This window comes from Staurois parvus, unplaced genomic scaffold (genome assembly GCF_062004578.1).
Source record: "Staurois parvus isolate SC_StPar_1 unplaced genomic scaffold, SC_StPar_1.0 ptg000011l, whole genome shotgun sequence".
In the NCBI taxonomy this organism is placed as follows: domain Eukaryota; kingdom Metazoa; phylum Chordata; class Amphibia; order Anura; family Ranidae; genus Staurois; species Staurois parvus.
Window position 1 is genome coordinate 35,050,326 of NW_028317807.1, and position 144,179 is coordinate 35,194,504.

General features: G+C 40.3%; 1 protein-coding gene across 6 annotated transcripts; it reads left to right on the forward strand.

Moving 5' to 3' along the window:
- The first annotated feature begins 28,426 nt into the window (after nucleotides 1–28,426).
- FN1 (fibronectin 1) lies at nucleotides 28,427–120,734 on the forward strand. Of its 6 annotated transcripts, none has more exons than XM_089672363.1 (46): nucleotides 28,427–28,739; nucleotides 43,694–43,822; nucleotides 44,589–44,726; nucleotides 45,039–45,170; nucleotides 45,560–45,697; nucleotides 49,518–49,664; nucleotides 50,457–50,633; nucleotides 50,758–50,937; nucleotides 51,231–51,407; nucleotides 51,910–52,062; nucleotides 55,890–56,018; nucleotides 59,662–59,802; nucleotides 62,519–62,640; nucleotides 65,517–65,691; nucleotides 68,724–68,900; nucleotides 69,133–69,261; nucleotides 69,444–69,533; nucleotides 70,761–70,955; nucleotides 72,891–73,163; nucleotides 73,934–74,200; nucleotides 76,478–76,572; nucleotides 78,358–78,526; nucleotides 79,991–80,077; nucleotides 81,232–81,423; nucleotides 83,148–83,420; nucleotides 84,688–84,870; nucleotides 85,780–85,869; nucleotides 87,227–87,496; nucleotides 89,129–89,245; nucleotides 89,341–89,502; nucleotides 89,606–89,761; nucleotides 91,451–91,564; nucleotides 93,042–93,311; nucleotides 94,196–94,383; nucleotides 95,171–95,258; nucleotides 95,781–95,957; nucleotides 96,071–96,160; nucleotides 96,272–96,451; nucleotides 98,259–98,348; nucleotides 101,653–102,122; nucleotides 112,716–112,854; nucleotides 115,646–115,813; nucleotides 116,073–116,198; nucleotides 116,308–116,414; nucleotides 118,551–118,652; nucleotides 119,956–120,734. In XM_089672363.1, the coding sequence occupies exons 1-46, from the start codon at nucleotides 28,595–28,597 to the stop codon at nucleotides 120,034–120,036; spliced, it is 7,398 nt and encodes a 2,465-aa protein (XP_089528489.1). In that variant the 5' UTR covers nucleotides 28,427–28,594; the 3' UTR covers nucleotides 120,037–120,734. The 6 variants fall into 6 exon arrangements, with proteins under 6 accessions (XP_089528489.1, XP_089528498.1, XP_089528506.1 ...); XM_089672372.1 differs by having other exon boundaries at nucleotides 101,788–102,122; XM_089672380.1 differs by having other exon boundaries at nucleotides 101,917–102,122.
- Nucleotides 120,735–144,179: the final 23,445 nt, after the last annotated feature.

Here is a 144,179-nt window from a genome sequence, read left to right on the forward strand (position 1 = left end):
GCCTGTCTCCTGGAATATAGTCAATCAGGATGAATAAAAGGTACATCCCCAGTTCAGGCTGCTTTCATGTATGATATGCAAAGATGGAGAGGACAATGTGTGTTAGGCAGGCAGAATAAAACTGCATATACTCTCTACTAAGTCCAAGAAGTTGACCATCAACATAAAAAAAATTTAAAAAAAACTTTTGGGGTCAAAAATAGTAATTTATTTTAACATATGTTGCTGTTTTAGGCTTAGAAGCTATTTAAAAAAAGCTATGCTTTGCTAAATATAGGCTTGTTTCTATAAAACATTTTACTGTACTCCCAGGGGCTGTCTACTGTTTGTAAAGAAAGCTGCTTCATTTGTGAAAAATAAAATCCTATTTTTATAAAATACATTGCTGTTTAATCAATTCAGCCATGGACCAGAGGAATGTTTGCTAGGGGTCTGTTTAGTTGACAATAACAAAATAATACAGGCTTTTTGTGATATTGTGTTACAAAAATAATGTTCTATTTTTGATGCAATCTAATGGCAAAAAATGACTAAACAAACAAACAAAAAAAACAAACACTTTTTTTCTACTTTGATTGGTATTAAAAACAATGGTGTTACAGCCCTGTTTAAAATGATGCTAAAAAGAGAGAGAGAGAATCTATGATACCGTATTAGCTTGCATTTGTTGCACAAATATATGTATCATATTAGTAGAATATATTAATGTGCTGACACACTAGGCTGTGTATTATTTGGGGGGGTATTTTGGGGGGGGGGGGTACTAAACTTACACTGAAGTATATCTAAACTGAAAAGACAAAAATGTAATACTGTATATTGCAATTTACCAGCCCTTAGATGTGGTGGCTACATTGTGTTCTGTTTTTAAAGATTTTTTCCTTTACTCTCACCTGGTGTGTGTAACACAACTTCTCTCTTAGGTTATGTGATAATCGTTGTTCAAGGTAAAGGGGAATTAAACCAATAAATACAAACACACCATTGTAGTTTATAAATGCTCATCCAAGACATATAATCACAAATCTTACAGTTTCACAAGATATGTGAGTTTTTTGTACTTGCAGTGAAACTGATGATTGTGATATTCAGATTTAAAAAAAATGACCTAAGATTTTTAAAAAAAGAATACCTTGGGGATGTAATAGAAAGGGCCTTGATTATTGCTACTCAAAAAATTGATACACCGTTTCCCAAGGAATCAGGATGAAGCAGAATTCCAGTTACACGGGTCTATCACTTCCTCTCTGACAGTGTCAAATTGTAAATAAACATTCTTAAACCTTGAAGAGTGATCAGGATGTATACAGGGAAGTAAAACAAATGAACCAACCTGCCAAATAAAAAAAAAAAAAAAGTGTATGAAAAATTTCCAAGAGTAAGAGCTGCTACAGGTGTTGCAAATGCGGACCCGTGGGCGCGTGCCATTAATGGTAATGGCACGCCTCCCGCACTGGAAATCGCAACCATACTGGGAACCGAGATTCCCGTGCGGGCTGTGGTTTCCAAAGAAGTGCAGGGACTTCTTCCCTGCGTGTCCCGGGGCACGGGAGTCCATTCAAATGAATGGGCTCTCGTGCCCGCACAAAATGCGAACTGCAGGAATGCACTTATGTGAACCAGGGCGAATTTTGTGTCTTTCTTTTCTCACCCACATTCTGAACACAGCTATGACATACAGTACATGAATGTTTTCATCGTAACACTGATTAATGCATCCATATCCTGAGATGTCCTTGCTTCTTTGTGTATGTGGGAAAACTTACCGCAGTGACATCAGGGTGGTCCATGAGAACCACCGTTTGCAAAAATCTACCAGTTCAGATAAACCACTAGATGCACATTTTGTACAAGTACATCACCAGACCTATGATCTTAGACAGTGGTCTCCAAACTGCAGCCCCAGGGCTAGATGTGGCCCTTTGCTAGCCTTTATCCGGCCATTGGGGCACTATTCCTAACACTGACACCAAAAGTGGTTCATAATTCCTCCAACTGACACCAGCAATGGGACATTGTTCTTCCCACTAATATCAATGATGGGGCCCTATTCCATCCACTAACATCAATGATGGGCCAATATTCCTTCCAGTGATGGCAATGATGCGGCACTACTCCTCCTCCTACTGACCACAGGCACTATGCAACTGAACACCACACCTGAGACCTTGTTTACTCTCACTAATGCTGGACATGAGACTTTTTATACCCCCACTGGCCACAATCTGGCCCCTCTAAAGTCTAAAGCAGTGTTTCTCACCTTTTTTTCAGTCAAGGCACCCTTTCAAAATATGGACAGTCTTGAGGCACCCTTTCAAATTATGGAGAGTTGTGAGGCACCCCATTCTCAAATGAAAAAGCTATTCTAATAGTTTTATATAACGCAGCAACATCCACACATGTAGGACACCCAGCATTAGAGGTGATTTATTCTTCCAAAGCAAACACACTTTTGCACGCTGGTACTGACTAGTATTCCAATGTTTCTCTTCTTCCTCAGGTTTTCACTATCACTGAGCTAACGTGACCCCAGCACTGATGGAGCAGGGAAGAGAGGGTGACATCCTCCTTATCAACTGATGATGTCATTGTTTGTCAGGATGCTGGTGGCTAGAATGTCGTAATGGTGCACAATGAAAACCTGTGACTTTGTGTAACTAAAAGGCAGGCTTGTTCCAGCCACTGGCTTGTATACATGTTTTGGGCAATTTGTAGGCATTTTGCCAAGGCACCCCTGAAGAAACCTCAAGGCACCCCAGGGTGCCTGGGCACCCTGGTTGAGAAAGGCTGGTGTAAAGGACAGTAAACTGGCCCGTTGTTTGGAAACCCCTGCTCTTAGAGGTAGGTGGAGGATCATGTGCCATCTATTGCCCATGGAGGGGAAAGAAACAGGTTATTACTACAAAAAGTATTTTATTGGATTTATACAATACACACAGTGACTGCCAGGGGCCTTAATGAAAAAATATTTTTCCGCCCTCTCTGCCTAATCATGATTGATTATTTCTCACCTCAGCCCACTTTAAGAATGAACATGTTTTTAATTGTTTATTGTTTGACTGTCTATATATGTTATATATGTTTTTAGGTTTGTGTTGTTTGGTAGCTGAAAAAAGTGGTTGTGAAGACCTGAGCTGTGCATGGCTCTCTGAGGGCTCTCCCTACTCATTGGCTAAGACATTGGTTTCTGCTGCTGTCACATACATCCAGTGAGCAAATGAGGAGAGAGAGATGGGGCAGGGCAGAGCCGCATTCTGTGTGTGAATAGACACGCAGAGCAATGGGCTCAGGAGCAAGCCTGCTTGGGTGCCCCCATAGCAAGCTGTTTGCTCTGGGGGCACTCTGCAGGAGGGAGTGGCCAGAAGTGCAGGTGGGGAACCCGAGAAGGAGGATCCGAGCTGCTCTGTGCAAAACCACTAAACAGAGCAGGTAAGTATAACATGCTTAATATTTTTTTATTGCCTTTAATATCACTGTAAAAAGTACACGTGGCCTGTATAGGGTACAATTTCACAATGTCATCTTAAGATACTCCTGACAAAGCCCTCAGAGAGCAAAAAATGTTGGGTTTATCATAGTGGGTGGTTTATTAATTTTATTGTTACCTTTTTTCAGCGAGTGCAGGGATTTGGAATATGGACATTTATTCAGATATAGAAGATGTTTGCTTTCCAATTATAGGGGATAGTTGGTAAATTGACATTTTAGTGGATTAGGCAGCCATAGGCGGAGCGATTTTCTTTCCTGCAACCACGGATCAGTCAGTCCTGCAACCACAGTCAGTGTTGATGGGAGAATCCCTTCCATGGAGCCATTGTATTCTCTGGAATAGTGTTAATAGCCTTTATCAATATCGCATGTAAAATCTGACAGGCTGCTTGTACCCAAATTGATAGGATGAGCAGCTTGAGTACATTTGCCTGTCCATGGCCAGCTTTAGCCTTTCCCATCCAGCTACCCAATCCTCCTCTTATTTAACCATTGTAGGATTATTCCTTGCACTAAGCTCTAAGTAAATGGTGCTTTTTACAGAGAGGGAACTTAAAATGTATTTCATTTGTGTAATCTTGTTTATTTTATCCATAATAAAAATGAAGTGTTAGGATCCAGAGGGGTTGATGTGCAGTGAGGAAAGCACACCATTCTTGTGTTTAAAGTCAGTACTGATTCCCACAAAGGGAGTTCAGGCAAATCAATCAATTAGTATTGCATGTGACTCTAGAAGGTTGTGTCTGCACAGGTGAGATAAACTTTGCCTAATTGAAAGTATATATGTTTGTGGTTTATTTCAGTCCTTACTGTCTGTCACCTTGAGAAAGGAATCAGCTGTGGCCCCTAAACAATAGTGTGTTATAGTTTGCACTGCATATTTGTTCATTGCTCTTGTAAAATGACCTCATAAACTCCTGACGCTGATTGGTTTTGAGTGGTTGAGTGTTGTCTCTCTCTTCTATTCGGAATACACATTAGGCTGGTGTAAGGGAATTACACTGAAAGACTCAGCAAAATTAACTTTCCTCAACACTGTAGAACAACGTGCAAGTAAGGTCATTAATATCTGCAGCAATAGCAATATGGCCTGCCTAATACTTTAAAGGCCCTAAATAGCCACTGTCTGGTGGAAGATAAACTTGGTTTTATCGGCATTGGGGTTCTTTCCTTGCATTGGAGTGCTCTTTTTCCCAATAGGAGGAATTTGCAACCCTCTGTATAGGGAAAACACAGTCCCTTTAAGGCAGAACTCCTTGCAGATAGTAACAAGGGCAACGGTAAGACAGAAGGGTGGACAGTAGGCCTCTCACCAAATCAAGGTGAAGTCCTCCTGGTCAACATCCAGCCCTGTGTCACTCTCCTACTCAAGGTGGTTGTGGTGTAGAGCAAATTACAATCCTTGATTGACGCAGGCTACAGAATACAGGAACAACAAGAAACTGTAATAGCAGTTTAATGAAACAATAGCACAATCTCTGGAACAGAAGCACTCATCTCAGCCCACAGCAGCACCTGGCTCTTTTGGCTCTGGGTACTGCAACCAGCAGCTTTCAGTATAGCAGCACATGGTACAGCTCCTTTCTCTACTAAAACTCTGGATCAGTCACACAGCAGCTCAGTCCAGCATTTTTCTTCTAGGCAGCCCATCTCCTTCTGGGGACACACATAGCCTGCATATCTCAGCTGTACAAAGTGGTGGACACGTTCCCCAACTTTTCCTGGGCTCGCTCCACTCACCTAAGGGCCACCTCTGAGCCTAGGGGTGTTTTTATTTTTGGAGAACTTGGATAGGGTTGAGGGAATTGAGTGGGATACTCCAAAAACAGAAAGTACGTACAAGTTGATGACAAATGAATTCATTTCCATACAGCTGAAGCAGAAGTGCTTGCATATAGCAAACTGTGGACTTGGCTGGTAGTGGAAACAGTTAAATGCAGAGCTGAGGCAAAAATCCTTGCATATAGCAAACTGTGGACCTGGCTTTGTAATAGAAGCAGTAAAAGCACACAAGCTTCTTCCTTTAGAGCGACAGGAGCAGAGTTCCTTCACAGACAACTAGATAGACTAAGCGCTGCAAAACACCTTTAGCAAACACACAGCTGACTCTCTAGCACAAGAGGGGTGGTGGCAGCCTAGTAGTCTCCAAGATCTCTCACAGCAGTCTGTACTCACAGAATGTGCAGGGATAGTTGGTTGCCTCCTTCTAACTTCCAAGCGTCACCTTTTCTCCAGTGATACCAGACAGTTCCTCAGTCAGCTCTCTATAGTTTGAGCATCTGGAAGCTGAGGTTGCCCACCTGAGGCCTCATGACCAGCAAGCACGTGGCAGTGTTGCCCTGGAAGGCAGCAGCCCTCCAGGCTAAACTCATCCTTTTTAGGAAAAGACCCAGAAGCTCAGTCTCTCTGAATATTTATGCAATTACCCAGAAGTCTTCAGGGCCCTGCTCCCTGGGATTGGCCGGGCTGTATAAATATTCATACTCCCATCTGCATAGCTCTACATCTGTGTTCCAAAGAATTCTACCACTCTGTTGAAGCAGAGGGAGCTATCAGACTAGCAACAGCTGAACACTGAACTGACCTAATTAATCAGCTGCACTGGATATAGTGAGCACAACTAGACTTGCCTAACACGCTTATTACTGCCACACTGGTTACAGTGAGGCGAGCTAAATTTACCTAACCAAAAACACACAAAGCTTACTGAACACAGTGAGCCAGCACCAAATCTAACTAATCCTAGCACCTATCTAGGAGTGTGCTACACATCTATTGATATTTTTGTTAAATAGGTGATTATAAAATATCTTCAAATATTTTTGTTAAATAGGTGGTTATAAAATATCTTCAAATATCACCCAAACCGTCCTCTCTGCTCCTCCCACAACCTCCTGCTCTCTAGCTCCCTTGTCTTTTTCTCCCATGCTCGTCTCCAGGACTTCTCCAGAGCCTCCCCCATCCTCTGGAACTCTCTACCCCAATCTACCCTACTGGAATCAGATTTCTGTGCAGTACAGACTGGGGAGCAACCAAACAATACTGTGAGAGAAAGATTAAGGAGAAGGAATGTTTTATCTATGTTGCAATAAACTCCTCATTATTATGAATCTGTTAATCTGTGGAATGATGTCAGCTAATCATGGGAATGACAGGCATGGAGATAGGAGGATAAACAGAGAGGAATGAAACAATATTGATACTGGTTGACTTCCTTCCCACCTAGATTTATTTAATATGCGATTCCAGCCAACCATGAGAATGGGGGCTTGGCTATTCGGTGAGTGCATAACCAAAAAAGGGGAACGTCATCCTTTTGCATGTGGTGATTTCTTTTTGGTTATTACAAGATTTGTTTGGTGGAAGCTGGTTCACTAATGCTGAGTGATCACATTTATTTACTCACATATTTATAGATTGTTTGCAATACTGAACTACTTTGAGGGTTCTTTTGTTGATCATATCCGACTATCGCCTACTTGGTCCACTTTTCGGCGATCTCTGAAAACCTATCTCTTCAGGGAAGCCTATCCTGCCCTCAGCTAATAATGGAATCTTCTATTCCTCCTACCAGTCCACCCCCCACAGTCCATCCCCCACCTTTTGTACCACTAGCCCCTCCCTCCTAGATTGTAAGCTCCAAGGAGCAGGGCTCTCCTAACCCTCTTGTATTGAACTGTATTGTCTCCCTTTATATTGTAAAGCGCTGAGCAAACTGTTGGCGCTATAGAAATCCTGTATAATAATAATAAAGCCACATTTTCACTGTTTGAATAAATAGTTGTTCAAGGACAAATATTTTGGTAAGGGGAATAAAGTCACAATTTGTATTGATCTGGAAAGATTTATGTGTTACATGCCTGGATGATATAAATATATAGCCGGCCTGCTGTTTGAATGTGTTATTTTATTGTAGACCTCTGTGACCTCATTTAGAGGATCTGCATGTTTAAATGCCTATAGCTTAACTGTTCTTTCTTTAAAACCTCTGTTCACACTACAGGGGGATATTGGTATCCTGGAAGACTCAACACTTGAGAATGAATAAATAGAAAATTCAAGGGAGTTTTATGAACCACAGCTTTTGACCTAGACTCTATATATTCCATCTATTCTTTCTACATTAGTAATAAATGTGATTATTTACAAGAAGTTTCTAACAACATCACTGCTCAGATAGTGGGAGAGGAGCCATGGTGCGTGATGCTAGTTAGCGTGAGGAACACACATAAGCAGACACGCCTAAGAGGTATACTTAAAAGAGATGTATGGGGTTAGGGCTGAAACAACTAATCGTCATAATCTATTATAATCGATTACAAAAAATAGTTGTCAACTATTTTCATAATCGATTAGTTGGTCAGCCGAATAGTTGGCCGGCTTACAGAATGCATTATTTGTTTACATATTAGAAAAATACAGTGCAGCACACATACAGCTCAGTACACCGTCCATACATGTCAGTATACACAGTGCAGCACACATACAGCACAGTGCGCCATCCATACATGTCAGTATACACAGTGCAGCACACATACAGCTCAGTGCGCCGTCCATACATGTCAGTATACACAGTGCAGCAAACATACAGCTCAGTACGCCGTCCATACATGTCAGTATCAGGGGCGGACTGACCATTTGGAAACTCGGTCACTGCCCGAGGGCCCAGGGTCAGTAGGGGGCCCCATGAGATGCCCCTGGTACCTTTTTCATAGGCTATTTTGAGTTTGGGCAAGGACACAGGGGCCCCATGATCCCCTATTGCCCAGGGGCCCCATGAGTTGTCAGTCCGCCCCGGTCAGTATACACAGTGCAGCACACATACAGCTCAGTGCGCTGTCCATACATGTCAGTATACACAGTGCAGCACACATACAGCACAGTGCGCCGTCCACACATGTCAGTATACACAGTGCAGCACACATACAGCACAGTGCACAGTCCTTGTCAGTAGGTGCTTGAGAATATGAATGTATAAGAAGCAATGTCTCATGGGACATGTAGTCCTGGGCAGGAGAACGAAGTGATGAAGGCAGAAGATTTTTGTACATTGCTATAGCGGCACTCTATACTATATTTTGCACGTTCATATGGGGGAACTCTGAAGGCAGGAAGAGTCAGAGCACTGGTGGGGACCCCCAGAAGAAGAGAATCAGAACTTCTCTGTGCAAAACCATTGGAAAGAGCAGGTAAGAATGACAAGTTTGTTTTTAGAAAAAAAAAAAATTGAACACTTACAATCACTTTAAAACAGAACTCAAAGCAGGAAACATTTTTCATCTCCCATGCGGTGGGGCTGTGTCCGCACTGCATGGGTTAACTGCTTGTTTTGTCCAGGGGCTCAGGGAAAAGCTATACTAACCCCATCCTCCGGAAAATTTACTCAGTGGACTGTTCCTGCCGTCCTCACGTCCAGAGCCGGTTTGTGGGCATAATGATGTCAGCAACAGCCCATTCACAAGACAGCTAGTGCGCGGAGGGCAGGAGCAGCGGGGAACAGTTTTGCTCTTAGAGGATTAGGCAAGTATATCTCCGCTTTCTGAACCCCGAGACAAAAACGAGCATTTAACCCATGCAGTGCGGGCACGGCCCCACTGCATGGGAAAATAACGTCTTTGCCTGGAATTATTTTTTAAGGGCTCTGTGCAGGGAAGATGAGCATCTGTACCCAGAGAAAATGGAGGCTGATAGACTAAAGGTAATATAAGGCATTACAACTAAATTTTAAGTAAAAGTTTAGCAATATTGTGCCTTATATTTCAAATCCATGCAAAAAAATCTCACCCTTTGGAACTAGTTTAAAATTAAAGATTTATATCCCCCCTTCACATAGCCTCATGCATGACTCCCATTTAAAACATACATATATATATATATATATATATAATTTACTGTATTTTTTTCACAGTATAAATTAACCCATATAGAAGTGATTATCAGGTGTTTTTGTATTATAAAAGGCTATTTTTTTAAATCTCATTATTACTGCTGATAAAAAAAAGCATGCTGCTGCAACTAGATGTCTTATGCTGGCCATACACGTATTGATTTTTGGACAAGAATATTCATACAAAAATTCTTTGTACATTTAGAATGGACAAATATCATGCGAAAATTTCATTTGCTTTTAACAATCAATTTTAACTACTCGCCCTCCTGAGGATTTACGCCCCTTCCTGACCAGGCCATTTATTGTGTTACGTTATTTTAACTGACAATTGTGCGGTCGTGCAACACTGCACAAAAATTAAATTTACGTCCTTTTTTTCCACGACTTGAGCTTTCTTTCGGTGGTGTTTGATTGCCTGTGCGTTTTTTATTCTTTGCGCTATAAAAAAAAAAGGCCGTCAATTTTCAGGAAAAAAAACAATATTTGTGAGTTTTGCGCTAATGTATTCTGCTATGTATATTTGCTATAAAAAAATCCCAATACGTGTAAATTTAATGGTCTACGTGAAAGATTTAGTGTTTACAAATGGCGGTATGGTTACTGGAATTTTTTTTTTGTAACTTGTAATGGCGGTGATCAGAGACTTATAGCAGGACTGCGGGACTGCAGCGGGCATTCTGACACTGGGGAGAACGGACTTGGTGTCACTGACATCCCCAGTGACACCAATACACTGATCAGTGCTAATAAAAATCACTGACACTGTACTAATGGCACTGGGCAGGAAGGGGTTAACAAGAGGGGTGATCAAAGGGTTAATTGTGTGCTGGGAGTGGTTTACTAGGGGCTTTATCAGTGTGCTATCAGCTCAGGCATACAGGCATCCAAAGCAGTGTGCCGGAGCTGACAAGGAGGAGAACTGTTAGTAAACAAAACAGTTTTCCTCCCCGTCGGAGATCCTCGGAAATCAGCGGGCGCCGGCGAGTAATCACCGTCCGGGACCCAGTGATTGACAGCCGTGCACGCAGACTGCAGAGAGGGGCAGCAGAAGGCAGGGGCACATGGCTGGATGAGACTGAGCCTAGGTTCACATATACGCGGTGTGGTGTATCGCATGTGATTTGCACAGGAACCGCACCACATTCCAGTGCAAATCACATGGGATTTGTGTGCGGTGCGACTGGAGACATACATTTTGTATGGCTCTATTCACACCACGCCCGCACCAAAAACATGCAAGACCCTTTTTTTGGTCTGCACTAGAATCAGATCGCATAGGTATTCACACCTATGCGATCTGATTCTGCACATCGCACCGCATCAATGCGCTCTGACAGTACTGACTGTCAGCATGCATTAAGAACACTACTAGAAACAACAATGGGTGGTATACATCCGCCACTACGTTGATTTGCAGAGCAATCCCTGGGGACTTCTCATGGAACGGAGCACCGGCTGAGAAACACTGCTCTAACCTGTTCTAGGAAAAAACTATATTCTGGCAAAAATTGAAGGCAGTGTATATACCTCATTATAGTGTTAAAGTTTTCTGCAAATAATAAGTGTTCCTAATGATTCCTCAATGTCTTTAAAACCAATAGGATTTTAGTGATTCTACTGTAAGCAGCTGCCCATCAGTGTACTGTGCTGTTTATCATTGACCCCTTTATCCTTTACAGGCAGTTCTTACAGACTAAATTCTCTGCAGAAATCCATAGCTGCATCTGGAAAGTAATCCTGTATTCCCCCACTATACCCCTGTCACACACATTATCCTGCTAATCTTTACAATATTTCCATGCAGAATCAGGTGGAATTTACAGCATGACGTGCGTTTTTTCAACACATGGCAATGAATCAGCATGCCTACTCAAAATATGTATTGTAAACTGTATTGCACAGGGGTTTAATGGATTAAATGAATAGGAAAAAAATCCATAAAACAGACAATGATAAACAACATTTCAATAGAAACAGTTATCAGTAATAAAGCTGACCTTTGTTATAAAAAAAAAAAGTGGTGCAAAACGTTAGTCAGTCCTAGAAAAAGTGGACCCTGAAACATTCACAGCCTAAATGATTGATATGCAACAGTGAGTGTACGTATCTTGGACATACTGTATGTATGGTTCAGTCAGGAGCTCCATACTAAAATTTTCATTGGGTTACCAAATTTAACAACCTTTCTCTGCAGTATGCAACTTGTTGCACTGGTGGCCAGTGTCCACTTTATAACATTAACTAGAGCCCCTCTGAACATTGGTGTCCTATATAGAAGGCCTAATATTAGATATAGACATTGGTGGTCAGTGGCTATTTAGCAACCCTAAAAATATCTGTGACCACTGGTGGTCAGTCTCTCATTAAAAGTGATGACCACAAAAGCATGTACATGCCAAGCTACTATAGCATTTATAAAGCCAATACTTTCTATTCATTTAATATAGTGTAGGGAAGGGTCAAAACCGCTATGGGGTTTTTTCTTCTATATGTGTCTGTTAGAATTGACACCCCTGGTAGGTGATGTGGGCTAACCCAAGGCTAGTATTCTAAGTGAAAACTTGGTCCTCACCAGAGCACCCTTCAAATAGCGTTGACCACAAGTGTCTCTAGTGGCTCCAAGTCTACATTGCTTCATGCTGTACCCAAGTTGTGACCAATGTGGTTATACTGTGGAGACAGGTAGCAATATAGTGAGAGGTTTGAGCCCCAGCAGAGGTCAAGGTAGGTGCCAGGCAAGAAAATAGTCAGTGTCCAGGTAGAAGTCAAGGCAGACGGCAGGCAGAGAGTAGTCAGTTACCAGACAAAGGTTGGGGCATGAAGGAGAGGGCCAGTCCAAACTGGGGTCGAAGCAGGCATCAGGCAAGAGAATAGTTCATGTTCAGGAGGAGGTCAAAGCAGGCAACAGGCAAGAGGATAACAGGAAAAGTTGGCAAAAGGGTCAAAGAAAACCTGCAGGCAATCTGGGTCAGCAACAGGCAAGGGATGAACAAAAGTACTCTATATGCACTAAGCAGCTAGCAAGAAGAAACAGCAACCGCCACTAAAAAGAAAGACATTTAATAACCCCCAAGGCCTGTGTGCATGCCCAGGGGTTGATTTACTAAAGGCAAAAAGGCTGTTCACTTTGTAAAGGAATTTGCATTTTGCAAGGGAATTTTCCTTTGAGTTTCATGAATGTGGTGAAATTTCACTTATTCAAGAAAAAATGTTTTTTTTTTTTACTTGCAATGACTGAATGATGTAAGTCAACAGAGCTTTACGTTATTCACTAAGCTCTGGGGAAAATGTACTTGCAAAGTGAACAGTCTACAGTATTTATGTTTAGTAGATCAACTCCCCAGTGCCAGAGATGCACACAATGCACCCTAATGCACCCGTACCTATGCACACTGATTAAAGTGCTCCAGCATGCGCATGCCTACGCAAGCAACCAACCATAGCCAGAACATGACAAGCCACACGGACAGGAAAGAACAGGCCCTGAGATGAACAAGTGTGGATCCTGGAGGTACTATACTGTATAAGTGTCTCATTGGGAAGATTTTCCTTCACTTCCTATTCTGTAAACAGGACGTAAGAAGAAATGTATCCAGAGTAAGGCCTCGTTCATAGGAAGGGTCTGATCAGGTCTGCCTGGACTGGTGGGCGTAAAAGGACTTGTGTCTGTTTACACCCACCATCCTTCAACCCAATCAGGTCTGCTAAAAAAAATAAACGGAAGAGAATTCGTCCCCCTCCATCTAGATGGATTGGAGGGCAGTCAGGTGTAAACAGATCGTGGAGTCCATTTACACCCGGCCACCCATTGAGCAGAGCGGGCTCTGTCCATGTCCGCTCTGTATTAACTGAGCGGACACATACCCATCATCCACCCGTTTGGCGCTGATCAGCAGGGGATCAGCGGAATTGTCCTCTTAGACCGGGGGTGTCCAAACTTTTTTCAAAGAGGGTCAGATTTGATGAAGTGAACATGCGTGAGGGCCGACCATTTTGCGGCAAAAAAAAATGAATGGATAAAGGAGCGACTGATACTGATCGACATATTTGAAATCTGGACTTGTTTCTCCCCAAAAAAAAAAATTAATTAATCTCACTGATTCCTTCAATGCTTGAGAAGGGAGCGCACCTTTGCCTGTCATCGGCTTTGCACAAACACATCACATTGCATGCTGGACATCCCTACGTCATGATGCTGACATCGACGTTGCGCTCCAGGGTGGACTCCGGACGCCATCTTTGGATCTCACACATGCCGGCCGGCTCCCTGTAAACATCCTGAGTCTCCTACAGCGCTTACTATGGCATATACATCGAGGACGCCGCCATGTCCTTCGCTTTCACCACATATGCCTAAGCCTTTCGTTTTCTTTCATCATGTGTTTCTCATTATGTTCCTCAATAAATGTACCACATATTGCACTTTTTAGATATTGCCAAATTACCTGTGGGGCCGTATTAAACCAGAACACAGGCCGCAATTGGCCCGTGGGCCGGACTTTGGACATGCCTGTCTTAGACCATTGTCCCCATTTGGAGAATTTACCCTCTATTTCTATTCTAGTGACAAAATGTTTGATTCTCCCTCACTTTCTAGACCAGCGACAGTGGTCATCAGGAAAGATAGGCTAACAGGTACACAAACAGCAAGTAAAACCTGATAGTGGTTGAACCCCTTACCATTCTATATGAAACTAAAACAAATGTTCTGGTAACAGATATGTTTTAAAATGACCTAATAACCCGCACATGCTCAGTGTTTTTTCTGGCATGGTTCCCATTCACATGAATGACAGATGATGCATCAACCCAGACTATTACTGTAGCCTATATTCAGTTTACTATGACACAGCACAAACACCGCTAATATCTTATACTTGTGTATGGTCCATGCCATTAGCACTTTTCAACAACGACTATACAGCCATAGTTCTGTGGTATCCCTTTCCTACTTAAAGATTTTACAGCATGCAATGACTATAGCTGTACAGCGATGTCATACATTTGGCACCAACCTTTCACTATTATAACATAATGAAAAGAAATACTTTAACACGTCTTATTCTCCAGGGAGGCCATGCAATAACAGTTATATGGAAAGGTTATTGGCTGCAAATGGAACTGGAATTTATTCATGACACCCCAGGAGGCACACATTACATAACCATTTGGGTGGTGATTTTGCTGATAAATATAAAGTTTACTAACAGCCACAAAAAGTTTGCCAAACAAAAAAAGAAACTTGTAAAATCTTTACATCACATTGGCACTTTGAACTTGTTCTGTGAAAAAAATCATCAAAAAAACTAAGATTATATTAGGGTGGCTATATAAAGTGAGATATTTGGACGCATTGCGACACGTGGCCATCACATGTGTGGGAATTAAAGTGACACTAAACTCACTGTACATCTACAAACAACTGAATCACAGTCATTGCATTGAGGTAATAGCAAAGTTGGTAGAAAGAAACAAACATGGTCTCCCTAAACCTGGCAGTACCTGAGCAAGGAACTTCATTGCACGATCACCGCGTGACTTTAGCCCCAAACCATTTCTGGCACTTTTTGTTTACATTTTAAAATCAGTATTTTTTGCTAGAAAATGTCTTAGCCCCAAAACATTATATATTTTTTAAGGCAGAAGCCCTAGAGAATAAATTGGTTGTTTATGCTTTTTTTTTATGTCACATAGTACTTGCGCAGCGTTTTTCAAACACAATTTTTTGGAAAATATACACTCTTTTGAATTTTATTGCAAAAAAAAATACATAACCCAATTTTTTTGTAAAATATAAAAGATGATGTTACTAGGGATGCACCGAAATTTTGGTGGCTGAAATGTTTTGTCAAAAAACACCCCTTTCGGCCGTCCGCCGATATGAAAAAAAACCCCACAAATACAGGTGCTGAAAAAACCCCACCCTTCACCGCCACCGGCCGCCACTCAGGCCTTACCTGAGAAACCATTGAATGTTCCCGGTGCTATCCATAGAGATTAGTGAAGAAAATATGGCCACCACTCATCTCTATGCCCTTGGAGGACCAAAGTGATGTCACTTCCCGTTGCGGACATTTTTTTTTTTTTTAAAAGCACTACATCAATGCTTTTTTTTAATCTAATGCTTTACATTGCAGAGGAGAGATGTGGGGTCTTATTGAGCCCATATCTCTCCATAAAGAGGACCTGTCACTAATTATTTCTATCACAAGGGATGCATGCAGTTCTTGTGATAAGAATAAAAGTGATTAAACATTTTTGAAAGGGACAGTGAAAAAAAAAAAGAAAAACATTAAATACAGTTTTTTTTTAAAAAGTTTAAAGTGCCCCGTCCCCCCATGCTCGCACGTAGTGGTGAATGTATATGTAGGCCATGCCCACATATGTAAATGGTTTTCAAACCACATACGTGAGGTACCACCATGAACATCAGCGCAAGAGCAATAATTCTAGCACTAGACCTCCCCTGTAACTTTACACTGCTAACCTGTAGAAATTCTTAAAGCATCACCCAGATTTTTAAGTACCGCAGTTTCACGCCATTCCATGAGTGTGTGAAATTTAAAGTGTGACATGTTGGGTATCTATTTACTCACCGTAACATCCTCTTTTATATTTTACAAAAAAATTGGGGTATAAATTTTTTTTGGAATCAAAGTGTATTTTTTTCCAAAAAAAAATATTCATTTTTAAAAACTGCGCATTTTGGTTTCGGTTTTTGACCAAGTGCATTTTGAAGTTTCGGTTTCAGCACCAGAATTTTCATTTTGGTGCACCATTAGATTATGTAAAACTTACCCTAAAACAAAGCCCTCCAGTGGTGCACTGACACCATTGTAGAGGCTTCCATCTTCACCCGGTCTTCCTTTCAGGTTCACGCACACCGGCCATCTGAATAGCTGAGCCACCATGACGTCACTCGTGTGCATGCGTAGCAGAGCCATACAAAGCAGTGTGCCTACACAGTAAAGCACAGCACACAGTAAAACAGCACACAGATCGCCCCAGATGTTACCCCCTTCCTCATTAGTACAGTGTCAGTACTTTTTAATAGCACTGATCACTGTATTAGTGTCACTGGGGATGTCAGTGACAGTAAGTCAGTTCACCCCCCCCAGTGTCAGAATGCCCACCACAGTGCACATTTAGGAGATATTCATTTTACCCACAGATAAGCTTTATTCTAAGCTTACCTGTAGGTACAAATTAACAAATTAGCTTTACTACCACTTTAAAGTAGCACAGTGGTGAAAAGCAAAAATGGTCTGGTCATGAAGCAGGTAAAACCTTCTGAAGGTCAAGTGGTTAAAAATTACATGTAAAGCTCATATAAGAATTTAGTTATTAGACTTAAATACATGATCAATAAGGCTCCATGCACACTGGGCATTTTGATAATGCTGGTAACTTTAGCTGTGCAAAATCACGTTAAAAATGTGTTTTTCAGCATCTTTTAGTGTTTTTGTATTAGCGTTTAGCCGTGTTTTGTTGCATTTTTTAGAGATTTTTTTCACCCCAAACCCCCCTCCCCCCCAATTTTTTTTAGTCAAAAAAAGGCCAAAAACGCTGGTTTACCATGATTTACTGCAATTTACCACGTCTTTCAGCGTTACAGCGTTTTTACAGCTAAAAAAAACCCTCTAGAAACCCACTAGTTCTGGATATTTTTTTCCAGCCAAAAAATGTTGATTACAGTCTATGTGTGCATGGACACATAGGATAACATGCTGGGGGGTTTACTAGCTGTAGAAAAATCGTCATAAGCCAAAAACAGCTGCTGTAAAAACGTCCAGTGTGCATGAGGACTTAAGATGATATCAGCATGTAACATTTCTGAATTTATGATGTGTTTTTATGTCTAATATGTTTTTGACTGTGATATTATAAATAAAACGTCTCTTGAGGAAACAAAGATTGCAAAGTACATTGAGGTCATACTCAATTCCCTACTGAAATCTATACCACTGGATTCATCATTTTCAATTTCAGTATGGAATGGGGTTGAATTACTAAAACTGGAGAATGCAGAATCTGGTGCAGCTGTGCATGGTAGCCAATCAGCTTCCATGTTTTATGGCCAAAGCTTAATTGAACAAGCTGAAAGTAGAAGCTGATTGGCTACTATGCACAGCTGTACCAGATTCTGAGCGCTCCAGTTTTAGTAAATCAACCCCACAGTGACGTTGGACAATGGTGGTTGATATGGGAGGGGTCACCATGCGGGAAGGTTCTTGCTTTGTAGCTTTCCAACCGGCCTTTCTGCTTTTCAGTTCTCTGCTTTCTGAATCTTCACCTAAGCAAGGATGAAATAGGTCCAGCCTGCAGAGAGGTCTACTTCTCATCCCAAGGAGCAGTATTTCAGCATGGGATCTCGCACTTGTGTAGACTGCTACTTTAGCTGCAATGAAGACAATGCTGGACTCCATGGACTAGTAACTATGTTTTTTTTTTTTTTTAATTCCACATGGCAACACTTAGTAGAAATTTGATATTTCATTTAGCTAGGTAGGATGTTATTCCTCCATATGTTTTAACATTTCATTTGTGAATATAAAAAAAAAAAAAAAAAAAGATTATACTGGACTCGTGGTTAGAGGAATGTCACCTTACCCAGCCAAAAATGAAAATGTAGAAATTGTCCTTTTATAAAAATAAAACAAATACATACTTCCTAGTCCCTGGAGTCCCGCATTGACTTTTTAGCAGGTGAAGTTCTCCTTGTGCCAGGTTGCTTCTGTGCCTCTGGCTTGAAATAGACTCTACACATGTGCAGAAACATTTCCAGTCTCTACCAGGTCTCATAGACCCGGCAAAGACCCAAAGTGTATCTGTGTAGGGGCAAGATCCCTGTTCATGTTGAGATCCTGAACATTCTATGAATGCACAAGGGATCTCACCTTTGTACGGACACAACCTGTAGCATACAGTATGGCTAGGTTCACATCTGTGCCGGTGGTGCCGCTCCGGATCTGCATGAAAATCCGTGCAGCCACCCACCCAGAAAATTGCGGACCCACGGGCGGGTGACATGCTGTTCTATGTGGGAAACCCAATGATAACATTGCCAAATTTAATGAAATCACTGAAAGAATATGGGGAGATGTCAAATTTAAGAATTAACCCAACAAAAACAAATTTTAAACATAAATCTTCCAAACAGAGAGAAAAATAGGTTACAAGAGGAATTTCCTTTTGTTTGGAGAGAAAAAGAATTGAAATATCTAGGAATAAAATTAACTGTATCCTCCAAGAACTTGTATAAAGTGAATTATATCCCATTGTTAATTGAGATCAGGGATGAACTAAGGAAATTAGGAGGGGGAACCCCGTCATGGATAGGTCGTATAAATTTGATAAAAATGGTGATTGTTCCAAAAATATTATATAAACTTCAAATGATACCAATTAAACTACCAGAAGTATACTTTAGATCAATTAAAAAAATGTTAATAAGATTTATTTGGAGGATTAAAAAACTGAGAATAAGCCAGGAAATTTTATGTAGAAATAAAGAGAAAGGAGGATTGGGAGTCCCAGATTTAAAAAGATATTATAACTCGATAATAATGGCAAAAATTTTTGACTGGACATATAATGCAGAGGGGAAAAGCTGGGTTACAATAGAAAATATACTAAGTAATACTAAATTAAGTGGAATTGTATGGTTACCTCCACAATACAGAGGATTAGCAGACAGTACAAGTTTGTTCACATTTAATGTTTTAAGAGTTTGGGATATTTTACACAAACAGATGGGATGGGAATTTAATTCATTGTTAATGCCCTAAAGTCCACAGAGTTTTTCCCCCTGAGTAAAGAAGGTATCACAGGGAAGGGGATTAAGAAGGAAGATTAAATTAAGGGATATAATGGTGGGGGAGGAAATAGGATCACTTAAGGAATTGGAAAAAAAAAGACGTTTTTACGAGAATGGATGAGTGGCGTTATTTTTAATTGAAACACTTTATTGGAAAGCTTCCGAAGCCTTTAGGAATAAGAGAGGATTGTAATCCTTTTGAGCACTTATTAGGTACACGGGGAGATGGGAAACACGAAACCTCTAAAATATATGATTCTCACTGAAATAAATGCAGATATAAGTCATCCATTTATAGAAAAATGGGAAAGAGAAATAGGAGTAACAATAGATTCGGAAAAACAGAGGGAAATGTATAGAATAATCCACGGAAATATAAATATGCAGGAGGTAGAAATGAATTATAAGTGTTTGGCAAGATGGTATATCACACCGAGTGTGGCACATAGATTGAGTGGAGATAATTCACCTTTTTGTTGGTGTGGATGTGGAGGTAGAGGCACATTGTATCACATATGGTGGGAGTGTTTTAAAATACAAGAGTATTGGAGGAAAGTAGTAAGCTTGATTCAGAAAATTACAGAGGTTGATATTCTAGTAGACCCAGAGATTTGCCTTCTTCATAGTACTAAGCTTTCAGTTAAAAAATACAAAGCATCTGGTTTAATTGTACTATTTGAATGCAGCAAAGGGACTGATACCCAAGTATTAGAGGATAGAGGAGACAGGAGATGCCGAAAATAAAGGACTGGGTGGATGGGGTGGATCAGGTATGTAAATTGGAGGAACTTTATCATTTCAATGAAGACACGATGGAGAGTCACCATACAAGATGGAACAAATGGGAGGAATTCAAAAAGTCAAGGCTAGCCTTAGAGTTTATAGGGGATTAACATAGAATAATATGGAAACATATTTTGTTCTTCTTTTATAGGGAATACGATCTCCAGAAATGAACAGCAAAATGCAGAGCAGAAGGGGTCAGGGATAGGATGGGGGGGGGGGTGTAAAGGGATGAAAAGATAAATGTTTTCATAATAAGCAAAGGTTTTCATGAACATGTTTGTATAACTTGTTTATCTGAAAAATTAATAAATATTTAAATTTAAAAAAAAAAATTTAATGTTGTAAGCACCTTTAGGCTACATTCACGTATCAAATTGACTGATCTTATCACGCATGTTTTCTTTTCTAGCACAAAAGTTCCTGTGTAATGATCAGTAAATATATGTGTAAAACTGTCTTTTTTTTTTTTAATATCTGCATCTAGCATACATATATACATTTGCCCTCACTCAGATTTTTTGATTTTGCGTTACAGATCAGAACGCAGTATATGTTTATGCACCTGTGGGTATATCTGCATTGAAAACAATAGAGCTGCATTTATACCCATAGATAAAAAAAAAACACTTCTAACTGCAATTTTACATCCCTGAGAATGAGGCCTGAGTCCTCTTGAACATGGACATCGAAAATGCCACATTTTTAGGCATTCAAGCTTTTTTTTTTTCACTTTTCTAAATGCAGCCCATTGTTTTTAACCACTCCCAGGCTGTAGGATGTACCCGTACGTCCTCAGGTTGAAGTGGTTATATTGGGGCCATGCGTGCAGCTGCAGTCATAACAAAAATATCTTTTTTTTTTTCAGCCAGCGATGCTCTACAATGTAAAAGTGATACGAGAGACTGAGTAGCCACTGGATCGCTTCTACATAAAAAGGTAGGGTGTGTCCCTGCAGCCTTCCTGGCCTCTCCTGTTTCACTAGGGACCCCAGACTGAAGCCGTGTTTTCAGCGCTCCAGTTGATTAGATGTTTAAGGGCAGGGGAGAGATCTGGGGACCCCAGATGTCTCAATAAAGAGGACCTGTCACATGCCCTTGTGATAGCAATAAAAGTGGTAAAAAAATTAAAGAGGCAATGTAAAAATGTAAGGAATAGTACCCTATCATTGGTTTCAGTGGGAGGAATAATGCCCCATTATTGGTGTCAGTGGAAGTAATATTGCCCTAACATTGGTGTCAGTAGGAGGAATAGTGCCCCATCATGTGTTTCAGTGGGAGGAATTATGTCCCATTATTGGTGTCAGTGGAAGGAACAGTGCTCCATCATTGGTGTCAGTAGGAGGAATAATGCCCAATTATTGGTGTCAGTGGAAGGAATAGTGCCCCATCATTGGCATCAATAGTGCCCCATCATTGGCATCAATAGTGCCCCATCATTGGTGTCAGTGGAAGGAATAGTACCCTATCATTGGTTTCAGTGGGAGGAATAATGCCCCATTATTGGTGTCAGTGGAAAGAATAGTGCCCCATTATTGGTGTCAGTGGAAGGAATAGTGCCCCATTGCAGGTGGCAGTGGGAGGAATAGTACCCTATCATTGATGTCAGTAGGAGGAATATTGCCCCATTATTGTTGTCAGTGGAAGGAATAGTGCCCCATCATTGGTGTCAGTGGGAGGAATAATGCCCCATTATTGGTGTCAGTGGGAGGAATAATGCCCCATTGTAGGTGTCAGTGGCAGGAACTATGCTCCACTGTTGCTGATGGTGGGGGAAATAATGCCCCAAGGGCTGAATAAAAGCAAGCAAAGGGCAGCATCTGGCCCCCAGGCCACAGTTTGGAGACCATTGCAGGCTTTAAAAGCGTTGCCTATGGAGATTTTTAAGCATTTCAGTTTGGCAATGTTCCACGGGTGTACACAGTTTTAAAGCGTGACATGTTAGATATCTATTTCCTTGGTGTAATATCTTTTATATTTTACAAAAACATTGGGTATTATATTGGGTCTGTGTGCACTAAAAATCATTAAATGATATTTTCCCACCTCACCGACAACAACCTTCTTGACCCTCTACAGTCTGGCTTTCGCTCACTCCACTCCACTGAAACTGCCCTACTAAAACCCATTAATGATCTACTAACTGTTAAAACCAATGGCCACTACTCCGTACTCTTACTACTTTACCTCTCCGCGGCTTTTGATATGGTTAACTATCCCCTCCTCCTCAAAAAACTCCATTCTCTTGGCCTCCGAGACTCTGCTCTTTCCTGGTTCTCCTCCTACCTATCGCAGCGCTCCTTCAGCGTTACCTATAACACTGCCTCCTCCTCTTCACTCCCTCTTTCTGTAGGGGTCCCTCAAGGTTCTGTCCTTGGACCCCTTCTCTTCTCCATCTACACCTCCTCCCTTGGTCACGTGATAAACTCCCATGGCTTTAAGTATCATCTCTATGCTGATGACACACAAATCTATCTTTCTACCCCTCACCCCTTCAGTCTCCTCTCGCATCACTAACCTACTAAGTGACATATCGGCATGGATGTCACTCCACTTCCTCAAACTCAATCTTTCCAAAACTGAGCTCTTAGTATTCCTTCCAGCCCGTGCCCCCTCCCCTGACTTCTCCATCAAGATCAATAACACAATCATCAGTCCCTCCCCTCAAGCCAGGGTACTAGGTGTAATCCTAGACTCCCATCTGTCCTTTCAGCCCCAAATCCAATCAATGTCCAAATCTTGTAGACTTCACCTCCGCAACATCTCCAAGATACGGCCGTTCCTAACCTCGGAAACAACTAAGCAACTTATCCACTCCCTGGTTATATCTCGCCTTGACTATTGTAAATCCCTCCTCATTGGCCTACCTAATCGCAGGCTATCCCCTCTTCAGTCTATCATGAATGCTACTGCCAGACTCATCCACCTTACTAACCGTTCTGTATCAGCCACCCCTCTCTGCCAATCCCTCCACTGGCTTCCCATTGCCCAAAGGATAAAATTCCAACCATTAACAATAACGTATAAAGCCATTTATAACTCTGCCCCAAATTACATCATTATTACACAGTATTTATATAGCGCAAGAAAGGTTTGCTCAGCGCTGTACATTATAGTGGGGGACAGAACATGAGACAATACAGTAACAAAACAATACACGAGGGGTTCAAGGGCCCTGCTCTTTCGAGCTTACAATCTAGGAGGGAGGGGAAAGTGGTACAGGAGGAAGTGGCTGTGAGGGATGGAGTGGTAGGAGGAGTGGAGGAGATCGGCTGTTAGGTGAGGGTGGGGTAGGCTTCCCTGAAGAGATGGGTTTTCAGGGTGCGCCTAAAGGTGAGGAGGGTAGGTGACAGTCTGATGGATTGGGGTAGTGAGTTCCAGAGGATGGAGGAAGTCCTGGAGAAGTCCTGCAGTCGGGCATGGGAGGTGGAGACCAGGGAGCTAGAAAGTAGGAGGTCTTGTGAGGAGCAAAGATTACGGGTTGGGTGGTATTTGGGTATCAGGTCGGTGAGGTAGTTTGGGGCAGCATTGTGAATGGCTTTGTATGTCAGAGTTAGTAGTTTGAATTTATTGCGTTGGGTTATCGGGAGCCAGTGGAGGGAATGACAGGGGGGGGGGGGGCAGAAGGGGAGAAGATGGTAAGGTGGATGAGTCTGGCCACTGAGTTCAGGAGAGACTGAAGCAGGGATAGTCTGTGATGAGGTAGGCCGGTGAGAAGGGAGTTGCAGTAGTCCAGATGTGAGATAATAAGGAAGTGAATGAGTTGTTTAGTGGTTTCTGGGGTTAGGAATGGACGTATTTTGGAGATGTTGCGGAGGTGGAGTCTGCATGAGTTTGCCAACGATTGGACATGGGATTGGAAGGACAGGTTTGAGTCTAGAGTGACAACTAGGACTTTGGCTTGCGGGGTGGGACTGATGTGGCGTTGTTGGTCATGATGGAGAGGGGGGGGGCGCGGGCTGGGGAGAAGATTAGGAGCTCAGTTTTGGAAAGGTTCAGTTTGAGGAAATGGAGCGACATCCAGTCTGATATGTCGTTTAGCAGGTGGGTGATACGGGCGGTGACTGAAGGGGTGAGGTGAGGGGTGGAGAGGTAAATTTGCGTGTCATCGGTGTAGAGGTGATAGTTCAAGCCGTAGGAGTGTATCAGTTTGCCGAGGGAGGAGGTGTAGTTGGAGAAGAGAATTGGCCCGAGGACAGAGCCTTGGGGGACCCCAACAGAGAGGGGGAGAGAGGGGGAGGTGGTAGGATTATAGGTAACGCTGAAGGAGCGTTGGGATAGGTAGGAGAGCCAGGAGGGAGCGGAGTCTCTGATGCAGAGGGAGTGTAGTTTATTAAGGAGGAGGGGGTGGTCAACTGTGTCGAAGGCTGCGGAGAGGTCAAGGAGTAAAAGGACTGAGTAGTGGCCATTAGCTTTGGCGGTTAGCAGGTCATTAGTGATTTTGAGTAGGGCAGTTTCGGTGGAGTGTAGGGGACGGAAGCCAGACTGTAGTGAATCAAGGAGGTTGTTGTCAGTGAGGTGGGCGCTTAGATGATTGTAGACTAAGCACTCAAGGAGCTTGGAAGTAAATGGCAGCAGGGAGATGGGTCTAAGGTTGTTCAGGTCAGTGGGGTCCAGGGAGGGTTTTTTGAGTATGGGGGTGATGTGCGCGTGCTTTGGAGGGGGGATGCGCCAGTAGAGAGGGAGAGATTGAAGATGTAGGTGAGGGAGCGTAGGATGGAGGAGGAGGGTGACCGGAGGAGTTGTGTGGGGACAGGGTCAAATGGTGAGGCGGGCTTCTGAGAAGACCTTGGTGACCTCCTCAGTGGTGGCAAGGCTGAAGGAGCGGAGTGTTGGGGAGGTAATAGTGTGCGGGATGTTGGATGTGGTGGGGGGCAGGGCGGTTCCGAGGTCAGAGGAGGGGAGAGTTGGTGGGGTTATGGTGGGAGGGAAGCTAGCTGGGGAGGTAGGTTGAGCATTGGCGATGTCCTTACGGATTGCGTCGATTTTATTTTGGAAGTGATTGGCAATCTAGTGGGAGGTGAGTGAGGTACTGGGTGGGGGTGGGGAGAGAGTAGTGAGTTGAAAGTGGAGAAGAGCCGGCGAGGATTGCAGGAGAGGGTGTTGATGAGGGTTACGAAGTAGGCTTGTTTGGCGGCGTGGAGGGAGGAGGTGTAGGTGAGGAAGGCGGATATGTAGAGGGAGAATGCTCGAGGGGATCTGGTTTTGCACCATAGTCGCTCCAGCATGCGACTGCGTCATTTAAGATTTTTAGTGTGGTCATTCTGCCAGGGTTGAAGTGGTCGGGGTCTAATGCTACGTGTGGTTAGGGGTGCTAAGGAGTCTAAGGCAGCTGACAGCGAGTTGTTGTACGTAGTAGTGGCCAGGTCAGGGCATGACAGTGGAAGGATACTGTCGTACAGACGGTCAGCTGCAGAGTGGAGAGGGGCCGGGTTCAGGTTGCGGAGGTTACGGCTGGTGATGGTTTGACGTTTGGGGGGGGGGGGGTGTTAGAGGATGGGGAGATGGAGAACGTAATGAGGTTGTGGTCACAGAGAGGGAAAGGGGTGTTAGTGAAGTTGTGGGGGGTGCAGAGATGGGAGAAAACGCGGTCCAGGGTGTTCCCGTCAGTGTAGGTGGAGGACTGCGTGCACTGCGAGAGTGCAAAAGAAGAGGTTAGGTGGAGGAGTTGGGATGTAGCCGGGTTGTTGACAATGATAGGGATATTGAAGTCACCAAGGATGATGGTGGGTAGCTCAGAGGAGAGGAAGAAGGGCAGCCAGGTGGAAAGGTCGCCAAGGAAGCGGGATACGGGTCCAGGAGGCCGATCGATTACTGCAATCCTCAGAGGGGTGGGGGAGAAGAGTCAGATGCAGTGGGCCTCGATCTTGTCTCTAAATATTACCCAAACCGTACTATCGGCTCCTCGCAAGACCTCCTGCTCTCTAGCTCCCTTGTCTCCTCCTCCCATGCTCGTCTCCAGGACTTCTCCAGAGCTTCCCCCATCCTCTGGAACTCTTTACCCCAATTTATCAGACTATCACATACTCTGCTCACTTTTAGGCGATCTCTGAAAACTTCTCTCCTCAGGGAAGCCTATCCTGCCCTCAGCTAATACTGGAATCTTCTACTCTTCCAACCAGTTCATCCCCAACAGTTAATACCTTTTGTACCACTAGCCCCTCCCTTGTAAGCTCCAAGGAGCAGGGCCCTCAAATCCCTCTTGTATTGAACTGTATTGTCTCCCGTTATATTGTAAAGCGCTGAGCAAACTGTTGGCGCTATATAAATCCTGTATAATAATAATTTCCCCCCCCCCCCAAAAAAAATAAAAAATGTAGAATTGTCAGAATTGGCCCGATATTGAGGTGGTTAATGGGCCTATACACACAAATGCATAAACTTGTCATGTGTATAGATCAGTAAAAAAAAAAAAAAATCTGTGTTGCTGGTCAGTGTTTTTATGCAATTAGATGTGTATAGCTGCAAATATGTGCAGTCAGCACACACCCTTGATTAAAAAGAAAAACTAGAAACGTGTGTATGCATCAGTGTGTGTATGTACAAATATATGTATGTGTTATACAGCCCATCCTCCTGCTTTTTCTCTGCCAAGAATATCTGGTGTTCATACATCATTACCATGTGAAAGAACCCAAAGAGCTGATTCACACATATATGGTGCAGATTTAAGCTCAGGTTTCACAGTTAATTGATACAGTAATTGTTCACAGGTTCACATCAGGTTCAGGACAGGATTAGCTCAGGATCTTATCCTGTTCTTGCAGATGCAGTTTAGAAACAGTTCCCATAGAAATCAATAGCCTGTAATCCTCACTGCTCAGAAATCAGACAGGACTCTTTAAAACCACACTGAATCTGCACCGCCAGTGCACCCGACATATGTGAACAGGCACTATAGGAAGCAATGTTTTTTTCACATGTCATGCAGATTGGATGTGGTTCAAACAGTATCCAATCCGCATACCAGGGCCAGTTCAATGGCATATCCAATGGCATACAAGGCCAGTTCACACAGATGCAGTGAAAATCTGATGAGATTTCACAGTGCGATTTCTGCTGTGACAGGTGCAAATTGAATGAGATTTCTGAGGGGATTGGGCATAGCAGGAGTTGAAATTCCCACCACACCCATACTAAACCTGCACAAGACCCTTTTTTGGACCAGCTCAATTTGCACTGCATATATTCCTGCATTGGAAATAATACTTTTGTAGATTACATGCAAATCTATGTTTTTCAGGTCACATCTGATCTGCATAGAATTCACATCCCTGTGAACCGGCTCCCATCATCTACATATATTTTAGAAATAAAATTTAGGGGGAAAAAAAAAAAAGTTTTCTGTTACTTGCTTCAGAGTGGAAAGAAAATTGTCCACCCAATGTATTTATTTTTTCATCTAGATATTCTGCAGGAAAGAAGGGAAAGGGAAGACATGACTGAAACCTTTAAATACATCAAGGGGTTGAACAAGGCTCAGGAGGGCAGGATTTTCAGCACAAAACCAAAATCAAGAACACAGGGACATGGCCTTATACTAGCTGGAGGAAAGGTCAAAACTAATCTCAGAAAGTTCAATTTTACTGAAAGAGTAGTTGATGTTTGGAATAAACTTCCAGCAGAGGTAGTGAGCCAGGTAACAGCAAGTGCCCGATCCTACCAGTGCATTTCAAACACACTTTGGGAATTAAAATCGCATCTAGTGAATGTATCAATGTCTTTAACATGTGCGATTTGCTGCAACGTGATTTCTAAAGTAGTTCTTGCATTACTTTTTCTGCAGTTTTGTTGCAATTTCACATATATGGAATATAATGGAAATCGCATTGAAAAGTGCAAGAAATCATTGAAAATCTTCAGAAATCGCACTGACGTTGCATGATTATAAATTGCAGTGGGGTGACCAGTGACTGAATAGCTTCCAGCATGCTTGGGACAAGCATAGATGTATACACAAAAAACAAAAATAAAAAATCAACCCCACCCCAAGGAAAAAAAAAAAAAAAAAAAAAAAAAAAGTTATCAGCACAAAACTCAACCCCCCATAAAAAAAAAAAATAAGAACAACCCCCCCCCCCCCCCCAAAAAAAAAGCAGTCACTTGTCTATATCCCATAGATTTGAGGTACAAGTGTCGGAAAGCCGTCCCTTTGCTCTGCGCTCCCAACATACAACTACAGTTCAGTGAGCAGAGGATCCTGACCACGGTAAGCTGCACCGCCATTCTCCCCATAGGGCTGCTTGCAGGACCCCCGCCAGCCTCTTCCCACACCCCGCACACTGCGCTCCATGCGCCTCCCACCTCTTATATAGACAAGGGGGGAAAACCCCTGCCCTCCGATGACGTCATGACCAGAGAGCAGCCAATCGTAGTGTCCGGCGAGCAGCTAGTGAGCGGTGAGCGGAGTGTGTGTATATATATAGTGCTCGCCCGGACTCCGCTCTCTATCCTTAGCACGGCGCGGAGCCGCTTTCTTTGCTTTGCTCCCCTATAGCTGATTGGCGGTGCTCCTGTCTTCTCGCTGCTCTCTGCCCTCCGGGAAATGTGCCAGTGATCGGTGCTATTCCGCTCTGCTCGCTTCTATTCTTAGCCAGTTGTTCCCCCTGTGTTGTCATGATGCCCCGGGGGCCCCTGACCGGGCTGCTCCTGACCCTGTGCCTGAGCGCAGCCGTGCAAGCCGCCCCATCGGAGAGGACCAAGAGCCGCAGACAGGCGCAGCATGCCGTGCAACCTGTCGTCGCTGGAGACTCCACTCAGAGTAAGGACATTGGACTGGGGGTAGGGGCTGGGAGAGATGGATGGGGGGTGCAGGATAAAGGGAACCTGAGTCTCTATGGGGAGGGGGGGGTGAGAGTCAACCAAAAGGTGACCCTCCATCATACCTGAAGAGCTACAGGATACCCCATCCTGCAATTGATGGCCCCCTTTTACATTCCAGCACTGTCTACTATAGAAACTCCCTGGATAAGGATCAGCAATGTCTTAGTGGCAGTGGCCCATAGCAACCACCTTCCCATTTCTTCAGCCCAGCCTTTCTCAATGGAGTTCCTCTCCAGGGGGGAGGTCCAGGGGGTTCCTCTCCAGGGGGGAGGTCCAAGGGATTCCTGTCCAGGGGGTTCCTCTCCAGGGGGGAGGTCCAAGGGGTTCCTCTTGACTTTGCTAGGGGTTCCTTGAGCAATGAGCAACTTCTAACTCTCAGATAAGTTCCCAACAGACACCATTGACCTTTTTACCAATCTGTAATGTTGGCCATACGCATATCAATGTCAACGATTCATCACAGAATTGGACAATGTGATGTAATCCATGATCTGTTAAAGTTTGTACTGTGTAATCCGTTTTAAGTGATCCTGGCTGATTTTATAGAATTGATACTGATCAGTCTGAAAGGAAAATCTGATTGTAGGAAGGTAGATCCATATGGTGGTTGTGTATGGCAAATCAAGTGATCTTTTCAATCTTCTGATCCTATTTTCCATACCCAACAGGAAAGCAATCAACAAAATGGGCTCTTCCACACAATAACCCGATGAGGGAAACCCATGTTCTGTATGTGTTTCCCGTACTGTGTTCAAAACGCACTGTGTGCAACCTGCTGCGGGTGACAATATGACCCTAACGACACCCCAAACACAATGCGTTTTCCTGCATCGAATGGTGTGGTACCACAATACCAGGCAATCTGGTGAAGTGTGGTTTTGAAAATTAATGCATGCACTACTTTTGGTGTGATTTGGGCTGATAATTTCACTGCGCTGAGTCGTATAGGAATTGCACAGGAACATGCTCAGGTGTGGACAGGGGCAGACTGACATCTCATGGGGGCCCCTGGGCAATAGGGGATCATGGGGCCCCTGTGTCCTTGCCCAAACTCTAAAAAGCCTATGAAAAAGGTACCAGGGGCATCCCATGGGGCCCCCTTCTGACCCCAGACCCTCAGGCAGTGCCTGAGTTTGCAAATGGTCAGTCTGCCCCTGGGTGTGGACCATCCCTATGATCCCATATATAAAATTGTTCCATGGTTTGCCTGCCTAATGACGGGATCTTCCCAATGACCACAAATGTAAGGCGCATTCTATGCACTGACCTTCCCAAAATGTACTGTGAGCTGTAGGTAAACTCCATTATTAGCAGGGATTCCCCAGAAAGTTATTTTAAGGGTTCCTTCATCTTTTGAGACCAGCAACATTGACCAGTAATTAGGTACAGAAACTTTGGAGTTTGTTTATGTGGGGTATAAATCTGATGAAGCTGGAGCTGAGGGTATAAATATGAAGAAGCATAGCAACCAGACATCTCATTCCAAGACAATAGACAATTAACAAAACTGTATGGGTCCTTATTACATATTTGCAGCCGAGTCCAATTTAATTTTGTAATTTAGTCACATGGCTGAAAAATGTTTTATTCTTCTGTTCAGACTTTGAATTCATCCTAATGAAAGGAATCTGGTTGCTATTACAAGCTGAACCACTTTTCTGGTTTTTAATAACAAGAAAAAGGAAAGTGGTTTGTTGCTTTGGACCATCCGGATTCCTTTTTCTCAAACTTCATTCTCTTTGAAACTGGAATCTATGCATTTACCCTGCCCTGGTACACACTTGAGCAATTTGCAGCACTTTTCCTATCATGAGGATTCCCATTGTATCCTATGGTGACTGCTCACACCTGAGCACTGTGCGGCTTGAAGGATGTCACTCAAATTAAGCACATGAGTGTCTGTGTGGCAGAGTGGCATGTTTTTTGGTTTTTTTTGTCCCATGGGCTTCAGTGGGAGCTCTTAAAAATTAGCGTAATTAGTTGTTTTTTTTTGTTTTGTTTTTTTTACGTGATTTATTTTTTTTTATTTTGGCTTTCCATTGGCTGAAACCAAATGGCCTGAGTCTGAAATGCATGAAAAACACACAATCAGGGGCGGACTGGCCATTTGGAAACTCGGGCAGTGCCCGAGGGCCTGGGGTCAGTAGGTGGCCCCATGAGACGCCCCTGGTACCTTTTTTTTTTTTTTTTTTTTTTTTTTTTTTTTTTTTTTCTTTCATAGGCTTTTTTGAGTTTGGGCAAGGACACTGGCCCCATGATCCCCTATTGCCCGGGGGCCCCATGAGTTGTCAGTCTGCCCCTGCACACAATATACCCCAAAAACATCAAGTGTGAAGCTACACTTCTTGGACTGAATAGGACATTCTGTTGCTCCTAGTCACGTTATTCCTTAAGCCCTTTGTGAACCTGGCAAGATGTACTGGGTTTTTTTTTTTTTTCAAGTAAACTACATCTGGTTTTGCTTTCTCATAGCGGCATTTGCCTTTCAGACACTCATTAGACTCATTGTTCTATTTATTTTATTTTTCTTTCCCTGGTTCAATTACTCCCAGAAAGTTTTCACCTTAAAATCCCCTTCCAAAGACATTTTCTGACTGTTGACCATTTTTGGATAAACATTTGTGTTGAATCGGTTACATTTTGTTGTTTGTTAGTTTCTTTTGATTTTCATGACTGTTTGATTTTTGAATATGACTGGCTACATTCTCTCCTAATTCTCCAAATACCAGTGTCAGTGTACAACTCTGAATCAGAAAAGTACAACGTTATGGAATCAACGCATGCTGCAGCCTTTGTGAACCTTTTTACTACAGAGGAACCCCTAAAATAATTTTCAGGTCTCTGGGACCTTTTACTAAAGTCAATTCATAGTGGTCAAAGAGAAAAAATGTTGTTTTGAATAGATGATCAGTAGAAACAACGCCCCACTTACAAACAGCTAAAAAAGATATCCTGCTGCTGACTTTGCAAAGTGCTGGTGACCCTGGAATTATGCAGGCACCAGAAGACTGATGTCAATCAGCCACAGATCATGGAACCCCTAGCAACATCTAGAGGAACCCTCAAGGTTCAATGGAACCTTGGTTGAGAATGGCTGGTACATCTTGAGCCACACTGGTGCTGTTGGTCTGTGATACAGAATGTTATTGTTTCCTATATCTTCATCTAAAAGTGAACTATCAAATCTCAGTTTTGTAAGATGACATAACCTTACAATTTTTTTTCTCTTTTTTTGCACATGGTGACCAGTCTAACTTTTTCTTTGCTCCAGAAATCTCGCAAAAACTCGGTTTGGTTGTCATTTGCATCTCCAAACTGTTATTTAGTTTTGTATCATGTTTGCTTTCTGTTGGACTAATGACCCCTCAACCAGGAAAAGTTTGCTTATGAGGGACTTGCTTTTGTTAGGCGATTTACTGCTATGATTCCATTTGCACACCCATCTCTGAGGAGGTTGGCTCCAGATGCATGTTACACCCAGATTAGTATGAAATGACCTTCTCTGCAATATTGTTTTTACGATTTAGTATAATAAAACTTTTGAAGCATTTAATAAAATTCCCTTAGCATTGAAAGGTTTGAGGAGTGCAGTGTATTCTTAAAGTGGTAGTAAAGCTTAACGCTGACTATTCTTAATGTTCTCCCCCTTACCTATGCTGTATACCCTGTATTTGTAACATTTTTTTTATTTTTATTTGGCTATATGATTCAACAGCTCTGGCTGCCTGGTGTATGGAGTGCTCAACAACTGCTGTGGACAGCACCCATAGGCTCCCATTGTCAGCACTTCCTCCTCTTCCCTACAGCAGCAGCTGCTTACTAACACAGGAAAGCTGGAGCTCCTGGATCAAGTGACCAGAATAAAAATGGGGAATGTACACTGATTTTTTTTTTTTTTTTTTTTTAATTACAGGCTAGGTAGGAGGAGAAAGAGGGGACTGCTTTTAAAAATAGCCAGAATTTGCTTTCTCTTTGCCTTTAAGCAGACTCATAGTGCCAAGCCCAGTGAGGATATGCATTAATTTAATAAATATTGCTTGATAAATCATAGTAGTTAAATGGTTAGCACTTCCGCCTGGCAGTACTAAGTTCGAATCCCAACCTTGGCACCACCTACCTGGAGTTTGCATGTTCTCCCTGTGCCTGCATGGGTTTTCTCTGGGTACTCCGGTTTCTGTCCACGCTCCAAAGACATGCTGGTAGGTTAATTGAATCCTGTCTAAATTGGCCCTAGTATGTATGAATGTAAGTTCGGGACCTTAGATTATATTCCCCTTGAGGGTTAGGAACTGATGTGAATGCACAATATATATATGTAAAGCACTGCGTAAATTGATGGTGTTTATATAAGTACCTGAAATAAATAAATAGGACCACATACGGCTCTGATGATTTTGTGGTTGGCATTTTGCTTTTTTAGATTTCTCAGCCTGTTCTATAATCTATTTGCATGTTTAGCACCCCATGCTTTTCTGAAAGGGGCCCATAACTTGGGTCTGCACCACTCTTACGTTTGCCCTTGGCTCATCAATAGCTTGTGGTAGAGGATGAAATCCAAGGTCCATGAATGACTTGACTAAACCTGTCCATTTTCCTAAGGAAATGGCTGAAACTCAATAGGAGAGTGGCCCTATTAAAACCATTCCACTCAATATCCTTCACTTGAAAAATTAAAGGTGTGGGGTTGGAAATTGTTGGCCGAACAGCACTTGTGTCCAGTCAGATGCAGGTAGTGCTCAGGCTTTCTGACAGTTGGTGCTGCCTCAGGGGCAAATTCGTCCATCTGAACTTTTTAACATGGGCGGAGGAATAAGTTGGACTTCCACAGGCAGAATGAAAGAAATCTGTGGGTGTACGGCCAGCTTAAAGGATAAGTTCACCTTTTGGAACATATTACGTTCCAGCCATTTTTAGGGTGGAACATGTAACATGTTCCCATAGCCGCCGCTGCCCCCTTCCTCTGACAGTACGGGGAGAAGTCTCCGCCCACATGGCCGCATCATTCATTCAGACTTCCATGAATGAATGAACTGCAAGTCCCCGCAGCCTTAGCAGCTATAGGCTTGTAGTTTTCAGTGAACTACCATGGCGCTGTTGAAGCTTCGTCAGAATATCTGCTTGTTCGTACATCCCGTACAGCAAGCAGATATTCTGACAGGTCTGCAGGAGACCTGCATAGCATTAGCAATTGTACTGATCGATGGTGCAATGCTGTCCAGGCGCCGGTAGACAAAAATAGAAAAGGCACATTTAATTAATTTTTTTTATTAATACCTGCAAAAAAGGTGCATTTTATCTTTGTCTAACAGGTGAACTTATCCTTTAGGACTGGCAGTAAATCAGGTAATAGTCACAGCCAATCAGAAATCAGCCCACAGCTATTTCCTATTGGCTAAACTTAAGCCCACCTCTAGTCAAAACTCTTCCAGAACATTTTCGCCAGTGTTGGAAGCATTAACCAGGGTCAATTATTTTTATGTTCTCTAACCCCTTTTGGGAGGTGTTTTCCTTCACCTTTTATTCAGGTGATAGTCAAAGGTTACCCTCCCTGGAGGTATTCCCGAGTGTAGCTCGGGGTAAAGTTTCAGCACCACAAGCGGTAACTCCGAGCTACACTCGGGAATACCCTGCAACACTGCTCTGGGATCTCTTCTTCACTTACCTTGTCCTGCGCTCCCACGATGTCCCTCCTGCAGTGTCCCCGGCCATGTCCTCCGGCCGATGCCGGCATCTGTCTTCTGGGTTCCATTCCCTGCGATGTCAGGACATACGGGGACGGAACAGCAGGAAATTTAAAAATGTGAAAGTGACATTCACTAAATACACTAAAATCGCATAGTAAAACATTACTGTATCAAACCATTTCACATACATTTTGTTCCGAGTGGTTTGTCCTGTGCCCTGCCTGCATTTTTACCGTTCTTTCTGCCTGGAAACTGAGAAATGTCCATGGCGTCCAAAAAGCGTCCCTTTAGGTCAAAAGCAGTTTTAGACCGGCTAGAGAACAGCGATGGTAAATTAGAACTACTTGCAGAATTGAGTGATAATGATTCGTGGGGAAATTCGTCATCAGACACTGAAAACGATTTTGCGACTTTGCTCAGTGATGTGCAAACTTGGCGCTCTATTTCAAATTTCAGTGTTTTTGGTTTGATTATATTGAATTAAATTTATTATTATATTTTTATCATTATTTATTAAATTATAAGTTATGATTTCGTGTTTCAAATTTTAACATACCCGGGATGTTTACTAGAGTCTTGTTCGGACAGATTTCAGTGAGTTATTCCTAAAAAATTACAGGCCTACAATAAAAAACGACATATTTCCATGCCAAAAAATGTACCGCTTTGAGCACAGAAATACTGACATAATCGGACCACTAGGGAGGCTACGGGATGATGGGGAAAATCTTGCCAATAGACATACTGTCAAAACACTTGAGCTTGAAGAATGTGGAAGTTTAGAAGCCCTGCTATGTTTATTGTGATGTGTCTATTCCAGTGACCCCCATATTACACTCATCTGGCATCGCCTAGATAAAACTCCCCAGTGGGGTCACTGTAGTGAAATCCTTTCTGAAATTGTAATAACTTATTCAAAGCTTATAAAGCTTGTCTGGAGCTCAACTTTAAGCCCTGATTCACACTGGATACGATTTGCATGCCCTGCGACTTGCAAATCGCATGCCAAGTCACACCCTATTGTCCACGACTTGGTTGGAGCCGCACCGATTTCAAAAGTAGTACCTGCGCTACTTTTGGAGCGATTTGCATAGACGTCTGTATCTGATGTCTTGCAAATCACCCCTGAAATCAGCGGATCCCCCAACTTTGAAATTGTGCGACTTCACTTTAAGTCGCACGATTTCATATTAGGGCTTTTTGTGAATGGAGGGTAAATCTGAATTCCAGGCAAACCACTATATACATAGATGGAATACACGAGGGCTATACTACCTGCTAAAGGATTTTTTTTTTTTTTTTTGTCCATCCAATCCTGAGATGTATATAGCTTTGCCACATAACTGGTTTTTCTCTGCTGCAGTTTTTTTACTTTTCGTTATAGGTCTCCTCCCTACCTGACCATATAACTGGATTATAAAAGGAGAAGCAGCATGCCGATAAGCTCTTCTCTTCACTATCCGCATGCTCCCTACACTGCAGTATACCTAACTGGCTCCTTTGTGTTGCTTCTCCCTCTCCCAGTATGAGCTGTACTTTACAGGGACTTCAAGATGATGATGATACGAAGTTGAATTTATTAATCAATTTTGAATTGAAAAAAAAAAATGTATTACAGCCGAATTCCAGGTTTTCCTTCACTCTAAATAGTTTTTTGGTTTTTTTTTTGGGCCAAGCTGTTCCAAACGAACTATTTTCATTACTAAGTGGTTCTGCCACTGCGTATCCTGTGCAGTAGCATAAACTACATACAAATGACTTCCAGTCCACTACTGGAACTAATTTGACTTGACCTGAATGTTTCTCTGCCCTTTAGGAGAAGCCATTTAATTTTTCACAGTAAATGCAAGGCTTTCTCTGATTGGTCAAAGTGCAGAAGTGGGCGGACACTGCCATGATCTTCAACTCTGTCAATCAGAGAGAGACTTGTATTCATTGATACAAGGCCGACTGAATTTAGTTCCAGCAGAAAATATCCCGTACGGCCATATTACACAGTGCTGTATACTATGATGTTGCAGTGGCCAAATCCCTTAGTAATGGTAAGGCTCCATGCACACTGGGCATTTTAATAACGCTGGTAAAGTCATGTTAAAAAAGTTAGGGGGTTTTTTAGCATTCTTTTTATTTTTTCATAATTTTTTTTCTCCAAAAACACTGGTTTGCTGCTTTTTTCAGCGTTCAAGGGTTTTTACAGCTTAAAAACTCCTCTAGAAACCCACTAGTTCTGGGTGTTTTTATTTATTTTAATTTTTTTTTTCCAGCCAAAAATTGTCTTTGTGCATGGACACATAGGATAACATGTTGGGAAGTTTACTGACTGTAGAAAAAAAAAACCTCAAAAGCCAAAAACGACAGTTGTAAAAATGTCCAGTGTGCATGAGGACTAATAGTTCATTTTGGCTAGCTTGGTCTATACAATCTATTTAAAATGTCAGGAAACCTGAAATTCAGAGTTAATTTATGACATTTCTATCTGCCTGGAGTTCAGCTCTAAAATGTACAACTTTGTGCAATATATTTTTAGATGAGGTTCATTGTGTTATGCTTGAGTGGTAATATTTAGCATGCTGTCCATAGCCCTTCATCATTATCTTTTATGGAGTGTCAAAAAAGAACATAACTGGTTATGAATAAATTCCGCTACTAATCTATGGCTTTATCAGTCCAGCACAGAATAGTTTCTGTATCCCATGTGGTTTTTGTGACATAATAGACACCAATGGGTGGTTCTGGCAGTCATTTCTATCCAAGCTGTTTGATCTGTAGCCATACTGAATGCCTACGTAGATTGTATACTGTAGAATATCTAATGGTAGGCCAAAAAACATAAATGATAGGGTTTATATTATGCTTCCTCTTGTAAAACTAGTCGTCTGGAAGGACTTTTATCCCTGAAGGAAATTGGTTACCAGTGGAAAAGGAGGAACAGAAGGCTGTAAGCTACAAAAATCCTAGAAAACATTACATGCTTTGTGATGGGTTTAGAGAACAATGGGTGTGAGGTTGCCAGCAGTGCTAAACCTCATAAGGTGCTTTGTCCTCTGTGCTGTCATTTGCTGTGTATACCCTCTGGCTATCTAAAGTGGAATAGTTATAGCACCTTTTGTCAGTTTACACACCAGCTTAAATGTAATTACAAGGCAAGTGTGAATTTAGCGAAAAGTCTTTGTTCTTCACCCAGCCCTTTCCAAGACCCTTCCTAATTTGTTTAGGGTAATGAACACCTATACATCTGAAACTCCTTTCTGTTGATAAAATAAAGATTTTGTTTTACTTAATTGTTTAGTCTACTTTTTTTTTCTCTTTTTTTCATTTGTTTAGTCTCTCCAGGTAGATAACTACATTTTCTTTTGGATTTAAACTCCAGGCATGATCTGTATTGCATACATAGTGGTTGTAAAGGCTGAAGGTTTTTTACTTCATGCATTCCATGCATGAAGGTAAAAAAAACCTTGTGTGCGTCACCCCCCACAAAACCCCCTAATACTCACCTGAGACCCCTCTTGATCCAGCAATGCACACAGCGGCCTTGGCTGTCTTGGGTTTCTCTCCTCATTGGCTGAGACACAGCAGTGTGAGCCAATGAGGAGGGAGTATGAGATGGGGCCAAGACGCGGCGCTCTGCCTTATGGATGCATAGAGTGGGGATCGGGAGCAAGCCTGCGCCAGTACACCCATAGCAAATGGCTTGCTACTGGGATCACCAGTCAAGGGGGAGGAACCAGGAGCGACCGTGGAGGACCCAAGAAGAAGAGTATTGGGGCTGCTCCGTAAAAACATTGTACAGAGCAGGTATGTATAGCATGTTTGTTAGAAAAAAAACAAAAATTGGAACCTTTTAATATCACTTTGGACTGTAAGCCGGCCATACATGGATCAGTTCAGCAGGGAGCAGCCGAATTTCGATCCATTTATGGGCACACATTACCCAAGTCCATCTATCAATCAATTTTTGGGTACAACTAGCCTGTGGTATTTTTCTGCATGCGATTACTGCCAGCTGCTAGAGCCGCTAACAGTAATCATTGTTTCTTGCCAGCCAGGAAGGCTGCCTATGCCCCTACAGGCAGAATACAATAGCGCCGCAGTAGGCATTCCTCCATTAACTGTGTTGATGGGGGAATCTAACATTTTTATCCCCCCCCCCCCCTTTTATCCATGGTGGAAGGAAAAAGAAAATCGATTATGACTTGCTTTACATTGTGCCAAGCTGGACCAATATGTCTATCTGCTGCCATTTATAGAATGCCTTGTATTTGCTTCCTATAAATACAAGGCACTCTGAAGAATTTTCTTTCTCCTTTTTTTTTTTTTGTCCATTATTTGGCGCAAGCAGGCAAATTAGGAGTTCCAACGTCTGTTCTTCCTGCTTGTTGAGTGTCTTGGGAAGTATTGCAGCTAGCAATTCTTTGTAGGTCCTTCCATGACTCTGCTAATAAGCTTGCTTGGATAAAGCTGGTTGGCCTCCATGTATCTTCCAGGTCAATTTCTTGTTGTTGGCCCAGTGACAAAAGCCTTGCTTCCCATAAGCACAAACATGTAAGTTCTCAAAAGCAAATTTGCATGTTTGTATAAAGATCATTCGGCAGCTTGGTCATGCAACCATGTTTGTTGGCAACTAATGTCCATAGACTGCTTTAGCCTCCACAGTATGGAAACACTAAGGGGAATATTTTTTTTAAAGCAGTCAATGTAACTTTCACAAAACGTTTGCTGGTGATGAATCAATCACCATAATTTAAAATGCATGCACCTGGAAGATTTGCCTGTATGAAAAGTTTGATGAATATTGGATCGATTGCTTTATACATTACTCCTAAAATAATTAGTGAATCCCTCCTAGTTACTGAATATGTATTGACTAAAAGAAAGTAAAGGGAACAGACTATCTAGCAGTAATACCTGAGAGTAAGACTCTGCATAAGATATTAAAAAAAACTATTTCAGAAGCTTCTACAAAAATGTTGCATAAATATATTTTTTAGCTTCTTTGGACGCGGCCGTAACTTATGGTTTAACTGTGTAGATCCTGAGATATTTGGCTTGCTCAGGACAGGGTATGATTATAATGTTCTCTACGTACATGTACACCTTTTACAGTTTTGAGACAGTGGTTCATCAGTACTCCATTATAGCCAACTTTAGTGATGTTTCTTGCAGATTGTACTTGGATTTAATGCATGTGAGAGCAATGTTCTGGTCTATGTCAGGGGTGTCAAACTGGAGGCCCTCCAGCTATCTTTGGGAGTCATGCTTGTAACTATCAATCCTGCAATGCCTCATGGGACTTGTAATTTGGCAACAGTTGCAGGACCGCCGGTTTGACACCCGTGGTCTGTCATCAGATCATTTATGCGCACATAATTCTTCTGAACATTTATGCTGATACCGATGTTAAACTGTCCACAGAAATGAGATAAGCATTGCTTGATACAGCCATTTATCTCATTTTTGTGATGTGAGTAGCTCCTGCTAGCTGACTAGTCTGTGGGAGACTGGATGTTCCCCTAGAAATCTGTCAGTAGTATTTCTTGCCAACTCCTTTCTCTACCTGAATGCTTGGGCCTTTGTTTTATACAAAAAAGGGAAGCAGTTGACTAGAGCAGACTGCAAAAAAGATCGGATACAGATCTTTTTTGCAGTCTGCTCTAGTCAATTGCTTCCATTTTTTTTTTTTTTTATCTCTGCAATAAACTTACTACACTATGGTCAGCATAATTGCATAGTTACACAGTTCGTCTGTCTGAAAAAGACAAGTCCATCCAATTCAACCATTTAAAAAAAAAACTATATCCACAGTTGATCCAGAGGAAGGCAAAACAAACCCAGAAAAAGCATGATCTAATTTACTCCTGCAGGGAAAAAAAAGTTCCTTCCTGATCCCCTGAGAGGCAATCGGATATTCCCTGGGTCAACTTTACCTATAAATGTTAGTATCCAGTTATATTATGAAAGAATCCAGGCCTTTTTAAAAGCAATCCACTGAGCTGGCCAGAACCAACTCTTGAGGGAGTCTATTCCACATTTTCACAGCTCTCACTGTGAAGAAACCTTTCCGTGTTACATTTTGTTTCTATACTATTTTTTGGTCATATGCTTTATCATTATCATGCTTACTATCCATCAACTTTTCATGTGATATCTAGATAACTGTTTAAAAAAATAAGTGGACTATATTTTTTAAATTTACTTTATGACCTAGATTTCTATTCTATAGTTTTCTCTGGCACTATTCCTCCTATTCTCACATCTTACACCCATTTTATCTGTGTTTTCAATAACCCTTTTTTGCTGGGACTATAGCATGCATGGCGTCACCCCGGACAACCATCGCATTCTCTTCTATTTTTTTCTTTGGTAGTGGTGAGGCTCTCTCCTTTCATCATTGTTTTTGTTTTACCATGTGTATTGATTCGTGTTTTTACTGCAATTAAAGGTTTATACATTTTTCTTATTACAAGCAGCAGTTTGACCTCTTTTGGACCTGCTTGACTTAGGCATCTTGTGCCTCTGTCATTGTTTTCCCTTTTTGTTTCCCTCACTTTCTCCAGTTCCCCAATGTTCTTTTTGTGAATTGGTGCCCAAAAGTGAACTGCATATTCCAGATGAGTTATTACTAATGATTTGTACAGGGGTAGAATGATATTTCTCTCTCTGGAGTCTATACCTTTTTAATACAAGAGAGGATTTTGCTCAGCGCATGGTGCCCCTCTTTCTCTTTCTGTTCACAGCTTTGGGGTTCCCAGTCTGATGGAGGTGGCCACATCGCTTAACCTGTAGTCAGCTTTTCACTAATTAGAAGTTGCTCAGTCTCCAAATTAATCCTTTTACAGGCTGTCATTTTGTATAAATTATCTTATTTATTTTGTATATATCAACAGATACTTTGTTTCCAGCCAGCTGCTACACAGCAACTCTCGAGCAGTTTTTCTGCTTTTGGTTTTGTTATTTTATTTCAGTTTGTCAATGCTTTTGATTTTTATTTTCCGTGTGATGAGCGCCAGCCATTCATTTCTTTTTAATTTGTTAACCTAGCCCATTAATATCAGTCCAGGAGTTCTGTATGCGTTCTTTAGAATAATTCAATGCACTAAGGAAGCTTCTGCTCTGACTGACTCCCCAGCCTTTTAGATTTGGCTCTTCGTTGACATTACAACTGGGTGCAGGCATTTGTCCTTTCTTCCCATTTTATCCCATGTTTACTGGGAAACCCATACATGATGCTTTTAAAAACCTTTGTAATGTAGAAAGCATCCAGAAGCTTTGAGATCTTTGTGATCATTTTTGCCATGGCTTTTTTATTGTGACTTTGCAGCTGACATTTGGAGATGTTTGGCAATAAATGTATATTGCAGTTCATCTTTTATTTAAGTCATAATGTTGCTTGATTGTTCCAATATCGGGTATATGGTATAAGTTAATGTTTTTTACAAGGCTATGATATCATTTTGTTCTGATAAAACCAGTGTTTAATTCATGAGAATGATTTGTGGCTACTTGACCATATGGAGTCATTGCTGTTACAACTATTGAGAGGCTTAGACTGGTAATATAATGCAGATGTGTTATCCTGAGCTAAGGTAAGGCCTGCCAGAATGAAATGCGTGCATTTTAAGAGATTCATTCTAGCACAGTTAACAAGAAATCCCTTCATTGTGGGGCCCAAGGAACAGGTCTACTAGTTTGATCTCTGTATTTAGGTATTCAGAGGTCAGGTAATATTCTTTTCATAATAGACCACAAATTAAATGTTACATATTTTTACCTTTTATTCCCTTCTATAGAGTCTGTCCTTTACGACTTTAAATTTCAGTAAGATAGTTAGGCAGTTTTATGTCTGTAGACCCAACAGAGGCTCCAAACTGACCTATCTTGATAGAAGTATGAATTGAAACACTTGTCACTTCTTCCCTTGTGAAAGGCAGGGCCATTTCTTCTGCATGGACATTAACGCTTATGTTTATGTCCTGGCATGTATGTTTATACACCAAATCTGGCCATTGGCCTCACCTGGTAGTTTGGATTATGCGTGCATGTTCAGCTGTTCTCTATGGTCTGAGACCCCCTTACTAAATCTGTTTTTTATTCCGTATAGCTGTATAAAGAACAATCTGTGTACTAGCCCATAGCTATCAGAGATATACAAGTAATGTTGGGTAACTTTAAATATTTTTATTTGCCACAAAGGTGAATCTTGGGTAATGCAGTTTACTGCAAACTGATCTTTAAAATAACAAGCCCAGTTTGGGCTTCATTTAGAAAAAATTATGTAAAAAGCGAAGTAATCCATAAGTCCACAATCATGTTTCATTGTTCTTACAGCCCTAAACCTAATATGATTATTATTTTGTACAGTGCTTTACCATATTAAAGGAGACTAAGATTTCAGAAGGAATAGGAGGGTGCTGCTCATGGAGCTTCCACTCTAAACAGGGGTGTCAAACTGGCGGCCCTCCAGCTGTTGCGAAACTACAAGTCCCATCATGCCTCTTCCTTTGGGAGTCATGCTTGTAACTGTCAGTCTTGCAATGCCTCATGGGACTTGTAGTTTGGCAACAGCTGGAGGGCCGCCAGTTTGACACTTGTGCTCTAAAGGATTGGAAACTGGTTGCTATGGTTCTTGCAAACTTTTAACTGTTCTAGGGAAACTGTGTGTACATAGAATTAGGAAGGCTTCCACTGATGACACTCTTGGTTCAATGAGCCAAAGTATTGTAGCCAAACAAATATGCAGATTAGGAGTTCTGGCCTGTTTCCTTACTGTATTCTTGTTCTAGGTTAGAGATTTGTAAAAAATTTGTAAAAAAAGGGATAACCAATGTTGGCAATATCTGCTCATATATTGCTAATTATATATTGGCCGTGAGACGGTAATCTGTTTTATGGTATGTGAGCCCATATACACTATTCTACTGTTGCTAACATGGCCTACCTACCAATTCTGGAAACCTATCTTGTATATATTTTAGTGACCTTTTTCCATACGCGGTTCCAGCTCTGATTTCTTTAACACAAATTAGAAATCAAGGGAATCTGTCTGAATGAGTACAGATAAATTCTAATGGTCACCCTGAAGAGGTGTGTATGACCTAATTTGTGTGCGTTCTGGTCATTAAGTTATGCAGTGTTTGGCTTGCTTTAAAGAAATGCTAGAATAAACATTCTGTGGATATTAAAGTAACTGAATACCATTTGATCTCTACAGGAGGCTGCTTTGACAATGGGAAAACCTATAATATTGGGCAGCAATGGGAAAGGATTTATTTGGGCAATACACTGGTCTGTACCTGCTATGGTGGAATCAGAGGCTTCAACTGTGAAAGTAAACCAGAGGGTGGGTATGCATGTAGTACTTTCATATTAAAACCAAGGATAATGCCTTCTATAATAGGGACTTTTATTCTATTAACATGAATAAGCTTAAAAAATATGCTGATTAAATATTCTTATCTCTTTTATGAAACGATGTTCAGTTTTAATGCTGACTACTATTTGGTATTAGACCAAAAAGCTACAAAATTGTGGCACCATTAATAATACTGGGTTGGAGAATAAAAGCCTATAGGGACTAATGGAGTGTAAATATGTTCTGTTGATTATTAAATGCATGTTGGTGTCTGTCTGTTTTGTAAAGCTTGGTATATTATACCATTCCTGAAATGGTACCTCCAGAAGACACAAACTCTTAAATATTACCAAAAACCTGAGTGCTTACTCCTCTAAAACCAAATGCCAAAATTGTGGTGATTGCTTTACTTCAAAAGAGCACCAAAACAAGAAAATGGTTTCTGCACTCTAGCAGTGTGCTCTTTTCCTGATGCTATTTGTTCTAGTAAGTGTTACAATTGTGAGCTTGTCTGGCTGTGCCCTTCATCACTTACTGTATGTACGGTACTCTCCAGTTAATATCATCCAGAGATGCACTAGCCCATGGGCAGTATATATATATATATATATATACACACACATCTATATTTCTTTAGAGTTGACCCATCCTTTAGGAAGCAGTGACCTAAAACCGGAACTATTCTTTCCACTTTTACTGCCTGCATAATGAGATGCTCATCCAATAAACTATATACTTTTAAACCCTTGAACAGCTGAAGAAACCTGTTTTGACAAGTACACAGGCACCACATACCGAGTTGGGGAAACTTATGAGCGACCTAAAGATAGCATGATCTGGGATTGTACCTGCATTGGAGCTGGCAGAGGACGCATCAGCTGCACCATTGCAAGTAATGGCTAATGAAGTTGATATTTGTGTGTGTTTTTGGTGTGTTATTTATTATATAGAACATTTTGTATTTTTTGTCTGTTGTAATGTAAGCCATTTGCTGCTGTTCCCCTCATTACATGTATACACATGTCATGACATTCCAGCATCACATGCAAATTGGGTCCTATTGTGTAAACAAGGACACACAGGTGTTAATGAGCCAGTTGAAGGTGTAAAACCAGATGTTGCCTTCTGTAGGGTAAAGTTTTTAAATCCTACTAGGTTATCTTTCTGCTCTTCCCCTTTTTTAATTTTTTTTTTCCCACTACAGATCGCTGCCATGAAGGTGGACAATCTTATAAGATTGGAGACACTTGGCGTAGGCCCCATGAAACTGGTGGTTATATGTTGGAGTGTGTATGCCTTGGTAACAGCAAAGGAGAATGGACCTGCAAGCCTGTAGGTAAGTTTTCCCAAAGTAAAGGTTATGAGTTTTAGCTAGCATTATCTGATTTGCAACCTGTTTTTGCAGAGTAAGTTTATCAGGTTTGTTCAGTTAGGTTCTAGCTCCTAAATACATTAATTAACCCATAGTAGTCAATCGCTGTTTAATCTGAAGTTAGATTAGCACAAACTGAGCAAGTTATATTCTGATTGGTTGCTATGATGTATTACACTTAAATATTGGCACCTTTACTGCCTTATTCTTTTAAGGGTTTTTTCTTTATTCACGTACTGACCTTTAGACTGATGTCAGATTGGACAATTTTTGTACTTTTATAGAAATGTATATGCACTCCAGAGATATAATTTATGGAAGGTTCATGGAGGTTATCACTTTCTTTCTCATAGCGGAAAGATGTTATGATAACACAGCTGGCACATCCTACATTGTTGGACAAACCTGGGAAAAGCCTTACCAGGGATGGATGATGGTGGATTGTACATGTTTGGGAGAAGGCAGTGGACGTATCACATGTACATCGAGAAGTAAGTGCTGCTTACAGTAAATGTATTTTGATGATTATTTTACTCTTTCAATCCTTTATCTTGTTGTGGTTTGCTATGATTTTTTCTATAGGAACCAGATTTGGTTCAGAAGGTTTTTACTCAACAGTATGAGTACACGAGGTGGATAGCGCTACTACAACTACTACTACTACTAGTACTAGGGTCATTGGTTCGAATCCCAACCATGGCATCTCCTGCCTGGAGTTTGCGTGTTCTCCCTGTGCCTGCGTGGGTTTCCTCTGGGTACTTTGGTTTCCTCCCACACTCCAAAGACATGCTGGCAGGTTAATTGGATCCTGTCTAAACTGGCCCTAGTATGTGTAAAGTTGGGGACCTTAGATTGTACACCCCTATGTGTATGTATGTAAAACGCTGCGTAAATTGATGGCGCTATATAAGTACCTGTAATAAAATATTGCATTATGCAGAGGGACAGTTTTTTTTTTTTTTTTTTTTTTTTTTTTTTTTTTTTTTCGGCTACAATGCATAATTTGCTATTTGTATATGTTTATAATTCTAATTCTGTAAAGTTTTGGATCTGCTAAAAATACAGTATTTTTTTTTTATTAAAAATTCAGTTCACTTGGATCACTGTGCAGCTTTTTAAACTTGAAAATCCTGTGTAGGTGATAAAATTACCATTGTGAGATGAAATAGAGTTGAGACTAGTTTCAGTAATTGAAACTGTGCAGTATTGCTGGAAATCAGGCTCCTGATGTAAACTTTATTATGAGCAAAAAGAAAAAATGCACATTAATGGCTCATTTGAACTTGTATACTTGCCCAGGCATGGGGCTACGAAACAAACTACTAAAAAAAAAATGAATCCTCTAAAACCTCTGGCATTAAGTGGAAAATGTTGTCATTTTATGCATTGAAGGTAAATGGGGGAGATATATTGGTGGTTTTGAAGGTTGGCTTTAGATGGACAGAAGTGCCCCCCAGAATTCTGTCAAGACATCTCGTATCTTAATTGGTAGATGCTGTTAGTTTCTTGTATGACTTGACCAATGCATAGATATGGCACATGTGTACAGTGGGGATCAAAAGTTTGGGCACCCCAGCTAAAAATTTGTATTAATGTGCATAAAGAAGCCAAGGAAAGATGGAAAAATCTCCAAAAGGCATCAAATTACAGATTAGACATTCTTATAATATATCAACAAAAGTTAGATTTTATTTCCATCATTTACACTTTCAAAATAACAGAAAACAAAAAAATGGTGTCTGCAAAAGTTTGGGCACCCTGCAGAGTTAATATCTTGTACTGCCCCCTTTGGCAAGTATCACAGCTTGTAAACGCTTTTTGTAGCCAGCCAAGAGTCTTTCAATTCTTGTTTGAGGTATCTTTGCCCATTCTTCCTTACAAAAGTCTTCCAGTTCTTTGAGATTTCTGGGCTGTCTGTCACACACTGCTCTTTTAAGGTCTATCCATAGATTTTCAATTATGTTGAGGTCAGGAGATTGTGAAGGCCATGGCAAAACCTTCAGTTTACGCCTCTTGATGTAATCCCCTGTGGATTTCGAGGTGTGTTTAGGATCATTATCCATTTGTAGAAGCCATCCTCTCTTTAACTTCAGCTTTTTCACAGATGGCATCAAGTTACCATCCAAAATTTGCTGAAATTTTATTGAACCCATTTTTCCTTCTACTCGTGAGATGTTCTCTGTGCCACTGGCTGCAACACAACCCCAAAGCATGATTGATCCAACGCCATGCTTAACAGTTGGACAGAGGTTCTTTTCATTAAATTCTGTGCCCCTTCTTCTCCAAACGTACCTTTGCTCATTCCGGCCAAAAAGTTCAATTTTAACCTCATCGGTCCACAGAACTTGTTTCCAAAATGCATCAGGCTTGTCTATATGTTCATTTGCAAAGTTCAAACGATGATTTTTGTGGTGAGAACGTAGAAGAGGTTTTCTTCTGATGACTCTTCCATGAAGACCATATTTGTACAAGTATCTCTTTATAGTGGAATAGTGTACCACAACTCCAGTGTCTGCCAGATCTTTCTGGAGGGATCGTGCAGTCAAACGTGGGTTTTGAATCGTTTTTCTCACAATCCTGCGAGCTGTTCTGTCTGATATTTTTCTTGGTCTTCCAGATCTTGCTTTAACTTCCACTGTTCCTGATGACTGCCATTTCTTAATTACATTCCGAACAGAGGATATTGACATCTGAAAACGCTTTGCTATCTTCTTATAGCCTTCTCCAGCTTTGTGAGCGTCAACTATTTTCAGTTTCAGTTTTCTAGACAACTGCTTAGAAGAACCCATGGTGCTGATTGTGGGGGCAAGGTCAGATGAGTCTGGGCATTTAAAACCTTTGAGATTGACATCACCTGGTCTTCCCAGACGATGATTGAGAACAATCCATGACACTGGCAGGTCTCAGCTTGGCAAAGGGGGCAGTGCATGCTATAAATTCTGCAGGGTGCCCAAACTTTTGCAGACGCCATTTTTTTGTTTTCTGTTATTTTGAAAGTGTAAATGATGGAAATAAAATCTAACTTTTGTTGACATATTATAAGAATGTCTAATCTGTAATTTGATGCCTTTTGGAGATTTTTCCATCTTTCCTTGGCTTCTTTATGCACATAATACAAATTTTTAGCTGGGGTGCCCAAACTTTCGATCCCCACTGTAGGTACCATCTGATTTCCCTCTCCGTTTAAAGGGAAGGATTGGCAGTCATTGGAAGCACTAGTCATTGCCCTCTAACTAAACAGTCCATTTAACCAGCTGATTTATAGCAGTCGTAAGAGTTCTAAAAAAGATTGTGAATGTTTCAGCAGAGGGTAGAAATAATTTTAAACTTGGAAAATGACTCTCCTAAATCCAGGATTTGCTTAATAGACTGAGGGACACACATGCTAGCTGCTTAGAAATCAGTTTACAGGTAATTCAAGGCCCTTTGGATAGCACTCTTTTAAAATCGTTATTGTAGTCATTGCATTGCTGAATTGTTACATGGACTCCTGAACGTGTTTGTAGGGTAACATGACTGCATATATTCTCAACTGTAATGTGATGAAATTACATTTTATTTTGAGTCTTCTACCATTTGGAAACCATTTACATTTCAGATTGTTTCATTGGAATGTAAATGACCTTCTTTCTAGTACAGGCACATAGGTTTCTGTCTGCTGCTTCTGTATATATGGTCATTGGGGAGCTGTCTTCCTTATTACTTGTTCTAAATTCCCCCCAGAGTAGTAGATGAAAGAAACATCTTGGCTTTGTTACAAATATTTGACTGCCTTTAGAGTTTACAGAATGCCCATTAAGAAATAATGTCATACTTAACAACAGTTTTTTAGTAAAATGTATCCTAATTCTAAACTGTATAGTGAAAACATATTGTCCCTAGTATAAGCAAGAAAAGATGCTAGAGCTGCTTTTGTCTCTGATGCTGTTCTTGGGGCCACAAGTTTAAACTTAACTGTCAATGTATTAAAGGCTTTTGGCAAGAACTCTTTTTTTTCGGCTTAAAAAAAAAATAAAAAAAATATATATATATATATATATATATATATATATATATATATATTATGCCGTTTAAAATATATTCACTGCAGGTGACTCTTCCTTATGCATGTGTTTTTTAAATTACAGCAATTGATTCACCGTGTGTATGTATAATATATATATATATATATATATACTTCCTTTTCAACTGCATGCACTGGTCAACTTTTTGCAGCAAGCTCCCTAAAATTTAAACTTGTCTGTTTTTATAGGACAGATTGTAGATATATTAAATTTATTTATTTTTTTTTCAAAAACTTTTACATTACAGACCGCTGTAATGACCAGGACACAAGGACATCCTACCGGATTGGAGATAACTGGAGCAAGACTGATACCAGGGGTAACTTGCTGCAGTGCATCTGCACAGGCAATGGGCGTGGCGAGTGGAAGTGTGAGAGGCATTCATCTGCTACAGGTGAGTTCTGACAGGTTCGGTCTGCTGCTTCACTCTTTTTAGTGTTTTTCATGTGTTTTAGGTTTTTTTAAACTATTCTAATGTTTGAACTAGATTTTGTATTGCAACACACATTCTTACAGGTTATTAAAGTTGTTTTAGAGGTACAAGCAATTGTGTGTTCTAAAGTGAAACTAGCTGTGTGTGTTTGTGTTTTATTATTTTTTTTATTTTTTTATATACAGGTTACGGCTAAATCTATTTGTCTAAACATGATTGGAAAGTGGGGCATCTCCTAGAAATTGCATAAATTCAAATATTTCTAATTCAGGCAATAACTTATTTGGGTAAATGGTAAAATCTAACTTTCCTCATCTCACATGTGTGAAGCACATCTGGTATTCCCTCTCCCACCCACAACAAGCTTTGCTCAGTTTAGATGTCATGGATGCATCATGCCAGTAGGTTCACATCCAAGTGCCCTATACTCTCCCCCTTTATCCTCCCAGATTGTGCAACACTCCTTGGGCATCCCTGGGCTTCTTAGCTGGTTCCCTCTACTGCTTGCAAGGCGGTGATTCCCATTGTCCATGACTAGTAGCAATGTACACCCTGGTGCTGCTGTTGAAGGCATTGCCAACAGGAAAAGAGGGACAACTGTGGAATTTTTGCCTGTTGCAATTCATTCTGGATGCTGTCAGCAGGTTTCAGACTAATTGTACTTATTGCTCAGAGTTGTTCTTTTAGTATGGCCCTGGCCTTAATCTGTATGTTTTTTTTTTTTTTTTTGCTTTTCCTCTTTCCTTAATGTAGGAGTTGGTGTTGGCACTGGTGCCCACATAAATATCTACCCGGCTGTGCGAGATATTGAGCATTGTGTGGCTGACAGTGGAGTGCTCTATACTGTGGGCATGAAATGGTTAAAAACTCAGGGAACTCAGCAGATGCTGTGTACCTGTCTCGGCAATGGTGTCAGCTGTGAAGAAAGTGGTAAGTCCAGCTGGTCTGTGGTGGGTCTTTTTTGTGTGTGGGGTGTTTTTTTTTTTTTTTTTGCTAAGAATATTCCCTCAAATTTTTTTGCACTCTCCAAGCAATTGTTTTTATATTCAAACAGTTGCAGTCGGGACCTATGGAGGCAATTCCAATAGTGACCCATGTGTCTTCCCTTTCATCCATGATGGCAAAACATACTACTACTGCACAACAGAAGGTCGCCAAGATGGAAAGCTGTGGTGCTCAACCTCATCCAACTATGATGAGGACAAGAAGTATTCTTTCTGTACAGAGCAGCGGGGTAGGTTTCTCTGCAAACTGCTTATAAGCACTAGAAGTTTAATCCTCGGCATTCTTCACTTTGCTGCTTATCTTGGATGCATTATAGGCCCATGCAAAAATTTAGATTAACCCCTTCCCCCCAGTAATATAGATTTCCAAATATAACTGTTTTATCAGCCTTATAATTTGGTACACAACTGCAATGTACAAACTATTTGCAGAAAGACTAAGAATTAACTTTTTGATAATTTTTAAAGCAAAGTTCACCTTAACGTTGCCTTTTTTTCTTTTTCTTTTTTTTGTCTTTTGAAGCACTGGTTCAAACACGGGGTGGTAATTCCAATGGAGCTCTCTGCCACTTCCCATTCTTGTACAACAATCGTAACTACACAGACTGCACATCAGAGGGCCGCCTTGACAATATGAAGTGGTGCGGCACTACCTTGAACTATGATGTGGACCAGAAATTTGGCTTCTGCCCCATGGCAGGTAGGAATCCTATAAAAGCAGAAAATAAAATGGTTGTAGGTTTGAAAATAGCCTGTTTGTATTTAGTTTTTATTGCTATATATCCTGGATATCCTTCTACTCTTAATAGGAATTCAGTTCTTTTAATTTTACCCCCCACCCCTTTTTTTTTTTTTTTTTTTGTTTTTTTTTTTTGTTTGTTTTTTTTTTTGTTTTTGTTTGTTTTTTTTTGTTTCATTCAGTCATCAGTTCTCTTCTTCCTGTTAGCTGTTTTACTAAATGTTGCAGAGATCTAGAGAAGATAATTTGAAAATTGATTAGATATGGGCTAAATTAAATAAATATTGTATCTTCTGTATACTGACTACAGTGTAATAAGTGTGTGTGTACAACTAAACCTCGTAAATGGTACTTTATTTCCTTTCCTGTTTTTAGCACATGTGACTATCCTAGGAGCATATATCCCTATCTGAATTTTCATATATACGTTTTTAGTTCATAGTGGTTTCTCTTTTAATCCTAGCTCATGAAGAAATCTGCACAACCAATGATGGGGTTATGTACCGTGTTGGTGATCAGTGGGACAAAATGCATGATCAAGGTCATATGATGAGGTGTACTTGCGTTGGCAATGGCCGTGGCGAATGGAACTGTATTGCCTATTCCCAGCTTAAAGGTAAATCTAGAATGTGTACAGTGAGGATCTGAATTTGAATTGAGTTTGTTTTGCCATGATGAGGGCGTAGAGGGTGATTGCTAACTCAATTTACATTTTTTAAAGACATTTCTTTTGTGAGCTCTCTTTTGAAAATGCGCATTCTTATAGCCCCAATGAACTTTGTTTAAATCCGCTAACTAAATTCAAGGTACTGCAAAACAAAAGGTGTTCAAAGTCTTACAGTTCATCCTCTTAAAGGGGGGACTAAACCCTCCAATCCTTTTAAAGCCAAGGAAGCTGCCATCTTTAGCATCTGTTTGGTCTGCAGTTACCATGGTACAGCATATGTGATCAGTTATGACACCAGCCAAACAACTAGGACAATTATAATTCACAGCATGCCTTGACAGTAACTGTTTTTGAAAAACTGTTAATATAGTTCAGCTTTAGGAAACCAGCTACATCCCAAGCAGAAAAATCTGTCCCTTGCAAGGATGCTGCAGAGAAACCCCCTTGTTCTCTGTGGACACAGTGGTCCTCTCTGCAGAGGATCAAACTCTGTGGGGGTAAGCCATTCTTCGGTCAAGACCACTGCTTTGATACAAGAGTCCTTCTCTGCAGTATGTGTGCAGTGAGCAGACTTTTTAACTCTTGTAAATTTTTTGTTTTGATGAATGTAAAATGTTTTTTTTTTTTTGTTAGCCAATTTTAGACTGAAAGTACAGTTGGATTTTAACTTCTTCCAGCTGACTGTACACATACTTGTGGCCTCTCGAAGTGAGTCTTTATCCGTGGGGCCACATATATGTGTATCTTTGTGTTGCGTTTCACATTTTTAAATTGGTATCTTAGTGTTTGGTGTCAGTATGTTTTTTAGGTAGGATTAAAAGCAAAATGTGCAGTAATTGTTTCTGGGCTGTACTACAGGTAGAAACCACAACGAACGTTCATAAATTTTGGTATCACTGCAATCGTCAGGAGCAGGAGAATATTTTGGGTTCTGTGGTGGTTTTTTATTCTTTACTATTGTAGTCATGTTTTCCTTTTTTGATAATAAAAAAATCAGGAGATACCCATTACCATTTACCACCAAAAAGTCCCAATTTTGTCTTTGGGGAGGGAACATTGTATAATCCATCTGGATGTACACAGTTGCATTGATATGTAGTGTTTTAACACATGTCAAATTTGCGTTCCGACATAACCTTTGTGCTCACCTCAGTCACCAAGGGGTTAAAGGAAGTCTGGTCGTAAATTTGCAGCTTACCATTAACTTCATTTTAAATAATGCTAGTTTGCATGGATATTACTAGCTTAGTGTTGCTAAACCCACACTAATACTCTACTCGCTGTGGAACCTAAGAGGTTAATCCTCTGCATTGTGTAAAAACGCTGTTTGATCCTGACTTCTCTTATCCTCCCCTTCTTCCAGTGTCCTCCTCTTATCTCCTGATAAGACATATCATGTGGAGTCACTCTGCATATGCTCAGTTTGGTGTGTATTGCTAGAGAGGGTTTTTTTTTTCTTGGGAGAGGGCATGTGATCAGCACAGGGCCATTTGGCACTGTCCAGAGGTCAGGGGTTCTACATCTTCCTAGAGTAAAATGAAAACTCCTCCTACAAGCTTTAACCAGTGCTCGGCTGGACACCGATGGTCATATGACTGCTCTAACTGCTGATGAGAAAAGGTATTTAGCAGCTTATATTTACTAAAATAATTGTATTTCCATGGTCTGTGTGCTGTGGGAGACCAGATATAGTGAATGCAGGGTCCTGGGTTTAGTAACACTTTAAATACTTTGCTAATTCTAATTTTAAAAATGACAAAGTCATCACTTCTTCTCTGCTACCTTGATCAAGAATGTGACTTACAATATAACAAAGTGCATCTAAATCTAAGAAACAAAATGTAATATGTTGCATCTTACCAGTTCTTGGAAGTGATGACTGCACAATTTGTTTTATTTTATTTTTTTTACTTTTTTATTTTGACCTGGTAAATGACACTATTCATGTCCTTATTGTGGTTACACTCACTTCTCCACTGGTATGGTTTGTCGCCCAGGCTGCTCTCCTGATTTGGAATACATATAGTTCTTCCCTTCATATTTATTACACAAGAGAGGGGATTAGCAGTTTACAGATAAGAATGTTTAACTTGCGGTCAGTGACAAAATACTGCATTTCTGGCAAGCTTAATAGGTTTTCTGTACTTGCTCAAATGGCATTGACCTAAAAATGAAAACCAATGCATCCACTACATAGAAGCCCTGGTAAACTGCAATCTACTCTTGGGTTTAAATATTGTTTAAAGCTATTAGATCAGCTTGGCAGCCAAATGGCAAAATGTTTCAGAAAGTGATGGCAAAAAAAATGCCAGCTCACCTGTTGCTCTGAGCAAAGGGTTCTCCTTAAAGTGGTCCTAAACCCAGGACCCTGCATTCACTATATCTGGTCTCCCACAGTACAAACATGGAAATGCAATTATTTTATTTTAGTAAATTATAAACTGCTAAATACCTTTTCTCATCAGCAGTTAGAGCAGTCTTGTGACTTCAGCAGAGCACTGGTTAAAGCTTGTAGGAGTTTTCATTTTACTCTAGGAGGATGTGAAACCCCCAACCTCTGTCTGGACAGTGCTGATTGACCCTGAGCTGATCACATGCACTCTCCCAAGAAAAAAAAAACCTCTAGCAATACATGCTAAACTGAGCATGTGCATGTGACTATGGATTCAGTCTGCCTTAGGTGGTCATTTCAACAAGAGAAGGGGCAGAGAAGAAAGGATCAAACAGCCTTTTTACACAATGTAGAGGAATAACCCCTTAGGTTCCACAGTGAGTATAGCGAGCATGCTTTACTGCATCTCCTAGATTGTAAGCTCCGAGGAGCAGGGCCGTCCTATCCCTCTTGTATTGAACTGTATTGTCTCCCATTATATTGTAAAGCGCTGAGCAAACTGTTGGCGCTATATAAATCCTGTATAATATACAGACTGATTTTACTGTTGTGGGTTTAGTGACACTTTAAGGTTCTCATTGAAAAATGAGTTATCCTATTTATCCAAGGATAATTTCTTTTTATCTTTCCTATTTTAGCATTCACTGAGAATACCATTGAATCCGTTGGTATGACTTCCCATATATGCTGTGTAAGACAGCCATATACATAAATTACACAAGCGTGATTTTTACAGTCACCGCTGGATTAAGGTGATCAGTCAGCAGACAGATTTGATGTTTCTGCAGTTCAGTCAATAGGAATGGATCCCTTTTTTTTCTGTTTTTTTGTTTGTTTCTGCACTGTGATGCTAGCATTGTGGGAATGGGTGGATAATCTTCAAATCTTTCCAAATATAACAAACTGCATTTTTAGATTAGCATTTTGTTCATTTTATTTTGTGTAGCAACACAGAGGTTTCTTTTTGCATTTGCCAAATTGTGCATTTTGTAAATGGTGCTGTGAAGGGCTAGGTTCTCCAGCATCAAATAACTCGGATGTTTGGCAAGAACATTTTAGGTTTTGCTTTGATAGCGTTTTGTATAAACACCTCCATGCTGCCAATTTGCACTTTTTCATGTCAAGAAAAAGAGGGTTGGCATGCATCTCTGTATATGTACTTAACAGCTTAAGTCTGATGCAAAGCAATTTCAAATGACCTCTATAATTTTGCTAGGATATCTTTGTATAAGGTAAAGAAATTCTGCATGCTGACCCTTCCCTCCCCTAAATTTCCATGTCCCAAGCAGAATTCTTAAAGGATGTGTTTTATAAAACTGTAAATTGCTTTTCAAATACTTGCAAAATCTAATGTTGATGTTTCATATGTTCCCTTCTGTAACAGATCAGTGCATCGTGGATGGCGTTACCTATGATGTAAATCAATCTTTCAGCAAATATCACGAGGAGGGGCACTTGATGAACTGCAGCTGCTTTGGTCAGGGACGTGGTAGATGGAAGTGCGATGCAGTGGGTACGCAAGCCATGACCAGTTTATGGGCACTGTAGAGTCTGGTATTGAAATTGGGCAGCTACATTTAACAGCCGTGTTTCTGCTTAGGTTTATATTCTGTTTTTAAGCACAGTAGTACTAGTATACTATGCATTTATAGCTCACTGTTACAGCTTGTTTAAAAAGCAATGCGTCAAGCCACATTGTACATCAGGCAGCCAGATGCAGTGAAATGTATTTTACATATCACCATCTTGGCACATTGTTATATGTTCCTTGTGTGCTTTGTAATTGTAGTTAGTTTACAATGTTGCTGAGTTCTACAGTACAATGGTGAAGAGAGCACCATGAAAATGTAATACAGAGGTAACATTTGCTGGTATGCAGGGTCAGTGCTAGACTGTTTTGCATCCTAGGCAAGACCAGCTACTTGCACCTTCAAACTTTATGTGGCGGTGAGGTGAGAGCATGTCGGCTTACATTTACTGTGCAGACTGTCTTTCTACAGCGGCTGTGGCTACACCCTAGGCAGCGGTCTACTTTGCCTAGCTGTGGGGGCCACATGACCATGTCCAAATCAACTGGTCCTTTTTTGTCATGTGCCTTTTTCCCCATTTAATCCAGGATTTCCCTTTTTGACCCCTACAGATTTGTTGATTTTCATTCTTGTGACTTTAACCACTTGCCGACCACAGATGGCCGAATGACGGCTACACTGCGGCCGGCCAGTTCTGGGAGGACGTCATATGACGTCCTCCCAGAACGAACCCATGGCGATCTCCATAATTACTGATCACATGATGTGGTAAAAGGCCAATCACAGCGGCCTTGTACCATGTGATCAGCCGTGTCCAATGACACAACAGATCACCTGTAAATGAAGTTGCAGGTTATTGGCTGCACTTTCCTAACCGGCAATTGTCAGAGGAGGGATCGGCACTGATCATAAGGGCACTGATCAGTGCCCAGCAGTGCCGCCTGCCTGTGCTCATCAGTGCCACCCTATCAGTGCCCATCATTGTTACCTATCAGTGCCGCCTATCAGTACCACCTCATCAGTGTTGCCTATCAGTGCAGCCTCATCAATGCACATCAGTGAAGGAGAAAAATTGCCTGTTTGCAAAATTTTATAATAGAAACAGTTTTTTTTTTTTTTTTTGTCTCAAAATAGTTTGCTTTTTTGTTTATAGCACAAAAAATAAAGCACCCAGCGGCGAATACATACCACCAAAAAGCTCTATTTGTTTGAAAAAATTATAAAAACGTAATATAGGCGCAGTGTTGCATGACTGCGCAATTGTTGTTCAAAGTGCAACAGCACTGAAAGCTGAAAATTTGGCCTGGGCAGGAAGGGGGTACAAGTGCCCGGTAGGAAAGTGGTTAGAGTTCATTAACCTTCTTCTTCTTCTTCTTCTTCCCCCCCCCCCCCCCCCACCCAAGAAGCTTGTAGCTGCAAAAAAAAATCCAGTTAGATTCTTAGGAATTCTTAGTGGTAACTTAGCCTTAAGGGTTTACCCTTTTTTTGAAAGTGGAAAAAAATATTTTAAGCCTTTTTGGTTATGTTTCCTCTTCTATCAGACTATGGGGACTGGTAAGGTGAAACCATGTATCTGTCAAGTAACATGAAGTTCCCATATGCCAGTTTACAAATTGTTTGATGTGTTCTATTTGTGAAACATATTTTTTTATCTGGTATTATGCTCTATAGTAGCAGGCAGTCTGGAGATTAATAATGTAGGTGGTGCAGTCCTGTACTAGTGGGGTGGGTGAGGTCAAAGCACAGGACAACATCCTAATCTGTTTATTCAATCAGTGGTTGATAAACTCTGAATTTCCATCTGTTTTCCTTGGCTAGTATTCAATAGGCTGACTTCTGTCAGGGCACAGTACAAAGACAAGGGAAGCCATGTACATATGAAGGCGGTTGTTTCTAGGTAAACAATGACCATTCTTAATTAAGTGGAAAAATATCCAATTTGGTCCCCTTCCTGTCAAGAAAATGTATAATCTACTAATTTAGTCACAAGAGACATGGCTATAAAACCTCTTTAGTAGCTCCGCACAATATTGCTAAAACAAGACTGACTGACTGCATTCTGCACCAAACATGAACTGGGTGCAATTCTGATGCGGTGTGGAATTTGCACTGAAAACGCTGCAAATTCCGCACTGCATCAGTGTGAACCAGGGCTTAAGGTTTTTTCACTTCAAAGGCTAAATCCTACTGCTTGGCATTTTACAGTAATATTTATCAGGGATTTCTGAAATCTATCATACTGTAGCTTGTCCAAATAATTCAGTTAATTTTTATAAAGGCTTGCTGAACACAGCAGCTTTTTAACGTAGGTACAACTTCAGATCTCACTAGCAAATGTGTATGTGGTCTGTTAACTCAGTTGTACTGCTTAGTTAGAATATTTTATTTTGAAATCCATTATTAGACATTAGTGAACAATCTAACCATTGTACTAGATCTCTGTGATCAGTTTTTCACTTCAACAAATATTCCAGGCTCACAAGAATTCCTATTCTGGGCAGTGTAGCAGGATGGATAGGTAAACCACACAGACCATCCCAGTGCAGATTTATAGAATTTTACGAGAAGTGTAAAAACACAATGGCTGCATGGACTGCTCCCCAAGGACGCAAAGACAGTTTACATTGCCTATCCTTTCAGGTACACTGCTTGTGTGGTCTCTGTTGCCAGCTGAATTGGGCTCTTGTGGCAATGTAATTGCCACCATTTTAAGTATGATGGAGATGTGAGATGGCATTTGAAATCTAGAGGGAGAACTCCAGGGTGCAAAAAAATTCACCATTTATACTCCACTCTGCAGCAGTTTTAATTTTGGCGCAAATCAACCATAGACATTCTGTTAGGATTCTGTGGAAACTTGGGTTTCCTCCAGAGTTTGCTAGTGGTTCCTTGAGCTGTGGTTGATTTTGACCACCCATTTGGTGGAGCTTGCATAGTCATGGGGCCAACACCACTTGACAGCCAGAACCATCTCACCAATTAACTTTAGCTGTCTATAAGAGTGGCATTCTTTCCAATAGACACCAATGTAAGGGTTATTCACTCAGACCCCTATGAATTTGATTTTAACAGGGGATCTCTGAGAACTGAATTTATTTTAGGGGTTAATCTGTAGGTGGGGGGGAGCTAAGAGGTTGGGTTACATGCTTACCAGTTTTGCCCGTATTTTCAGGTGTACTTGTCAAAGTATAGCTTTTTTGTTTTTTTGGGTTTTTTTTGTAGTTTGGATAGAGTGCTAAGGGATTAGAATGCTTGTCCGTTTTTATTGTCTGTGCCCCCATTAAGTAGATGCACCCTTCCTGTTCACCATTGTCATTTGAAAATGAATTGTTGAGTTGTCCTCAGAAAAGTAATAGCGGGGACACCTTTCAATGGGAGCACTAGTTTTGGTGACCTGGGGTCTCAAATGGATTTCCTCTTTGTCTATGGGACAGGAAGTGAAGGGAAATACTCTGCAATGTGACCCAGATGGCAAAGAAAAACAAATCTGACAAGGATAATAACCCTCCCCCTGCTCTATCCAAAATGAAGAAAAAGTTTTGCCTATAGTTCTACTTTAATGACTTTATTATAGTATAACAGCTTTTCCATTACCGATCTGTTAAATCGCTTCTAAATGTATTTCAGATCAGTGTCAGGAAACCGAATCCCGAAAATTCTACCAGATTGGCGATTCCTGGGAGAAAGTTGTAAATGGTGTCAGTTACCAGTGTTACTGCTATGGAAAGGGAATTGGTGAATGGCATTGCCAACCTTCTTCCTATCCAGGTAAAATATTTTTTATTCTGGAGAATTCTGTTTTGTGCTAATATTTTCTGAATCATGTATAGTAATTTTATCCTTTTTAAGATGATAAAGTAGGCTTCATGCATTAAAGCAAATTGAGGATAGAGTGAATACAAATTCTGACTTTGCAATGAAGGATTAAGGTGCGAACAATTTGTCCTTTTCTGACCAATACTGCAATCTGCTAAACTTCCAGGAACAAGCGGCAACCTTTTTTAGATGCCCACATGTCAACTTTGCTACAATAAGTAAACTATTAATGTGTTCTTTCAACACTACACTGATGGTCTGAAAACAAGCAGCCTTCACCTATTTACCCATCCTGGTCATTTCACATTTAAAACAAAAATTGTGGATTTTGCTGAGAATAGAGTTGAGAAATCTGCTTCCACAGAAAGGACACACATCCCCTTGTATAGCCAGCCTTGTTTTAAACAATTCTCATGCTCTTTATGCATTTTGCTTATTGCCCTTCTAGATTACTTCAGGCATTGTCGAACCATTTTCTGGCAACATTTGTGATCTGTGCTGTTATCGCTTCTGACGCAATAAACTTACCATCACTGCATTCATTCAACAGAGTAACGTTGGCTACAAGCAAAAACAAATCTTTAAATATATGCAGTCTATTTCTCCAAATAAATCTTTTGATGAAACTGGAGATAAGAAGTCTAGAATAATGAATTTAGCCTTCTTATAAATATTGTGGTGCTCTTTACATCTTGAGTGGTCCAGTAGTATATCTGGCACCTGGGGCCGATAATTTTAACCCCTTGCCGTCCACCTACTGTTTTAAAACGGCAGGACGGTGGCACTCCAGGGGCGGGTTGCCGTTCATAAACGGCACCTGCTATGTCTAGTTGTGTGCGCTCCCTGGGAGCGCGCAGCACCGCGATCCGGTGCCCGCTGTGCCCTCCGGACACAGTGAAACACCGATCGTTGGATGGGACCTCTGTACGAGGTCCCGATCATGTGATCACTGATTGGCCAATCAGTGATCACATGCAAAGTAGTAAGCAAGATGTCCTTTGTGACATCATTGCTTACTACGTGTGAAATCTGTGAATGATCAGAGGTCACATGGTACAAGGCTATTCACAACAGCCTTGTACCATGTGACAAGCTCTGACCAATCACAGCTCACACAGTATTTCTCAATGGCTGCAAGAATGCAGACAGAGAGAAAGAGAAATGATTGCTTTTACATCCTATATGGGTGTAAAAGCAATCACTAAAAAAAAAAAATCTTCATCACCCCCCACAAGTAGTACAGTGTCACCATGGTACTGCTAGGGAGACAGTATGTTAAAAAAAAAAAATATATATATATATATATATATATATATATATATAGTAAAAAAAAAAAGTTTAAAAATTATAATTATTGGTTATAAACTAATTTGGCGTATATAATCTTTTTTTATTTATTTTTTTATTTTTTTTACTAAAAAGATAATGGAATAAATTTTGGCCAAGATTTATAATGAAATCTTATTTATTTGCAAAATTTTATAAAACTTTTTTCCGAATTTTTGGACTTTTTCATTACATAGCAAAAAAAATAAAAATCCCAGCGGTGAATAAATACCACCAAAATAAAGCTTTATCTGTCTTAAAAAAAATGGGTACAGTGTTGCATGACTGCACAATTGTCATTCAAAGTGTGATAGCGCTGAAAATTGCCCTGGACAGGAAGGGGGTAAAAGTGTCCGGACAGGAAGTGGTTAACAGGTAGCCTTCCCCATCCAGTAAAGACCTCTCAAAAAAGATCGCATCGCCACCCCCATCTGGCACAGATCAGATCTCTTCATACAGCACAATTTGTCCCCCCTTCCCCAGCACAGATCTCTCGGAAATTACCTAGTCACTCATCCAGCAGAGTTGTCCTCAGTACAGACCTCCCCATCCCCTTGTAGCGACTGTTCACATTTGGGGGTGAGGAGACCCCCTTGTGGCTGTGTTGTGTGACGGGAGCAGGGAAGGAGCCTTTCCTTGGCCCTGAGCAGACACTGTTGGTGATACTCCCCAAGAGAGTCCATATATCACACCACCTTAAGTACGCCACTGTAACTTTATCTAATTTGATATCTTGGGTAAATACAAATATTTTTCTTTGATATTGGCAGTAGTAATATTATGGTACAGAACTAATCTTATGAGATGGCCAATAATGTATGGGAAGAGGATGACTTTTCCTAGATGGGTGTGTGTTGTATATATTCTCTGAAAGTGTTAACTGGGGCTTGTACTTGCTTAATGTTACCTAGGTGTGTAATCCATTCATTATTGGATGTCCTATTCAAATCTGTAGGAAAGTTGTGAATAGGTCCATACTGTATATACTGGTCTGAGATGTTGCTATGTATTCCTTACAATGTAAACGCAAGCATGCTGAAATTTAGCAGTCCTCTGCTGTAGTTTGCAGTTTATAGAAATACCTATTATTCAAACCTTTTGGGTACATGACACAAATGCTGAAATTATCTGATGCAATTGTTTTCTATTCTCTAGAATTTTTTTGGGGAGGGGGGTGGGGAAATGTTCCCAAATTTAAACAATTCTGTACCCTCCTAAATGAATCTGTTGTCTACAGTAAGCCCTGGCCTATCTGAAATTCGTAGTGTTCTCTATATAAAGTGTTTTGGGTTTTTTTTTTGGGGGGTTTTTTTATTCTGTGTGTTTTTACTTCTTTTGATAGCTGGAACTGGACCTGTCCAGGTAATAATCACTGAAAGTGCTAACCATCCCAACTCACACCCCATTCAATGGACCGCTCCTCAGCAGTCACACATCAAGCAATACATCCTGCGCTGGAAACCTGTAAGTCGACTCTTTGCTTCCATAATGCAATGCTATTCTATTACTGTTAATATTATATTGGCTGATCTGATGTTTGACTCATTCAGAAGATTGTGAGGTCACATACCTCTCTCCTGCTTGCCCTTATAAATGGGCCGCTTGAGTACCGCAATTTGCCTGAGATGTACTGGCCTGCAGGCAGACTTGTACACTTCAGTCCTGCCTGGTGAGATCTGCTTATTGGTCTCAAGTGGTTCATATGATGTTCTCCATGCTGCAAATCCTTATACCATGCAGTCCTGAGTTCTACATATTTTACATGTTGGATGAAGACCTGTGGCTGCATTGTACCAGAATTTTCAAAAGGGAATCTTTTATAGAATGCAAGATTCTCATTCAAGTGAATTATTCTCTTCTCTCCCATGGTGACCCAATGGTCCGCATTTCCCAATTCAAATTCTTCCCTATGAGAAGGTCATTTATGCTAACCAAGACTGCCTCTTAAATTTCAGAAATTCTGGTAACTGTGGCACAAATCTACATTGGCTAATAAGCTAGAATAATGCTTCTTGATTGTACACCCCTTGTGTACTAGGCTATCACTACCCCTTGGGCCCTTCTCTTAAGGACCCCACAACATTGATTTTAATTTTTTTTTTTTTTTCTTTAATTTTATTTTTTTTTTTTGTACTTGTATTTTCATATATATGCACCAAAAATTAGGTTTTCATTGTAGAATGGTGGTGAAGTGTTTGTGTGTTTGTGTGTTTTTTTGTGTTCTTGGTTTAGTGGTGTGTGTTTTTTTTTTTTTTTTTTTTTTTTTTTTCTTCCTCCCTTCGTTTACAACCTTAGCAAGGTTATAAAAAAAAAAAAGTACAAGTGGCTTGAATAATCTTTGTAATATTTGTAAAAGTAGAAATGTAGATAATATAGACAGATTGATGAAATTCTTGGACACCACCTTTTTGACATCTTCAGGTACTGGAATCTGTTTGAATATCCCTACCTGGGGAGTTTGCTAATGGTTAGCTGTAACTTTTCTGCTTTTGTGGTCAGAATATCCCAATTCCTGTGGGTAAATAGACCACCCATCCATTCATATTGTGCAAGCTTTGGGATTTGTGATTTAGAAGTGTTTCTGAGGTTATCTGTATGTCTGTCTCATAGTTCTCTTGTAGTTCTATCTCTTTGCATTGCCTCCCCACTGCAGTAATGTAGTATGTGATTGTTTTAGCACTTTAATAAAGCAGCAGGTGTTTGGCTGCAGAAGGGGACTGGATGTCTGGACATTTTTCCTGTCTTTTGTTCGTAGAAAGAATTTATGACTTTATTCTGTTCTGCTTGTGAACATTTTTGTATGGCTCAGATCGCATCCACTCCAAAGAGGTGCAAGACCCTTTTTAAAATCCACACCTGAATTGCATCACATTAGAGTTCTCACCCATGCAGTGCGATTTCTGGCAAGCGCAACGCAATCTGTTTCGGAGTGTCCGTTTTTATCATTGACACCTGCACCAGATCGCCTGAATACAATTGCAAATCCTGTGCGTTTCCTGCACTGTATTGGTGTGAACCCAGGCTCAATGTCTTGATTTCACATTCTTAACCTCCTGTCTACTGCTATGTTTGTGGGACCCAATTTATTTATTTATTTTTGTTATAACTATTGCTGCATGCTATTGCAAATCTAGCAGAAACTATTTCATAATTTTATAATTTTGAATACAACAGCAATTGATTGTGGGACTCAAGATGGTTTGCTCTAACTCCACGTTAACACCCTATCGATATTGTCATAAACTATGGTGATCAAAATGGATGGTTGAAGGCTAAAAGATCCTTCCCAAGCACATTCCTTAAAGTGTAAATGTAAAAAAAGCATTTAAAACCAAACATGTTATACTCTCCTGTTCTGTGTAATGGTAGTGCTAGCGATCTTGGCTCCTCTTCTTCTGTGTCTGTCCCCATAGCAAGCGCTTGCTATGAGGGCAGACGCGTGGGCGCTATACCGAGCCAGGCTTTGTGCATACATTGATGCACTCAGTGCTGCCTGACTCCACCCCCTGTTGCCTGCTTACAGGATTTGACTGACAGCAGGAGTCCATGGTTCCCGCTGCTGTCTACCAAGTTCATGAGCGTGGGGAAAGAGGAGAGAAGACCGGCAGATGGGCACAGCACTGGATTGATACAGGACTCTGGGAAGTATTTGGGAGGGGGTGAGAGGAAGGCACACAAAGTCATAAAACTTTATTTACATTTAATGCAGGGAATGCATCAAGGTAAACGTTTTTACCTTTTGGAACCACTTTAAGCTCAGCTTAGCAACTAATGGTCTTTGGCCATAAATGTAGAAATCTACATAGACCACGATGCGCCATAAATCTAGATTATTGGAAGCTATAAAGAAGCCTCCTAACATCTTTTTTTAGTTACTGTAAATGCTCCTGGATTGTTATGTTCCATAAAGGGTTCCGTAAAGTCGTTGTTTTAGCTCTGTTATCTTGATGATGGATAGGCTCATTAAGGGTACAATGGGCATAATGAGAGACTCCATGATTATGGGACCTACGATAATTGAAGTAGAATGTCTGTCTGAAACTAAAACATTTCCAGCCATTTTAGCTTTAAATGTGGGTTGTTTTTTGTTTTTTTTGTTTTGTTTTTTTTAAAGATTCACACCCACTCTGCATGGCTGTGACAAACAAAACATCTGCTCTTCATAGCCAAAATACTTCTAGTAATGGTTTTCTTTAGTTGCAGGGTTCTTTAAGTAGGGTCAGTCCTTTTTGATCCTTGTATTTTGCTGTCATTTTGTGAAAGGTATTCTCAATTTTAAATATATTGTAGTATTACCAATAATGTTGTGATGTGTTTTTTGTGTTTTTTTTTTCCTCTAGAAAAGCAAGCAAGTTGTTTGGAAACAAGCCACCATTCCAGGACATCTGAATTCCTATACAATTTCTGGTCTGAAGCCTGGAGTAGTGTATGAGGGACAGCTTATAAGTGTCTTGCAATATGGACAGAAAGAAGTCACCCGATTTGACTTCACGACCACCTCCACCACCCTAGGAAGTAAGTGCTTCCACCAAGTTAGCACCACTAAGTTAATTTTAACTAGTGTATGTATATATTGAACTTTGTCTTTATGAACCTGCAAACCCCTTGACAGGAGAAGACTGTTACAGGGGGAGGGCCAGCACTAAGTAAGCTGTAGGCATTGGTGCCAACAAGAGCAAAAGAAGCAGACTCCTCCCTGTGCTGCTGGTACTCTTGTCCAATTAGCAAGCTGCTGTTGTGTTCACTTAAGGTGTGTGTTCTTCCCATTTCAGGCAGTGGGCTGGATGAAGAAAAGCAGGTTCCTTCATCCACTCAGATGGGGTTGATGTGGAAATCCCCACCCCCTTCTTTGCCAGGACTTTGTATTCTGACAGTGGAACTTGGTGCTGTCAAAATACCAGTCAGCGGCTGCAGCTGTTTATTGACGGGTTTTCCAAATCCATGTGTTGGACAGAATGATCAAAATTCATTCAGACTTTGCTGAACTGACGGCATGTTGATCCAGACGCAGATTTATAGACATGCCTTGGCTCCAGCAATGTGGTATCCCCAAGCTCCCCGTTTTGGCCGCTGACATCTTCTGGCGGCTGGCTTTTGGGTCTTGATCGCTTGCCGCTTTTTTGCCCGTGCATGTCCTGGAGTTCAGTCAGAGTTGGCATCGCTGAATTGGTACAGTGAGCTGCGCATACATGGCTCACTGTACAAGTGCAACCAGGCAGGTAAGTGGCTTTATTGCAGAAGAGGCAAAGCATGCTTCTTTCTGCATTAAAAATCTTGCCTGTCCTCCAATCTTTAATTCCTAGCCTAAAGTTCCACTTTAAGCTGTGCTGTCTGGCAGTTGCGTCCAGGTCATGAAGCTGTCTAAAGAGCATAACAAAAATGTTGTCCGTAATGTTCACAAATGTATTTCAGTTTTTATTTAGCTGCTTGCTTGGGATCCTTCTTTAATGTACACCTTTCGTAATGTAAAGTAGCAACATGGATATATAGTAATCTTCATGTGCTGTCACATACTTTTTCAGTAGCTTCCTGTTCTTCCCAGGGACCCAGAAGACCAGAGAGTTTGAATTTGCAAATGGTCACTTTTAAATCTAGATTAACCTCTTGGTTCTGGCCACACGCAAAAGTGCAGCCTCCAGGCATCTGGGCCTTGATGCTGAGCGGCCGCACATTTGCGTGCAATTAAGAAAAACGTGTGCTGAGAGCGTGCGCACTTCAGCACATGTGTTCGGTACTCACGGAAAGGTCCCGATCTCCTCCTTCGATCGGGACCTGTCCGGATTATGTGACAGCGAATCACGGTGGTCACATGACCCTAAAACCCCACCCCCGCCTCCCGGCTTCTGAAACCCTTAAAGGGCCAGGAGATGTCGGCGCCAAGGGGTTAATAATTGAAATTTTCTTTCAACCGTTTGAGGTGCATTCACTTTGACTATCAAAAATTATTCTCAAACTGATTGCAAATGCAAGTCTTTTTTCCTGAAAACATGATTGACTTGAAAACATGAGTTTGACTTGCTCCTGACTTTGATGCCTTTGCAAACCTGAACTTGATGTTGAGGTGCAGGAGAAGTTGCATTTGCATTAAACATCCTGTGGTGTGTGTGTTTTTGTTTTTTTTTTGTTTTTTTTTGGTTTTTTTTATTTGTGGAATTCCAGTGTAATGCATTTTTTACATACGAACGATAAGGTTATCGGACGAACGCTTCAAAAACTATATTTTTCTTCCAATTTTTTTTTTTTCTTGTCATATGTACTAGTCAATACCCTGAGAGGGGAACAGTTAAGTACAATCACTGTAGCACCCCAGTGACCCCATACTAGTATTTTTGGTTAGATATGTGGATTGAGCAGAACTTTATCTTAATGAGAATGTGATATTAGGCCACCCGTTAACAAAACTGTGCCGTTTACATGGCTGGCATAAGAAAGCTCTGCCTGCAGTGTAGAATTGGCAGTGGCCATAAACCAAAAAGCAGCCATGTGACTGATTTGAAAATTTAAATTTCATTCCAGCTGTAAAAAAAAGTTGAAAATAGTAACATTGCAAATGGCTAATGCATTATTTCAGCTAAAAAAAAAAAAAAAATGGGTGCTTGTTTGATTTTGGTTACAGATAGCTCCCAGGAAGGGTCAAGGGATTTACAACTCTCCTTCAAAGCATTTTGGTTCACTAATCTGCTCCATTCATTGCTTTGTAGATAAAGGGCTAATCTAGCATTAAACAACAAAGAAATATAATCTCTGTTTTCAGTGATGGAGAGTAGTTGGGATTATGTGGCAAAATATTTGCGTTTATCAGCCTTTTGGTTTTTATGGGCCCTCTGTCCACTTTCATATGGACATCTTGTAAATGTAAAGTATATAATTTATTTTTATTTATTATTTATTTCAGGTACTTGTATAGCGCCGTCAATTTACGCAGCGCTCCATATATATATATATATATATATATATATATCAGTCCCTAACCCTCAAGGGGTGTACAATCTAAGGTCCCTAGCTCATATTCATATACAAGGGCCAATTTTAGACAGGATCCAATGGTTTCATTTTGAAGGGTGTTTTTTTTTTTTTGTTTTTTTTATGGTCCATTTTTAGAATGTTTTTAAAATTGACTGAATGTTCCCTTAAAGTGGTTGTAAAGGCAAAGCATTTTTTTACCTTGTTGTATTCCCTGTATTAAGTAAAAAAACATTGCAGTGGTTGTATTGCGCATCACCCTCTTTTATACTTTAGTCCTTTCTCGAGCTGCTATCTTCCTCTCCTCACAGGACTCTGTAAGAGCAGTGGGAGTCATTGGCTCCTGCTGCTGTCAATCAGATCCTGTGAGGAGGGAGCAAGGGCTGGGGCATGCCATGCAATGTGCATCTATGTATGCACACAGAACAGGTAGGAGCTGAGAGTGCCGGCGGTGGACCCCAGAAGAGGTTCAGGGTTGCTCTGTGCATTGCACAGATTAGGCAGTTATAACGTTTATTATTTTAGAGAAAAAAAAAAAAAAGCATAGCCTTTAACTGCTTTTTTTTTTCCTTTTTTATATACAGGTCCTACTCAGTCTGGGGACACTATCCCTCTTCCACCACTGGTGGCCACTTCAGAGTCTGTAACAGAGATCACCTCAAGCAGTTTTGTGGTGTCTTGGGTTTCTGCATCTGACACAGTCTCTGGATTCCGTGTGGAATATGAGCTCAGCGAGGAGGGAGAGGAAAAACGCTACTTGGGTGAGTGTCAACAAGGTCTTAGAAATGAGCATGACATAGTAATGCACAGATCCAACCTTTTATCATATGACGACCTCACAATTATTTAATTCAAGCTTGAGTTTGTATGCTTCCAGTTTTAACTTTAGACTTGACAAGTTGTCTGTATAATGCCCATATTTTCTTCGTTGACAATATAATTGTGTAGGCTGCTTTTGAGCTTTTTATGACAAATGTGTTTTTTCTTAATTAGATCTCCCCAACACTGCTTCTTCTGTCAGTATCCCAGACCTGCTGCCAGGACGCAAATACATTGTCAATGTGTATGAGATCAGTGAGGAGGGGGGAAGGAGCTTAATCTTGTCCACTTCTCAAACAACTGGTGAGTATGGTCATACATTTTTGCTTAATATTAATCTGCAATTAGTTTATTTATTGAAAGCTGGCAAATGTGCAAATTAGTTTGCAGTTTTAATTGTAGCTTGACTCCAAAAATGAAATCCTAGTGTTCAGTAGATATAATGTCTTATTATTCTCTTCTTTGTTTTTTGTTTTTTTTTACAGCACCTGACAGCCCTCCTGAATACAATATTGAACATGTTGATGATACATCTATTATGGTTAGCTGGACCAAACCTCAAGCTCCTATTACTGGTAAAAGCTTGCATGTGTGGTGCTTTGCCTAAAATATATATATCTATATCTATGTCTGTCTGTCTCTCGATGTCTGTGTCTGTCTCTGTCTGTCTCTCGATGTCTGTGTCTGTCTCTGTCTGTCTCTCGATGTCTGTGTCTGTCTCTGTCTGTCTCTCGATGTCTGTGTCTGTCTCTGTCTGTCTCTGTCCGTCTCTCGATGTCTGTCTCTCTCTCGATGTCTGTGTCTGTCTCTCGATGTCTGTCTGTGTCTCGATGTCTGTCTGTGTCTGTCTCTCGATGTCTCTCTCTGTCTCTCTCTCTCGATGTTTCTATCTCATATTCTGCAAATTTGATTACAGACCTCAACTGAGCGTGACTCCAGGAAGTCTTAAAAGTATAGACAAAGCTATTTTGGCTATACTTCTATGGATCATAGGAGTGCAGTTTATTCTGCACTACCGTGACCCGTTTTCAGCCAACAGTTGGTAAAAGCCTGCTGTCGGCTGTCACAAAGCCAACCCAGGCTGTGAAAAAATCACAACCGTATGGTTGGAATCCAACTAGAAGCCTGGACCAGCACCTGGCTTACAATGGTCTGCTGAGACTGAGCCAGCCCCACCTGCTCCAGCAACAGCCAAGCACTCCAGTGAGCGCTAGAGGGCCAGAGCAGAGAGCCAATGACAGTCAGGACTTTCTGCTCAGAGCAGAGTGGGGAAGGGGGGGGGGGGGAACTGAACGATCACCTGTGGTTGCTCAATTCTCTGTGCAGGGCTGGCAGAGGACATAGGCAGCATCGGATCTATACTGCACCCACCTAAGGGAGTGTGTGTGGGTTTTTTTTTGTTTTTTGTTTAAACCGCAATACTTCTCTTTTTAAGGTGCCTATGGCCAGATGAGGCAGTGTCTCTGAGCTATCTTTTGGCAGAGGAGCAATAGGCTGGATTTGATTTAAGTATTTTTCATTTTTGTTTTCATGAAAAAAGACAAGACAGGCAGTTGTCAGGTCCACAAGTGCTCCCAATTCCTTCTACCTTAGGCACAAACATGAACATATGTTAGCCTATTGGGCAGCTGGATCACATTTGCAAAGTCTGCCACCTTTTAACCATCCTCTAGCATCACATTTAAATTCTATGATGGAAACACGGTCAGTGAATGGTTGCTGTATGAATATCTTGACTGCTTTGTTTAAAGCTGCTTGTCTCAGAATGTAACTGATTTTTTTTTTTTTGATGTGTATTACAGGCTACAGAATTGTCTATGCTCCAACTGTGGAAGGAGCCAGCACAGAACTTCTCCTCCCAGAAACTGCCACTTCAGTAACCCTCACTGGCCTTTATCCAGGTGTTGAATACAACATAACAATCTATGCAGTAGAGGACAGTCAGGAGAGTACGCCAGTTGTCATCCAGAAGGAAACCACTGGAACCCCACAACAAGGTAGATAAGTTCAGTATCATTGGTACTGAAGCCTGCACAGGCACATGTGAAAAGGAAAAAAAACAAAAGCTTTCCCAGTATACTTATCGAATAGCCAGCAGAAAAAAAGGCACTGTCTGACAAGTTACATTAAAAACAGAGGTTTTATTTGCAAACATGTGGAAGCCACACTGCATCACCAAGGTTCCTTCTGTAAAGTGCAGTCCTAACTCTTAGAGTCAAAGTTGAAGCATATATAGCAGTGGATTAATCAAAATGGTAGAAAAGTCAACTTTTAATTTCTTTTTAGGGGCCCCCAGGTGGGTTATGTCATAATGTGCTAGTATGTCCTGCAGACTTTGTAAAGACAAAAATTCAAACTTGACACTATAGTGCTCAGAAGAAGATAAAGGCATTCATTGTGTGACCATGTGTAACATAAGTTGTTGTACAACCGAAACTGGAAAGATGGGGGTGCTGCCTTCCTTCAGATCGGGGGGAGGGGGGAATCCAACACTGCAATAAATAAATACAAGAGGGAGCAAACGCCTAGTGCATGATTTGTTTTTACACTTTATTGTAATAACAAAGGCATAAAATATACTCACCAGTGTAGTGAGCTCAAAGCATGTAGATGCATAAAACACAACTGAGTCTGCTCTCCACCTCAACCTCGAGATGGGATGACATAAAGCAGCTGACTCATTTCAGGGACCCAATCTCTTTCCTCAGAGCTATGGCCACAATGGCAGCTGAAAGTGTCCCATGTGTCCGCATGCCAAATCCAGCAAGTTATACAACAATGGCAAACACCCCAATTTAGAACTAGCGTTTTAAGTAGGGTGCACATCGAAGGGCATTGCATAGCACATACAAACAAAAGATTTCCTAGCACACTTGCCATCTAGCCTGCAAAAAAAACTTAATGGCACTGTGTACACATTAAAAACACTGGTTTTAAGTGCAAATTTATGTAGAAGCTGCACTACGACATCAGGTATCCTCCATAAAGTCAAGCCCTAACACCTATATTTGAGTCTCCAAGTTGGAGCATATATAGCAATGGATAAAGGGCAGGTATGCTTGGAGGGAGCCCATTCCTAAGTGAAAAGAGAAGTAGCTAGAACATTTACTGGTGTTTTCCTCTGCTGGCATGCATATCTTGGCACTCCATATTTCAATATGTCTGAATTGATGAGTGAGAATATAGAATGTAAATGTTTAAGCTACTGCAGGAACATGTTCTGTGATTTAAAGCCAGCAACTAATTAAAAACAATGTCCAATACCTCTCTACATTTTGGCTGCTTCTCTTCATGGTTTTTGTTTGTAGTGGCTGCAAATATTCAAAGCCTTTGCACTTTCTTTTATGTATGCAAGGTTATGTGGTAAAGGAAAAATTCTGGTACTCTGTATTTTTATTGGTTGGTGAGATGGAAAGAGATTGGAGTGCATATCTTGGCTCGGTGTCTATAATTGGTATTTGTGTAAAGTTCTCTTGTAGCTGGCTAGGTACTAGAAGCTGACTTACAGGAACTTGGCTTATGAATAAAGTTGGACCAACTGACTCATTTTGCATCCTTTTTTTTTTTTTCCATTTTTCTCTAGGAAAAGCTCAGTGGATATGTTTTCTTAGAGTGTGTGTGTGTGTGATGGATGCCTGTATATTATGTAGTTTACCTACATAGTAATATACTAGTACTGCAAAAATGCTTTTTTACAACATTTGTAGCAAGTGCAAGCCTAAGGGATAGCCCTGGTCTCAATACTCTAAAGCTGAAACACCAGGATAAGGACCTCCATTTTAAAATATCTTTTACATTATCAAATCGAAAAGAGAAATTGACTCGACTCTTTATAAATTTCTATTTTTTTGTAATTTTGTATGTCCGATACATTTTTGCCAGCAATTCTACAGATGGCAGTTTAAACTGAAAATCATGTTGGTTTTGTACAGTGATTGTCCCATCACCCACTGATCTGCAACTGCTTGATGCAACTGACATGAAGATAACAATTTCATGGAGCGCTCCAGCAAGCGAAGTGTCTGGGTACCGTGTTGTTGTGACACCAGTTAGACCATCAGGCCATGACACTCAAAACTTGCCAGTGAGCCGAAGCACCTTTGCAGAGGTTGTTAACTTGCGCCCTGGTACCACCTACAGATTTCAAGTCTATGCAGTCAGCCGCGGACAAGAGAGCCAACCTCTTTTAGGAGATTTCTCAACCAGTAAGTTCACAACTGCTGTAGCTGCGTAAGTAAAGGAAGTGACTATTGAATAAGCTAGTGGCAGGAAAATGTTGAGCTTGCAGAGTCCATTTACAGTATAGCCACAAGGGATTTCCTATAAGTTGAATGTGCAGCATGCAGCAGCAAAAAAAAAAAACTAATTTGAAAAGGCTGTATTAGAAATGGTAATGTAGGCCTAATATTTACTTTCAGAATGGATGTCCCAGCAATGGACCTTCTTTTTTTTTTTTCTTTTTTTTTTTTTTTTTTTTTTTTTTTTTTTTTATATAATTCTGGGTTTGCAGCTACATACTTCTGCCACAGTTAGGATTTTTGTCCTATGATCAAGTATGGGAATTTACTAGGCAGTATCTTTTGACGGGGGCGGGAATAAATGGTTCTGGTTGCCATTTGTGGGAATGTTGCGTTTTCTTTGAGAAGATTTACCAGTATTTACTACAAACCATTAACTTTTTTTTGTGACTTATCTCTAAGTATACCTCTATATTGGCTCTTGTGTCCAATTGAATTCTAACAGCCAGCTGTCATTTTTACAGGGCAGCATTTAATTGTATTGGGGGGATGGAGGGAACAAATTGTTCCTACTCAAGAAACTTTTGTTAATTTATAGCCAGCCAGTCTTAAATGCGCATTCTGTAAAAGTAGAGGAGCCTATGTGTACTTTTGGGGGGGGGGGGTGTACAATTTTTAAACATATTCTTTAGACCTAGATATCTTTGCTAGAGATTGATGACCTGTCTTCTATGTAGAGTTAGACTCTCCATCTGATTTGAAGTTCGAAGACTTGACTGAATCTTCAGTCCTTATTGTATGGACACCTTCGCGAGCCAAGATTGATCGCTATGTTCTTTCACTGAGTCAGACCCGTGGTGGACAGCCTAACCAGTTCGATATACCCTCCACTACAACAAGCTATAAACTGAGGAGTCTGCAGCCTGGAGCAGAATATACAGTTTCTCTGGTTGCACTGAAAGGAAATCAGCAGAGTCAGCCCTCTACAGGAATCTTCTCAACATGTAAGTATAAAGCTGGTTATTTCTGTCATTCTGGAGTTTTTGCTGTATTACCACCCTCATCACTTTCTTTAAAGTGCATTTCCACTTTTGCAGATGAAACTTTAACATTTCTTGCATATTCCCTTAGCATAACTTTAAAAAAGAAAAACAAAAATTGGTTATAGTTTTAGATACTCTTCTGATCACACCAGCACTTAAAAAAAAGTCCTAACTGGTTCCTGTTGAGGAGGAGCACATTATCCGTTTCAAACTAAATTTGAACACTCTGTGCTAATAAACAGTTCAGAAAGGAAAGAAACTCCAACTGGCTATGTCGCTAGTAGATTTTTGAAAAAAATAGTTTTTTGTTTTTTTGGTACGAAAAGTCGTTGCATTTGATGACTTTGCAAATGTCATTCAAAGGTATGTCAACATGTTGTTTGTATGTTTTCATTCAAGAAAGTCCATTCTTAAACTCACTGTTAGAAATTCAAAACATTTTCCATCCTGCTCCATCCAATTTTTTTGTCAATGTGGTTAGATCCCAAAGTTGTTTTGATGCCACAATTGAACAATTTGTTCTTGAAACCGTTTTGAACAAAATTCTCCTAGTGTATTGCCAGCTTTAGTCTGTCTTTGGGACAGACTGACTTTAAAGCTGTTCAGAAATGCTTGCAGTCTGCCATGAGGCCTTCTTTCCTGGGAAACCTCCAGAAGCTAAGAACTATTCCTTTAAAAGTGTTTTGGGGTGTTTTTGGTCAATTGTTTTTTTTGGGGGGGGATGTACAAGTACACAAAGTGGTGTGAATGGGAAGACATAAATATATTGTTGGGCGTTTTCTCAAATTTGACTTGAAATTTATTTCAAGGTAAGAGGTCTGTGATTGTGTGTAGCACTCCCTGCAGATGATATCTGGTATAGAAACACCTGACTGCAAAAATGTGTTTTTGGTTTTTGTTTTTTGTTTTTTTTTATAGCATATCCTGTGTTTTTTTTTTTTTCTTTTGTTTTTGTGTGTGTGTGTGTGTGTGTGTGTGTATGTATATATATGTATGTGTGTGTGTGTGTGTGTGTGTGTATATGTATGTGTATATATATGTGTGTGTGTGTGTGTGTGTGTGTGTGTATATATATATATATATATATTCTAATATAATTTTTTACAATTCTTTTTTTTCTTCTTTTAAAAGAAAAAAAGTGCATATTTGTGTGCAGATGTTTGTGCGGACACTGCAATAAAGTTCCAGGAAAGTTTGCAAATATTTTTACTCTAAGCATCCAAATAACACCTCATAAAATAAGCCAGAATGTTAGGATCAAACAGATTCTTGCTGTGTATGCATTAATCAGATAATCCTTTCTGGGCAGCCACAAAACCTCTTCTTTGCCCAGGCTATAAATTGGTTGCAGATTTCTCCCACTCCACTGCTATTTTAGTGTATATTGTCAACGAACTGGTTAAACCAGTCAGTATTCTAGGAATGTCTCGCTGTCCAGCTAGGAATTCTCAAGTCCTTTCCGATGTCCTGGAACTAGGTACACACGTCACGCTTTTTATTTTCAGTTTAATTATGCAGCTTGAACACTCAAGTGATATATAAATATATACCCTGAAAACTTCAAATAGCAAGTGGGTTGTAGGTTTGCAGGGTTTGTTGGACATGTAAACCTTAGTGGAATATTTTGTGATTTTTGGCGATGGAGGCCTGACCACTTCAAGCAGTCTGCAGGATGTAGGTTTAGGCAAATGCTGTGTTGTTGAACTAACCTCATGGGAAAAGATCTAAGCACAGACCCTGGAAAAGGGTTCTGAGAACAGACTGTAGTAAACAGCCCCCAGACATCCATTTGGTAAACAGTGGTGTGTTTCACACTGTGCATCTATAGACAGATGTTTACTATACCCTGGATTACTGATGAGAAGACCTTTTCATTTTTGTAGTACATGGTTATGGATGAGGGGATCTTGTAAAAAAAAGAGGAAAAAAAAAAAATATATATATAATATATATATACACACACGTACGTGTGTGTGTGTGTCCACAGCATTGCATTTACCATCTCCACAATGGAAATTAATTCCATTATTGCTTTGGGATATTAAGATTCTTTTAAGATTTATTCAAGCCAATCTAAATGGATGCTTCAAGGCCTAATTCTCCTTAGCAGCTTTTAAAGTAGTTGCTAAGCTAGCTTCCTACTGCTATGAAGCAAATACATTTTCTTATTGTATTATCCATTATTTGTGATACACTCTCCTCTTCGTGTTACCTCTATTGTATTTTTTTCCTTTTTAGTGGAGCCAGTTGGGTCTATTCCTCCATTTAACACAGAAGTTACTGAGACCACCATAATTATTACATGGACCCCTGTGCCAAGAATCGGATTTAAGGTAAATACATGTACTTGTTTATAGGATTCCTGTCGTGAAAGGTATACAAGAGCTGTGTCCTTGGCTTCAATGATGCCTAGTACCAGTGTTTAGCTAGGCAAATCAGAACTCCTGCCCTGCATACCTGTGGCATGTTGGGGACCGTATACTGAAGTTATTGGATCACATGGCAACCATTCAACCAGTTGTTTTTCATAAGATGTCAGCAGTGGAAGTCTCTGGTGTTTTTTTGTTTTTTTTTTAACTTAAGATTCATTTTCTAGCCAACTCTTCCTGTCCATAGTGGCGCACCAGTCTTTTCAGTATCTCAAACTGGATCTTTTCCATAGCTGCAAGCAGTTGTCAATTTTTTAGCCAAGGAGACGCTCTGGGATTTTTACAGCCTTAATTAGGCATACAAAGTTAATTCTAGTGCTGGCCAGGATGACCAGAAGCTGTGAGCAATAAATCTACACTACTAAGACATCTAAACAAATTCCTGTTACAGCACAGCCAGCAAAGGGGATTTGTGGTTAGCAGCAATAAATCTGAGGCTACTTTCTGACATTAATAAAAAACAAAAAAAAGTCCTAAAACTACTACCAACACATTTTTAGGTGCAACACCACTCCCACACAGGTTAAAATACGAATATGGACTGCAGAAATCTATATTAAAAATTGAAAGCTTAACATAGAGGTTCTCCATTGTTGCTCAGCACCTGCTGTCAAGTTGTTACTCCATGTGGAGAATTTAATACTGATCCTAATGTAGATCTGTGAGGTTTTTTTGTTTGGTTTTTTTTGTATCTTCTCAAAGTCCTTGCTCTATTTTATCCTGTGTTTATTATTATTATTATTATTATTATTATACAGGATTTATATAGCGCCAACAGTTTGCGCAGCGCTTTACAAAATGAAGGTAGCCCTGATGGAGGAGTGGTGTTGCCCCAGAAATGTAATGGTGGTTTTTTTTCATCTGTTTTGGTGTGGCACTTTTTTCTGCATTTCTACAGTGGGTACAGAGTTTGTCAACCGCAACCATTGCAATTCCTACCACTACAGTACTGGATTTGTGTTTATCTTCACGTGCGTACAGCTTTTCTAGGCTTAATTTGCCTCAACAGCCCTTTTAATGGCGGCCCTTCCACCCCCAGTCACAATAGTAGCAGTGTAAGCTGCTATGGTGGCTGTTATGTCACAAGTTTGCTTGATAATTGACCATCTATTATTAATATAAATATATAATTATTTTTTTTTCACAGCCTCTGCTTATAAACAAGCGATTGATCTTTTGACTGAGTTGGTTGTCCTAATTTTTGTGCACTTAGATGTACAGTATGATAAGCCAACGTGGAAGGGAGACCCAAAAAAATTATTCTGGTGGTTGTATGGACATATCTAATTGAGTTGGTGAAATCAGTCAAGCCAGCAAATGAAATTAGATTGATATGGTTACTGCTTATTTTATCAGCTTTTGCTGGTAAAACAAAACATGAAATCCTTTGGTTTGGATGTCATTACTTGGCACATTTTTCTTTGCCCTATTAAATTAGGGGTATTGTTTTATAGACACATACTTTAAATCTAATGATTGAATGCAGGAAGAAGTCCATAGAATGACAAGGGTGGGATGTATTTATCTTTCAAATGATACTGTTCATCTCTGTTTGTAACATGCTTTCTGGTTCAGGAAAGTGGTGAGTAATATATACTGCCATTTTTACTGTGTTGGTGCTATGGAATTTATTTACAGGCATTTGACAATATAACAAATGCTTCCCATTTGTCTTGTTAAATAAACCAGTTGGATGTGCGTCCCAGCCAAGGTGGTGAAGCACCAAGAGAAGTGATCTCCGAGTCTGGAAGTATTGTGATCTCTGGCCTCACACCAGGCGTTGAGTATACCTACAGTATCTCTGTTCTCAAGGACGGTGAAGAGAGCGAATCCCCCATCACCAAGACTGTTGTGACTCGTAAGGATAAATCCATTTAATTTATTAATACCCCTGATTCAAAGTTTTTTCCTATAGCTTTGTATGGGGGTTAAGCTCTGCATACCCACTGGCATCTGATCAATTTCTTAGGGACTAGATACAGGAACATTTGTACCTGATATTGCATGTCATACAAGTTGGCTGTTAAAGTATATGTAAACCCAACCACTAAAATAACACATAGGCATGTTAATATATCTTCTAAAGACATTTTTCAATAGTTTTACATTGGTATGTTTAAGCTCTAACTGTATAGTTCTGCGTAATGCACGGTTCACTGATGTCACTATCCGGATACTGGCCTAAAAGAATGGGCAGGAGTGAATTGGAGACAGGAAGGTAGGCTGGAGGTCAGCAGCACTGAGCTAATAAATTAAAGATGAAAAAAACATTGCTATTGGTTGATTTGATGCATATTCCTTTAGCCCATTTAGGGTTTACACATACTTTAACCGTTTGCCAACCACACTATAGCCAAAAGACAGCTACAGTGCGGTTGACCAGTTCTGGGAGGGTGTCCATGGACGCCCTCCCAGAACGCGCCCCCCACCCATCGCTGTCAGTGATTGCCGTGTCCTACAGACACAGCTGATCACGTGACGAGGTAAAAGGCCATTCACAGCAGCCTTTTACCATGTGATCAGCTGTGTCCAATGACATAGCTGATCACAAAGTAAATAGTTACAGGTTATCAGCAGCACTTTCCTCGCACTGTCTCAGTGCCGCCTCATCAACGCCCATCAGTGCCACCTCCTCAACGCCCATCAGTGAAGGAATAAATTACCTGTTTGCAAAATTTTCTAATGGAAACAGAGAACCTATTTTTTTTACCCACATTTTTCGCTTTTATTTTATTTTTTTTGGTTATAGTGCAAAAAATGAAAACCCCCAGTGGCAATTGAATACCACCAAAAAGCTCTATTTGTGTGAAAAAAATAAACATTTTATATAGGTAGTGTTGCATGACTGCGCAATTGTCATTCAAAGTGCAACAGCACTGAAAGCGGAAAATTGGCCTGGGCAGGAAGGGGGTAAAAATGCCTAGTAGGAAAGTGGTTTAAACAATTGTAGCAGCAGATACTTACGTGAGAGTATTGTAATGCCATTGTATAACTCCTATACATCATGCTAAAAGTATAACAGGGGCACCTACAGGTCCTTCTATTTTGCTTTATGATCCTAAATCAATAATAATGGCAGATGGCGAGAGACAGCAAAAGTCTGCCGAGCTGTGGATTCTGACCCAGACTCCCCAGAGGTATTGTTAGGGACTTATAGACTAAAGAGACACATAACAAATGCAATTTTACACTTCCTTTGCTGCCCATATTTCCTGGTTTTGTCTTATGTCCTGTGAAGTTGTTTGGTTTTCATTTGCATTCTACCATTGTCATCTTTTGACGGTGATATTCAACAAGCTAATTCTTTTAATTATCTTAACAGCAATTTCACCACCAACCAACCTTCGCTTCCTGCCAAGCCCAGATTCTGTCACTCTGACCATCTATTGGGATAGAAGTACCTCCCCAGGTAAGGAGTTCCGTTTTGCATGCAGAGTTACTAGCAGTAATATATAGCTCCAAGCAGCACACTAAATTCAATTCAAAATAACATACAACAGTCTCACCAAATCCTATATAGTGAAGTTCAACCAAACAAGTGTTGCACATACGGTAAATAATTCAACTGTGCGAAGGATGGGTCGGGTGAAACCAGAAGTGTTTTATTAGGAATGGCTGTAACAAACACAGAAAACCCTTAATTACATGTGACTTGATATGTTCACTGTAATCACTGTCCTCTATAACTTACTAAATATTCCCATATACATTAATAAGTATTTTCATATACATTAATAAACATCTTTAATTGCAATACTGAATATCTAGACCTCTGCAGATATGCTAGTGACCTATTCTGCATAACAATAGCGTATTACAATAGAGAAATCACATTCCCTGTATCTTAGCGCCAAATCATATAGCTGCAATATATATTCACATTTATGCTACAAGTAATCTGATTGTATAATAGTAGCAGCGACATTTACTAACCACCAGGGCACATGTTAAGTCATTTTGTCCTATTTATCATGTTAAACAGCCTCCTGCTTACCTGTAACAAACACAGAAAACCCTTAATTACATGTGACTGGATATGTTCACTGTAATCACTGTCCTGTAGGAAAGTGTTAGACTTTTGGTTCCTACTTCTGTGTCTTCCTATTATCACAGGAAGTAGTTCTGCCCTCTTGTGATGGTACAATAAAAATGCAATCACTAGTATCTTCTATTGACAAAGATAGATTATTGTTATATTAGGTATTAGGCTTTGGATTTAAATTTTATGGGGCTGCCTATTTTCTACACCTCTTACACTAGCAAAATAAAAACCTATGTCTTTAGGTAACAAAAAGGCAGCGTGGATCCACGCCGCCAGTTTGTTGCCAATGTTTGGGCAATTTCTAGGCATTTTACCAAGGCACCCCAGGGTTCCACAGCACCCTGTTTGAAAGGCTGTAATAAATCAATGCATTGTATATTATTACATGTAACTGATTCAATGAGACTGTTGTCTGGTATTAGAGCTGTGGATTTTATATTGGCTTTGGACTTTTTTTTTTTTTTCTTTTTCTATTTAAAGTGTTCTATATTTCTAACCAATTTTACTTCTTTACTCTGCAGGAATTACTGGGTACAGGATAACCTCCTCTCCCACAGAAAGGCAGCTTGCCTATACAACAGAAGATGATGTTGATGCAAGCCAGACCTCTTTTACTTTTGAGAGCCTTAGACCTGGTGTGGAATATAATATCAGTGTTTATGCAGTCAAGGGAGAAGAGGAAAGTGTCCCCCTCTCCAAAATAACCTCTCAAGGTAAGGGCTGACTATACTGTGCCTGTTTTTACCTCCCTAGGAAACAACCCTGGTATTGATGGGACTATTACTGCAGCTTTTTAACTAGGCTTTTTCTGGTTTTGATAAATTTGTTACCATGACCTGTATCTGCACATTTTTTTTTTTCTCTGCTTCCATTGCTTTTAGCGCATTCTTTGCTTCAATAATCTGACTTCATGCAGCTCCGTATATTGACAAAATATACTTTCAAAAGGCTTTAAAGAGCAACACAATTATGGATTGGGTATTTGAGTTAACATGATTTTATTGGTTTCTTAACTATTGAGCAGCAGTGGTTTTAAGGCCCCATTCACACTTGCAAATGGGGCTGTTGCTTTCAGGATAGGTAGATCTTGCCTACTAGGTCTCCATATTGTTGTGGGGATTATTCTACTCGGAACAATATCACTATGTAGAAAATAAGGTCCTACTCCCCACATATAATGTCTCTAACATGGTTGACCTTGTGTGTTCATAACTGGTTTGCATTCCCATGGTGTCTGGCAAATATCTTCTTGCAACAGTAAAACTATATAGTGCACTAATCTCTGCTTGATGTAATGCTGGTGTTGCTTGCATCCCAATGAAAATGTGCCAATGTGTGTCTGGAGATTCTTTTTATGAACCTTTACACTCCTACATTTCAGGCAAATCATCCATTTGTCTTTGTAACTAGAATAACTGATACTGAGCAACATTTTGGGCGGCTAGAATAGTTCCAAATGGTGAGGTTTCTTGTGGGGATTTTCGTCACTTGCTCTCACAGTATTGGTTGTCACTGAGATGTGAAGTAAAGGATGATCTCCCAAACTTGGTCAAGCCAATAGAACCCAACCTCTCTTCACAAAATGAGTACAAATCGGAGGAGTTACCAGTGGCAACAACCATTTCATTTTTGAAAAAATTAAACAAGAATTTTAGTTGGTTACTACAGACCATCTACAGATTTTTGCTACTTTCCTGTCCTCTTGGTTTGAATTCTTGCTGCCTCACTGTGGAGGCAACATTTTGTAAGCTAAACTGGCCTATGTTGTATTGTTTGCTTGTGACGTCACTGTGACAGGAATCCTAATACAGTAATCTTCTAGTTAATCCAGGTCAGCTTGGTGTTATTTCATGGTGCTTCTAAAAGTCCATTCCAACAGCAACACAAGAAAACAGAAATGTTTCTGGTTTAACATTTCGGTTGACTTGCATGGTGTACATTCTAGGATTTCTTGTTTGCGATATAACAGTGCTAATACCTATTTTTTTTTTAGACACACTTGGTAGATTGAGGATGACCACTGGTGTATCCCACATACTGGCTACCTACAATGTAGGTAGGGGATAGATGCACGTATACAAAAAAAAAAAACATCATGCACCCATCATGCCAGTTTGAGTCTTCTGTACGTTAAACTCAGAGCTGAAACTGCTATACACTAACCTCTTAAAACATTCAAAGCATTTTTGCACATGCATTTTACATGTGCAATCCTATCTGTCTAAAGGACTACCTGCACAAGCTTTGCAAAATTCAATGCAGTAAAGCATCAATTCCATACTTGTTTTCATGAAATCAGACACACTTTGAGTATCAGTTGCTTTTTCTAATTTTTGTATTGCTTTAATAATTACGTGTAATTATGCAATTCTTGATTGACATGCTTTGCTTCCTCCCCCTGCCTCCATTCCCTCTGCTTCCTGCATCACCCTGCCAGAGATCCCCCAGCTCACTGACCTAAAGTTTGTCGATGTAACCGATACAAGTATTGACCTGAGATGGACACCCCTTAATTCCTCCACCATTATCGGCTACCGAATCACGGTGGTTGCTGCAGGAGAGTCTGTTCCTGTCTACGAGGAGTCTGTGCACCCTTCACAGGGGTATTACAAGGTCTCAGGACTGGAGCCCGGCATTGATTATGAGATCAGCGTGATAACCCTCATTAACGGTGGAGAGAGCGCCCCGACCACAATCATACAACAAACGGGTGATTGTAAAATCCTAGCCACTTTGCAGAGGAGGGTTCTGTTGTCTGTGTTCACCTGCATAATGAAAAGGAATATGTTGGCCTCAGTAATATCTTGGATGAAGGATTCTTAAAATTTGACTTTCTCTAGAGGTTCATAGCTTACAATCAAATGGGCATGGCAGGTTTTGTTGCTGCTATGTCAGAGCAATTGAAACCATACATTAACTATAACATTTTTTTTTTCTTTAAATGATGCCTATAGGGGATCCTTCTTTAGATTGGGATGTGATTTGTATCACAGGCCCAGAAATGAGAAAAAAAATCTTAAAACCTAGATCTATGTTTCTTCTTTCCCTTCTTTTTTTTTTTTTTTTTTTTTAACAATCCGAAGTAAATATTGTAACAAAGATGTAATGTTCACATGTGGGTGAATCGCATACAACCGTGTCTACCCTCTGCACTGCATGTAACTTTTGGAATGATGGTGTCGCTGCATGCATGTTTGAATGTCCTTCAAAAAGCATTTTAAAGGAGCCCTTCCTGTTACGTTCCAGTATTGGAAACCGTATCTTTTTAAAACCTTTAGAAATTTCTATGTTTAGATTTTTGTGAAACCATGTCGTACTGTAATGTATTTTACACATACTTTATACTACTGTAATATTCTGTTGTGATAAAGCAAGGTGCTGGATGCAGGACAAGCAATACATTCAGAATTTTATAAAAAGTAAGGTAACTCTTGTAATGTCCAGATACAGTTTTTTTTGTTTTATTTTTATTTATTTTTTTAATCATGTAATGGGAAACACCTGTTAAGAGTGTATCTTGAATCACTAATGTGCAAAATACAGTAACCTATGCCAACCTGGTATCCTTTTTACTGTAATCCTACTGGGGGCATTTATCTTCACTTCCAAGGTGGCACCAGAAATCTTCCCTAAATCTTTCCAGGGGAAATCTTCCAGATAAAACTGCAGTTAAGCCTTTAATGCTTTAAGAGTCTCCAAGGTTTCCTCACTTATTTGAAAAACAAGTCTTGGCTGTTGTCTTGGTTAAACCTGAGTGCCTCTTAATCTAGAACCATAAATACGTACATGACTTACCCTTTGTAAATGCCCAATCTAGTAAATCTGGGATAGTGTGTTTTTGTTTTTTTTGTTTTTTTTTAAAGCAGTTAGTGTTTGCATGTTCAGTGCATGAATATTTGTTTGAAATGTGCACACTTCATGTATTGGCTAAATTTTTCTTTTTCTTTTTTTTTTTTTATTAATCTTTTATGTTTTAGCTGTTCCACCCCCAACACACTTGCGCTTCACCAATACTGGTCCTGACACAATGCGTGTGACTTGGTCTCCCCCAACTTCCATTGAGCTGTCCAACTTCCTTGTACGCTATTTCCCTGTCAAGAGACCTGAAGATGTTACTGAATTATCCATCTCTCGAACCGATAACATGGTTGTGCTAACAAGTAAGATTTCAACTATAAATGGAGAATTGAAATTGCAGTGTAATGGTGTGTGTGTTTCACAAATAGTGTATTTTCCTGCCACAATTGTCTTCACAACACTTTCAGACCCCGCAAGTCTTTAGTCTCCTCCATATTATTTTTTTTTTTTTTTTTTTTTTCTTCTGCTCCATAAAATGTAAACACTCTGACAGTGCCCATTCAAGTAAAATACCACTGCTCCCTCCTTAGTTTACAAATGAAGCACATTCAGTCCAAGCATGACTTCAGCTGGAAATTGTAATTATAAAGACAGGTTTTGGTTAACTACAAAAACTTAGTCTTGGGGACGGCGCTATAGAAGTACTTTAAAATAAAAAGTTGCTCAGATAGCAAGTTGAATGTGAGCATGGATATAGGTCTTTTTTAATTGTTTAGTGAAAATATATGCTGATGTTTGGACAGAACCGTGAAACCATTACTTTTCTGGGGGACAACCCAAAATTTGCGATGTTCTCTACGTCCACGGTCAATGATAACAGTAAACCGGACAAAGAGGGTGAACCCCCTTAACAGGGGCACAGACTATAATAAAAATGGACAAGCATTGTAATCCCTCCACACCATCCAAAACGAAATCCTTTAGTTTAATGTCCATAAGGTGAGCAACATATTGTATTTATCCAGATTGCTGTTAGGGGAGGGGGAAGGGGGGTTCTCCAGCTAGCACCAATTTGAATCCACGCATTCAGAAAATGTAGCTAGTTTTTATACTGCTCCTTTTCAAGATATGCCAAATTTTACAGGTTATTCCATTAAGTTTCTAGTGCTTGGTTAAGCTTTAATCTTCTGAGCTGCTTTCAGCTTGATCAGGATCACACATAGGAAAGTGTTTTAATTGGTTATAAAATTGCGATTTTATTTCTTTTGTAGATCTTCTTCCATATACAGAATATCGGGTCAATGTTCATTCAGTTTATGAAGAAAGGGAAAGTGCTGAACTTACAGGAGTACATAGAACAAGTGAGTATTTGTTATGCTTTAGTTGACATTACTTGAGTACTAAAACAATTTTTTTTGTCTGATGTTTTTACCAATTTCATGGTGTTCTGGGGTGGAGTTTACTCCCTCCCTAGATATTTACAAATTTCTCTAATCACAAAAGTGACTTTTCCAGATATTCCTATTGAAATTAGGAAACCTGCTTCCAGGCACTTCATATAATGTTTATTTTTTAAACAGAAGAGTGAGCTTTTTTTGGTGAAGGTACTGAGGGGGGTATTTGTTACCATGAATGTACAAGGATCCCAGTGGATATTCTATTTTTGATGTTATTTTGGTTGTTTGATTATACTTCTCCTTTCCATTCCAAAGTTTTTATGTCTGTTCGTCTCCTGGGGATCACAGGAGTGCAGTTCGTTCTGCACTTTTGTGACTTGGTGTTGGCTGATGTTACTTGGGATTCACCGATATGCCTGGACCGGCAGCTGGCTTAGCCAGCTGTCCCCGTACTCTTCACAGCCTGATGCTCCAGTGAGCACTGGAGGGGCAGAGCAGAGAGTTGGTGAGTAACTGTCACCAGCTCTCTGCTCACTGGAGGCTGAGAACTGAGCGATCAGCGATATTTGATCACACAGTTCTCAGTTTTAGATCCGGTGGGGGACAGATACAGCGTTGAATTGATTTTGCATCCACCTAGGCAAGTATAAATGTTTGTGTTGAGTGTGTGGGGTTTTTTTTAAACACATACCCTTTATTGTACAAGTGTGTATCTGCCCCACACTTCATTTTTCAAGATGAGACCTAATTCACAAAATTGCAAGTTGGTCTGTGGAGCACACAGTTTAATGCAGATAAAATACCTAAATAAGTTAATTTGCTGTGATTATATATATCAAAAATAGCAAAAGGAGCAGTAATCTTAAAATACATTTGTGGGGAATATGAATTTGAAATTTGGCCCAAATGCTCAAGAATGTTAGGTTTTTTTTATGTGGTAACATCTGTCGGTCTTCGAAACTGCTCTAAGCTCTTTGCTTTGCTAGTGAGTGCAATACCAGTGAGTTCATTCTGAGGCATTTTGTAGTAGAAAGGACAGATGTTGGCTCATTGCTGCATGTTTTATTCCCGCAAGCTGAAGATTCCTGCATTTCAACCAGCAGACATGTGAGATAAAGAGCCCAGTCTACACAAAGACTTTACTTTGTATACAAAGTAAATTCCTGCATATTATGCAACAGTCATAATACAAAAAAAAAATGCCTGTACATGAGTCATGGTCTGAATTTCCTTTGGGACACATACCACTTGTATACAGCTTTTTGATATAGATATATTTGTATGTGTTTTTATAATTTATTTTTTTTCCCCTTTTCCACAGACCTTGATTCACCAACTGGTATTGACTTTTCTGAAATCACCACAAACTCCTTTACTGTTCACTGGAATGCCCCCCGTGCTACCATCACTGGGTATAAAGTTCGATACCAGCTGGAGAGTGGTAATATGCGTCCCAAAGAAGAGAGAATTCCTCCGTCACGAAACTCCATCACTCTTACCAACCTTATTCCAGGCTCTGAGTATATTGTCAGTATTATTGCTGTCAATGGTGCCCAGGAGAGCTTGCCACTTGTAGGCCAACAAGCTACAGGTACATAGAGTGCCTGAAACCACTGTCCTTTAAAAGGCTTTGTTAAATGGTACCTTTTTTTTGTACATTGTTTTGGCATGGGGCTTTTTGGAATGAACACTTGTGAAACATCTTTTTCTTAAACCAATGACCTGTGAGGTTTCCTTTTTTCTGCACACTTAAGCATTTTGGCCAGGGAAGGATTAATACCTAAAGTAGAACTATAGGCAAAACCTTTTTTTTTTTGGATAGAGTAAGTGAGGGTTATAACCCCTGTAAGGTTTGTTTTTGCTGTCTGTCCCATTGGGGAGATTAATCTTCACTTTCTGTCCAATCAAAACAGGTAGTGAGAGGAAGACCCTCCAAAGTGAGAGAATTCATGGTTCTCACCAGGTCCATCAGAACTAATGTCCCCATTAGAAGATTTCCTCTTTGCTGGAGACAACCCAAAATTTGGGATATTTTTTTACTTTCACCTTCAATGATAATGGTAAACCAGGCAAATGGAGAGGGTGGATCTCCTTTGCCAGCCCAATTTCTTACTGGTGACAATATATTAAGATTTGCCTTCAGAGGCTCAGTCCACCTTTAAAAGATTTCCATTTTGAATAGATGCAAGTATCTTGAATTGCACTTTGGCTTCATTTCTCTCTCAGCTAGGCATGCTGCCTTTCATTTGTTTCCGCTTTGCCCACTAATGCAGGAGTATTAATTGGGCACTTCCATGTACTTTGGAGGAGTGAGATGGCAAATTCTGAGATGTAAGAAACTGTTGGATGATAAAACCAAACTTCTTCCTTCCAAAACAGAAATGTATATGTAGTATTTCATTCGTACACAGCTAAAAATAATGTATGTTGGCAAAAATGTAAAAATGATGAACCAAGCCAGTTCTCTGAAGTGTTAGTAGCTGGTGGTAGCTGGAAGATGTGCTTCTCTGGATAGCAGGAACACTCTGGAACAACCATGTAGCACATGAAGCATGTGATTCTCTCACCCCAATCTCCCCTGCAGCAGTAAACACTGCTCCAACTCTCTACTCCCAACAGTTAAAACAGCAGCAGCCTTTGTACACAACAGCACAGTACTCTCAGTAGCCAGTCTTATTCTGCCTGGGCTGTAGGTAGCAAAGCCCTCTTGCAACTTCCTTCCTACAGTACAGATGAGCTGTAGATGCTCAGAAGTCTATTTTGCTCACTAGGTAATAGTTCAGTCCACCAGCAGCAATATCTTCCTTCAGCTCTTTGCTCTCCAGAGAACTCCTGAGAAATTCTCACCAAGGTCTGAGAAACCGCAATTGGAGTCTTGAATACAGATTCCCACAGGTGCCAAGAGCCTCTTTCCCTGGCACCCACATACATGGATCCCTGTTCTTCCCTTGGTGGTGGGTGGGGATGCACTTAGCCAATCCAAATCCTCCTAGCTGGTTGTTAGGGGTAGGTCCTGCAATCATTAGTCATCCCTGCAGCTGTCACTCAAGCAGGGAAAAAGGAAAAAAAAATCTTACAGCATTTATTTAGTCATCATTGCTGGGCTAGATTAAAGTGCCCAAACAAATGCTACATATAATTTTAGGTCCACAAATCCAATGGTTTTCCCCTCTCTGAAACTGCATCCTTCTTTTTTTTTTTTTTTTTTTTTTTTCTATTGTAGTGTCTGATGTACCAACTGATCTACATGCAACGTCTACTTCTCCCAATACAATTACAATTTCTTGGGATGCACCTTCAGTCAATGTACGATACTATAGAATTACTTCATCAGAGAACGGTATGTTTAGTATATTGTTAAAATTAAGTTGATTTATGGTTCCCATTTTAAGTGAGTTCATAATAATTCCCTGATTCCTTTTACTCACATTGGAGGCGAAGTTCCAGCTCAGGAATTCACAGTGCCTGGCACTTACAACACTGCAACTATCAGAGACCTAAAACCAGGCATAAGCTACACTATTACAGTGTATGCGGTCACTGGCCGAGGGGACAGTCCTGCTACAAGCAAGCCAATTACCATTGTTCATTCAACAGGTATAACTAATGCATTTCATACTGTCTTTTATAAAGGAGCAACATATTGAATTCTAGTAACACTTTCTAAATAAAAGTGGTAATGTGGTATATTTTTTTTCAGCTGTTGAGCAACCAACAGAGATGCAAGTGACTGATGTCCAAGATCAAAGCATCCATGTTAGATGGACACCATCTGCTGGCCAAGTTACTGGTTATAGAGTTACAAGTGTACCTAAAGGTGGTCATGGAGAGACAATTTCCCAAGATTTGCCATCAGGTAATTATATTTTTTGTTTTGTGGGGTACATGAGGAATACATACAACTAGATGATCCAGAATTTTTTTATGGCTATTTTCTAAACTTGTAACTGTGATATGTATAGCTAGACATTTTAACACCCTGTCCCTTTTCTTGAAATGCTAGTAGTTCAATAATTTTACATTTGTATTAATGGCTTTTTTTTCTAAGCTTTTTACAAAAATCTTTATTCCTACTCTGACCTACACTGAGCATTTTAGAAAATTCAGCTGACATGCTTTTGTTTTGCATCTTTCATTTTGCCTTTTAAGAAAAGAGTCTTTTTAAACAAAAAAAAAAATTACTGTTCAGCCTACAGTTCCTCTTGCACCCTGCCTAACCTCATTTAACCTCTTGTGGACTTATTTGCTCTCCTCTTGTTGCGGGAGGAGGTACTGTAATCACGCTGTGATTGAAGACCGTAGATCACAATCAAATGGTACAGAGCCAATGAGAGTGTCTCTGTAATACATAATAGCTGTGACCAATCACAGAATGTAAACACAGACTGCAGTTATCAGCTGACTTGCTGGCCAGTGATCAAGAAGCATTGTTTGCTCTTACACCAAACGGTGTGTGAGGAAGAGAGCCTCCTAACCAGCAGCCAGCACCAGTTCATTCGATGCCGAAAGTTTATAAAAACTCCAACCTCTCCTGTATGTCAGCCCCATCCTGTCTCTAACCTATATATTAACCACTCTTCCTCTACCATAGCCTACACCCTTCTTCTTCCCATTGTATGTGACCTGTGCAATTACCCATTCACCTCTTGATGCACCATTGCCAAGATCTTTACTTTCACTTTCCAGTGTTTACTATGTGATTGCTGTGATTGGACACAGCAGTCACATGGTAAAACACCATTTGATCACCATTTTGAAAGTCTAGGGGCCCTCCCAGCCCAGTAAGACAATAGCATCCACACAACGGAAAAAAGGACTGCGGGATTTGTACTGGCGTGTGTTGAAAAAAATGTAGAGAAATGGAGGTAGAACTATCCTTTTGAAATAGATTTACTTGGCCTATGGTGCTAATAGGAAGGGAAGACCAGACTTTACATTTAACAAAGGAACACAGTGCCTCAAAGTGTATACTGTAACAGTATTTAATAAGAAAAGTAGTAACTCACATCGTAGAAATTAAAAACAGGCTCATGTAGGCACCATCTGCTGGCGGACCTAGGCTATCACCTTCTGGTACAGTCACCCAACATCTGGCTACAAGACGTTTACCTCTCCACTACATGAGCCTGTTTTTAATTTCTAAGATGCTAGTTACTACTTATCTTTTTATTAAATACTATTACAGTACACATTTAGAGGCGCTGTGTTACTTTGTTTCTTCTACCGCAGAGTTGCGCTTCGCTCCAGCGCAGCTTGCACTCAGTGCCTACTGGACTACCCCTGTGCACTTGGAACTTCATACTACATACATGGATTGCTACACCATGCGCCTGTCATTCTCCTTGTACAGGCGTTACATTTAGCCTGCAATTGTTGTAGGAGAGGATAAAGATTGTCCGAAAGATATTTAGTCAGGTCACGCTGAACCAACACACCCAAGTATTTAAATTTGGAGACTGATCTAATGGGGGCAAATGAGTAGAATTTATATTTACAGAGGGAATTGCACCTTTTTAAATGTTAACTTTTTTTTTTTTTTTTACAGATCAAACAGAAGTGACAATTGTGGGGCTTCAACCAACTGTTGAGTATGTGGTGAGCGTGTATTCCTTGGGTGTTAGCGGAGAGAGTGAGCCCCTAATTGAGACAGCTGTCACAAGTATGTATTCCTTTTTGGGATTTGTCAGTTTTGCCAGTTTAATCATCTAATATTATTATTATTATTTATTATTTTGAAAGGGTGACATTGCTTAAAGAGATCTTACTTAAAAATTGTTGGATTTGTGAACAGGGATGTGGGGGGTTTACTAGAGAACATCCTAACTGACTTTGTCCACCAAAGAACAATAGTGGTTGTAGCAGTTTCTAAATCTTCCTTTTGAAGAGACTGTTGGGGGTTGTGCAAACTCTTGCAAGTATGAAGTGCAGGCACTCAGAAGCACCCTTTTGTGATGGATGAATGTCCAGCGATCTCATGGGCTAAACTGTTCTCAAGTAATAAAACATGGCGCTCCAGTGTATCCCAACTGGTATTAGAAACTATTAATGCTGCATGTTTTCTAGTTCTCTTAAAATATTTAGTGGTGAAATAATTAGACTGCTTTTCCTAATCAATATACTACTTCTAAACTGAAGTGTGTAAAATATGCATAGCTAGTGGCTTCAGTGGAGTGCAGAGAAAGTTCTGTCCTCTAAATCCTGTATAGTGCGCTCTACTGTTTTAGAAACTAATTGCTAGTGTGCTTGTGAACATGGCAGTTAATTGCATTTAGTATCACTGCATCATCAAACTGACTCCTGCATATTAAGCTTTTGCATTGGGTGTTAAGGTTGAGAGCCAAAACGGATCAATGATTTGTGCATTGTTTTAGCATATCTGCTTTTGTTGACCTATAGCCATTTATTTTTGTTTTTTTTAAGGTTTGTAGTTCATCAATGGCTGGCATATGCAAACATGCTCAGTTTTCCTGAGAGTTTGCACATTTCTTATCTATAATCTCCAATCTTTGGAATACTTGGCAAACTTGCATTGCATTGATTCACACCTAACTGAATCAGAGCTATGTGCTCCTAGCAATGTAGAAATTTTGCCTGCTAATTTCCTAATGATGGCTTGTTTTGATGTAAAGAATTTAACATTAATTTAGCATGGTTTTGCACAGTTGTCTGGTTTAAGGTGGCTACATATTTTATTTGCTGAAATGGTCAGTCCACTCAAAACTATAATTTTTTTTTTTTTTGCATTGTTTCCTAAATACTATAGTAGTATTGGCTTAAATGGCCTGTTGGCCTTTTAGATAAACAGCCACTGGATCCCACTACCTCTGCTGTACTATCTGTGGCAGCTATTAAGACAACATAATAGGAGGTGGGATTTAGAGTTGGACTGCTGGAGTCCATGAGAAATTTAAGAAGCCATTGGGTGATTCAGCTCACCAACATCTACACAAAAAAAGAAACCGGTTTTGAATGGACAGACTATCAAATGCTGCTTTTTATATCTAACAAGCTGTAACAACGTATATAATTTTCCACTGCCAGGAGAGTAGAAATACTCTGGCAGCTTCTTCTTTCCTGTTGCTGCTTCTGCTGCTGTCTCTGCTGTTAATTGCTTTCGTAATTAATTTGCCTGACAGACATTGATCAACCCAAGGGACTGGCATTTCCAGAAGTGAATGTTGATTCAATTAGACTATCCTGGGAAATCCCAGAAGGGCAGGTTACCGGTTACCGAGTGACCTACTCAAGCCCTGAGGATGGACTCAGAGAGTTGTTTCCAGCTCCGGAAGGAGATGACGACACTGCTGAATTGCACGGTCTCAGGCCGGGCACAGAGTACACTGTAAGCATCGTGGCAATGCACGATGACATGGAAAGCAAGCCCGTGATTGGAACCCAGCGTACAGGTATCTGGAGCACTTGGTGCGTTCTGTGTGTCTGTTTAATATTTTGTTGTCCTGCAGTTTCCATCCACCAGCAAACTATATTCACTTAATTCCAATAATTGTAACTTGGTCTTTCACCTTTCTGTTCACCCTTCCATTGTTCACTTATGGTAAATCCTGCTATACATTATAAAGGACCATAAAAGTTAGATTAATAGCCGTTAGTAACTACTACTATGCATGTACTTATCCTTCACCTTCCAGCGGCAATGGCTGGTAAAAGATGTCACCAAATGGACAATTTTCTAGTAGTATCATTGACCAAGAAGCCCACAGACAAAAATAACACTTTTCTAGCATTTAAATCTTGTTATACATTACTGCTGTTCTGAGAACATTCAGAAATAGTTTTACATGTAGTTAAGAATTATTTGCATCTAAACTTGTTAATAAAATAGATATAACTTGCGGGCCTTTAAAAAGCCTAACTGAATGCCATACAGTGGAAATATTTGACTGGGAGTACCAGCATAACTGGCTTATTCAGCAAGGCGCAGTGTGGTAACTCTTTACTCCTTGAATTCATCTTGACCATTCCGAGTGTTGACTATGAATTCTGTATGTTACAAATAGTCATTCTGTGAAGTGTCTTGTACAATAAGCCTATGCACCTGATATGTGGAATATCACCTAAAAGAGGCCACATTGCCCATAGTAAAAGACGTTCTATTACTAGTCAGGGATTTCACATTCATATCTGTATGTATGAAACAACCTCTTGAAGTTGCATTGCATGCTTCTTCTTCTTTTTTTTTTTTTTTTTTTTTTGCATGCCTCCACATTGCGTAAGAGTATCCTGTGTTGTAAAACCTTTTATTGATAATTTAACACCTATCATTTTGCAGCCATTCCTGCCCCAACAAATCTTCAGTTCTCCCAAGTGACTCCAGCAAGCCTTACAATCAGCTGGCATGCACCTACTGTCCAGCTTACTGGTTACCGGGTACGTGTGAACCCCAAAGAGAAAACTGAACCGGTGAAAGAGTTTGACACACCACCTGGTACAACTGTCACTACTGTTACGGGTCTGATGGTGAGTGATGGCTGGGTATTTTCTACTTAAGCCTTAATGGATTTACTATGTAATGGATTTACTATGTAATGAAGACCTTTTTACTATTCATCTAATTTTCATCATAATGGCATACAATTCTGATGGCAATGACTGCCACTCCATCAAGACAGATTCTCTATGGCATTTCTGGCTATTTTTCTGATTGATGAGCAGCACACTTGGATCTGTGCACTTGGATGGGAGTGTATGAGCCTGCAGTAATTGTACTGAATACACGTAATCAGGCTTTTACAGTTAAACTGATTGTCATTATTGTGATCGGACCCAAATATATCAATTCCTAGCTGGTGATCCTGGTCAAAAAATCGTGGCTTGAACGTGCTTAAAAAAAATCCTTCTATTATTGACCATGGGCAAAAAGCAAACCACTATACTGTTTGCCAGCAAAGTTGCACTTTAAGCCATCTGACGTCTCCCGACACTCTGATAATCCGAAAACTCCGAACCAAAAATGAGCATTCCTTTTTATACATTGGGTCATTCTGAAGGATTTGCAGTGACTTGCAGTAGTCGACCACAACCAGTTGTGTGTGTGTGTGTGTGTGTGTGTATGTGGGGTTTTTTTTGTTTGTTTTTTTGTTTTTTTTTAACAAAAGTTATGTGACTTCTGGTTGAGTTAAACATTTTACTTTTCACCATGATCCGTAAAGCTCAGTCTAGTTAAGTATGTATAACTGATCCTTTTTAAAGCCGCTTATTGGTGCTTCTAAAGTGAATCTTCCAAAACTGTTGCCTTCTTCATCAGGTTGCCACCAAGTATGAAGTTAGTATATATGCTGTTAAGGATGGCCTGATGAGTCCACCACTGCAAGGCATCATCTCTACACTGGAGAGTAAGTAAAGCAGCCAGAGATTAAACCTAATGTGTCAGTTGTTTAGTAATGGAATGAAAAGAACCGCAAAGATCTACTTCTATTTGGAATGTGATTAATTATGGGGAGCACTTTAAACACATTATGCTTGCTCACACGTTACTGCATGTTACTGTAATGCACTGGTATGTATTGCAAAACCATTCAAATTCAATTCCAGTAGCAGATGACACTTTTTGTTTTTTTTTGTTATTTCCTGGGTTGGCGGTGGCAGCGGGCATCGTGATTGCCATTTGATCAACTTCAGGAGAATTGTCCCCTCTGTTCAAAGGTTGCGGTTGAACTTTCATTATGTTTGACCATGAACCTAACAGGGGGGTGTTAGTCCCATCACTAGTCTTAATGGGACACTTCACTTTTCATATTTTTTAGCCTATGTTCAACTCAAGCATAATATTTTTTTGTGTAATTTAATTTTAATCTGCATCTTTGTACCAGTAGGCAAAAAACTATATAATACTTACTATACTTATACTTACCTAGATGTTAGCCCCCCTCGCCGTGCACGTGTCACAGATGTTACAGAAACAACCGTAACAATTACCTGGCGCACAAAGACTGAGACCATCACTGGCTTCCTAATTGAGGCTCTTCCTGTTGGTGGCCAGACTCCCATTCAGAGAGTGATCAAACCAGATGTGAGAACCTTCACTGTCACAGGTAAGAGATTTCTTTTTGGGTCATTATCTAGAAGCCTTCAGAGTGACCACATTCATTGTGGGGTTTGTTATCCTTAGCATCTTATTAACCATTTAATGCTCCAATTATTATAGGTCTTCAGCCTGGAACAGACTACAAGATCTCTCTGTACACTTTAAATGACAATGCCCGCAGCTCCCCTGTCACACTGGATGTGCCAACAGGTAAAATAACATGAATGGACTGTATTCCTCAGTTGCATTGCTTGCTTCTGTTTTGTATTCTTTTCAGAATGAAGTACGGGGTATTTTAGTGTTGCTTTTTTACCTTTCCAGCTGTTGATAGTCCATCCAACTTGCGATTCCTGACCAGCACACCCAACTCCCTGCTCTTCTCATGGCAGCCTCCTCGCTCTCGTATCACAGGATACATCATTAAGTATGACCGGGTAGGAGGAGTACCCAAGGAACATCTGCCCCGCCTTCCAGCAGGGACCACTGAGGCCACCATAACCAGTGAGTGTCCTAACTGCTCAAGGTTTGGTACATGGGTTTAATGTATTTGGCATAAAGCTTTTGAGTACATCCACCATCCCACAGATGTATCACAAATACCTTTTTGAATTACCCCCTCTGTCTCTTGCATCCAAAGAGAATGCTACATTGTACCCTGCTGTTTGAATGAATATTATAAGACCTTGAGCTCAAATCCTGCAGATAACCCAGCAGGACATTGACCTTTAATTTAAAAAAAAAATAAATTATATACTTTTTTTTTTTAAACTGAGTCCAATAAGACCTAATTAGTCATATGATAAAGCGGTGGTCTCCAAACTGTGGCCCAAGGGCTAGATGTGGCCCTTTGCTTGCCTGTAACTGGCCCTTGGAACGCTATTCCTCCAGCTGACACAAATTAGGCACCATTCCTCCCACTGACACCATTAATGGGGCACCATTCCTCTCACTGACAGTTCGGGGCACTATTCCTCCCTTTTGAAATCAATAATGGAGCACTATTCTTCCTGCTAGAACCAATAATGGGGCACTATTCCTCCTGCTAGAACCAATGATGGGGCTTTGTTTACTTCGACTGTTGCTGGGACATTTTCTACTCACACTGGCCACAGTCTGGCCCCCATAAAACCTGAGGGACAGTAAACTGGCCCTTTTTGTTTTAAAAGATTTGGAGACCCCTGTGCTAAAGTAAAGATCCTTGTGTTTTAAAGCTTTGTGAATTTATCTTTTTTGTGATTGCTTTTCCCATTGTCGATGCAAATGATGCTTAGACCATTAGATTCATGGTTCTTTGATACATATAAATGTTGTGGGGGGTTTTATGAGTACATAGCTTTTACAATTGACGTTCTGCTTCAAAAGTAATTTCAGTTACTTATCTTTTGATAGCCTGCAGCTACTGTAAGGCTTTTTCTCTGTGCCTGTCTTTGATCCAGCAAGGTATGGGCTCTCCTTTTCTGTCTGCCATGTACTCTGTTGGAGTCCAGGTTAAAGTTGTTGTGAACATGCACTGTTTTAGACACTTTCTAAACCAGTTACCTATGCAGGTACCATAGCTGCTTTTGCATGGTTTCAGAAATTACCTTTCTTTTCCTTTTTTACAAGGTTAAAAACTGTCATGAGACCATGCATCTCTTCTTCTTCTTGATAATAGGGGTGATGTTACAGGACACTGTGCAGACACACTTGTATTCCATAGTCTGTTCATCTCAGGCAAGATGCAGACTGTGCTTGAGCAGGGGCATGTTCAAAAGGTAGGCTGCAATTGGGAGGGGGTGTGTGTCAGAGGCAGGTTATAATTGGCGGGGGGGGGGGGGGGGAGTGGGATGTGGTGGCTGAGCTAACCAATACAAGAATGTTTTGTGTGTGCACCCTCTCCCATACCTCTGAATGGGCAGCCAAAGGATTAAAATTGACCATGCTAACAGATCAGCTTCTGTGTTGTGTGGTCAATTTAGATTAGAACAAGGAATAAGTGACTGGCAGGATCAACCAGGTACTTCAAATGAAAGAAGTACATGAAAATGATAGACTGATTTAGAAATGCACATATGTGAACACAAATAAAAAAAAAAATAAATTTAGGGTAAAATACACTTTAAAATAATTCCTTAGGAATAATTGGTATTGTAGCACCCATGTGCAGGTCCAGTGAAGAAGATTCTGACAAATGGCTGTACAGCATTAAAAAGGCCAAGATCTTGCTGGATAAGGAACAGAAAAGACTTGGAGGGGGCAGTAGGCCCCAAAAGTGCAGTTTGGCAATGAATGTACCATATGCTAATAGTTGTATTTCCCTCCTTTGCAGACCTAGAGCCTGGTGTAGAATACACTATTCATGTCATTGCTGTGAGAAATAACCAGAAGAGTGAGCCTTTGATTGGTCGCAAGAAGACAGGTATGAAAAGCACCTTATGAAGTTAGAGAATGAAATCTGAACAATGGTTTCCTTTATATTGTTATGTAAATGATGCAGGAGTGTGTGAATAGCAGGTTTTGTTAGCATTGTGGCAGTTTCGTTCTTTACTGCTTTGTTTTTACCTACATCCAGTTTTCTAGCTTGCATTCCTTTGCAAAGAAAAGTAATTTTGCATTTCATTATCTGTGCAATACTGCAGTTGCTTCCTTTCTGCTGTAGCATGTAGTGATTTAATTTGTCTGATGTACTGAACATCCTTTGGATATAAACACTAAAGTGCCTGGATTAGGGCGGATTAGGCGTTTTTTACTGTTTTTATAAACCAACCAGCAAATCCAGATGGTGTTCAGTCATTTTTATATCTGAATAATTCAATTTAAAAGGAAAATTATTCTAATTGAGGCATTTCTTCCATGTGAGAGACATACAGGAAAAATGTTAGCATAAAAATCACTATGACCTCTTAAATGCAAAAATTGGTGCGATTTTACTAGAATCTTTTGAGCAACCATTTCCTTTCCATGTCATGTATGTGTACTCTACATATATGGAAGTTTTCTTAACGCAAAGGGGTACTTACGGCTGTTAAAGCAATGTTAAGCCACCAAAAATGTAGATTGCCAGTCCCAGATGTGGTGGCTACAATAGTATCTTTTTTTTTTTTTTTTTTCTCCTGTATTTCACCTGGTGATCCAGCCAATGACACTTCCTGTCTTGGGGTCTGCATTCTGGATGAAGAGTAAAGCAGACTTCTTTGGGCAGAAGCCTTGTCAGTTTGGGGAGAGGGTATGGTTAGACTAGCAGCTTTAGATGGATTTGATGAACACATTGAAGCTAAACTCCAGCTTACACTTTATAAGTTAGAGCAAACATTTTTTTTTTTTTTTTTTTCTTTTTGGGATAAAGGTTTTCCATGAATGCAAACTGATCATTGTAAGCACTTTTGTCAAATTGTTTATCTCAGGATTTCTTAACTAGGGTTCTTCCAGAGGTTGCTAGGGATTCCTTGAGCAATGAGTGTTTCTACCGCTCATAACTCCCTACTGACACCATTGCTTTTTTTTTATTTTTGTTTTTCGGGGTTTTTGTAGCGATCTGTAGAGGGTAATTCTTCCCAATGAACACAAGTGTAAGAAAAATTTCTTCCCACTGACCATCACACTAATGTATCATGAGTTGTAGATATAGTAATTTTTTTTTTTTTTTAACCAGGTTCTCTGAGACCAGAAAGTGGTGTTTTTTTGTTTGTTTTTTCCTTATAAGGGTTCTCTGTGTTAAAGGTTGAGAGGGTGCTTTAGCTTCTGCTTGTTTGGACAGCTTTGTCAGGCCTCCTTCAAACGGCCATTTATCTACATAAAGCAGATTCTGGTCGCTGGAATGACAGGTGCATGTGAATAGTGGCAGCTGCTCAGGCTGACAGTTTCTGTCACGGTTTGCTTGTAGCCGTATACCAAGCAGTTACCTGGGGTTAGGAATGGATGTCAGAGCCTGGGAGCAGTAGGATGCGTCTAGGCTCAGACACCCATTCCTAACCACAAGTAACCTCTTGTTTTGCAGCTAGATGGGAACTGTGACAGCCTCTGTCAGCCTGTAAATACTTTTGCATTCACCTGTCATTCCAGCCGTAAGAATCAGCTGATGTACCACTGGAATCTGATGTATGTGGCTAAACGGCCATGTGAAGGAAGCCTTAGTAAGTTGACAAATAACAGGCTTACTGGCTATATCACCAGGTAAAAATAAAGGAAGTCTAAAAAAAGAAACCCAATGCAGCTAGTATATCTGTAAGCTTCAATTTAATAAAAAAAAAAAAAAAATTAATACCACTTTTACATGTGTTTTTCTAGATGAAAAAAATTTTGCACTGGTTAAATGTCCCTCACAGTGAAGCAAACTGCATTTTTAACAATGACCATTGCAATCATCAAATGAAACCAATGTTAATTTAGGCTTAAAGCATTTATGCATTTTAAAAGGTCTTAACAGTGGGTACAATAATCCGTACAGTAGATCTATTTCAGTATAGCCTTTATTTATTCCTTTTCCCAAATGAACAGGTATGCTGAATATCTGTTCTGGTCACAGATATACATTCTCCACTACTGTTTAGCTTTGGGTGAATAGAACATCTGCAGTTCTACTTTCCTGTGGAATATTCCCCATTGATCACCACTGCTAATGTTGCCTGAGCTTGTCAGTCATGACTTGGCCAAACCGCATCCTCCAATCCCCTGACAGACACAGCAGTGACAAATGAACATTGATACAGAAACTTCATGGAAGCTGAGTTGTGTATAACTGCACTGATCAAATGCACTGCCCCTGATCACCCAAAACTAAACATAGCTCCTAAAGAATTGGCACACCCAAATGGGATTTCATTTTTGATAACTCTGTACTTGAGTTTCCAAGTTTGCACACCAAACATGGCATCTGAGGGGTCAACAGGCATTTTTATATTACACAGACTTTGAGAATACCCCACATCATCGAGATTGTGACCTCAAAGTCTGTGTAGGAGCAGAACCAGGAACTATGATGGCCAGATGTGGCCTTGGGAGACCCCAAGATGCTTATAATAAAATAGCCTTTTTGGTGTACGGACCCCTAAATGATGAGCAATTTTAAATCTATATATTTACTCCTTTTATGGCCACATGTAAAATTGTGTTCATATTTTTGTTGCCAAGTCACCTAAAGCCCAACTCTGGCCAAAACCTTTATTTTGAATAAATGGTAAAAAGTATGAAGCATCTGTTGGGTTTTTAGTTTAATCTATTTTACAAACCTGTAAAAGGGTTAGATTATCAAACAATGGTTTTCATTATTGACTTTGCCTTCCTGTTCAAACCTAGAATATGTAATATGTTTGCTGTCATTTTCCTACTGTACTCTGCTGCAGATGTGCTCAACCACTAGTGTAAATACCAATTTTTTACTTCCTAAAGAACAGTTTTTTACTGTTTAAAAATAACTTTGAACCCCATTAGGTACCCTGGCCTATAGGATGGGTATCTTTGCTTCACTAGCAGATGTTTCCATTAACATCTTTTCAAAATGTAAAGTAGGACCCAAAGTGTTTGCTCCAGTGACTTTGCAGTTAAATTTACAAAAGAGACCTCAACTTTGCGTGTGGCTTTAAATTGCTGGATTTTAAAAATAGAGTACCTACTGTTGTCTGTGTACCATGATCACAAACAATGTTCTGGTACCAAGGACCATTGCTTCTGCCTGCTTTAACTAATGCTTTGCTTTTATTGCTCCTAATACTTTCTTTGGCCAGATGAGGTTCCCCAACTGGTAACATTCCCTCACCCCATCCCTGGCCCTGAAATCCTTGATGTCCCTTCGGATGTAGAGAAAACTCCTTTCATCTCTGAGACAACATTTGACAATGGTAATGGTATCAAACTTCCAGGCTCTGTTGGACAACCTAACACTGGTCATGAAGGACAGTTTGTTGAAGAATACTTTAGAAGTCCCGTTTTGCCCACCACTGCTCTACCTGTGAGACCTGGGCAATTCACCCCTGGTCATGTTGTTACAGTGGATGCAAACATTCATGAGCCCAGCTACCATGAGCCTAAAGGAGATTTTGAAGAGCTTTACCCCCACGGCTTTGGGCCACAACTCAATGACACTGCCGTACAGGAAGTGGCATCTCAAACTACCATATCATGGAGACCCCTTTTGGAGACCACCGAATACATCATCTCATGCCATCCTGTGGGTCACAGGGAAGCCCCTCTTGAGGTAATTTTTGCAATCTTTTTATAATGTGTAACTGGTTTGATTAGCTAGGGAACAATTTTTGTCACTGGGGCTTTTGATCTGCAATTATTAAAGTTTTTTTTTTTTTTTCGGTTTGCATGTAAATCCTAAATAGTATTAAAACTAAGTGCCACGTTTACATAGGGGGATGTTTTCCTGCAGTCCAATGAGATCCCACACCCAGCACACCCATTTGGTTGTGTGTGTGTATATGTGTGTGTATACATATGTGTGTATACATATGTGTGTATGTATGTATGTGTGTATGTATATATATATATGTATGTGTGTATGTATGTATATATATATATATATGTATGTGTGTGTGTATATATATATATATATATATATATATATATATTCAAAAAATATATTTTTTTTAATGTAATTTTTGATTGGTTTTATTAAAAAAAAAAAACAGCCTCTGGTCATACCCAGTCTCAGACTATTACAATTCAAAACAACAAAACACACAGTACTCAACATGCTTTCTACCAAGGTAATACTACCGAAGCAGTTTTCAGGGGTGGTTAGAAAATCAAGACCGTTGTAGGAGAACACAAGGAGTGAACTTATCAAAGGTGTTTTTTTTTCTAGAGAAGGTCCCTTTAGATAATCAAAGCCTAGTAGTAATTGAAGGTCTCCTACAGCTATCAAAACAAAGTATCCTTCCCAACATAAAAGTGTATTTAGTTTGCAAGGTGAAAATTTCATCATCTCCCAACCACCCCATCTTTAAATTCTTAAGTTGTCCTCTCCTCTCTTTTTATAAGGGGTTTCTGTCAACTGTGGAGAATGACTTGAGCCAGATAACCCATATTTTGTGAAACTTTTTTGGGCAACCCCGAGACAAGTATGTTAGCTTATACAGTGGCATGACTGAATTAACAAGCACCTTCCAGCAATTTCCTGTATATCCTAACCCCCATGCACATTTCACATTCCGTTATCCACAGCAGCAGGGATATTTCTCTGCCAGTACACAAGGCTATATGTCCCATATCTTGCATTGTACTAAAAGAAAGGGAGCACTGGAGGTTTGAAGCTTAACACCCTCAGACAGTACACTCTCCTTTCATACCTGATGTAGCACTTTCTTTTACCAATGTCTGCTTCTTTTCCCCTTCTGTTGCCTTCCTGTATTGTCAGAGGAATACCCTGGAGTGATTGCAAACCCAGAAAGTGAGGGCTGTGGAACTCTCTCTCTCTCTCTCTCCACCTCTCTCTCTCTCTCTCCACCTCTCTCTCTCTCTCTCTCCACCTCTCTCTCTCTCTCTCTCTCTCCACCTCTCTCTCTCTCTCTCTCCACCTCTCTCTCTCCACCTCTCTCTCTTTCTCTCCACCTCTCTCTCTCTCTCTCCACCTCTCTCTCTTTCTCTCCACCTCTCTCTCTCTCTCTCCACCTCTCTCTCTCCACCTCTCTCTCTCCACCTCTCCCTCTCTCTCTCTCTCTCTCCACCTCTCTCTCTCCACCTCTCTCTCTCTCTCTCTCCACCTCTCTCTCTCTCTCTCTCCACCTCTCTCTCTCTCTCTCTCCACACTTTCTGCACTTTTTTCTTTCCCCCAATGTCTTACAGACCCGCTCTGTACACTGTGCACATTATCATAGCCTTTTTTCCTAATGCTTTGGATTCTTTCTCGTACCTCTCCCACCGATACTGCCTACCATTATGCCCTCTGCACTTCTTCTTCTGTTCTGCACATACCGCCCTCCTAAGATACTGCTTTAATGTTTTTATTATCTGCAACCTTGCCAATTCTGGAACAGGCACAGTTTGGCTAGTGAGTCATGGTATGCAAAGTAATATTGGGTAATGGTCAGTCCTAACCTATTGGGTGGTTTTATCAAAAAGTTTTGTTTTTCAAATATTGTGGAGTGAGTTCGATAACAGAACTGTTAAAGGGTGGCTGGAAGGGCAGTTAAAAGGAGACCTTTCATGAGAGAAGTATACAGTTAGGTCCATAAATATTTGAACACTGGCACAATTTTAGTTTTTTTTCAGGTATTTCCCAAAACACATTCAAGCTATAGTTATATAATAGATAGGGGCTAAAAGTACACACTCTCAGGTTTAATTTGAGGGTATGTACATCCAAATTGGAGGAAGGGTTTAGGAATTACAGCTTTTAAGCATAGCCATCCCCCCTTTTTCAAGGGACCAAAAGTAATTGGACACTTAAATCAGAAGCTGTTTCATGGCCAGGTGTGGGCTACTTCTTTGTTGTTTCTTCATCAGTTAAGCAGGTAAAAGGTCTGGAGTTGATTCTAAGTGTGGTATTTGCATTTGGAATCTATTGCTATGGACCTACATCATGTGTAGGTCAAAATGCAGGAAGGGCACAGGACAAAGCAGTAGGGACAAAATGTATGTGAAATGGTTTGATACAGTAATGTTTTACTATGTCAAATTCATTTCTAAGAAAATTACAGTTTCAAAAAAATTTTACATTTGCCGCCGTTCTGGTCCCCGTACGTCCGACACTCGCAGGGACCGAAACTCGGAAGCAGGATGCTGGCATCGGCCAGAGGAGATGGCCGGGGACGCTGCAGGGGACACATCGTGGGAGCGAAGGACAAGGTAAGCTCTGCAGGGAATCCCTGAGCAACGCCGCATGGTAAGCCCGAGTGTAGCTCGGGGGGTTACCGCTTGTGGTTCTGAAATTTTACCCTGAGCTACACTCGGGAATACTGCCAGGGAGGTTAAAAAAAAAAAAAAAAGCCAGACCAGTTTTGAAAAAGCATTCTTTGGATGGATGAAACTAAGATTAATTTGTACCAGAATGACAGGATGTGAAAATGTGGAGAAGGCTTGTAACAGCTCATGATCCAAAGCACACAACGTCATCTGTAAAACATGGAGGCAGTGTGATGGCATGGGCATGTGTTGCAGTGTCCCAAATAGTAAACAATGGATCAATAAACATAATCACTTCTACCAACTTCTATAGTCTTCAGCAAAACATTCTGAGCTGAAATACCAGCTAGAGTCAACAGGTAATGTAGGAATACTGTCTATAACCTGGATAGATGAAACTCTGGTAACACTACTGGGTTGACCTAAAGTGTCATATGTCAAAATCTTTGGTTGTCTCCTGTTCCTGTAGGGTTGTATTCTACATTGAGGAAGTGAATCTGAAAGGTCCTCATTCTCCTCTACATCACTTTCAACAAGTTGTTCTGTGTTCTCTGTTGCTGGGCATTCTTCTTCTATACCTCCAAATGCATACTCAGTTTGTTCAATTCTATACCTCCAAATGCATACTCAGTTTGTTCAATTTGATCTATAGGCTCGGTCTATAGATCAAATTGAACAACATGTATGGTATCTTCCCAAAATGATCTCAATTTTCCTGGACCTCCTCTTTCAGTAAGATTTCTGACTAGAACTTTGCTACCTGGTAGAAGTTCAGCTCCATGAATTTTCTTGTCATAGTGTTCTTTTCCTCTCTGTGCAGCTTGAGTAGCTATTTTTGAAGCAACCTTATAGGCCTCAGACATTCTATCTGTCCATATGTTCACATATTCAGAGTAGTTCTTGTATTTTTCAGTTACTGGAGTGTCAAACATACTATCAATGGGTAGTCTTGGAGACCTTCCAAACAGTAGGAAGAATGGAGATTGTCCTGTAGCTTCACTTCGAGTACAATTATATGCATGGACTACCTTTGCTAGTGAATTTTTCCAGTCCTTTTTGGAATCTGGTGACAGGGTACGAAGCATTGATAGCAGGGTACGATTAAATCTTTCAACTTGCCCATTACCTTCTGGGTGATATGGCGTTGTGTGAGAATTTTGGATGTGGCAGTGCTTCCCTAATGTCAAAAACAAGTGATTTTCAAACTCTCTACCCATATCATGGTGAATTCTCGTAGGAAATCCAAATTTCAAGACAAAATCATTGAATATTTTGTCAGCAACAGTTTTTGCGGACTTGTTCTTGGTTGCATATGCCTGAGCAAATCTTGTAAAATGATCTATTACCACTAAGATATACTCATATCCATCTTTACATTTCTCGAGATGAAGAAAGTCAATGGAGACCATCTCAAAAGGATAAGTTGTCACAATATTGTTCAACGGGGCACGAACAAGCTTATTTGGCCGTTTGTCTTTCAGACAAGTACATTGACGAGTGATGTAATGCTGTGTCCCTTTGCATATGTGGCCAAAAGAATCTTTCTCTGATTAAATTTACAGTCCTTTCTACTCCTAAGTGTCCCATCTCTTCATGTAACTCTTTCCATACTAAGTGATGGTACAACTTGGGCAACACTAGTTGAGAACCAGATGTTTTCCGTCTCAAAATTTTATTGTCATCGAGGTAGAGTTTGGTCCATTGTTTCATAAGTATGAAAAGATCAACAGGTTCACCTTGTCGTTCCTGTTTGGATGGAAACTTGTTTTGGCTTTTATACTTCCATACTTTTCCAATCACAGAGTCTTCATTCTGTGCGGTTCTTATTGTCTCTTTTGGTATTTGAGTTTCCTTCTTTGGTGCTGCATCGGTTGTATTGGCAATCGTCATTGGGCATTGCCAAGGTATCTTTTCTTTTTGATGTGCTTGAATTGCTTGGGTTATGGAAGTGATGACTTTGGGGTCTACTTCTTGTGAACATTGTTGCATGTATTGTTCAGGACTCAATGGCATACGAGAAAGTACATCTGCATCAGCATTCCTTCTCCCAGGACGATATTTAATAGTGAAGTTGAAGTCAGCTAGTTCTGCAACCCATCGATGTCCTGTAGCATTCAATTTTGCTGTAGTGAGGACATAGGTTAGTGGATTGTTGTCAGTATATACAACAAATGATGGACAGTAATATAGGTAATCTCGGAATCTATCACATATTGCCCACTTCATTGCTAGAAACTCGAGCTTCCCTGAATGCATGTGGTAGTTTTTCTCAGCAGGTGTGAGAGTTCTAGACCCATAAGCAATCACCTTTAGTTTCTCCTCTTGCTCTTGGTATAATACGGCTCCTAGTCCTTCTTGTGAGGCATCACAGTGAAGAACAAAGGGTTTGGAATAATCGGGGTAACCCCTAACTGGAGGATGAGTTAACACTTCAATGAGCTGGTTCAGTACTACCTGATGATGGTCAGTCCAGGCTATAGACAGATAGGATGGAAGTTGACCTTTTGACTTTGGGATTGGTTTCTTCCTCTTTGTCTGGTTATCTGGTGTTGAGGTTGTGGTAGGTGTCAAACCTGCTGACAATAGTTCATAGAGAGGTTTGGCAATTCTGGAGAAGTTTTTTGAACGTAAGGGCGATAGTAGGAAATAAATCCTAATAGTTTCCTGAGTTCTCCGACAGTCTTTGGTTGTTTCTTAAGGCAAGAACTGGTGCCGTGTCGGCCGGGTCCATAGAATGGCCTTCTTTTGACACAATCTTGCCCAGGAATCTGACTTTATTTTGAAAAAGTTCACACTTCCTGGCTGTTAACTTGATTCCGTGTTGTTGGTAACGTTGGAGTACTGACCGGACATGCTCCACATGCTCCTGGAATGATTTACTATGGACAAGGTTGTCAACTAAGTATGGCAGGCAAATCTCATCTCTCAGTCCTATTAAACATGTCTCCATACTGCGTTGGAATTCGGCTGGTGCAGAGCTCAGACCAAAGGGTATTCGGATCCATTCATACAAACCCCAAGGTGTAATGAATGCTGTCAATGGTCGACTGGCTTCTTCCATAAATCCTTGATGGTATGCTTTCCCCTGGTCTAGCACAGAAAACCATGAACTTCCTCCTAGACTGTCCAGCATGTCTTGGATTCTAGGAATTGGATGACGGTCAGGAATGGACTTCTGGTTCAACTCTCTATAATCGCAACACAGTCTTAAACTGCCATCTTTCTTTCTTTCTTACGCACACAATGGGTGAGGAATATGATGATTTTGATTCTGCAATCCATCCTCGATTTATCAGATCCTGCAGATATTCCTTAACTTCTTGGTGCAGTGGTTTCGGCACAGACATGTAAGTTCTCGTGACTGGTGTACTGTCTTTGAGACGAATCTGTAACTGTAAAGAAGGAATACATCCTACATCAGTCATCTTTGGCAAAAGCATTGCATTCTTCCCTTAGCATTTCTTTGACGATTTGTTGATCTTCAGGAGGGAGGTGTTTCAAAGGCACTGGCGGGTCCCAGCACTCCTGATTGTCATCCCCCACCCGCGGATAAGTCTCATTTGGATTTCCAATTTTCCCTTTTGGTCCTACCTTGAGTGTCTGTGGTTCAGAGGTCACCGAATTAGTAAACACATTTGCTGATTGTTTCAATTGTACTTGAGCCGGATATGTTGTTTTTATGGGCTCTACACCTCCAATCTTTGTTTGACCTGGTAACACAATGTCCCGTTTAGTTGTATTCCAAACTGGAATGGTCAGTTTGGAGAATTGTCCTCTTTGAAATAAGACTAGTGTCTCACCAATATGCAGTCCATCCGGCAGGTGATAAGCCTCACTCGGTGTAAACAAAACTGTCTGAGCCTGCAAGGACGGTTTGGTGTGAGCACTACACCGGATGTATGTTACAGTATTTGCAGGGATTCTTTGGTTCTTAGTACCAGTCTTTACGATAGCACCACTGGTTTCCCTACAGTTGGCTTGTAGTAAGCTTACAAGGACTTCTGCTTTGGGGGTTGGCAGTTCCAAAGCTGTTCTTAATATGTCCACAAAACCTGGGATAACTTTCTTCCCATCAGCAACTGTCTCTTTGAATGTTTCTTCAATTATATTATAGCCAATAATTGGCTTCTCAGCCACTTTCTCATCCTCAGAGACTACTAGTGGTACTAATAACTGTTTGGTAGTATTACTGCTCGATGTAAGCTGAAAGGTTACCTCAATCCAACCTGAGAACGGAATCTGTCTCATTTGCTGCTTTCCCTTGGAGTACCCCTGGTCCCAGCAGTTCTTCAAACAATCGGAGCACAGTGTGTGGCAGTACTCGCTGTCTCCAGCCCTCATTGATAATGCTAAGCTGAGAGCCAGTATCCCATAAGGCCTGGACAGGAGTGTTGTCTATCTCACAGTTCACAAGGCATCTCTTTCCAATAAGACCCAGTAGCTTGTTGTGCTTTTTCAAAGTGATGCCATTCACACTGGTTGGCAATTTTTCAGCTGTCGGGGATAGTCTTTGAGCAGGGCAGGTTGGCGTTTTCCTCCAGTAGTCTGCGTTTAACTTTCCAGCCAGGTCTCTGATGGTAGGTTGGGGACTGGTTTCTTTACTACTGACATGATTTGCACTTTGGGACGCAGGTTTGGTTCTGGCACAGGTTACTGTCGGTCCCTTAACAGCAACCTTCTCCCGTTTAACTGATTTTGTTTGGCCACTCTGCATTGTCGCGCCCTATGTCCAGCTCGACCACAGTTAAAGCAATGGTCACATGCAGTTCTCTGATCAGTCTTTTCACAAGATTGACAAGTCCCTGTCCTTCGTTCAACAGTTGTTCTGGGTCCTCCAAAGCCATGCTCTTGTCGAGTTCTCAAATCTTGGAGAAGTGTTTTCATATTGAATATTTCTTGTTGCAACTGTATTACTATCTTTTCAAGGTCAGAGTTACTCTTTGAAGGCTGCTGGATTGCCAGACTACTTGTTTGTGATGGAAGCAAAGGGAGGGTGCCTGGTACCTGAGTACAATGGAGGATGTTGGCCTGGCACTCTTCCCTTTGTCAGGTTACTGTGCTCAGATTTCTTTTGTTTCTGCTCCCTTTCCATCTCCATGTTTGTAGCCTCATTCATCTTCTCTATGAGCAACTCATCTGAGACTGTAGGATCGTCCAAGTGTTGTTTTAGTTGGAACTTGATATGGTCACTTCTCAGTCCAGTGCCCACTGACCTTAAGAATTTCTTTTGTATAAATTCAGTGCCAAAGTGTTCATCTGAACCTTCCCCTTGTGAAACGAACAGCAAACGGTCCTTCAATGCAATGGCCCTAAATAGGAAGTTCTAGGGAGTCTCTTTACTATTCTGTGATATATTGATCAATTGTTGGTATAGTTCAGAAGCATTTTCCTCTTTATAATGGCTTTTTAGGATTCTCTTGAGTGGCACTAGGGTCAGTCCACTCTTCAGCTCTAGGGTCAGTCCACTCTTCAGCTCTAGCATGCCTCTGAGACTTGACCCAGGACTAATGGCTTTCACGACAGCTTCCACAAGCTCTGACTCGGGATATCCCTTTTGCAGTCCCATGTCAATCTGGTGCATGAGGTTAGTATAGGACAGCTTATCTTTCTGTTCCTTTTCACCTATCTGGCCAGCAATTTGAAAGTCCTTTCTGATTGTAACTTCTGGCAAGTTAGTATGGGAAAGTCTCTGAGCAACTAGATTAGGGTCTTGATTTGCAGGACTTTCTTTTGACTCTTTGTCTTTAGTGCTAAGTTCTTTCATCTGTCCCTCTATCATCTTGAAGTTTTTCCTGTATACTGTAGTATTGCTGGTTTAAATCCTTTAACTGTTGTTCTACTTGAGGGTCTTTGCCACTATTGCTTGGTGCTTCAATGTTATCTCTCTTCTCTAAATCACCAATGAATTTCTTAGTTGCCTGCAGAAATTGTGTCACCACTTCTTCACTTTCAGTCTCTACCAGTTCATCTAACAGTTCATCTAACACCTCATTCACTATCCGCATGTAATGGCGCCGGGTTTTTCCTTTTGCCATACTTGCTTCGGAGGCCTTTATAAACTGGCAAGTCTCCATGAGATCATCGACTGTCATGTGAATCAGGTGTTCACTGATTTTGTCTTGCAACTTTTCGATATCCATACTCCTAATATTTTTCTGTAACTTCACCACGGACAGCGTAGTCACTCCTTTTCACTTCCGGACCTTTTGGCGTTCCTTTCACCCGGCCCCACGTTGGGCGCCAATTTTGTTGCACATACGGTAAATAATTCAACTGTGCGAAGGATGGGTCGGGTGAAACCAGAAGTGTTTTATTAGGAATGGCTGTAACAAACACAGAAAACCCTTAATTACATGTGACTTGATATGTTCACTGTAATCACTGTCCTCTATACATTACTAAATATTTCCATACACATTAATAAGTATTTTCATATACTTGAATAAACATCTTTAATCGCAATATTGAAGATCTAGACCTCTGCAGATATGCTAGTGACCTATTCTGCATAACAATAGCGTATTACAATAGAGAAATCACATTCCCTGTATCTTAGCGCCAAATCATATAGCTGCAATATATATTCACATTTATGCTACAAGTAATCTGATTGCATCATAGTAACAGCGACATTTACTAACCACCAGGGCACATGTTAAGTCATTTTGTCCTATTTATCATGTTAAACAGCCTCCTGCTTACCTGTAACAAACACAGAAAACCCTTAATTACATGTGACTGGATATGTTCACTGTAATCACTGTCCTGTAGGAAACAAAGTGTTAGACTTTTTGTTCCTACTTCTGTGTCTTCCTATTATCACAGGAAGTAGTTCTGCCCTCTTGTGATGGTACAATAAAAATGCAATCACTAGTATCTTCTATTGACAAAGATAGATTACTGTTATATTAGGTCTTAGGCTTTGGATTTTAATTTTATGGGGCTGCCTATTTTCTACACCTCTTACACATGCATTGCTTCCAGTGGCACTGGGTCATTAGTGTTGATGTGACAGATTCAGCCAAATGCAGCAAAGTTGATGGGACGGCGCTTCACAGTACAGATGAACAATATCCAAAACACACTGCAAAAGCAACCCAGGAGCTTTTGAAGGAAAAGTGGAATATTCTACAATTGCTGAGACATTCACCTGATCTCTACCCAACTGAGCATGCATTTCACTTGCTGAAGGCAGAAAGACCCACAAAGAACAACTGAAGACAGCTGCAGTTAGAGCCTGGCAAAGCATCAGAAAGGAGGAAACCCAGTCTTTGGTAATGTCCATGGATTCCAGACTTTAGGCAGCCATTGCCAGTAAAGGATTTGCAACAAAATATTAAAAATGAACATTTTATTTATGATATTCAATTGTCCAATTCCTTTTTGGTCCCTTGAAAAAGGGGGGACGGCTACTCTTACGAGCTGTAATTCCTAAACCCTTCCTTCAATTTGGATGAACATATCCTCAAATTAAACCTGAGTGTACACTTTCAGCCCATATCCATTTATATATAACTGTAGCTTGAATTTGTTATTGTAAATACCTGAAAAAAAACCTAAAATTTTACCTGTGTCCAAATATATATGGACCTAATTGTAGAAGCTGCAATTTTGTCTCCCTTCTCTTGCTTGTTACTTTGGCTTCTGTGCTTTGAGACACTGATTCAGAGAAAGTATAAAGATAAATAAACCTGACTTTGCAGACTATCTGTGCAAATCTTTTTGGGTATGTGACTCCGAAGTATTGAACCCAGTGTACCAGCATTTTCAGGAGGACATCAATGACAGCTATTTATTTTTCTTATGGGGGTGTTGGGGTTTATTTTTATTGTGTGATTGACAATATAACTTCTCACTATGTAAATGTCTTGTTTTCAGTATTCATTCAAGAATGTAATTTTAGTGATTTTACATTTTTTTTTTTTTTCTTGTATTACAGTTTAGGGTCCCTGGCACCTCTACTAGTGCTACTCTTAATGGTCTCACCCATGGAGCCTCATATAATATCATTGTGGAGGCCCTGAAAGGAGTTGATAGACACAAGATCCTGGAGGAGCTGGTGACAGTCAGCAATGCTAGTAAGCAAATAGTCTGTTTTGTGTGTCACGCTTTAAAAAAAAAAGTGTGTATATGTATAATAATAAATTTGTGTGTGTGTAAAGTATCGGGACGCCTGCCTTTACACGGTTATGATCTTTAATGGCGTCCCAGTCTTCGTCCATACGGTTCAATATTGAGTTGGCCCGCCCTTTGCATCTATAACAGCTTCAACTATTCTGGGAAGGCTGTCCGCAAGGTTTAGGAATGTGTCTCTGGTAATGTTTGACCATTCTTCCAGAAGCACATTTGTGAGGTCAGGCACTGATGACAGACAAGAAGGCCTTGCTCACAGTCTCTGCTCTAATTCATCCCAAAGGTCTTCTGTCAGGTTGAGGTCAGGACTCTGTGCAGGCCAGTCAAGTTCTTCCACCACAAACTCTCTCATCCATGTTTTTATAGACCTTGCTTTGTGCACTGGCGCACAGTCATGTTGGCACAAGGGGCCATCCCCAAGTTGGGAGCACGAAATTACCCAAAATGTCTTGGTATGCTGATGCCTTAAGAGTTCCCTTCACTGGAACTAAGAGGCCAAGCCCAATCCCTGAAAAACAACCCCACACCATAAATCCTTGACAGGACCGTTTTCTGATAAGGGTTGAAGAAAATCGCCTTTCAAGTTCACTGCAGTTAGCTAAAAAAGCAGCCAAACTGGGGTGATTGTTTCCCATAACAATACGGCATACACTGCCGAGGAATGGCATGCATGGGTGTTGTCCACGAAGGAAGCCTCTCCTAAAACCCATGCACAAAAACCCCACCTAGAATTTGCCAAGGCCCATGCTGAAAAAGACTACTGGGACTCTGGAGTGATAAGATCAAGATGAATGTTTTTGGGACTGATGGCTTCAAAGGTGAGGAGTACAAAGAAAAATGCATGGTGCCTACAATGAAACATGGTGATGACCGTATCCTTCTGTGGGGCTGCATGAGTGCTGCTGGTGTCGGGGAGATGAATTTCATTGATGGTATCATGAATTCACAGATGTACTGCTCTATACTGAAAGATAAGATGCTACCATCTCTCCGTGTCCTTGGTGGTTGTGCACTTTTCCAACATGACAATGATCCAAAACACACATCTAAGGTCACTCTTGCATTTCTGAAGAACATGGTGAAAGTGATCCAGTGGCCAAGTATGTCTCCTGAACTGAACCCAATCAAACACCTAAGGGAAATTCTGAAGAGACAAGTTGAGCATCACTCTCCATCCAGGCTCTAAAAGATCGTTCAGATCGTTCTTGAAGAATGGAAAAAGATAGATGTTGTAATATGCGCTATCTTGTTCATTCCATTTATTTTTACATCAACTAATTTGAGTAAAACTGAAGATTTTGTCATCTAAGTTAAATTAACCTTACTTTCATGTAATAAGCTAAACAAGCTACAAAATTTTGGAAATTGTTCTTGTGTTCATTGAGATAGTAAAATCTTTTTCAAAAGGGGTGTACTCCTTTTTATGCTGAGCACTATATATATTTGTGTGTGTATAAATAACATTTTTTTATTATTATACAGGATTTATATAGTGCCAATAGTTTGCTCAGCGCTTTACATTATAATGGGAGACAATACACAAGACAGTACAGTAACAATATGATTCAATACACGAGGGGTTCGAGGGCCCTGCTCCTTGGAGCTTACAATCTAGGAGAGAGGGGATAGTGGTACAGGAGGAAACAACTGTGGGGGATGAAGTGGTAGGAAGAGTGGAGGAGTTCAGTAATTAGCTGAGGGCGGGGTAGGCTTCCCTAAAGAGCTAGGTTTTCAGGGTGCACCTAAAGGTGAGGAGAGTAGGTGATAGTCTGATGGATTGGGGTAGGGAGTTCCAGAGGATGGGGGAAGCCCTGGAAAAGTCCTGGAGGCGGGCATGGGAGGAGGAGACCAGGGAACTAGAGAGAAGGAGGTCTTGTGAGGAGCGGAGAGTATGTTTTGGGTGATATTTGGATACCAGATCAGTGATGTAGTTTGGGGCAGTATTATGAACAGCTTTGTACGTCTATGTTAGCATTTTGAATTTTATCTGTTGAGCAATCGGAAGCCAATGGAGGGATTGGCAGAGGGGGGTGGCGGATACGGAGTGGTTTGTGTCTATCTATATATCTATCTCTATCTTCGTGAATAGTTTGGTTGTATCTTGCATTTCTGTCTGACTACTGTAATACTGTAGGTGGATAATTGGCAATCAGTATTTGAGTACATACATTTACTTTCTGCAGTGTTGGACTAGTGGCTTCCTATATTGTTTTTTATTAAATGCTTTTTTGTTTGAGGGATTTTTTTTATTTTCCACTCACAATGTAATTTTACTTTGGCAAAATGGTGCCATTTTACAAGAGGACTGTCTTTTCTGTCTGTCTCCATTTTTAATGTCTTGTGTTTGTGCAGCACATACATCGGCATTCTCTACATTGGTGGGCATTTTTGTTTTCTGTTTTCATGTTTAGATGTTCACACTTAGCTCTATCCCTGTCTCTCTGCCTCATTGGTCCATCATTGTGATGGGAAGCCCCAGTGATCAATAATGAGGTATAGGAAGGGACTGAGTCTAATTGGAAGTCAGTATTTGCATATTGAAACACCTGGTCTTTTGTGCTGCCAGGTGCACTGACTGAATTCATGTGCAAGTATTTGTTTTTTGGTTTTTTTATACCATCCCACGGGCAGTTTTACAACTGGTCTAATTGTGGACATGTTACAAGGCAAATATCTACTAATGTATTAAGATGTAATGTAGAATTTTGTCCTGATAACTGATATCTTATTTGACAGTTGTTCCTGATGGGGGTCTACAACCAGCTGAGGACACCTGTTATGACACTTTCACTGGATCACATTACACAGTTGGACAGGAGTGGGAGCGTATGTCAGAATCTGGATTTAAACTTTGGTGCAAATGTTTAGGATACGGTAGTGGACACTTCCGATGTGACTCGTCAAGTGAGTACAAACTTTCCTCTTGTTAGTATCTAATGCTAAAATGATTGCTTAAGTAATAGAAAGTAATGTAGGCATTTATTCACATCTCTGCAATAGACATTTCAATTAGTGGGCTACTATTTAAAGTATGCAACATAGACTAATGCCATTAAGATTATTCATTTACATTAGCCACTTTAAAGGTAATGATGAAAAATAATGGATGGTCTAGCCAGTCCAATTTTGTGTTGTGATCTATCTAATTTATTCATTCTTGCAGAATGGTGCCATGACAATGGAGTTAACCATAGAATTGGTGTGAAGTGGGATCGCCAGGGAGAGAATGGACAGATGATGAGCTGCACTTGTCTTGGAAATGGAAAGGGAGAGTTCAAGTGTGAACCACGTAAGTACAGTGCAGGTCCTATGTCTGTTGTGGAAGTCCTAGAGCTGAGAAAAGTAGATGCTGCCTTTTTGTTAGGTATATTCTATTCAGTGTATGTATCCTTTTCTAGATGAGGCTACATGCTATGATGAAGGCAAACTGTACAATGTTGGGGAACAATGGCAGAAAGAGTACCTGGGAGCCATCTGTTCATGCACATGCTATGGAGGACAGCAGGTGAGCTAATATACCTTGTACACACACACACACACACACACACACACACACACACACACACACACACACACACACACACACACACACACACACACACACACACACACACACACACACACACACACACACACACACACACACACACACACACACACACACACACACACACACACACCTGTCCATATGCAGTAGGCTTGTTAACCTTTGTGGCAGTATGATTATTTCAGATTTTTGGTGCTGAAAGCGGTACTTTTTTTTTTTGCATGGAAATATGTATTTTTTTTTATTGTAGGCCTGTAATTTTTAGGAATAACTCACTGAAATCTGTCTGAACAAGAGTCTAGTAAACATCCCGGGTATGATTAAAATTTGAAACACAAAATTATAATTTAATATAAAAATAATATAATTTTAATTCAATAATATCAAACCAAAAACACTGAAATTTGAAATATAGCGCCAAGTTCGCACATCACTGAGCAAAGTCGCAAAATCATTTTCAGTGTGACGAATTTCCCCACAAATCATTATCACTCAATTCTGCAAGTGGTTCTGATTTACTATTGCTGTTCTCTAGCTGGTCTAAAACCACTTTTGACCAAAAGGGAGGCTTTTTGGACGCCATGGACTTTTATAAGTTTCCAGGCAGAAAGAACAGTCAAAATTCAGGCAGGGCACAGGACAAAGCAGTAGGGACAAAATGTATGTGAAATGGTTTGATACAGTAATGTTTTACTATGTCAAATTCATTTCTAAGATAATGACAGTTTAAAAAATTTTACATTTGCCGCCGTTCTGGTCCCCGTACGTCCCGACACTCGCAGGGACCGGAACACGGAAGCCGGATGCCGGCATCGGCCAGAGGAGATGGCCGGGGACGCTACAGGGGACGGCATCGCGGGAGCGAAGAACAAGGTAAAAACTGCAGGGAATCCCTGAGCAACGCCGCATGGTAAGCCCGAGTGTAGCTCAGGGTTACCGCTTTTGGTACTGAAACTTTACCCTGAGCTACACTCGGGAATACCTCCAGGGAGGTTAAACCTGTTCAACGGTTTTTGTGTTTTTTTTTTTTTTTTCTACTTTCCAAAATCTGGAAAAAAAAGGTATCTTAAAGCGCTTCTGAAGGCCTTTATTTATTTTTTTTTTTTTTAATTTGCAATACCGTTGTACAGAGCAGGTAAGTATATGTGTTTCTTTTAGAACGGTCTCCCACTTCCACTTCTGGGGTCCTCCATCAGTGTTCTATGCTCCTCCTCTTCTGTGTGTGCGCCCATAGCAAACTGTGTGTTTCCTGACCAATGCCATACTGTAATAGTAGTAGTAGTATTGTGGAAGGCATATGTGGCCATACTTAATAAGATTGTGCATAAAGGCAATTTAAAAAAAAAAATAAACATGTCATACTTTCCTTCTCTGTGCTGTGGTATTGCGCAGAGCAGCCCCGATCCTTCTTTTCTCGGGTCCCCCACTGGCGCTCATGGCCCCTCCCACCTGCCAAGTGCCCCCATAGCAAGCCGCTTACTATGGGGGCACCTGAACAGGTTCCTGCTCAAGCCGCTGCTCTGTGTGTCCATTCACACACAGCTGTGGCTTGGCCTTGCCCCCCATTCTCTCATTGGCTCACTGGCTGTGATTGACAGTAGCAGGAGCCAGTGGCTTTAAGAGGTATGTTTTTAAGGGGGGACTTCTGCAAACAAGGTTTTTTTTTACCTTAAGGCTTTTTACTTTCATGCTTTTTACCTTCATGCAATCTATACATTGAGCCTTTACAACCACTTTAACTACTAGAAGTCAGAGTTTTCAAATTATGTCTCAAAAACTGTCATTTTTGTACAAGTGGAAGGGGAAACTGGCACATGAAAATAGTTCTCCTTGAGGCTGTGCATCTTGGTTTTAAGCCACAGAAAAGCTATCGATAGAGCTAGAATTGATATGGGTTGACATTGGCTCCCCAAGGGGAACATATCTATATGTACCTGAAAGGCATATGTAGAAATTTGTGCAGACTTGAGGACTAGTGTTATCTATCTATTTCATTGTAGCCTTTACATCACTGAGCAATTACCAGAATGTTGTGTTAACAAGAACCCAGTTATAAAATTTCTTGCCAGATGTTAAGCCTCTTTGTTCTGACAGGGTTGGCGCTGTGATAATTGCCGAAGGCCAGGATCTGCTGTTACTCCAGATGCCACCGGACACACAGTCTCCCAGTACACACAGAGATATCATACAAATTACGTAAGTGTTATAAACTTGCATCTGTCATGTTGGCATTACTGTACTAGATGCAGGGTGAGTGATGTGAGCAACCTCAACAGGAAGTTTTTTCTTCACATGCCCTTTTTAGCAGACTGGTCTCCTGAAAAAAAAACAAAGTTGATGTGAGGAAGTCAGTTGAAAAAATAGTAATTTAGTAAGAAAGGGGATAACCTAAAAACCTATTGTCACAGTTCATTGGACCCTCTGTGTTGTCAACTGTCAAAAATAGGCAGGACAGATCCAAGGGTGTTCGGTGGTCAGAACAAATGACCAACACTGGCAGAGCCAGTAAACTGATGGCCAGGAGCATACAGCTCCCCGGTTCCAGATGAGTAAATGAAGTAATGATCTACAATAGCAGAAGTAATAGGCCCATGAAGAGAAGCACTAGCCGGAATGCAGTTTTCCTAGGCTTAAACAGTAGGCATAAGTTAGAAACCGGCCTCTATGCAGGTCTTTAGCCTATGATTCAACAGGTTTATCCATTAGCCAAATAAACTTCTAGCATTCAGTTGGACTGTTCTTGAATAGGATAAAAATGTGCTTTGTAGAGTCTAGAGTAATGCCCAACAGATGACTAAGCCTCAAAATTGATTGTTGCATATGTTTTAGGAGGTTCTTATTTGACCAGATTTGAGCACTTTCTGTGCAGGAATGAAAAGCAAGCAGAACATTTCTCAAGGACCCATTTTTGCAATTTTATTAGTCCAATTTTTTTTTTACATGGAAAGATTCCAGAGATACTAAGAATTATTGATTGTAATATGTATTGCATAGGGATTGTCTATATTTCCTCATAGTATTAAATCCAGTTAAAAACTCGATTGGAATAGTATAGTGGCTAAGTGGTTAGCACTTTTTCACGGTGGCACTAGGGTCGTTGTTTTAAATCCCAACAATGCCTCTACTGGCGTGGAGTTTGCATATACTTCTGTGCATACGTGTTTCCTGTAGGTGCTCAGATTTCCTCGCACACTCCAAAGACATGCTGGTGTGTTAATTGGCTCCTGTCTAAATTGGTCCTTGAGGGCAGGGACTAATGCAATTGTAAAGTATATCTGTAAAGTGCTGTGTAAATTAACAGCGCTATATAAGTACCTGTAATAAATAGTTGGCATATGGACCTTGGATATGTTTGCTTTGCATTACAACAAAAACTATGATAAAAAAAGACTCCTAGTAAAATCTCTATACTTTTTATAAGCCTATAGAATGGTATTCGTCAAAAGAAATAGGTTGTGAAATCTTTGTTCATTTTGTTCATTTTTTTTTCCTTTTGCAGAATGTGAAATGTCCAATTGAGTGCTTCCTTCCTTTGGGCCTTCAAGCAGATTCACATCATACTGAACAGACCAAGAACTAATTGATCTAGTTAAGGGAGCAGAGCATGTTAAGTTAAATTAAAGTGGGAGGAGGGTAGAGGCCCCCTCTGACTGGCAGATAAGAGAAAAAGCTTCAAAATTCATCTGAAGTACTTCATGCCATTCAGTATTCAATGATTGTAATTTTTTTTTTTTTGCTTCAAGTGATCTGGGAAACAAAAGGGAAGTTTTTATTTTTGTTTTTAACTGGCAAATTGCAGCCTTTTAGGAGTAAACCTTGTTTGAAAGTGTTCCTGAACAGGCCTTGGGAACTCTGCAGTTTATCTCCACACTGGTTAATGAATTGCGGAGGGCTTTGGCAGCACTGGGGTTAATATCGAAGCCGAATGCCAACAGGACCAATTGCGCTATATTATATTACCAATGCAGCACTGAATTTGCTGTTTCTGGCACAAGTGTCTTTACCGTATGCACAATTTTAATTCTTTTTTCCGCACAATCCTTACTAATACCTGACCTTCCTTCAGTGTTATTTATCAATGTCTGCTGCATCTTCAGAAGATTCCTTCTACTTTTAACATGGAAAAGCAAATTCTGAAATCTAGCAAGTGATGGTTGTTGAATCTGATGTAATTATGGTTGGTGATTTTTTATTTTTTTTTTTTTTATACTGTATGTGCCAAAGCTTTAACTACTGTGGAAAGATAACTCTTCTTTTAATAAAAAGATCTTAAAAATCCGTGCAAGAGTTTTTTTGTTTGTAAATCATTTGTACACTTTGTCAAAACAACCTTTTTAGAAAAAACTTTATTGCACACATCCCCATCAAAAATTAAACTAATCTTGTCTACGTACCCACTTTTTAGCTGCAAAGTAGTGTTCACATCTTTTCAGACCACTTTTAGTTGCACAGGATCAGTCTGGAAGAAGGGGCCATCCTTTTATTCCTGACTTGGGCTATGGTAGGCTAAGTAGATCACCTAGCTTTTGCCAGTGTTTGCAGTTTGCTCACTTATCTGGACAGAAGCTAAGCATTGTTTCATGCAAGCTTCAACTGGGTTTCTGGGGTCAGGGGTGGTTTGAATTTACATGCAAACAGATCCAAATTTACTTTCCAGTGTTGCTATCATCCGTTGTGTTTTGTTTTTTTTTTCCTGGACAGCCAATTGTAAAAGGTTGCCTTTTTTAATGAGTGCTTTGTGGGCTGTCCATATAGTGTCCCTAGAGAGATGTAAATAAGATATTTTGACAGATTGGTGCACTTTCAAGACTATATCGGGGTTACTCGAGAGAACCATTAAGGGTCTGTCGACCATGCGGTTTGATGTAGATCTGAACAATAACAATTGGGGCATTAAATTCTCCTATGAATGGGATACCAAGGAAGTTAACATCTTAGGTTTGAAAGCTCAATATCTCCATGTTAAACAGACTGTTCTGAAACCGTGGATTATAATAAACAGGTAGAGACTCTAAACGAAGACCATTTAGAACGGGACATAAAGTTGATTTCTAGTATGGATGGAAAACAAAAAATGAAGCTGATTTTTTTTATGGTTTTGAGCGGCCTTTTGCCACTATCTATTTGGATCAGTATTATGTTGGAAAAAAAAAAAAAAAAAAACCATTGGGGTATACTAAAAAAGGTAAAAGCAATTGGCCCCCACCTCCCAGATGATGCCAAAAGGTCTCTTTAGAAAAACTTTATTTCTTAGAGAAAATCTCCCAATTTTATTAGGGCAAACCCAGTAAAGTGTCTTTTTTAGGTGGACCGTGTGGGTTTTTCACATGTAAGAGATTGTGTATGCAAGTGTAGTACAGTGTAGCTCGTATAGTCATTAATCCCTAGTGCCACCAACTGCGTTTACAATATTCGGGAATACATTACCTGTTCTACCAAAAAGGAGGTTCATCTTTCCAGTGCCTTACAATATATTGGCAGGACCACACATGCACCACAAGTAAGAATTTGGGAACATGACTAACATTTAAGGGATTTAAAGGTCACAATCTAAGCACTGTCACCGGAAAGATCCCTTTGGGATTAAAGTTATTCGAAAAGATAAATTGTACCCCTCACTGGAGATGAAGCAATGTGAAAATAGTGATCTCATAACTAGGGACCTGCTGGATCTATGAGATGAGACTTATCCCTCAGGTCTCAAATATCAATTGGGATCTTAACTGTTTAATTAGCAATAATTGACTTCCTTTTTTTTTTTTTTTTTTTTTTTTTCTTTCCCTCCCTCTTATTGTCTCATTTTGTAAGTTACAGTTATTTTTAAAATTTTTACTTTTTTTTTTATATACAGTTGTGTTCAAATTAATAGCAGTGTGTTTGAAAAAAGTGAATAAAGCTGAAAATCCTTCTAATAGCTTTTATTTCCATACACACAAATGCATAGGGAACACTACACATTCTATTCCAAATCAAAACATGAAGAAAAATAATCAAATTTGTGTTGTTCCTCTAAAAAATTTGAAGAAAAGTGAATATTAGACTGTTCAAAAAAATAGCAGTGTTCGTACTCTTCTTTACAAACTCAAACATTCACTATATAAACTGAAAAATGTTTGAAGGTTTTGCTTTCCTTTGAATCACTTAATATTTGTATAAGCACTAAGTATTAAAAATATAATGCAGCGCTGTAATATAAATATGTAAATAGATATGTAAACAAATAAGTGAGCATAAAGTTCATGAGTTCTCCATAAATGCGAAAAAACTTGTAGAAAAACTTGCAGTGAGAATCTTCTCTATATCAAAATAGGTGACTGGAACCGTATAGATAAAATGCGCACTCACCGACCGCACATAAAAAATGCGCATGTATATGACCATCTATCAGGTAATCAGCCAGATACACAGACCATCCCTCCCAGGTGGATCATCAGCCTTGGGTGTAGTGATATGTGGCAAGGTCCAGAGAACACTTAAAGCCAGTAAGTGAAGGCGGATGAGCTCCCTCTTCTGGATACAAGGTGCACTAGGAACCAGCTGCTATGGATCTGAAACCCTCGGAGAGAGGGTTAAAAACAGAGAGGGAGTGCCAATAGTGTAATAGGTTTCAAATGGATTTATTAGGTCACAGATAGAGTAAACAACCAGGGGTACATGTATACATATACTGCCAGTATTAGAGCAATAGAAGGACATGTACTGACCCGGCACAGTAAGAAGCCGCCGGACCTCCTTGTGGTCACGGCGGTGCAGAAAGTCACACATGCTGTTGGCTCTTCCTGAGGCCTTTCGTGCTACGGCACATCATCAGAGGGGGAATGCCATCAGCAGTGTGACTGAAATGATTCTCCTTAAAAAACTGAGTTCGCGCATGCGCACACAAACCGCTGCCATTTTCCCGAGGCGCGGAAAGAACTGCGCATGCGCGCCTTGCTAGCCGCCATTTTGCCATGGATTTCAAACAACGATCTGTGTGTCTACACAGATGTTGGGAAGATGCTAAATGATAGCAGGGCACATCAAATCAGTGCCGATTTCCCAGGGGAGGTGGAATGCAGTATATAAACAGCGATATTTAAATGTGTTAAAGGAGTGAATATATCAATACCCCACTCCCTCTGGACATGCTGAGAGCATTTAGGTATTCTAACCATACTCTGCTCCCTATGGAAATACCGGGAGCACTTAACCCTTAACATTCCAAACAGGAATAAAAGATATTACGTCTACGAATTCATCCAGGGCATAAGGTGCATTAAATCATAAAAAATCATATTTAATTAGATACAATGATAAAGATAAGAATACAAAAAATGCCAATCGACATCAAAATAGAAATAAAAAAAATACACAAAATTATAAAACATTTTTAAAAGGCATAAGCGCAGGATTCGCCGCCCTTAGTACTCCAAACAGGGAAAAAAATACTGCATATTCTCATAGTAAGATGATCACAGCATCTATGGTGTCATCCATGACATAAGGTGCTCAAATATATAAAAGTGATAAAAAATCATCATATAATACTTGTCAGAAACAGTGTTACAAATATCATAAATAAGTATATATGAAGAAAAATAATCATAAAATGTTAAAATTATAAAGATAAAAACATAAAATGCTCACCAAAATACTAGAAGTCACAAACTATCCAATCAAGGCCACATAGGTAAATTTTGTTAAACAGCATTATGTGGCGTGCAGTAAAAAATATATGAATAATTCACACTCTAGCTATTCGCTATAAAACAATTGATATTGACTTCTATATTATGACCGTGGGGGTATAAGGTGCCTAATTCATAAACCCAACGGGTCTCTGCCTGAGATACGGCTCTGGTTTTATGGAGCCCTCTCCAATGTGGGGATATCACCTCTAGACCCACGAATTTTAGCGTAGTGGGGCCCTTGTTGTGGAAAAGCCTATAATGGTTGGAAAGGGAATGTTCCCTATATCCTTTCTTTATATTTGCCACATGTTCACGCAGGCAATCGCGTAGGCGTCTGGTGGTTCGTCCTACGTATTGTTTGTTGCAGGGGCACCAAAGGAGGTAAACCACGAACCTACTATGGCAAGATATAAATTGTTTGATAGCATAAGATCTTCCCGTTATAGATGAGTCAAAGGTGTCTACTCTTCTCTTGCAAGTGTTATTGCACCTGCACATAATGCACTTATTGCATGGGTGGAATCCTTTTACCTCATTAAAAAATGTAAGCCTAGTGGGAGGATCAACCACATTAGGTGCTATTCAGTTCCTAATAGCGGAAGCTTTCTGAAAGATGATCTCCGGCTTACTAGGTAGTATTTGGGATAGGACAGGGTCCATTTTGAGGATATCCCAATTTTTCTTGATCATTCTTCCCACTTGCCTGTATTGTACCGAAAAGGTGGTTACAAATGGGCACACTTTCGTATATACTCCTTTAGGCTTGTATGAGAGCATTTCATTTCTATCTAAACCCGCCACATTGGATAAGGTGTTGTCAAGGTCAGTTTCATTATAACCCTTTTCAAGGAACCTGTTTTTTAGTATTCTTGCTTGGGACCAATATGTCTCTAAGTCAGTACAGTTGTGTCTTATCCGCATGAATTGGCCTTTGGGTATATTATTGAGCCAGTTTGGGTGGTGGCAGCTATTTAGTGGGATATAGCTATTTCGATCGGAAGCCTTAAAAAAGGACTCAGTCACTATCTTCCCATTGTCATTAATCAATGTCAGATCCAGAAAATTAGCACGAAAGGCCTCAGGAGGAGCCAACAGCACGTGTGACTTTCTGCACCGCCGTGACCACAAGGAGGTCCGGCGGCTTCTTACTGTGCCGGGTCAGTACATGTCCTTCTATTGCTCTAATACTGGCCGTATATGTATACATGTACCCCTGGTTGTTTACTCTATCTGTGACCTAATAAATCCATTTGAAACCTATTACACTATTGGCACTCCCTCTCTGTTTTTAACCCTCTCTCCAAGGGTTTCAGATCTATAGCAGCTGGTTCCTAGTGCACCTTGTATCCAGAAGAGGGAGCTCATCCGCCTTCACTTACTGGCTTTAAGTGTTCTCTGGACCTTGCCACATATCACTACACCCAAGGCTGATGATCCACCTGGGAGGGATGGTCCGTGTATCTGGCTGATTACCTGATAGATGGTCATATACATGCGCATTTTTTATGTGCGGTCGGTGAGTGCGCATTTTATCTATATGGTTCCAGTCACCTATTTTGATATAGAGAAGATTCTCACTGCAAGTTTTTCTACAAGTTTTTTCGCATTTATGGAGAACTCATGAACTTTATGCTCACTTATTTGTTTACATATCTATTTACATATTTATATTACAGCGCTGCACTATATTTTTAATACTTATGATATGAGGTCTGGTGATTTCTTTGAGTGTTCTAGCAGCTGATTACAATGAGCGCTCGCTATATTCCTTTTAAATTTGTACAAGCACTGTTTCTGAGAACTGCTGTACGTCTGTGTTGCATGGAGTCAACCAACTTTTGGCACCTGTGAACAGGTATTCCAGCCCAGGATGATTGGACTACATTCCACAGTTCTTCTCTATTTCTTGGTTTGGCTCAGAAACTGCATTTTTGATGTCGCCCCACAAGTTTTCTATTGGATTAAGATCCAGGGATTGGGCTGGCCACTCCATAACGTCAATCTTGTTGGTCTGGAACCAAGATGTTGCACGTTTACTGGTGTGTTTGGGGTCGTTGTCTTGTTGGAACACCCATTTCAAGGGCATTTCCTCTTCAGCATAAGGCAGCATGACCTCTACAAGTATTCTGATGTATTCAAACTGATCCATGATCCCTGGTATGCGATAAATAGGCCCAACACTGTAGTATGAGAAACATCCCCATATCATGATGCTTGCGCAACCATGCTTCACTGTCTTCACAGTGTACTGTGGCTTGAATTCAGTGTTTGGGGGTCGTCTGACAAACTGTCTCCGGCCACTAGACCCAAAAAGAACAATCTTACTTTCATCAGTCCACAAAATGTTGCGCCATTTCTCTTTAGGCCAGTCAATGTGCTCTTTGGCAAATTGTAACCTCTTCAGCACATGTCTTTTTTTTTTTTTCAACCGTGGGACTTTGCGGGCGCTTCTTGCAGATAGCTTGGCTTCACATAGGCATCTTCTAATTGTAACAGTACTCACAGGTAACTTTAGACCTTCTTTGATCTTCCTAGAGCTGATTGTTGGCTGAGTCCTTGCCATTTTGGTTATTCTATCCATTTGAATGGTAGTTTTTCACTTTCTTCCACGTCTTTCAGGTTTTGGTTGCCATTTTAAAGCATTTGCGATCATTTTAGCTGAGCAGCCTATCTTTTTCTGCACTTCTTTGTTTTCCCCTCTCCAATCAACTTTTTAATCAAGGTACGCTGTTCTTCTGAACAATGTCTGGAACGACCCATTTTCCTCAGAATTTCAGAGAGAAATGCACTGTAACCAGCATGTACAACATTTTGCTGCCTTCCTTCCTTAAATAAGGGCAATAATTTCCACCTGTTTTTCAAAGAAAGAATGACCTCACTAATAGAACTCCACACTGCTATTATTTTGAACATGCCCCTTTCATTGAAGAGGCATTGAAGATGAAACGTGGCTGGGTCTTCCAACATGACAATGATCCCAAACATACTGCCCGGGCAACGAAGCAGTAGCTTCGTAAGAAGCATTTCAAGGTCCTGGAGTGGCCTAGCCAGTCTCCATATCTCAACCGCATAGAAAACCTTTGGAGGGAGTTGAAAGTCTGTGTTGCCCAAAACATCACTGCTCTAGAGGAGATCTGCATGGAGGAATGGGCCAACATACCAGCAACAGTGTGTGCCAACCTTGTGAAGACTTACAGGAAACGTTTGACCTCTGTCATTGCCAACAAAGGATATATAACAAAGTATTAAGATGAACTTTTGATATTGACCAAATACTTATTTTCCACCATAATTTGCAAATAAATTCTTTCCAAATCAGCCAATGTGATTGTCTGGATTTTTTTTCTCATTTTGTCTCTCATAGTTGAGGTCTACCTATGCCAATTACAGGCCTCTCTCATCTTTTAAGTGGGAGAACTTGCACAATTGGTGGCTGAATAAATACTTTTTTGCCCCACTGTATATAGTACTGTGCAAAGCCAATTATTTTAATGCAATTTTAAAATGCATGTCCATACATTTTTCTGTATACATTTATATATATTATTTACATTTGGGCTTTGGAAGAAATATTCTGTGAGGGCACATCGAAAAAGAAATCCCTTTTGAATGTAATTTTTTTTTTTTTAAATGCTTCTTTTAATTGCAGTTCATAATTTATCACTTTTACAAAAGAGGTTGCCACTATCAAGTGGCTAGTGTTTTTATAGAATTTTTGTCATATACAGTTTTTATTTTTATTTACTGTTTATTTTTGTATTCCCATTCTAAAATTTTGATTTCCCATCAATTTGCCCATGAATTTGTATAACTATTTCAAGTATTATCATGATTTATAGCTTTGACCAATTGGGGGTGGGATTTCTCTCCCGCTGTCTCTCCACACACCACATTGTATTACGAAGTCTTCATTTCTGCTGCCAATCGCTATCCCCGAAGTTGTCTTTTGTGATGAAATACATCAGGCTGGGCGTTGGTTGGTAACATCAAGCATGGCATGTTTTATTTTATCTTAATCAAGTCGCTTGTGAATATGTTTTAATGTAATAGACGTGGTTTTAAAGGTAATGCACTATAGTCTCTTTGCTTTCCTTATGCTACCTAGTTGTTTTTAATCACTTGCCATCCTGAGGATTTACCCCCCTTATTGACCAGGCCTTTTTTTCTATTCGGCGCTGCACTATTTCAACTGGTAATTGCACGGTCATGCAATGCTGTACCCAAACAAAATTTACATCCTTTTTTCACACAAATGGAGCTTTCTTTCAGTGGTATTTGATCACCTGTGCGCTTTTTATTTTTTTGCGCTATAAATATGACCAACAGTTTTGAAAAAATATATAGTAAAGTTAGTCATACATTTAGGCCAAAATGTTTTCTGCTACATGTTTTTGGTAAAAAAAAAATCCCAAATGTATATTGATTGCTTTGTGTGAAAGTTATAGCATCTACAAACTATGGTATAGATACTGCAATTTACGCCATTTTTTGCTATACAGCGCTGCACTAGTTTAACTGACAATTGCACGGTCATGCAATGCTGTACACAAATGAAATTTTCACGCAAATAGCACACAGGTGATCAAATACCACCGAAAGAGCCTTTTTTTATTATTTTTTTTTTTTTTTAAATTTGACTCTGCGAACACTGCGGTTTTGTGTCCAATGTATCAAGTGACAGTGACCTACTGACACTGTACTTGCTGGGGGAGAAAGGGGGGGGGTAATCTTAGGGGCTAAAGGCAGGTGCCAGGGCTGATCCTGCTAATGCTATGTTTTTGGGGATGCTATAGTAATGTAAACGCAGGTATAGTGCTGTTAACCCCTTGATTGACCCCAGTACCAGGCATTTAACCCCTTATTTTTACTGATTTGTTATCTGTGCAGTTATCTGTATTTGTTTGTTTTTTTCCTTTTGTTTCTACTATCGTGTACTTCCTGATAGTCTAAATGGTTTAACTGACGAGCATAAAAATGTATTACCACTTTAGGGGCCCCTTGGTTAAGCCCTGATTTTAAGATCTGTAAATATATCTATTCACTGGGTATAAAAAATTATTTCTGTTAATGTCAATGGCTTGAATTATCCTGCTAAACGTATAAACGTGGAAACCGGCATTTAAAGATAATTGTGGTATACTCTGTGTTCGAGACTCATTTGGTAGATCTTGCCCCTCCTAAATACTCACATAAAGTTTTTACATGTCTATACTGCCAATGCCTTCAAAAAAAGGAGTACTCGCTGCTTTTAGAGCTGCACTAAACTTTTGTTCTTCATAAAAATCTCAGACCTGAAGGCCGGTACCTAATTCATATATGTACAATAGATAATATTGCTTACACTATTGTAAATTCATATTCACCTAATACTCATCAAAAAAGATACTTTACCAAGCTCTTCAAACTAATCTACAAAAATTTTTCCAGTTCCCTTCTACTATGCAGTGACTTCAACCTCATAGTTGACAGAAACCTAGACTCCACAAAATCTAAAAGAAAAGTCTACCTCAACCCTATACCCCTTTCTAATAAATGAGGATGTCTGACATTTGGAGGTATCAACATGCAGGTGAAAGATTTATTTTTTTTTTTTTTGGCTAGACACCAATCCTTATTTGAGAATTGACCTTCTATTGGTAGATAAATGGTTACTGCAAAATGTTACATTAACCATAGGCAATATAACGTGGTCAGACCACGCGTCGGTTTCAATTACTATTTCAGATAACCACTTATTGAAACCACACAACTTCTGGCACGTAAATTTGTCCATTATAAAAATCCCCAACAATAACTTGATACTTGAAAAACATCTTAAAGAGTTCTTCTATATAAATTTGCAATCTGTATCAAACTCTGGCACCCTTTGGTGCACTCAAAGCATATATACGTGGTATAATTTTACAAATGTGCGCTAAAGCAAAGAAATAAACAGTTTAATGACACTACAGGATATTTGCAAACTAGAAATGCAAAATAAAGCTCAAGTTGATCAAACCACCTCAAATACACTCTCCAGACTAAGGAGCGAATTACTCTCCTTACTAATGTACCAATTTGATAGAAGTACGCAAAGATTAAAACTCAACTACTACTCTAATGGAAACAAAGCGGGGAGATACCTAGTGAATAAAATGAAATCCCTGCATACTAGGACTAAAATACTATATCTTATCAATCCAAAAGATAAAACTAAAATCACTAATCCTCAAGAAATCGCAAATTCATCTACTAGTTACTATGATTCGCTTTATAACCTAAATTAAGACAAATCCACTCTCCCTATCACAATAAACGAAATACACAGAGAAATAGAAAAACTACCTGATGGCAAAAGTCCAGGACCAGATGGATTTTTCAGCGAATACTATAAAATTTTCAAAAATACCCAGAGTCCTCATCTAAACCAACTATACACTGAAGCGTTTTCTTCCGCCTCATTACCTTCCAAAATGCTGCAAGCATTAATTGTAACAATCTCCAAATCGGGTAAAGATCCAGACAACCCACAACATTTCAGACCGATTTCTTTATTAAATACTGATATTCAGATCTAAGCTAAAATTATAGCGTGCAGACTGGCCAATATACTCCCAGATTTGATCACGCCTGATCGGTTAGGCTTTACTAAAGGTAGACAAACATCTGACGCAACCTGGAGACTAATCAACATAATACATTGCACAGACTCGCATAAAATTCCCTCTTATTACTTGCTCTGGATGCCAAAAAGGCTTTTGATAGGATACACTGGTCATGTATTTTCCAAGTACTGCATACATTTGGATTTTCAGGAACAATTATTTCATCTATGAGAAATCTTTAGCTTATCTAAACGATAGAATTACCAAATTTGACAAAGCTTGGAAACCCTCGTTCTGGTTCATTTTGGATACTCAAATGATTATTTCGTGGAACTAGTAGGATTGTTAGGAATTATTCAATATTTCCTTTTTTCTCTTTGTTAAACTTTAACGCAGCACCTATACTGTGATATTGTGTAGCTTTTCACTGTCCTATTTTTGTTTTTGTAACTATTTGTAAAACCAAAAAAAAATTTAAGGTGGGGAACAAAAAAAAGAATAATGTCTCTTGGAGACAAATAATGCTTGCCTGAGTAGACCGAAAATGGTGAAACACTTTTGTTCTCTTAATTGGGGAGTTGAACCCCTGCACTTTTAAAGATAACCATTTCAGTTGCATAGTGAAAAGTCCCATAAACAGCTTATTCGCTAACCCCCCCCACTCCCCCTCAAGGTAAAAAAATGTAGAAGGAGCATGTTCTAAGGTCCAGGTGGTAAGTGGAGGGAAAGGAGTAGTAAGAGAGCGGACAGAACAAGACCAGATATAAAAACCAAGCATAGTGAACAAAAGCTTTAGGGCCCATTCACACTAGGAACTGCATGTGTATTGCGCAGGATAACTGAAATTGCACTGCATCAAAAGTAGTGCATGGACTACTTTTGGACAGTGAATAGAGTGAAGTCTGCAAACACATTGTAATCATGTCATTTGAAAGATGAAGTTTCCTTTTCCCAGGCCACCCACAGAATACATTCCTTGGTGCGAAAGTAGTGAATGTCCCTTGGTGAGCCATCAGTTAGCCATCTAGTGGGTACCCTGTGAACCTGGCCTAGGGCTAATCTATTTGTAGGGATTTCAGAGGTAAGGTTCTAGAAGAGGGCAGTGATGGTCAATTGTAGATCCGTAAGCTTGATCTTGAAGTCCCAGATTCTCCACGTTATCCAGTTCGTAATGTAGTGCTTGGATTTTTTTTATAAATTCAATAAAAGGTCCTGAGTATAGATCCAATAACAAGAAACAATATAATGCTTCACAGTGTTGGTAGAAAATATGACCAACTGCATTGTAGGGTAAATATTTATAACCATGCAGTAAGCATGAAAGATATGTATGAAAGGTTCTGTATAAGTCCATGCATGATCAGGTTTGTTGGGGATAAAGCAAGGGTAATTAACCATCCATCCCATATCTTTTCACATTTAGCAAGGCATCCATGATGAAAAGCGCCCTGGATACTGCCTCTCTGGTGTGCTCTTGTGGAACCGCTTCATATAGTAGGCCTATTTAATATCTGTAAGGTTCTAGTGATTATGTTGACCGCTTTGGTCCAATACCTGTGGAGGTTACGACAGATTTGTTGTAAAAAAAATTAATTTTGTGTGTCTGCCATTGCACAGCATACTGGAGTTCAGCCAACTCAGGGTCTGTATCATTCAAACAAATAGGGCCATAGGTCATAAAAACCTGTTGTAATTGCTTACTCTTAGCCCAGACTTTATACATAAGGTTATATCTAGGGAGGGTTTTGTCAGACTTACAAAAACACTGGGTCTCTAACGCAGCTGACAAGGACAGAGACGTAAGAGTAGAATACTAGACAAAGTAGATTTCCTAGGAGGAATAACCTCTGCTGGTGTTTGTGTAAGCCCACAAACTATGTGCTGCAACTGTGTGGCCAAATAATAGATGAAGGGGTTTGGGAGAGCTATACCCCTCCCCCCCCCCCCCCCCCAATCTTTGGGGCATTGTAATTGTTCTAGCTTAACCCTGGGAGGTCATTCTTTTCTTAAAAGTGTCCTAAAAATGGAATTGACAATACGAAAGACCTGTAAGAAGAACTACTGGGGCCTTGTGTAGGCTCTCCCCCAGCAAGTGCAGTATCAGTAGGTCACTGTCACTTGATACACAGCACACAAAACAGCAGTGTTCTCAGAATCAGGGTTGATCTCTACTAGCAATTGCAGGTTAATTTTTTTTGTAGCAGTTCAAGCAGTCGCTGACAGCCAGGTGCTCTTTTTCCCGTGAGTCAAACTAGGTACCTATAAATTTAGTGGCTAAAATATCCAACAAAAGGTACTTTAGTGAAGAGGCCCATAGGATTCTGAGCATGTCAGATGAGAGCGAAGGGGAAGACTCACTAACAGAATCTGCCTCAGAATACAAACCTGTAGACAGCAGCGGCACCCTGACAGATAGCTCAGATGATGGAGAAGGGGTCCCTGCTAAGGTCAGGTGTACCCTTTCCCAGGTTACTAGGATGTTACAATTGCATGATGATTCTCATATGCAACAGAGTGCCAGTACTAGTGCTGCTCTACCTTTTGGTGAACTGGCAAGCACCAGTGGCATAGTACATCCTGGTCTTTCACATACCAGCACTGCAGTATCACTTGGTGACGTGGCGAGTCCCATAATTGCAGTACAAGCTGGTGTGGTGGCTAGCACAAGTAGTGTACCGCAGTCACCAAGAATTTGCACACAGGCCCGTAGAGCCCCTAGTGTCCTTCTGGATGTGCTTGCAAATCCCAATTGGCAGCCCACAAATTCTGCAGCACCCGCACTTCCCCCATTCACTCTCCAACCCAGAATTCAGGTGGGAACAGCAAATTTAACTACTCCCCGTGATGTTTTGGAGCTGTTTTTCATGGAAGATCTGTATACATTCATTGTGGCTCAAAGCAATTAATATAGACAACAGTTTATCACCGCCAACCCAAATTCAAACCTTGCCAGACCATTTGCATGGAAGCCTATTAGGGTTTCCGAATTTTAAGTTGTTTTGGGCCTAACCCTCAACACGGGCATTACTTAAAAAAAAAAAAATTAAAATTAATTTCAGTTGTATTGGTCCACAGACCAGATGCATCATATGCCCGTGTTCTCTGCTGCCATGGCCAGGCATAGATATGAGAATATAATGCGATTTATGCATTTCAACGACCATACACTCTGTCCTCGCGTGATCCTGAAAAATTCAGCCCCCTGTAAATCACCTTAACCAAAAATTTGCAGGTGTCTATACTCCCCAGCAAAACATCTGTGTTGATGAGTCCCTCATTAGTTTCTCTGGTTGCCTTGCATTCAATTTCTCTCCAGCAAGCGTGCCACATATGGGGTCAAGATATATAAAACCTGTGAGAGGGCAACAGGCTATACATATAAGCTTCAGATTTATGAGGGAAAAGATAGTCACGTGGAGCCCCCCGGATGCCCAGACTACATGGGGAGCAGTGGCAAGATAGTTTGGGACTTGGTGTCATCCTTTTTCCATATAGGGTACCACTTACAGGTGAAACTCGAAAAATTTGAATATTGTGCAAAAGTTCATTTATTTCAGTAATGCAACTTAAAAGGTGAAACTAATATATGAGATAGACTCATTACATGCAAAGCAAGATAGTTCAAGCTGTGATTTGTCATAATTGAGATGATTATGGCTTACAGCTCATGAAAACCCCAAATCCACAATCTCAGAAAATTAGAATATTGTGAAAAGGTGCAATATTCTAGGCTCAAAATGTCCCATTCTAATCAGCTAATTAAACCATAACACCTGCAAAGGGTTCCTGGGCCTTTAAATGGTCTCTCAGTCTGGTTCAGTAGGAATCACAATCATGGGAAAGACTGCTGACCTGACAGTTGTGCAGAAAACCATCATTGACACCCTCCATAAGGAGGGAAAGCCTCAAAAGGTAATTGCAAAAGAAGTTGGATGTACCCAAAGTGCTGTATCAAAGCACATTAATAGAAAGATATGTGGAAGGGAAAAGTGTGGAAGAAAAAGGTGCACAAGCAGCAGGGATGACCGCGGCCTGGAGAGGATTGTCAGGAAAAGGCCATTCAAAAGTGTTGGACTTTCACAAGGAGTAGACTGAGGCTGGAGTCAGTGCATCAAGAGCCACCACACACAGACGGATGCTGGACATGGGCTTCAAATGTTGTATTCCGCTTGTCAAGCCGCTCCTGAACAACAAACAACGTCAGAAGCGTCTTACCTGGGCTAAAGAAAAACAGACCTGGCCTGTTGTTCAGTGGTCCAAAGTCCTCTTTTCTGATGAGAGCAACTTTTACATCTCATTTGGAAACCAAGGACCCAGAGTATGGAGGAAGAATGGAGAGGCACACACTGCAAGATGCTTGAAGTCCAGTGTGAAGTTTCCACAGTCTGTGTTGATTTGGGGAGCCATGTCATCTGCTGGTGTTGGTCCACTGTGCTTCACTAAGTCCAGGGTCATCGCAGCCGTCTACCAGGAGATTTTGGAGCACTTCATGCTTCCTTCCGCAGACGAGCTTTATGGGCATGCTGACTTCATTTTTCCAGCAGGACTTGGCACCTGCCCACACTGCCAAAAGCACCAAAACCTGGTTCAATGACCGTGGGATTACTGTGCTTGATTGGCCAGCAAACTCGCCTGACCTGAACCCCATAGAGAATCTATGGGGCATTGCCAAGAGAAAGATGAGAGACACGAGACCGAACAATGCAGAAAAGCTGAAGGCCGCTATTGAAGCATCCTAGTCTTCCATAACACCTCAGCAGTGCCACAGGCTGATAGCTTCCATGCCACACCGCATTGAGGCAGTAATTGCCGCAAAAGCAGCCCAAACCAAGTACTGAGTATATGCATGCTTATACTTTTCAGAGGTCCGATATTGTTTTATGTACAATCCTTGTTTTATTGATTGCATGTAATATTCTAATTTTCTGAGATTGTGGATTTGGAGTTTTCATGAGCTGTAAGCCATAATCATCACAATTATGACAAATTACGGCTTGAACTGTCTTGCTTTGCATGTAATTAGTCTATCTCATATATTAGTCTCACCTTTTAAGTTGCATTACTGAAATAAATTAACTTTTGCACGATATTCTAATTTTTCGAGTTTCACCTGTACTGCTGCAACTAACCATTATTTTCATAATCAGTTGGCGGATTATTGTTTTGATTCATTAGATAAAAACCTCAAAAAAGTTTAATGTATAATTTAATTAACCAATTTAAGTCCGCTCTATAGCAGAAATACTGCTGCAGGGTGGATTACCTGCACAAAATCACATATATACTGTATATGTGATTCACGCTCCCGCGGTGACCACGGGTCGAGGACGCATGCGCCCGCCGACCCACCGGTCCCGTGATTCAGTGCCTCACCCATCAATCAACAGGTTCTGGTCAGTGATGTTCAGCCTGGATCTGATGATTGATCCCTGACCTATCAGAGATTTTCTTGTACCTGTGTTTACATTTACACAGGTACAGGAAATGATGAAATCTTCTCTCCCTGGGCACATTCCGTTCCAGAGAGAAAAGAAAGCAGATCCACGTGAGTAAAAGCACTACACAATTACAGTACAAACACATTTAGGACACATTTAACCCCTTGATCGCCCCCCAGTTAACCCCTACACTGCCCTGTCACCAGTATCATTAGTACAGTGTACTTCAGATAGCATAAACATCAGTTAGCGTCCCTCCCAGATAGTGTCAGTCATCACATTTAACCCCTTGATTGCCAAGAACATGCTCACATATACAATAAACCTCCATTGCTAGTATAGTGTCTGAACGGATCAATATCTTTGATTAGATCAGCACTAAACCAGCGTTCACAATAGTATAGTGTCTCCAAAAACACGGCGTTAGTGGGATCAGCCCTTACACCTGCCAGCACCTGCATTTAGCCCCTACGCTTAACCCCCCAACGTTAGGTTGACTGGGCCATCTATTGCCATTAAGGCAGATTTAGTCCAATTAATAGTGAGACTTGAGTACATGCCAAACCTAGAAATAGTATCCATAACTGTTTAGAAGGAAAGGTCTGTATCGCCCAAGCATAGTTTTTTTTTTTTTTTCCCCTAGTATATGGCCGTAGATAAAGCCCTTGATATTGTTATCTGACCTAATTAGAGCCGCTAAGGGTTCCATGGCCAGGGTAAACAATGGCTAGAGCAGGCAGCCCTACCATGTCGTACCCCTCCCCTTGCAACATAAAATTGGGGGAAAGCCTTCCTCTCTCCTGGATGGGCATATTACCTTGTTACATTATATTAATACACAATTTATTGAAATAAATTATTATAACATAAAACCAAAGTCCATATATGGCTGTGTCCAATGAATCTCAGTCTGTATCCATAATAAAAGTGTACTATAAATTTTTATATGCATCCCAAAGTGCACACCATGTGATTCCTGAACAAAACCGTGATATATATATATATATATACATATATATATACAGTGGGGATCGCAAGTTTGGGCACCCCAGCTAAAAATTTGTATTAATGTGCATAAAGAAGCCAAGGAAAGATGGAAAAATCTCCAAAAGGCATCAAATTACAGATTAGACATTCTTATAATATGTCAACAAAAGTTAGATTTTATTTCCATCATTTACACTTTCAAAATAACAGAAAACAAAAAAATGGCGTCTGCAAAAGTTTGGGCACCCTGCAGAATTTATAGCATGCACTGCCCCCTTTGCCAAGCTGAGACCTGCCAATGTCATGGATTTTTCTCAATCATCATCTGGGAAGACCAGGTGATGTCAATCTCAAAGGTTTTAAATGCCCAGACTCATCTGACCTTGCCCCAACAATCAGCACCATGGGTTCTTCTAAGCAGTTGTCTAGAAAACTGAAACTGAAAATAGTTGACGCTCACAAAGCTGGAGAAGGCTATAAGAAGATAGCAAAGCGTTTTCAGATGTCAATATCCTCTGTTCGGAATGTAATTCAGAAATGGCAGTCATCAGGAACAGTGGAAGTTAAAGCAAGATCTGGAAGACCAAGAAAAATATCAGACAGAACAGCTTGCAGGATTGTGAGAAAAACAATTCAAAACCCACGTTTGACTGCACGATCCCTCCAGAAAGATCTGGCAGACACTGGAGTTGTGGTACACTATTCCACTATAAAGAGATACTTGTACAAATATGGTCTTCATGGAAGAGTCATCAGAAGAAAACCTCTTCTACGTCCTCACCACAAAAATCATCGTTTGAACTTTGCAAATGAACATATAGACAAGCCTGATGCATTTTGGAAACAAGTTCTGTGGACCGATGAGGTTAAAATTGAACTTTTTGGCCGGAATGAGCAAAGGTACGTTTGGAGAAGAAGGGGCACAGAATTTAATGAAAAGAACCTCTGTCCAACTGTTAAGCATGGGGTTGGATCAATCATGCTTTGGGGTTGTGTTGCAGCCAGTGGCACAGGGAACATCTTATGAGTAGAAGGAAAAATGGATTCAATAAAATTTCAGCAAATCTTGGATGGTAACTTGATACCATCTGTGAAAAAGCTGAAGTTAAAGAGAGGATGGCTTCTACAAATGGATAATGATCCTAAACACACCTCGAAATCCACGGGGGATTACATCAAGAGGAGTAAACTGAAGGTTTTGCCATGGCCTTCACAATCTCCTGACCTCAACATAATTGAAAATCTATGGATAGACCTTAAAAGAGCAGTGCGTGACAGACAGCCCAGAAATCTCAAAGAACTGGAAGACTTTTGTAAGGAAGAATGGGCAAAGATACCTCAAACAAGAATTGAAAGACTCTTGGCTGGCTACAAAAAGCGTTTACAAGCTGTGATACTTGCCAAAGGGGGCAGTACAAGATATTAACTCTGCAGGGTGCCCAAACTTTTGCAGACGCCATTTTTTTGTTTTCTGTTATTTTGAAAGTGTAAATGATGGAAATAAAATCTAACTTTTGTTGACATATTATAAGAATGTCTAATCTGTAATTTGATGCCTTTTGGAGATTTTTCCATCTTTCCTTGGCTTCTTTATGTACATTAATACAAATTTTTAGCTGGGGTGCCCAAACTTTCGATCCCCACTGTGTGTATATATATATATATATATATATACATACATACATATACATACATATACATACATACACACACACACTGTTCTCCACCTTTTTCAGTGATTACCACCACCGTTCAGAAATTGCCGTCACCTCAGGATATGGACCTAACAGAATGAGAATCCTCCTCTCCTGATGTTTCTCCCATGGGAACAATATGAAGGTTGTCTCAAAGACAAAGAAATTACTTCATTGTGCATAAAAAAAAGGGATTCCATTTATGAAAATAAGTGTAAAACATCTCATGCTTAAGTGCACTACTGTAAAAAGGCGCAATAACCACTCTCGACAGTGGTATTCAAGGCATCCAGGTTACTTCCTGGTCTGACATCACACGGCTTTCCCCTAAACAAAGGCCCTAATCATAAAAAGGCCGCAATAAAATATACTTAAAACATTATAATTGTTAAAATGCTACTATAAAACTGAAGATACAGTGGGGAAGCCCTCTTGTTGGTGGGACTTTTAGGCATTAGACAAAAAAGTTTTATAACAAATGACAATGTAAAAGAGAACCGTACAAGAGACATATAGTTAAAAAGTATGGCGGTATCACCAGACGTGATTATACAATGAATAGGCAAAACTGAAGAAGTCACATGATACCGTGATGACACCCCTAGGGCACTGTAACCCCCTAACATCCTGGGAGATTATGGGTAAATCCGTCATAATAGGACATGTGGAGATATGCACTGTAAAAAGTAGAGAAGGTAGAGATGATACAATCACCATCAAGCCAGAGTAAAACAAAGGCACAACTGTGCAGATGAAAGCATAAAGGAGTACACTGATCTCAGATATAGTTCATTAACACATTACTTAGCATGCATGCACTTAAAGCATACTGTATGTCAAAGCAAAAAAAAACATACACATTACATTGCTGCAATACATCAGCTTATCAATTTAAAGTCTCCATAGTTACAGAAAAATACCAGCTGATCTGTCAGACATGCACTCACCCCCTAAGTCCTGTTGTGGGCTGAAAACACACAGCTTTTTTTGAGTCCGTTTACACCTGCATACCTTCAGGTCCAATCAGGCCTTCTAAAAAAAGAAAAAAAATGGAAGAGGACCCCATCGCCTTCCGTATAGGCAGAACGGAACAGAGGCAGTCTGGTGTAAACAGACAGTGAAGTCCATTTACTCCCACACACCCATAGAACACAGCGAGCTCTGCCCGTGTCCATTCTACAGATACTGAGTAGACATGGATGTGTTATCTGCCTGTTCTGCTCTGATCAACAGGGGATTGTCTCATAGATCCCCTGCTAATTGCAACAGAATCCGCTCCGTGTGAAAGGAATCTTACAGCCAACCATATACTCATTGTTGTCTCTCAGCCAGAAAAGCTCCATAGCACCAGAAAAGAATCATATGATAGCGGCCTTCAGTCCTGCCCAGCAACATATGGAATGTTTGCCAAATCAAGGCTGCGATGGAACCAAAAAGACTAAAGAAAAATGATCAGATTGGCTAATTAAGTGCAGCTGATATCTTTTCTAGTTATGAAGGCCATACATGGACTGAATTAATTTTCTTTAGAAAATCAGAAATTTTGTGCATTTAGTAATCCGATGGTGTCACCATTGATTTCGAAATTCGACCAACCAAGCCTTCAATTTCACCTCGTGTTGCTTCAGAAAAGAATTTTCATGGCTGGGAACCTTCTTTCCAGGTCACAGCTCATGCTCTTTTCTTTTTCGATTATATTTCTCGCAAAATTTTCCCATTACAAAAGGAATTTTTCCAAAAAATTCCAACATGCCGAGCATTCAAATTCAATGTTCGCATGAAAATCGGCCGATGCTGTTGCCCAGTAATGATGACAAATTCAAAAGAAAATTCTTATTTTTGTTTGTTATTCGACCCATATATATTTCACCAACTACTTTTACTTGGTGTTAGAAACTTCACATGGAATAAAATATATGTATGAAGTATTCAGTGAAAAAAAAAAAAAACCCAATTAGACAAAGAAGAGTAATTCTGTGTACATATATGGATATATTTTGGATACAAGTAATATTCTCTTTTATGAACTCACTAAGTCATACATTTTTGTGGCATGGAATCAACACATCACATCACTTTAAACGCAAGTCCCTGGTTCTCTGATGAGCCCTAGCTTGGCCTAAAAACTGTAACCCTTTCACTGCTGACAATCCTTACACTATTTTCACTTGTCTTCTGTAATTTTTTTTTAAAGGAAGCCATGTAAAAAGGAAAACCTGTCATACTAACATCTCTATAGTCTTTATTTTCATGCATATTAACAATGTTTTACCATATAGGCTATAGTAATATTTGGCTTAAAATTATACTAAACTCATGACACTGAATTAACATTATAAGGTATCTCACAGTACTTAAAACATGGTAATGCATTTATTTTAGTAAAGTGAAACTGCTAAATACCATTTTTTCAGCACCGGTATACAGCAGTCATGTGACTGACTTCTGTGTCTGGCTGAGTATTGGTTCAGCTTTTAGGAGGAGTTGTCATTCTTCTCTGAGTTTTCTCCATGCAGAAGCTGCATGACCCATGACCCTCTGTCTGGACAGCGCTGATTGGCTCTACTAAAGCCTGTATCCACATGCTTTTATGGGAGGCGGTGCCTCCATCAATCAAGATGTGATGTCCACCCACTTTGCCCCTTTATGTTACTGGGCATGGAGGAGGAGGGAGGAACTGGGCTGTCATTTAGGATCTGTATACCGGCCCTAATGTGTGATGTCAAAGTCATGTGACCTGAATAGCTCCAATCATAGAGGAAATGTTCTCTCTAGCAATACACACAAAAAAGAGCATGTTCAGACTTGCCACTGCTGTTCTGTACAAACAGCAGATGGATTGGGGACAGTATAAGAAGGGGAGGATCAGAGAAGACAAGATCAACCAACCTTTTTACACACTGCGGAGGATTACCCCCTTAGGTTTCACAGTGAGTATAACGAGGATGCTTTACTGCATATACAGACTGTTTTTAGTATTGTGGGTTTAGTAACACTTTGAAGAGACCTATCTCTAAACCAAATGAAGCCCATCTCTAAACTGCTGGAAGTATAAACTGCATGCCACCAAAGATATAAAAACATATTGGAAGCAGCCTTAAAACCCTACAGATATGACCAAATGCAGGAATACACATGTGGGTAGTGTCCGAATCCTGTCACCGTCCTATTGGCCTATCATTATGATGAGCTGGATTGCTGGCCAATAGGAATGTGCAGGAGGCAGGAATGGGTGGGCATGTCTTAGCAGTACAAAGACATGCTACAGCTTTGTCCATCAGAACAACTTCCAATCAGCCATATCTTCAGTATTATTGAAGCTGTAGGTATGTGCAGGTACCTCTGGGTACTTGCAGAATTTTTTTTTTTTTTTTTTCCAGAGAGTTTCTTTATATGTAACTTTATATCAGCTATTGCTAATTCCATCCTTCCACCCCCTAAACTAAACTGGGTAAATCCCCAGCCCAGCTTCCTATTTAAACTTACCTCCAGGATGCAGCCTTCTGGGGTGTTCACTATAAATACATTTCTAATAAAAAATCTTTTGAGTCCCAGTTGATTTGTTTAGGGGTTGTATGTTAAGGATTTGTAAAACAAAAAGTAATGAAGCCAATAGATCACTACAAATAACAGATGTCTATCCTTTCTAGACATATTAAAAATGACAGGTTTTTTTGTCCTTTCAATATAGATTTCCAGGTCACACACAAAGGTTCAAAATTCCAACTTCAAACCTTCCCTAATAGCTGATCCAAACACACCTATTGCCAGATGTAATAAAGAAAACATACATGGTCTCCCATAAAAGCCAGTCCAACACCTATTGCCAGATGTAACAAAAAAAATCCAGCTTCCTAACTTCCCCTTATAGGCAGTCCTGAATACAGCTATGGCCAGGTGTAAAAAAAATAAAAATAAAAATCAGGCCTCCAAACTGTTATTATAGCCTGTCCAACTCACACCCATTGGCAGCTGTTAATCTGTTCGCACCAGCCTTACCCATACAGTGCTGTGAAAAAGTATTTACCCCTTCCAGATTTTTTTTTTTTGATTGATTGAGAACATCAAACACATTTCAATATTACACAAAGATAACCCAAGTAAATACAAAAAGCAGTATTTAAATTATTTTGTTTATTAAGCAACAAAAAAAAATCTGTCAAAATCTGCCTGTGAAAAAGTAATTGCCCCCCTTTCTAAATCATGAATGAACTGTGATTAACCACATTTTTGGAAAAATTGAGTTAAATTTCCCTTGCCAGACCTCTTGAATCAAGAAATCACTAATATAGAAGTTGTCTGACAAAGTGAAGCATGATAAAAGATCTCTAAAAGCAGCATATCATGATGCAATCTAAATAAATTCAAGAACAGATGAGAAACAAAAAAGTTGACATGTATCAGTCTGGAAAGAGTTACAAAGCCATTTCTAAGGCTTTGGGGCTCCAGGAAACCATGGTGAGAGCCATTATCCACAAATGGAGACTTGGAACTGTGGTGTAAGGGATACCAATACACCATAAACAATGTGAAGTAACAAAATGAATAGAACAGTGCAAAGACCCAAATAATAATCTAACTATGCACAAAATGGAGGGAGCACACATAAGCAGGGCTAGGTCAGGGCTGAGATAAGAAACAAGGGAAACAGGGAACAAGGTACTGGGAGATGGGAGCAGGTCACAGGATCAGGTACAGGAACCAGAAACAAGGATCAGGATTAGGCATTGATCACTGATCAGAACACTGCAGCACTGAGCCTCATTTATGGGCAGGCTTAAATAAATCCTAGCAGCCCATGTCAGGTACAGCCTATCTACTTAAAAAGCCTGGTTGCTAGGAGACACCTGCTGGTGGCCAAGGGAACTGCACCCTTCGACTCTGGGAACAACAATGCCACCAGCAGATCACAAACAGAACTATACCAGTGCCTACTTAGTATAGTGTTCCCAAAAATGCAGTGTTAGCAGGATCAGCCTCATTCGCTGCCAGCACTAGAGTTTAGCCCCTCTACTGTTTTCCACAGAAGAAGTATGAATTGATTGATTGATTGTGGGCCAAAGCAATTTATACGCACAACAATACATCGCCGCCCTCCAAAATTCGGCTCTTGCTAGACAAATAACATGGAAACCTCTCACGGTTTCTGAATTAAACACTTTTTTGTGCCTAACCCTCAACATGGGCATTACAAAAAAGAATGAATTGCGGTCATATTGGTCCACAGACCCGATTCATCATATGCCTGTGTTCTCTGCTGTTACATGCCCAACAAGGACCAGCAATGTACTGGTACGCATTCCATTGTTTTCTTGGGCTTTGCTGTCCCACTAGGAAACCTGAGAATGCA

Bases quoted from the DNA above. Each gene is read 5' to 3' on its own strand.
- FN1 (XM_089672363.1), top strand. From the start codon at position 28,595: ATGATGCCCCGGGGGCCCCTGACCGGGCTGCTCCTGACCCTGTGCCTG. The intron at 102,123-112,715 runs GTAATTTTTGCA...CTTGTATTACAG, and splicing joins ACAGGGAAGCCCCTCTTGAG to TTTAGGGTCCCTGGCACCTC. The intron at 118,653-119,955 runs GTAAGTGTTATA...TTCCTTTTGCAG, and splicing joins AGAGATATCATACAAATTAC to AATGTGAAATGTCCAATTGA.